At 40.1% G+C, this 144179-nt stretch overlaps 1 protein-coding gene across 1 annotated transcript; it reads left to right on the forward strand.

The window, feature by feature from the left end:
• The first annotated feature begins 3329 nt into the window (after positions 1-3329).
• ZPLD1 (zona pellucida like domain containing 1) lies at positions 3330-91772 on the forward strand. Its single transcript, XM_059466565.1, has 12 exons — positions 3330-3406; positions 63361-63474; positions 72029-72142; positions 77313-77533; positions 79825-80006; positions 80640-80712; positions 83737-83834; positions 84438-84518; positions 85331-85502; positions 86828-86936; positions 89681-89710; positions 91597-91772. Exons 3-12 carry the CDS (start codon positions 72037-72039, stop codon positions 91770-91772), a joined length of 1248 nt encoding a protein of 415 aa, XP_059322548.1. The 5' UTR covers positions 3330-3406; positions 63361-63474; positions 72029-72036.
• The last annotated feature ends 52407 nt before the right edge of the window (positions 91773-144179 follow it).

Below are 144179 nucleotides of genomic sequence, written 5' to 3' on the forward strand. Positions count from 1 at the left end.
AGCATGGCAATCAAAATAGCTCAGTGCTGGATGAACATACTGAGAGACCTAAATACACCAATCTGTGGGCTTGCTCAGCCATGATGAGAATATGATCTGATTTCAGCTCTGGAGTGAAAACACACCCTTCTCAGAGGCAGATGATCTTGTCAGTCCAGGTAGCTCTAGGCAGAGCAGAGGTACTGTGTGTCTGCTTGTGTTACCCAGCACTTGGTGGCAGGGAGAAGCTGTGCTGGTACCTTGTGGCCTGGATACCACTGGGAGAGATGGAGCCCTTTCAGACATGGAGACTTGTAGCCATGCTGCTTAAACCTGTCCTGTCCATGTGTTTTGTGCATGTTGGTCATAAGGAGCTCCCTTAAGGTCAGGATTGGAGGCTCTTCTGGGTAAGTATGTCCAGCAGTGCCATGGTGAGCACCCCTGAAGAGCTGCACCTGTTTGTCTGGACCCTGTTCTCTCTCCAGGAGTGGCCAGGTGAACAGGCACTGTGGGGGAAGGCAGAGCAAGGCAGGTGTGCATGGTACTGCTCCCCTCGTGTTCACAGTAACTTCCTGAAAGTCACCCAAGAATTTCTGTCATGCACTTGGTCAGGGTTTTTACAATATTATGTGATCATGTGGTTTTAAAGTCTTCTCTGCCTTCATGGGGAACTCCCCATGAGTCAAGGTCTTAAACAGCAAAATCACCTCCATGAACAATACAATCTTTCCCCCTTCTCTTCCCCCTCACTTTGTGTCCCCAACCCTCAGAGCTGGGTTGGCAGTGACAGGAGCCTCAGCTCCTGGCTCTGATGCAGGCTGGCCAGGGGCTGCACAAGTGGTTCAGTCAGGTCCAGCATTGCAAATGATGCAGTGCCTTCAGGTGGGCTTTGGGGCAGGTAAAGAGGAAATTTCTGCTTTTAGATATTGCTGCTGCTCTGTGCTATAGATCTGGGACCTCGCTGTGCTAAGTGATGCACAGACAAATGTCCCAGATCCTGGCACACTGTAAGCTAAAATAATTCTGCCATGAAATCAGGTAGGAATCCAAACAGACACATCTATGTTCTCTGGCTTTGCTAGCAAAGGTTTGCCAAGTCACTTAAGGAAGCGAAGCAGTTTCCAGAGACTCTGCAAAGCTGCTCTGTCAGGTATTTTATGAGACATCTTTGCCAGGAAACTGAAGAAATACCATGATATGGTAAGGACACTTAACTCTCTTCCAGTATCAACACAGTGTTAACAAATAGCCAACTGACACAGAGCTGTATGAAAAGATACACATCAAACATATGCTCATGTGTAATGGATGATGGATACTTGTCATAACCTTAAGCATAAAACAATATGTTTTTATCTGGAATGGAATAATTGTTATAAAAACTCTTCAACTGCATTCTGAGTATTCTTCATTTCAATGCTGTTGAAAGCCATATTGTAGCCAATATATGAATATTTTAAATGATTTAGCTTTACAGATAAGAGAAAGATCTGAGTCATAAAATGAAATTTTTGTTATTTCCCCCATCTCTTCTTGAAGTAAGGGTGGACCCCTTAGAACTGATCAGCATTTTGTCAGCTTATGAGTTTTATATAGCATTCAGAGAAGACTTGAAATTCTACTAAAAATTTCCTTTCAAAGGAACAGATTGGTAAATTAAAAGAAAAACAGGGGTGCAGAGCTTTATCTGTTTCAGCAATTGATGTTAGTAGGTGGGAACAAAGAGTCACCTGAAATTTCTTGCACTACTTAATTTGCATTTCTGGGATTTTTAGAATAACGAAATATGCATCTTGTAAGGTGTAACTGAATTCAGTTCATGCAAAGAACGTGTTACAATTTTTTTGTTTTGTGACTTTCAAATTTGCAGTGTTTCTGACAGAATCATATAACTTTTCACATTAAGATAGGCTCTCTGCTCCCTTCATTGTCTGAATAAAAGGCAGAAGCTGACACTTGTGTATTATGATATTTATACTGATGCAACTTTTGATGCAAAATCATTTTCTTTCCCTACTTAACAGGCAGCTTCCTTTATGTGGTACTGACAGCTAGACAATGAACCCCAAGTGATTGTAATACTCTCCAGACACTTCAATTATGTCACTTTTTTAGATTTCTGATGTGGAACAGGATCATCCAACCTGCTTGAGCAGCCATCCTCCTCCCTTTCACAACATTTAAAAAGTTTTCTTGAAAGGTGAAGTTGTTTCAAATGCTCTAAATGTTGAACCAAGAATGTCTGGTTCAACAAAAATCAAATAGCAGAGATGTCTTATTTATCATGAAACAAATGAAGTTGTGATGGATTCTTGTATCATGAACAAACTGGTTGTCTTCCCATCATCCTGGAAATGCCCCAATTTCATAGCATATACCTCTGGGGCAGAAGGAATTCAGCATGTGAATGCTGAATGTGTTGAAAGTTCATTTGTGTTTTTAACTTAAAAAAAAAAAAAAAACATTTGTGGAAGAGCTGTTGGGCATACTCTGATATGAAGGAATGATGAGCAGTGGCCAAGAATTCAAAGGTCCTTTGGCTTTGTTGCCTGGCTCTGGCATAATTGTACACTGGGGCTCTCCAGGAGAGCTGGGATCTGCCTCCAGGCCAGATGCCACTCATTTATTGGAAACTACACCTGCCTGTTGCAGAACTGTGGAAATTTGGCATGCTAGCTTGTTTTGTTGAGAAATGGTGGGGTTGCAGGGCAACAACCAGGCTTTCTAAAGCACTGTGTAAAGTTGAAATCAATGGGTAGTTTGGCACTGTGGCACCCAGAGCCTCCAAGGATTGTGATTCAGTGCCAGCTGAGGGGTGGTGGTCATGACATGGACATCACTCCTGTTCTCATCAGTCTGTCTGAAAGAGATGGGAGTAGCTGTGCTGTTATGCCTCACCAGTGCTGGTGGGATATCTAGGGGAGGGTCCTGACAATGAGCAGTAGCCAGGCTTGGCCCTCTCCTGCCTCATGTCACTTCACCCAGCTCTTCCACCTCACTGTATGCCCAGCTTGTGGAGTATACTCTGCACAAAGAGCTCTAGCTGAATTCATATTGATCATCTTCTAATATGGTCTTATCCCATTGTGTAGAAAGAATAGAGGTTTTTAACTGAAGAAATAGAAAAGAAATATGGTGGTTGCATTTTCAGCTATAGGAAATGTAGATGTGGTATTAGGACAAAGAGTGTTGAAACAGGTAATTGTTGGTGGCAAGACTGAATGAGATCCAGCTGGGTTAAAGCTCAACACTGAATGAGATCCAGCTCTGGCTTTTCCACCAAAGCAGGTGCCTTTTGTCCTTGCATGGTGGGTTAACAGGCTGGGAGTGCTGGAGGCTGCTGCTGGCCAGCTCTATTTAGCACCTTCCTCCTTGAAAGCACCTCTTTTGTTAAGGCGCTGGGGAATACAATGAGGAAATGAAACAGGTAAATATATCTTTCCTCATCCTCCTGTTGCTGTGAAGGGAATTTGAATGCATTTTTGAAATCTGCATTGACACAATTCCACAGAGTCTGAGGTAACAAGGATCAACTTCTGTTGTGCTAGGATGTGAGTCTTGAGATCAGCATGGCTGTGAGCCATTTGAAATATTTTACTTGGTATGAGGAGAGATAAATACCAGGGTTGTATAGCAGGTCTGGCTGAATAAGGACTCCAGTTAATCTCTGCAGAGGATTTCCAAAGGGAAGTATTTATCCTTGTGCCAAATGTCTATACCTGATATGTCTGACCTTGGGTGTAGTATATTTCTCCTCTAAAACACGAGATTTGAAATGCTGCTGTTCTGATTTACTAGGTTTTTTTTTGCTTGGGTAGAGCAGGTGTGGGTGTACTTCTGCTCTGTTTCAGTTCACCACAGTGAGAAGTGAAGGCAAGCAAAGCAAGGCCCTGTTGAGGGGTGAGAGAGGGGAGACAAGTGTGGTTCTGCCTGGAGTTCAAGCTACAGCTTCTGACCCTGGGGTGGCTTTATTTGGGTAGGTCAAGGTGTGTGCAATTGGCCTGCCAATCAATACATCTCAAATGCCTTAAAAAATGTAAGATAGAACGCTTCCACCTAGAAATTGTTCTTATAAAGGTGTGGACATATAAACAGAGAAATAAAAAGCTTTGGAGGGGAAGTCTATATCTTCTGGATATCACTGTAAAACCAGAAGTGCCCAGTCTCTTTAATTTTTATTAAAAAAAAAAAAAAAAAAAAGAAGACTCTGTTTAACAGTGTAACAATGTATTCAGAATTCTTTAGGTTATGTCTCAGAGCATAGGAATGAAATTATTGAAACATTTAGCTTTGCTAGGAGCAGAGTGTGTGGCTCAGCCAGTGGGCTACTGCAGACCTTATCTCTCACTACAGCAACCTGAAAGGAGGCTGTGGCCTCCTGAGGCAGAGGTTTGCCTCTTCTCCCAATAACTAATGATAGGATGACAGAGAATGGCCTAAACTTGCACCAAGGGATGTTTAGATTGGATATTAGGAAACATTTCTTGACGGAGAGGGTTGTCAACCACTGGAGCACGTTGCCCAGGGAAGTGGTTGAGTCATCGTTCCTGGAGGGATTTAAAAGGTTTGTAGATGTGGCACTCAGGGACATGATTTAGTGGTGGACTTTAGTGGCAGTGCTGGGCTAATGGTTGGACTGGATGATGTTTAAAGGTCTTTTCCAACCTAAATGAGTCTATGATTCTAGTACTATGCTCTTTCTGAAGGTTTTCAACATTCAAGGAAAAATGAGGAAAGTGTGTGTACGTCACAAAGCTGAAAGCAAGGTCCCATGGAAGGGAGCAGGAATATACTGTGGATGTTCTTACGAGACAATTTTGAACTGAGAAACTGTGGTGGGTGGAAGGATTCTGTTTTGGAGGAAAAAAAAGTCCTTATTATCTTCTTTCCTGTAATCCAGATCAAAATTTGTAATGACCTGAAAGTTCAATCAGACTTATGCTAAAAGCAAACCCAAGTAGTGAGGTGGAAATGCATCATTCTATGGGGTTTCCTTGTATGTAAAAACAGAAAGTCTGAGTTGATTTTTGGCATGCAAAGCAGAAAGCAGAAACAAGCTGTGATGGGGGTGAGAGTCATGAGATGGCTGAGCATAGGTTTGCTGAAACTCTGTAGTACTGGAAGAATAAAAAGTGGGGGCTTCACACTCTTCATGGGGTTATCCAAGCAGGCTGTTAAGAGTCTGGATATAAAGGTTGCAGAAATGAGAAATGAAAGGGTGGATGTGTTCACACTTAGGAAAACTTAAAAAATACATGGTTAGAATGAAAAAGAAACGAATCCACATTCTTTGATTAGGAATGGAATTTTCTGCTGTTTCCCAGACAATGCTGGCATCATGTGGCCATTTTATTTAGCTTGCCTTGTACTAAAATATATCTGAAAAATCATTGCTTTCTCAGCATCTTTCTGATTGGGATTCCTTAAAAAATCCCAAAGTCATGAACACACACAATTCTTATGGTGTGAATCCTCGGGATGTCCTGTGCAGGACTAAGTGTTGGACTCAATGATCCATCCAACTCAGAATATTCTGTGACTGTCACTGCAAAACTCAGCTGCTTGTCTTGCCTGGATGTCCTGTGACACTATCTCCATTTTCTAGAAGACATGAGGAGTCTTCAATTGGTCATTTGGGGTCTTTTGCTTTCTGACCACTGATCATGTTTTTAAAGTGATCAGTCAGCCTCTTTTAACACACAGAACAACTTTTAGTTGTGCTTGGCTTTTGAATCTAAATGAGAGGAAGAAATTGCCGTGTGCATGGCAGGCTGCGGTGGCAGTGTTTTCCCACTCTGGGGCCGTTTATAATGAGGGGGAACAATATTAAAGGACAGTTATTCTTCCCAAATAGGAAGAATGTGGGGTGCAAGAGGAGAAATTAAGCTTGTTTTTGAAAGGCCAGGAGCAGGAGAGATGATGCAGGGTCCAGGACATTACCACACAAGAAAAAGGAGTTAGAACAAGGAGGAAAGAGAGCTGCAGTGATGCTTTTCATGTGCTCTCTGCAAAGGAGCAACATCCTTTTTAAGGATCTTAGAGGAGTCTTCTGTGACTGCTGGGAGAGAAAAACTGTGCATGTAATTCCAAGTTGAGCTGATTAGTTAAAAAAATCAGGCTATATGGGAGTATTTTTACATCAGTACTACTGGTATTTTGGAAGAATGGAAACCTGAGTAGAATAGCATCTAATACTACTTGAAGAAGAATCCTCTTACACTGATCATCTTCAAAGGACTTTGCAGAAGTGCTCCTGAAGCTCAAGTAAATAATGCTTGGGTAGAGTAGCTTTAATCAATGATACTAGCAGCTTATTAACCTGCATCTCAAGTAACCTGGCAGGAACAGAATCTGTTTGGAGGAGTTCCTCTTTGCAGTTCTGTACATCCAGATAAAATGGAAAACTTGGCAATAAACACAAATAGTTGGAAAAGTATTTCTCCCAATAGTGTTTCAGACTGTGTAAGAGATGATGCAGAAATGTTAAATTTAATATGAGACTGAGCAAATGTATAATTGCACACAAGTACAAATGTACAGGGTAGTGGTGCATGTATATATTTCTGTATTTATAAACACTTGTGTATATATATATGCACAGCCAAATTCATTCTTATGAAGTTTTCTTTTTAAAAAAGTCAAAAAAACAAATGGAAGTATAACATGCAAAACGAATGATAGAGCTGTTCAACCTTGTAAAACCAAAACCAAACAAGTCTTGGTCACAAATAAGTGCATTGTGTCTGGATGCCCGATAGCAGCAAGTGGAAAGTCAGTTACTAGGAAACACGTGCCTCCCTCCAAAGTACGCAGCGCTTGCTCTATAAATGCAGACATTTGTTTAAATAAATATTTACTATAATTATGGCGCTGTCTTAATGGCTTTTAGGAACTTTTTACTATGTGTTTAGGTGACATGAAATCTTTAATCTGAATTGATTGAGATTTAATGTTTAATCTTGCTCAGATTTGTTGCTCTTTGTTAAGATGTTTTGCTTGGATTCTGACAAAACTTCAGCTGGGATCAGGATACAGAATTCCATAATTCATGATAATAGAGTTACTTGGGCATCTGCTTTGTGTAGTAGAAAACAGATAGTTAAATATTTTTGCACCTAAGTGACGATTCAAAGCAGATCACTAAATTTCTTCTCCTTTATCACTTGGAATATAAGTGCAGTTTCCTGGGAAAGCATTCTTTATCTAGGGTAGACTCAGGAAAATCAGACTAATTGAATTCAGTACTGCAGATCCATGAATGCAGACTCTGCCGTTCTATGGTAGATACTTTTCTGCAGCTTTTATCCAAAAGGGAAGACACTTTTATTTCTTTAGCTATACATGGCTAAATATAAAGAGTAATTTATGCACATACCAGTTCTGTGTGAGGTTTGCTAGACTCTTCGTTCATAAAAAGCTGCTTTTTCAGCTTTTGTTCTTAGAAGTTTTGATAAAAAAACAGTAAAGATGTGTGCTGTTTTATCTGCTCTTTCAGTGCAATTTTACTCAGTAGACTGTCTGCATTGTTAAAAGTTGTTTGGCTGGACACAAATTGAACTCACCAGTATGTAGAGGTTTTACTGTCAGGAGTATGACTTACTGGAAGCCATTAAATACATTTGCCTGAGTGTATAAATGTTTGAAAAAGGAAAATGAGAAGATAATTGTGGCTGGGGAGAAGAGAATAGGTTCTTCTGCTTAAATGTGAAGCTAGGGAAAAGGTGAGCTTTTTGGTAGATTATGCTTTCTCTAATTGTAGCTTTGCCTTCTCAGCTCTCCTGGTTTGAAGAATTAGAAATTCATTCCTTAATGTTTTAGAGGCTTTTGCATAGCTCTATGGGTGAAAGTGGGATGCATCACTTACAATGACCTTAATCATTTTGGATCCCAATATTCCAGATGTCTGTGTAGCGTTACCAGAGCCATAGAGAGCAACCCCTGGCACGTAGAAGTGAAGCGCACCTTTACAAGGCAAACAGGCTTACACCTCTTTCTGCCACAGAATGAAACTTTTAGTTGTGAAAGAAAAATAGTGAGCTGGTTGAGGGTTTTTCTAAACTGTCACTTCCCTGTTTCACTCTGGTTTCTCAGTGGGGGCAGAGCAAACAACAGCTTAAGATACCATCAAACATGATAGCAAGGCATGCTTTATGTTCTCCAGAATATTGTCTATGAGCATGCCTTGCAAGAAGGACTGACACATCACATGCAGTGTAAAAGCATGTGCCAGAAATGGACAGTATTAAAATGTTTGTTGTTGCTGATTTCAAATCTAAATCTATTTTCAGGGAAAGAAAAAATCATGCTTTTTTTTTTTTTTTTCTCCTTTTCAAGGGGAGGAAGAATGAGACCTTCTTAGCTAATTCAGATCATGGTTTCCTACCTAGTTTGTTAAAGATTTAAAGCCTTAGGGAAGTGCCACCAAGTATCTTTGGTGACAGAACTCAATAGGGAGGTTTCAGCTCTAATTAGTGAATGAGAAACATCACAAGAAGTAGAGTACACACTGAGTAATCGGCTCAAATGCCCCATGGAAAATTTGACTGAACTGGAAATGATGTCAGATTCCCCCATGAACTAAACTACTCTTTCCTTAAAGTTCTAAAGAGGTCAGCACCCTGGCAAAGGTAGGAGAGTGAAGTTGCTCTTGCGAGAAGAAAAAACAAACAAAATAATCCCCAAACCCAAAGAAATCAGGATTTGTAAGATTGCATTGCTGGACGAATTGTGGGTTTTACATTTTGGGGAAGAGTGGATGAAGTGGTAGAAATTCAAGATCAAAGCATTCTTTAAGGATAACTTTGTGGCTACTGCATCCAGGCTGAAGACCCCAACTTTCCTGGGCTGTATCTGTTGTTACCCTGTTCGAGGACAGGCAGGGAGGAAGGTGGTGCTCAGTTAAGAATGTAATGAGAATTTAACAGCCCTGATTCAATACACGTGAGGATCAGCAGGAAGGAGGACTGCACTTGACTCAGGTTGGCACTATGCTGGCAGAATGCTGCCTGCTCAGGAGACAATGAATAGTGAGATACTCCCTCAGCTCTGGAATGTGGGAAAGAAAGGAGTATTGAGGGAACTGTGTGACCTTAAGCAGCCATTTAGACAGGCTCTAAGTTTTAGATCTCATATGGAAGGTAGAGACTGACAGAAACATGCTGCCTGTCCATTTGTTGCCCAGCTCTGGTGTCCGAATTCAGGACATTCCTCTGGCTGTCCTGAATTGCCAGAACCCCTGCCAGGGGGCACAGAGACCTTGGCATAGAGCCCAAGACACCTGTGATTTTGATTATGACCCATGGAAAAAAATTGCCAACCTTATATGAGGATCTGCAAGCCACGAAAGTTTAAGTAGAATAATAATTAGCTTGTCACAGGGTGAAAAACAGATTATTTGGGGTTTTTAGAATGGGGGTTCAGGGGGCAAGATGGAGAAATCTGGGCATGTCCAGCCTTTCTCCTTCTTCTTGGCCTCCATCTTCTGCTGTGATGTTGGCACTTTTGGATTGGTTTATAGTAGAAGCTCACTGTCTAACACAGGTGATAGGTATTGGGGAATAATTGTAAACATTATATATGTAGTTTTTAGTATAAAAAGTTTACACCACCCTGAGGGCGTCAGTGTGCCTCTGTCTGCTGAACAGACCTCAGCAGGCCAGAGAAAAGAATTTTATATGTAAGAAGCAAGAAACAGCCTTGAGACTGAGACAAGAAGAGCTCTGACTCCTTCTTTGAGCGCCGGGCTGAGAAAAGAGACTTTCTAACACATCTCAGGGTCACTCTGACCAGCTAAAGCCCTGAGACTCTGGGGCAGAAGAGCAAGCAGGTGTTAGGGCTTGGGCCAGCTGCTTTCTGGTAGCCCTTCTGGCTGTCTTGCTACAGGTGGATTTGGTCTGTGGGACTGGAGGCTGATGGAAAAGCTTGCAGGGCTGCTCTGTAAAATGCAAAATATGTACCAACCTAAGGGAAAGAGTGTGGGAACTACTCTTCAGTGGTAAGGCTTGGGAATGAGTGAAAACAGGTAATACCACAAAGGGTAGCAGGTGTCTCATGGATCCCGGCTTTGGATTGACTCAGTGCTGTTGGAAAGTATTGGAGGGAGAGCTTAGTATTAAAAAAAAACCCACCCTGCTTTTCTGGTAGAGGTACACAGGATTTTTTCTGCTTAATATATCCTCTCTCTTTTCCCCTCTCTAGCTGTGTTTCTACCTCATTCCGACCTTACAATATATTTAATACTTTTAAATTTTTCTTTTGTGTCCTTGCCATGGCATGTGCTCTTTTGAGCAAGTCACTGTGAGCTTTGTAAGCAGCGTTGCTTGTTCCCCACACAATTGCTCTGCTGCAGTGAGGTTTGTGAAACTGAATTTGTTTGCTGCTGCTGTTCTCTTTCCCCAAATATTTTTCATAAGATATATCAAGGCTGTCATGAGATTTTTAAATTTAAGAGGTGGAATGGGTAATGGAACATGTGAAACATGGAGCTCTTTTAACATCCCTGAAAGAAATCTGGATATTTTTTGTCTCTAATGTTTTTCCTTGGTGTGCTTGAGCTGTCTGTAATTTATAATCAATTCAACCCTTCCAACATTTTTAATGAGAAAAATACCCCTAATCTATAGCAATAACTTCAATATAGTGTATCTTACCGTGGTAATAAAAACATTCAACAATATTTTAATCTAGTATTATGGAATACTCTTGGGTATTTTTTTAAATGAACATAAAGGCTGAATGCTGGAAGATGCTCCATAAAAACAAATTGTATTATTAATCAAACCAAAACACAGAATTCCTCACATAGTGATTTTAAAATGCCCAAGACAGTCTTTAATTGAAATGTTACAGAAAATAATGGAATGAGAAACTGTGTACTTGGTGTTTAATTAACTTACAATGTATGTTCAGAAGCTTGTTAGATGGATCAAAATGTAACTATAGGATGTAAGAGTGTGTTGGCAACATAAGTCCATTTATGTGTTGTCCAATAATAAATTTCAACTTAGATTAACAAGCACCATTTTAATTAAACAGTCTTCCCTTGTTGCATGCTGAAATGGCTGGTGCTAAGTGCCATTTCCATTCATTGTCTCCCATCAAATTCAGCACTTGCTCTTCCTTATGAGCATTATCTGTCACACAAAAGAACCAGGTTTGAACAATGATTTTTCTCTCAGCACCTGTCATGTAGTTGATTTTTTTTTTTTTTTGCATTCTCTTATCTAAATCCAGGCTGTATTTTAGCCTTCTGTGGCTGTGAAAAGGGTGCAGGAGATTTAAAGAACTCCCTGGAGGTAGACACCAGAATGGCCTTGTCCCCTTTCTGGTTTTGCTCTGTCCTTTTCAAAAAAGCTAAAGGAGGACATCCAGACTTTGGCAAAAGGTCCAGCTTGTGGTCTTGCTGTCGTGATGGATAGTGGATGACTGAATACAGTAGGAGTCCTAGTAAAATATATGTATTGTAAAAGTGACCTTGCCCTGATCCTAGTTGTTCCAAATGGGCTGCAGCTGTGGCTAATGAAGATAACTGGGATAAAAGGGGGTGGGTTGGCTGGTCAGGGAGAGCCTTGGGGGAGTCTTGATGAAGAAGCAGGGGTAACACTGCTGTGAAGAGCTGAGTGTGAGAAAACCCCTCAGAAGGTATGGGACTCTAGAAATATAATAACAACAAGTGGTGACCCTGATGTGACAGAAGATAGGACAGCTGAGAGCTGGGACTCTAGAAATATAACAACAAGATGTGATAGAAGATAGGACAGCCAAGAACTGTGACAGCCTGAGAGCCGTGGAGGAAACATGGCCTTTGAGTTGAGGAGCTGTGACAGCCAGGAGCTGTGAAAATATGGCCTTTGAGCAAGGGGCTGTGTCTGTTGTAAGTGGCCTTTGAGTCGTGGGGAAATGTATGTATTGTACTTTAATGTCTGTATTGTATTTGAATATCTGTAAGTAAAAGAAAAGGGGGAAATATAGTAGGAGTCCTAGTAAAATATATGTATTGTATAAGAGGCCTTGCCCCAATCCTAGTTGCTCTAAATGGGCTGCAGCTGTGATGCCCTTAATTGGGCAGCAGCTGTGGCTAATGAGGATAACTGGGATAAAAGGGGGTGGGTTGGCTGGTGGGGGAGGGCCTTGGAGGAGCCCTGACAAAGAAGCAGGAGCAACACTGCTGTGAAGAGCTGCGTGTGAGAAAACCCCTCAGAAGGTATGGGACTCTAGAAATATAATAACAACAACTGGAGAGCAATACAAGGACAGGAAAAACCTATGCTGATGCATTCCTATTATGTTCTGTTGGAATCATGTTGCCATGACTTTGTTCAAGCTGTGAACAAAGATCTCCATGCTACTGAAAGCTCCTTCCATAACTGGCCAGTGCTTGGGCCTTCAGGGCTTCTGCACCTGTGCCCACTTGGGTTAGCAGATATGCACCATCACAGCAGCTCCAACTCTGCAGAGGCCCAGCTCTTCCCTGACATTGCTGGTTTGGTTTTGTCCTCACCACTCTAGCACTGGCTGGTGAAGCCCCTGGACATGTCTAGTGTGGTGGGGCCACAGGTTAAGTCAAATAGAAGTAGTTTCTCTACACCTGACAAAAGGCTCTTCCCTCTTTTTTAACTTTATAGCAAGTTGTGTGGGATGGATTGTAGTACAGGGCTGGCAACCCTCTTGTTACCAAAGTAATTAATATAGCATGGCCTGGGTTAGAAGGGACCTTAAAGTCCATCTTGTTCCAAACGCTTTCTACTGGACCAGATTTTCAAACCCCCATCCAACCTGCCATGGAACACTTGTAGTGGTGGAGGGTCTAAAACTTCTCTGAGTAACCTGTTCCAGTGCCTCACCACCCTCATTGTAAAGAATTTCTTCTTCAGCTCTAATCCAAACCCACTGTGTTTCAGTTTAAAGCCACTGTCCTGTCACTGCATGCCCTTGTAAGCAGCTCCTGTCCAGTTGTTTTGTGGGTCCCCTCAGGTACTGAAAAGCTACAGTAATGTCACCTCAGAGCATGTGCTGGGCTTCAGTATAGGACAAGGAGTAACAGTTTTAAACAAAGGAGCTTGATTTGGAATAGATGTAAGGAAGAAGTCTTTAAAATGAGGGGGATAAAACGCTGGAATGGGTTGCTCAGAGAGGTGGTAGATGCAGTTCCTGAAACAAGGTGGGACAGGGCTCTGAGCACCCTGATCAAGTTGAAAAAGTCCCTGCTTCTTACTTCAAGTGGATCGGATTAGATAGTCTTAAAGGCCTTTTTCAACTCAAACTGTTCTATGATACACCCCCAAAAAGCAAGGGAGGATGGTGAGCAATAATCTTGCTCCTATTCAAGTACCATTTGATATCTGAGGTAAATGTTTAGGATCACTTCCCTGCTGCTTTATTCTAGCAAGGCTCCTCTCTAAAAGAAAGAGTGTCTTACCTACACCCACCTACAGAATTCAGGGCTGTCCCAGAATCCCTGCCATGGGCTGTGGGTGCTGTGGGGGATGACAGGGTACTTGTGGGGTTTGCTGGGCTAGGGGAAGGGAGGTGCCCTCAGGACACGGGGTAGGTCAGCACTGGGATGGGATGATAACAGTGAGGGCAAGCAAAAGTTTTCCTCTTGCTCAGATCTCAGCCACCTGACCCAGGTGCATATCAGTGTTGCCTTGCAATATCCAGAGCTGCCTCTGCTTTGTATCTTATACCAGTCATTAAGCCCTGCTTTTAAGGGTAATATCTCTGTTGGTACAAAGGTACCAAGTGAGCTGAGTGTGGCCTCTAGTGGTCTGTTAATATCAGATACTGAGAGTCAAGGCTTTCTGGGCTGGTGATCTGCTGCATTCTGTGTGCTTTGTGTTAATTAGGATCTGCAAATCTGTGAAAGAAAGTGACCACCAGAGAGCTGACATGAAGAGGTTGCTTGCTATCATGCACCTGCTCAGGTCAGGTCAAGCAGCACTGAGGGCATCAGTGCTGCACTAAAATAGCTGCCACTATGAGATGTGCCAGCTTCTTAAACTGGTGCCACAACTGGATCTCACTGCCAGAGCTTTGGTACTTTTCAATATACAGTAGAAGCTTTCAGTAACTTAAAAGCTGTAGTAGATGAGAGCGTTTAGACAAGGACAAAGTAAATATTAGACCACAGTAGTTGTAATATATTAATGTTTACTTCTCTAAGTTGCCGAGCTCTATTGTAGGCCCTCTGAAGTTTCTTAGCAGCAGGTATCTGGTTTGGGTATCAGAGGATGTAGTTTCAAAATGTCCAGCACATCTCACTTGGTCTATAGCAGGTTCTACTGTCCTCCAGAAGAGAAATGCAGAAGCAAAACTGCTCACTCTGAGCATATTAGGAATGAAAGAAAGCCCTAGCCCAACAGGATGCATTCCCTGAAGGACAGATTTAAATGATAAGCAATAACCATGTTACCAATCAGCTGATTTGTTTATCTGCTATCTTTCATTTTAATCCCAAGCAGTATAAGCATCTAGCAGATAAGGCAAATCAAGTGGCATTTCTGTTTTGCTTTTAGTTTCTGGGGGCTTTGTGCTTGGGGAATATATTTCCCACCTTTCATAGCATCCTGCAACAAATGTGTTCACACCTGTGCTTGCCCACAACTTTGATGTCTTGACATTGAAGAAAGTTATTCCTGGTGCTTGTTAAGTACAAAACATTCTTTGCAGTAAGAAACTTTCACAATTCTGTACTTCTGATCTGTGGTGCTGACTCACAAACATGAGCAAACTGTAAAATTGTGCTGGTGAAAAGTGAGCCTTCCCTGGACATCCATCATGCCCTGACTCAGATGTTATTCCCCTCTGAGGCATCTGGCCCTGCTTCAGCTGTGACTCAACTGTTTGTGGCACTGAACGGCACAAATAACAGCCCAGCCTATGAGGAAAGCTGAAACTGGCACTGATTATGTATTAATATGCTGCAGCTAGGCAGCCACTTGTGAGAAGCTGAGTCATGCCTGCAGCTGGCCCAGAAAAGTCTGAGGTAATTGGGAATCAGGCATGCTGCAGCTCACGCTCCTCCTTTCTCCAGCCCTGTGTCATTTCAGTCCCTCAGCAGCTAGGGAGAGCCTTCCTCACCCTGCAAGAGACAGAAACCTGGGAAACAAAAAAAGAGCTTAATTCCCCTTCTATCTGCTGCAATTTAACCTGCTTGCAGTGGTCTCTGTCCTGTGATTTGTGATGAGCAACATATGCCTGCTAGAGCATGGAATGATCATGAGGGTACATTTGAGTTTTCAGAAGCATGTAACAGAGAACCCATAACTGTTTCTAAAAACTGCTCCAGTATCTGCTTATCAAGGCTTTCTAACAGTGTACATTGACTTTTTTTGTTCATATAAAAAAGCTTTGATTTTTTTAATCACTTTTTTGTACTTGTCTAACAGGGACCTGTATGCTCTCACTAGTGAGGTTAGGCACCCTTGGACAAAGGTGATGTGAGGATGCTCTGAAAAAAATTACTTTTTGCCTTTTTTGTTTCTTCTTCCTGTTTGAGGACACAATAAAGGCCTCAACAGCTGCTTTGTCTTTAGAGAGAACCTGCCTCTTGTCTGCTTTTTAAAGCTGTGCCAAGAAGAAGAACTTTTTGGAGTGTGCCTGAAAAATACAGTAGAAACCATCTTAATGTTAACGTCTCCAGACTGTTATTTTTCTTTGTAATGAGACTGGGAAATGGTGATGTCTCAGATAACCCTGAAAAGATATGGCTGGAAAAAGCTGGCTTGGGTGAAATTGCTAAACTATATTTTAGCCACAAAAATCTTCCCTAACTGATTCCTACAGAGCTTAGGAGGTTTACCATGAAGAATCATGTTTTCTTTATGTGTGTAAACAGCATTTGGAATAAAAAAAGTATTCAAATGGCTGACTAAAAAGTGTCAGTAACTGGCAAACTGGAAAAACTGCCTCCCTGTCTAGCCTTCCTGATGGAGCTGCTTTTCCTGGTGAATAGGCTCTGCTCTCACCACTTTCTGTGAGCAAATGCATTCTCAGGAGAGGCAGGATGGAGTCAGCTTTATCCTGCCTGTGCAGGGTGACACTGTTTGTGTCAGTCTGGAGCTGGGAAAAGGATCTGTGCAAGGGAAAGGATAGGGAAAGAGGATACAAGACAGGAAAGTGACCCTTGTTTGAGCAGTGTTTTCTAGCCTATCTGTTCCTCACAGGCATAAACTTAATATACAACTTATTTTATGGCAAGAAGCTGTAGTACCTTTGAAGTCCTTTAACTGAAGAAAGTTTTGTTACATTTGCCTTTTCTCTGCTAGTTCAGACCTTGGTTGTTTTCATCTGGTATTCTAATTTCTATGTGAGTGGATGCTTCAGGGAAAGGCAAAGAAATAAAACGATCACCTTAAAATGGAGTACAAGTGTATAAAGTGTGGAGAGCTATGTGTGAGAAATGCTTCCTTGTCTGCAAGTGTGATCTGCCTATGCAGTGAAGCATGAAATTTGGTTATCATCTTATTCCAAACTTTATTGTAGGTTGTGGAGCTTAAAGCATTATTAATGTAAATAAAATGATTCAGCCTTTCCTAGGTAACATAGTACTCTTTAATTTTCAGAGTCAGAGAGTCCTGCAGATTGGTTCTGTACATCCAAGCAGGCAATTGTTTTTTGCCCCACAACTTGCTTTTACAGTAGCTGTGAGATAAGGGACCCACAGAAGGTCTACGTGTTCTGACCCAGTGCATGTAAAACTGAATGCTTTCAAAGACAATGGGTTTTTTTGTTGTTGTTGTATGCTGGTCTCTTTAAAAACAGAATCCCGTGCGTGTCTGGTCCGAAGCATCCCTTTTATCGCGGCAGATCAGAAACACATGGTGTGACTGTCAGAATATTTGGCAAATGCCTCAAGTCCAGGCTAGTCGGTCCCTGGGCAGGCTCTGCTGAGTGCCAGGGAGAACGAGCAAGATCGGAGCTGCAGCCGAGCCTGCAGATGGCAGCAGAAGAGCACCGAAAGCAGAGCCCTGTCCGCTCGGCGCAGCAGCATCCCCAGCCCTGCCTCAAAAGGAGAATTTCAGGCATTCTCCGCTGAATCCTTCTGCCAGGTTGAAGAGTGTGGGCAGTGAATTCAGGTATTCAAACCGTGTGTGAAGGTGTTGGAGTTCAATGCTTTGCTGACAAAAAATAACACTTTGGAAGAAAGTGAACTGTAAAGAGACAAAAATCCTTAAATGCAAAGAGCATACTAATAATGTATTACAAGGTGATGCCCTCTCAGTGTGTCCTGTTACTGTCCTCAGTAAATACTGACAAAGGAAGGTGTTGTTTCCCATCATGGGGTTCTTAACTGTGGTTCTGATGAATGCTCTCATTCCCAGACTGAGCTCAGGGATGCCTTTGGCAAAGAGAAACGGGGTACCAATACAGACTGGGAGAGACCTACTTCCAGAGTAGCTCTAACTTCATATTTAACAATTTCTCTCTTGAGACATTAGATCAGAAGCCCTTAGACAGAAAAAGAAATGAAGTAACATCATGAATGGTTCTTTGACTGTTGAGTAGCAGGGGCTGTTGCTGCTGCACCTAAGGGTGAATTGCAAAAGCTGTAGGACTCTCAATACACCTTGTCCTCACTGCTGTTCTCCCATATGTGTTACAAGGTGGGGGAGGCAGGCTTCAGCTCTGAATTTCCATCACTTCCAGGGTGAACCTTATTCTGGGAAATCTTCAGCCAGCTGCTGAAGCTAGCTATGAGCCTGTTTTGCATGGTTAGCTTATGTGCCAGGATCTAGCTCTGGGTGTCTGTTATGATTATTTATTATTGTGGGTGAATGTAATCATTCTAGAAGGCTGAAGAGGCCATTTACTGTATATAATAATGGCTGATTTTATTTGTTGGTATGTTTTACTGTTATTAAAAGCCCTCCCAGCAAAGGATCTAGTGTTCTGGTATCAATCAAAATAAGACTGCTATGAGAAAAGGTTATTGCCCATGCAACACAGCTCTTCTTCAGCAGTATTTTTATTAGGTATTTTTATACACATGCAGGTGGTAGTACATAACCTCTGGAAAAATGTGCAATTAAACAGAGTACTTGCACTCCTTTCAGAAATCATGATAATATGCCAATTTTTTTCTGCAGTCATGTTTCTGGAAGTGGTTTCTCACAATCACCATAATAATTGAAAAAAAGGGCAGTGTTCTGTATAATGGAGTTTATTGGGCATATTGAGCAGTAGCATACAGCTCAGTGAACCTGTGTGTAGCCAAATAACTCTAAGGTGTGGATGTAGTACTTGCTGCTTTGAAAATGAGCTAAAAATTGAGTTTGCTTTTAGCATAAGGTTCAGTCAGCAGGATGGGTGCTTTGTTTCATGTTTATCACCTGCCCTGTTGATCTCTAAAGCACCAGACCGGCAGCTAAAAGGGTATATTCCCCCCCCATATTTGCTTTAAATAACAAAAATATTAATCTGGCTCCTGATATTTTGCAGCACTGTCAAGTCAAATATAGTCAAGTACTTCTAGCCAAATGAAATATGGTGAGTCTCAGTAGTGCCATTGAGTTGCTGATTTCCTGATCCAAATTGGTTTGATACTTAAGGCTGTCACAGTATCAGTGTGTGCAGGAGCAAACAGAGTGGATCCCAATACAAAAGTTCACCTGTGGTATGAGAAATGTAGAGTTTAAACATGTAGGTTTGGTTTGGATAGAGGGTGGAAAACAGAACTGTCTCAGAATAGCACCTGTTGCATAAAGGTTGTCAGCAGATGTCACCTGAAGTCTTTGATGGTTGATCTTGATCTGTGTTGCTTAAAATACTTATGATTTTGAGAGAATGACATCTGCAGTGGTGACAGCACTTCTTGGCACAAGAAATATCTGGATTTGAATTTTAGTTCTGATAAAGGATTCCAAAATTTTGTGCTTAGGCTGGCAGATCAGCAGAAAGGACAGAAGGGAGGCCCCACTGTACATTAGCTGGAAGTTAGGTACTTCTTTTCCAAGTTGATCTAGTCACAAGGATCCACACATCCAGAGATGCTTGGCTGTGTTTTGTGTTCAGTAGCTGTTCCAAGCACTGGACACCCTAGGCTATGCAAGTGAAATCACACTGAGACCATTGCTTTGTCACAAAAAATCTTAAGGTTTTAATTCTTTGAGCTCAGCTTTTTGCCTCTGTTAAAAGTGGCATCCCCACCAGCTGGGGAGGAGTGAGGGGTGGCTGACTTGCTGTGGATTGAATGGAGTATTAAGTGAGTGACCTTTGCAAGACTGTTTTTGGAAATATTTCTGAAGTAATACTCCTATCTTTGTTCTTCTGTTTTTAGACTCTGGCCTTGAAATACACTCCTTGAATGCTCTCAGAAGCTTAGCAAGTTTTCATGTTGAAGCTCATGGAAACTGGGCTCTGTCTGTGTGCTCAGTTGTGATTATTCATTGTTGTGGGTGAATGTAATCATTGCAGCAGTGAGAGCTGTGTGCCTGGGTTGCTCATGTGCTGCAGCACCTTGACTTGAGCTACTTCTAATCCAAAATCTGTTTTCCATGTCAGCTTGGCTTGAGACAACAAGCTGATATGGCACCTTGCAGAGATGTCAGTGTGCCACAGTACATAACAATGATGATATCTGTCCCTGTAGCCTGGCATACAATGCAAGAACTCTGTCTTAGGTGGGATTTTGTTTGTGAGGTGTGTCTATAAATCCAGCCACTGTTGACTGGAAAAAACAATTCTGACAATATCTAACAAAGTACAGATTGCTAGCAGAGGTTGGCACGGAGGCAAGGAGCATTGCAGTTACTGTCAATAAAGTTTTTAAAACAATGGGACTTCCCTGAGTATTCATTATTTCCAGAAGACCTCAGGGTGAGTCCTTTGTTCTACCTCTCCCTGCACAGCATCTTTGTACAGGACCACTGTAGGAGTGGAGTTTACCAGAGGTGGAAAAGGACCTTAAGATTGGATGGCCTGTCCTGGGAAGAGAGAATGAACTCTCTGAGCCAGAGAAGTGTGTTTTAGATGAAGGCAGTGATACAACAGGTGCAGAATGCTGGAATATATGAATGGAAATGAAATTCACAGTATTTACAGTGGTTTGCCACTAAAATGGGAGAACTAAGTAAGCCTGGAAAGTGTATTCTGGAGCCTATACTGCTGAGAACTTACAGAAGATGATTATTGAGTGTACTGGTGCTGGATGTTAAATTTTCTGGGCTCAAAAGAACTGCAGGTAGCTTGGAAATGACAAATAGCTTGAGAAACGAGGAAAATCGTGTGTAATAGAGAGCAATAGCATAGAATAGAAGGCAAGAAGAAAAATATAACTCAGCAGAACAAGTATGAGACTTTGCTTAAGCAGGAAAAATGAATCGCACAGAAGCAGCATGGGGGAGTAACTCAGTAGGTGTAACTCAGGGAGGGGAGTGAATCTGGTCTCCCCTACAAAAGATGAGGTAGGGAATGGTAATTTATCACAAGTAGCATATGCATCAGTAGTGTTATGACACTAAGAAAAGAGGCAAATATGTTACTGAAGTGTATAGTAGACAGGATTACAGTCAATCAGAAGTGCTGAACAGACATACTGCTTCATATTGCTGTCCTGGCACTGCTGGAGTTCTGGAGCTATTCTGTATGGAGTGCTCAGGAAAGATGTGATCTCCTGGGGAGGCCCCAGCAGAGAGCACCATCAGAAAGCTCTGGCAAACATAACCTGTGACAGGCTGGAGGAAACTGATGGTGTGTGGCTTAGAAAATGGCATTCCTCTGTAAAGTACTGTAGAGGAGGGCGATGATGTGTGCCCTATGTGGCGGGTGCAATGAGACCTGATGGACCTGAATTGCTGCTTTTTGTTTAGGCAAAGTGTTAGGGGAAATCTGTGGGGATTACGATGGAAAGAGGGATTCAGAGAGCACTCTCAGCAACTGGAGGTATTTGAGAACAGAGTAAGTACCTGTCAAGAGTGACACCAGAAACCCACGAACTCCCTGTTATTTGGGCTGCCTATATAATTTTTTATTTGAGCACTGTCTCCATCCTTCATAATTTTAAAAACTTATTGGATATCCCCCCCATTTGGAAATACACCTCCACACCGTGCAATCCCTCCCTTTCCCATACAGTTGCCTTCTGCCTCTCGCTGCCCTTTCTCAGCCGCCGAGCTTGGAAATGCCGCTTTCGGGGACTCCTTGTTCGCTGTGGGACCCGGCGGGCCTCGGCCCTGCTGAGCCCCTGAGGCTGCCGAGCCGGGCTGCGGGGGCCGGGAGCCGCTCCCGGCAGCGGGGCGGGCGCCAGGGGCCGCTGCCGGGCCGGGAACCGGGCCCAGCGCGGCGGTGCCGCCGAGCCCCGGGCGGTGCCGGGCCGGGAACCGGGCCCAGCGCGGCGGTGCCGGACCGGGAACCGGGCCGGGGCCTGGAGAAGAGGCAGCGGGGGCTGGTGTGAGGGTTGCGGGTAGGAAACCCGGGCTGGTGCTCGACAGAAGTTTCCTGAGGCAGGGATGTAGCGGGCTCTGTGTTGACCGGCGTGTTCAATCAGTAAGAGGTTTGCTGATTTCTATCGGTTATTGTTCACTTTCCAAGCCTTGGAAAGCAGGAGCATGACCCCCTGGTCGTCCTTCACAGCCCTGCTTTTTTTTTTCTTTTCTTGAAGATCAAAGTTCATTATGAATGCTAGTCCCGTTTTTTCAATTAGGTACTGGAGCACCTTTTCACACCTTCATGTTTTAGGCTTTTTCTGTCCTCTTTAGAACGAAATTTGAAGCATCCCTTAGGTGAATTTGAGAACTTAGTCGTTGACAGAGTAAACTTGCCCTGTTTACCTGCCACCTCTGAAATACAGAGCTGTGTTTCGTGTCAGGTACTTACAGGCAACGTGTGTGTTTGTGATTGTGATAAGTGTGCAGACTGACCATGGGACACTTATAAAGACGAATTCTAATAATAACTGATGAAAGTAAAGCACGGGAGAAGGCATTTGAACCTATGTTATGTTGGCAATTAACCTTAATTGATTTAGGAGCATTTGAATTAAAGTGTTAAGGATGTTGCTCTTTGCTTGTAGTTAAGCCTTAAAGAGTTTTGCAATAATAACCTTTTGAAGTATAATTTTAGAATATTGCTTGTATCCTTGATACTATAGCTTTGGAATATATATAAAGGAAATATGCTTATCTCACACCTTAATAAAGCAGAGAAAAACAGCTTGAGAAAGGAAGATGAACATCAACTCAAGGATGAATTGTTTCGACCATGGGAAGCTGGACATCACCATTATGAGACTTATAGTCTTTGGAATTAAAAGGTGGACCCACATCTGGGGAGCTGGACTTCACCAGATGGGGTTGATCTTTCTTCTTTTGGAAACTAGACCACCACCACGTGGGATACTCCTTTTGGGATACATCCTGAGAAAAACTAAATCACCATAGTGTATAGAACTGTGACGTAAAAAAATGGGAATATTAACAGCTGATGAGTAAAAACTGGAATAGAAACTGCTGAGAAAGCTTATGAGTACCCCTATAAATGCCTGTAAGACTCAACTATCGGTGTGCAGTTGGAGGGAAAACTTCCCCCGCTGTACCCAGCACTGTATTGCTCATACTTTACCATATTAATTAATAAATTGATTGTTGCTTGAATATTGGCCTAGTCAAGTTTCTTATTCGTAACACCTCTGCTGCGAATTATTAATACTGAGCACTTGAGTAGCGTAGCATGTGACAATCTCAAGTGCAATGTGACACAGTTAACTCCTATTGCTCAATATTGTGAGGAGATGCAATTTTGTATGAACCCTTCAAGTCCTATCATCTTCCTATCACCTTCTCAGAGGCTGGGAGCAAATCCTCAAGATTTATGCTGTTTTGCTTCATTAGCTGCTTTTGTCTTAGGAAGAATGTTTGGGATGTACTCCAGGTCTCTGAGAAAAGGATTCTACATGGCTGAAAGACCTTTCGGTTTGACTGCAAACTGGTCCCACACTGCAAAGATATCTGCAAATTGTGTCATCTCTCTTGTTCCCTGCAAATGAAAGGAAGCATTTTGCTATTAATTCACTTTCAACTATACTTAATGTGAATAATAACGGTCTCATTAAGGGCTGACAAACCTGTCTATTTTAGAAACTTTATTTTAACATGGGATGATTTGAATTTCCATAGATAAATTAGGTGTTAGCCTTGAGTAAGTACAAATTTGTAGATAATTAAAATCAGGATTAGTGAGAGAAGAGGTGAAAAATGGGGGTCAGATGCAAACCATCATGGGTCAGGCACTGTCAGCTTTGCTCTTTCATTTTTGTGCTGTTCAAAAAAAAAAGTTTTTGATTCTGCTGGTTACAACAAGTTTCTAATAGTTTGGTGAACGGAACTACTCATTTCTAAGCAGGGCCTTATCTCAGCAACAGTGATAAATTCTCTCACTTAACTAAAACTTGCAGACTAAAAGTTTAAATATATACTGAGTGTCCTTCCAGCTTTATGGAAGTTCTCCACAGACACCTAAAATAGGTGCAAGGAGTTCAATTTAGTTTAGGAAACACACACACATATATATTTAAATTATTTTTTAAATAGGGGAATATATTCCTTGAAATTGATTTGGGATTTCCTTATGGATTGTGCTTTAGGTATTAATGTATGTTTCTTGTGCTCATTGCCTATCTTATCTTTTGGGAGCCATTTTGTATGGGTGATAAAATGGGGATTCAGTGTCGTGGAAGGAGACCCGGACACCAGGTGGTTCATCACAGGTCCAGTTTATTGAAGAAAGCATCAAACACTTATACAGCAAATAATAAGCTTATGAATATTCTGTAAGCCAAGCAATCTATTGGTTAAACTATACCATCAACTCTTCCTCATTCCTTAGGGGTTACATCTCTCTTTTCTCATGTCTCTTTCACTATTTGTTATTATACTACAGCTAGGCCCAAGGACACGCTATCTAGCAGGTGCAGAACTTGGAATTAGCCACAGTTTTGTATTTTTCCAGTCTCTAGCAGCTAAATTCCCAACAATTCAGCTTAAAGTGCTTTGAAATGGAACTGTTATTCTTGGAGTAAAGTGCTTGAGGTAACATGCAAAATTCATGCAGCTTCATTGTTCAAGGAATGAGATAATAATTTATGGGAAGTGCAGGATTTAGAAGTTGTTTCAACCTCCAGCAGATTGCAGTGGCCCCCAGCTTGAGATCATCTTGTGGCATAGTTAAGGGTAAATGCTGGAAAATGTAAGTTTGCAGACTTCTGATTTAAGCAGTGAAGAGCTTTATTTCTCACTGCTGGTGGAGCACCATTCCTGCAGGTCTATACCTTATTAATGCACCATTATAATGCTACTGTCAACCTATAGATATTAAAGATTTTAAGAGATTTAATCCTTCTTATGGATTTATTTTTGTTACATCAAGAACTGTGTGACTTGTGTTTCAGTGGGAGTTACTTACCACCATATAGAAGGGAAGTTTGGTGTAGGGGACTCTCCCATAGTTTAATCTGGGGGGTTTGGAGGAGACATCAGAGCCTAGAAAAACTATCTTGTGCTTTGAGTAACGGAACTTCTAAGCATTGCTGAAATTGAGTCTAATGTATCACCCTCCACTGCTGGAGCAACAAAAACATAACCTGGAAGTAGCCTTTTAGCAGAGGCAGTAATGATAAAAGTAAAGCCAGGTCACAAAATTTCCCAGAAAATACAATAGAGGGAGGGGTCTGATGACAAGCAACTTGGTTATGTTCTCTGGGTAGAAGTGAGGGATGCCTTCATTCCTTGGGGAGTCCTATGGACTAACACAGGCCTTTAGGGTCAGCTTAGGTACATGGCTTTGGGGACCTTGACTCTACCCTCACTTGATATTCTTTGAATTCTCTGTAATTACAGAGTCCACACACCACCAGCGACTCTTCTAGTAACAAGAGATCAGTGAATTGAAGAGCCATCTTCAATTTTCATTTTTACTGTTTGCCTTGGTGTTAGGTGTCCCAGAAATGCAGAAAGGGGTTTGTTGTAAAAGCATGGTCTTGCTCCTCTGAAGACCTCAGGTGTCCAGCTGGAATTTGGATGTTTGCTGAGGTTTCTTTGGTTATTTTTAGAAAGGAGACATCCATCTTCTGAGATACTGAGACTTCATCCTGTAGCTTGAAGGATGAAGGGGGCACATGAGGTTCCAACAGAGGGTTCATGAACCCCTACAGGAGTGAAAAAAATGTAACTGCTATCTTCCTTTGTTTCTGATATCCACAATTTTTATGGCAAAAAGCTCGTTTCCGTTCTGTTTGAAGAGCTGAACCTTTGCTTTAGCTGTCACTTAAACAAAGCCCAACCAACGAACCAACCAAAAAAGCCCAACCAAGCTGCTGCACACCCCCAATCACCCTATTCCCCACCCCAGTCTCCCTAATAACTAAAACCCTAAAAACAGAAATGTGTTTTGCCACTGTGGTAACTTGCAGGTTGAAGATCATTGCAGTGGAGAGGGGGAAAACCCGTCACCTGCAGAGCTTCTACCAATTAATTCATTTTCTTGCAGGAGAAAGTGAAAAATTTTCCACAAGATATAGGGGTGGTAAGGAAAAATTAATGATCCACTGCATGTTTCCTAGAGGTGTCAGTGACCTGGTTCCTACCTCCTGCAATAGTTCAAGATTTTAGGTGGGAGTCTTCCCCTACTGTCCTTCAGTTCCCAGTCCATCAATGTTATGTCTACTGTAGCAGCCAGGTTCCTGCCCCTCATCATTACTTGGCTGTTCAAAAGGAGGGAACTGTGGAGATTACTGGGTGACAGTTGTGTGGGTGTGAGCTGAATTCCACTCTTTCTCCAAAAATCAGGAGCAGAAGCTGGTGAGTAGTAGCACATCCTGAGGGACCTGAGCCTTGTCAGAGGCCCTTGAGAGGGGCACCTGGCCAGGGCAGAGCGAGACAAGCACTTGAAGGTGGGCAGGTGCCATTATCATAGTGCTGTGTTTGAGGGTAACTGGTTCCATGTCTTCCCCCACTGAGGATGAGAGAGCTGCAGGGGTGGCAGGAAAGAGTGGAAGAACTGTTCTTATGGGAATGGTGTTTCAAAGAGGACATGCTTTTTAGGATGTACACCAACTCCCTCTGCTTCCTGCTGATGCTTTGTTGAGGTATTCTGCAGAAGCAGGTTACTTCTGGATTAGCTGTGCCCTTGTGGTGACTTCCATATTTACAACTTTGGTGGAAAATAACGAATTATGAATAGCCATTTTATGTCATTAGAATTACTGGAATCATATGTGGATATTGGCCTTTTAAGATGTAGCTGAAATGAAGCCAGGGTGCAAAACCAGTAAATTAGGACACTTATTTTTCATCAATTGTCTGGAATTTCCATGTATTGTGCTGTGCTGTTTACAGCAGTGTGAGAAAACGAGAGTTAGAAACCAGATATATTTATCTGTGATTGTACAGTTTGCAATAATTTAGGCACAGCCAAAGTTTCCTGCAAATAAAGAAGAAGTTGATTCTTATGAATTTACTTATTTTATTTTAAAATTGCTCCTGCGGTTGCTGTAAGTGCTTGGAAAGCAAGATTAGAGCATTATTAGAAACTTGTCCCTTGGGGCACATCTTTTATAGTATTACCACTGGGAAAGAGGTGGTTGGGAGGGAAGCATTTATCCCTCCAGCAAGGTCAAGAAATATTTTTCTAAGTAATACAGAACTGAATGTCCAACCTGGTGACCCTTCACTGTCACAAAGAAATCCTTTGCTAGGCAGAGTGCCATTCATTTCCAAAGTGCCCTGTCACCTCCCTTACTTGTGCACTGGCAGTATTTTTCTCTCTATTTTTTCTTAAGGCATTAGGCATAAGAGTCTCCAGCTGAACCTATTCAAACATGGGTGTTCTGGTGAGCTGGGATGTACTTTTTGGCTTTTCAGCATTCTCTCCCAGGCCATTTATTGTCACATGGCACCTGTGGAGAACTTTCTCATCAATATTTCCTGTTTTCAGCAGCACTCCAGCTGTGACTGTCTCTAATAGCCTGTAGGATTGAAGAGGAAAGCAGGAAGAGTAGGCTGTGGGGAGGAAAGGAGGTGGTGAGACCTGTCCTTTGGTTTCTATAATTCTTAACTGGGTTTGGCCTTGTAACTTTTTTGACTGTTGATATTTTATTAAATCCACAGAAAAGGTGACTGGGGTTCCACTGAGCTGCTGTAATTTCCTACCTGTGGATATAAGGATTGGGATCTGTCTTCTTGCTCCAAGTGGTTTTTGTTCTGCCTCTAAGGAAGATCTTTTGTGGGATATGTGCTGGCTTGCAATGGACAATGGGATCCTCATTCTTTGTTTTCCAGTAAAGCAGTGCTTTCTCAGATAAAAACCTTTCCTGACAGCCAATTTTGATTTTAATCTCTTTCCACATGTTATTCTATTTTCTTTCATGAGGGTTGAAAAATCTTTTTGAAGAAATTTTTGGATTACTTTGCTCATTTAGTTTACTGAACCTCTGACTCCAGTCTAGGTGCTGTACAGAAATAGGTATGCCCTCATCAAGTTCTTTCAGGTCTTGTATCTGTGAGGGAGTGTTTTTGCCTTCCCTGTGGCAAAACTTCCTTACACTGAGGTGGTAGAACACATCAGCACCCCAGAAATGTCAAAATAGATGTAGAGTATCTGGGATAGCTCTGGGGTTTTTTCCTCCCTCTCCTCAGTGAAAATGTTTTCCAGTTTTAATTATGAGCCCTGGATGTGCATCTTGAGATTTACAGCATCTGGAGCACGGTGCAATGATTTCTGCTCTGTGACAGGCATGCAAATAAGCAGCAGCTTAGACTTGCTCCCTATTCCTCCTGGTATCTGTGTCACTTCTGCATGCAGGCTGTCTCCTCAGCCCATACACATATCTGCCTCCTTGTGTCAGTGTAAGAGACATCTTTTCAGACTCCCTTAGATTTCAAGGCAGAAGGATGGATTCTCTTAGGGGAAAACCTTACATGGCTTTAGTGGTTGGTTTCTTGAATTAAATGGGTATTTTCTAATTGGATAAACTCAAGTGAGTCACGCAGCTACACACGATAGGGGAGGGAAGATTGGCACTGAACTGGTTTGTTTATTGCTAAAACCCATGGATAATATTCTTCATAGTACCAAGTTTTCACTCCCACTTCCCCGTCCTGTCCATCACTTCATATATTGCCGAGGATAGCTCCAAATGGAACAGCTGTGCCATCTGCCTCCAAGATTATTTCAGTCCTCACTGTTTTGGGATAAATTTCATAAAGTGTATTGCACATGCAAACATTTAATTGAACAAATGGGAAGCCTCTCCAGTTAAGAAATCTTTGCAAATGACAAGTAGTGTCCAATTTCCATTCTAATGGTTACTCTGGGGCTTTAAAATATGTGTGAATTCATCTAGCAGGGGCTGATGGTATATTGGAGGCAGATGGCTTGGTTCTGCAAAGAAGAAATGTAAGTGGCTTTTACTATAAATCTTATTTTTTTTTTGGCAGAGGGTTGACACAATAAAGATGTGACTATTACTGAGAGTGCTCTTTAATAATCATACTACCTTATGTTTTCCCTCAAGAATATGGTTAACTGACTAGAAAAATCTATTCTGAATTTTTATGTTTAACTATAACAAACAGTTTAGGAGCACCCTTTTCTTCCTCTCGGAACAAGACTGAATAGTGGGCAGGTGATTAAACAAAGGGCAAACACCAGGCCTTGCAGAAACACTGCAACCTCTGGAAAGGTGTTGGGCCTTGTGACAAATGCAGCCCAACCACGCTCAATGTCTTTGCTTATTCACGGACCTTAAGACCAAGCTTAGACCTCACCTTTCCTGTAGATTCTCAGATTTTTAAGGCAGTTAGGAAGTGGGCAGTCAGAAAATATTTGAAATGTTTCTCTTAAAGCTGTGCTCATGACCTTTGCTTTAAGTTTCAATGTCTTATAAATCTCAGGGCTCATGAAAGCTCCGCTGAGGATTTCTGGGTTGTTTGGCTGAGTGGGCAGAGACAAGAGCTGCTGAATGCAATGGAGATGAACATGCCTATGGCATGAGTAAAGGGGGAAGGTCTTCAGAATTTTGATAGTGCTTGTCTGAATTTGCATTCAATGACTGCATGGAACCAGGATGTCACAGCTGTTGTCTGTGGCTTTGAGACACTTATGATACCTTAATGGAATAAAGCATGAACAAGTATAAATTTGTCAGTAAACTTAACTACACAGTAAGGACAGATCTTGTTAGCAGGAGCAGGAAGGGTGGACACCCCTGGTATGCATAACTGAGAATGTCTGTGTGTTTGCCATGAATTTGGTAAAAGCTGCATAGTCATCATGCCTTTCTTCTCAAGGTTTACTGAGCTACCCTTCTTCACTGATATTTTCCCTCCAAAAAAATCTCTCATCATTTTGTTTCATCCTAGCTCAGGATTTGGAGGTATGTATGGATTTTTGTGGATTCTGGTGCTAGCATTGTAAAGATGTTACTTGGACAGTTTCTGAAGCTCTCTTTGGAAGGTTGTGAACAACAACTGAGCTCTGGAGTTCATTTTAAATCTATCGTAAAAATAAAAGTAAATGGGAAGAGAGAACTAAATGTGCTACCTACCCTGGGGACTAGCACTCGATATTTAATACAAAGAAGACTTGAATTAAATCCTAAAACTTCAGCAACTATTGAAAAACTCACAACAATTACACTCAACCTCCAAATAACAATTATCCAGTATCAAGTCTTGTCTTATGTGTATGAATTTGTATACTAGTGAATACTTGCATATATCAAATATTAAAATATTCTTGTCAGGGCTCTTTTTATAAGAACAGACTGTATTATTGAGTCTGTAAGTGAATTTTTTCATTGACACAGGTTTTGCTAGAAAAGAAGGCAGACACAATGAAACCTTGACAGACTCCTTAACTGGGTAGTTTTGGCAGACACCAGACTAGTGTCCATAAGCCTTCTCAATGATTCTTATTTTAACTGTAATAAGCAGGTATTGACTTTATTGTAATCAGCATCAAGATTCATTGACCAGAGAGGTAAACAGTGGTGAGAGCAAAGCCAGGGTCAATACAATCCGCAAGGGATGGTTAATCTCTGTGGGCTGAAAGGGGAGTCAGTATTACATGATTGCAGTGTAAAAATTTCTTTTATATGCATGCACAAAGGAAAAAAGGAAGGATAATCCAGAAATGTAATGTAGCTATTTCAATGGACCCTGTGTGTAGGATTCAGGTCATGAAAGTTGATTATTTTACTGATCATATTCTACATGTAATTTTTTCTTGTGGTGCGGTCTGAATTTGGATCTGTGGAATTTTTCTTCACTCAGGGTCACCAAATTTGGTGGTGTTTGCAGGGATCCCAGGATGAGGGAAGAGACAAGAATCTTGACTCCATGTTTCAGAAGGCTGATTTATTATTTTATGATATATATTAAAAGAAAATTATGTTTTAAAACTATACTAAAAGAATAGAAGAAAGGATTTAATCAGAAATCTAGCAAGGAATAGAAAGGAATGGAATGATGATAAAATCTTGTGACTGACCAGAGTCTGAGACAGCTGGACTGTGATTGGCCACTAATTAAAAACAACCACATGAGACCAGTCCCAGATGCACCTGTTGCATTCCACAGCAGCAGATAATTATTGTTTTTCTTTTCCTCTGAGGTTTCTCAGCTTCTCAGGAGAAAAATCCTGGCAAAAGGATTTTTCAGAAAATATCATGGCGACATTTGGATCAAAAGAAAATGAAGAGCCTAAGACAGGGTGACAAGTAGATGACACTGCCCAAGTGTTTTTTTTTACTGGGTGGACATAACCCTGACAGGTGCTAAATATTGTCCTCTTTATGCAGCAGACTGTTGGAGTTGCTGTTATTGCTTACTGCAGAATAACTAAGTGCTTGCTGCTTCTCGGTCTTGAGAGCCACAGTTGTTACAGCAAGGCAGGATCTACCTTGAAGCTGGCTGGTGAACTGGTCTGTGCAGGCCAGGTCTTCTGGCCAGTCTTCCTAAACAATTACCTGACTTTTAACTGAGCCATGGTTGTGAACAGTGCATGGGGTATTTGTGTCATCTTGCTCCCTGCCTGTCCCTTCCACTGTTCAGTTTCTTCTCTGGTCCATCTCTATCTCAGCTTGGGTAGAAATCTTAGAAACTAGCTTACTTGATGACTATTCCATAGTTTTGAATGCCATGCCATTTGAAAATAATGGTGAGCTTTTGGAGAACTTATTTTGGACAGGCTCTTGCAATTCATGATTTGTAAAGTACAGCAGCAATATGGCACAAAAGAACCATGGGGTGACAGGGATGCCAAATAACTGCTTATGAATCTATGCAAAATGTGAAGTCTTGCCTTTGTCCTGGGGAGGTCAGTGGTCTGAAGGGTGCATCTGGGCTTCAGAAACAAAAGCAAAGCCATTTTGAGAGCCCCTTGTCACATTTGCCCTTCTGCCTGTGTCTGAAATGGGATTTGCCCTCTGGTGAAGCACCCTGCCAGCCCTGCTGCTGTGATTCACGAGTCACACTTGATGTGCTCTCTGAGGGAATATTGTCAGCTCCTAAACAGCTAGGTAAAGATGGCTTTTCAGTAGAAAACAAAATTGGCTGTTCCTGATTCGTGATTTGTTATTCCTCTTGTATGCATGTAGCAGCCCAAAGTTTCACTCATTCACTTGGGAAGAAGAAATGAAGTTGTGTGACTTGGGAACCTGCTCAAACACATTGGATAATAGGCAGGGAACAGTAAAAGTGAACAAGCTCGCAGGCAAACCCTCAGGGTGAATGTCCTTCATATAAATTATTCAGTGAGTAATTTGCAAACAGCAAAGATATTTGTAGAGGATGGATTTGGTTTTGAATTACTCAACAAAGTAAAAATAGGTTTGGAAACATTGGACCATTTACTCATAAAAATAACTAGACTGACTCTTTTCTCTCTTAGGATAGTCTGCAGGTTTCAAAATTCACATGTTTTTAGAAATACATCTTCTTATCACCATCTACCCATCAGTCTACAAACACATGCACTTTTTGCATAAAAAAATATTAATTCAATTCTTAAATAGGAATATGATTTAAGTGATGTAGATATAAATGCTTTACATGTGCTGTATTCAGATATATGTACATACAACAAAAAACATTGAGGTAATTCTATAAAACACATTTTAAAAAGTCAGTAATAAGAAAGGAAATACTATCTTTTCCACTGTTAATCATCCTGGCAGTTCATCTTCAACCAGACTTTCTGTAGGTATAACATCCTGGTAGGGCATGTTTTGAAAAGTGAAATTAGCTTCAAGGGTGGCTCTTATTTGGTGTTATTTCAGGTTTATCATGGTACAGGTTGGAATTAGATCAACAAAACTAGTTTGATATGGTGGCAATGCGGTTCTAGCTATTGTAAGCTTTGTCAGCTCCTGCTGTCCTTTTTATCCCACCTCATCGTTGTAGTATCCAGCTACCTGTTTTTCTTCAAGAGAGAACTTCTATCTAGAAAAACTTGCTTTGTTGGCTCTTTAAATGTTAAAGCAATATTATTGTGCAATGCACTGCAAATTCCACAAAATGTGAGCCAGACTACTGAGAGGTAGTTTTCCTTGATTTTCTACAAGTTAATTTCCTTCTCTGGATGTTCATATCTGGATTTCAAGGTAGTTTTCCTGCATGGGTGATTATTTTCAGTCCAGCCTTCTTATCAGAAGTTGGGTAGAGCTCAGAAAGACAAACTGTTTTGTCTCTTCAGTGCTGTCCCAACCCAGAAATTTTCCTAAAATGAAATGTTGCATCCAATATTGAGAAGCACAAAGAAAGAGGGTGCTGCTATTTATCTAGATGTATGTTAGAAATAATTGTAGCTAGATAAAAAATGTGAAATAATTGAACATTTCCATCCAGAATTAATAGAGCTGAAAAACAGGAGCTGCATAATTGTGACTAACTTTATTAAACCTAGGGTTTCAAACAGTTTTGTTGAAAAGAGGAAGAGAAGGAATGATACTTCTGCAAAACATTGAGAGTTTTGGTATTGTGGGCGGGTTTTTCTTTTTGTTTTTTTCCTTTTTTTTTTTTTTTAAGAGAGGAGATTGCTTTTTTTCATGTAGCTCTTTGAAGTAGTTTCCTAATACTCTGTAGTCATGGGATTATGTCCCAAAATGAAGAAAAAACCTCAAAGAACCTGACACATTGTGTCTACTACCATGTTAGAGCTTCTACTGTCTGACATCTCTATTTAATAGTAATAATCATAACCTCTGTTACAATTTCTACAGAAATTGGGCAATTCCTCTTTCCTGAGGTAGGATTAATTGTATTTTAGGCAAGGAAAAATTGAGCATAACAGTAATCTGCTGAAACACCCACCTGTAGAGAATTCCAACATTAGGGAGTAGATGCATTACTGACAAGAAAATATTTACAAGATATTTTGATAGAAAATAATTTAAAAGCCTTATGTAAAAAACTTCCTAGGCAGGAAACTTTACCCCAAATGCTCATTGCTATGTCTGCATATTGTGAGTGCTATAAATTGTTAAATATGTGCCCTCCTAATCTGTCATGAGAATATTGATTTGTCAAAAATTGATCGGAAGCACATCACAGATTCATGCATCTACTTTTTGCCACAGAATTGTAACACAGTTTTGTCTGAAAGATTCTCACATAATCCAAGTTTCTTTTTTTCTGTAATACAAATGAGACTGAGATGTGTATAACCTGGTAAAAGGGAAGAAATGCTTTTTCTAGAAGCCCCGTATTTCAGTGCAAAGTGTTCATTTGTCCCAGGAGCCACTTGCTGGAGATGTTGTTGCTGTTAGCACTGAATGGATGTTCAATTTCCAGGCTCACAGCAATGGACCTAAAGAATGTTGCACCAGCATGACTGTGTGAGTCAGACATGTGGCACTGGACTAACAAATTCATGTGCTGAGCTCAATGTTAATCAGCTTCTACCCTGTGAATTCCTCACATTTGCTTTTAAAGTATGTACTATCCATTTTATGTAAAGAGCAGATGTGCACTTCCAACATATGGTGCAATCAGAAAAGTCCAGAGGACAGCAGAGTACACATTGCCCATATTTTATTAGGGTTTGCAGCACACTGATAGCACATAGAGCAGCTCTCACCTTTTCTGTCTGTTGCTTTGGAATGTCCCTTCTCTTTTCTTGCAAATTACAGTTAGAAGTTGGTAACAATTTCACGTTACTTCCATTTGGCAGAAACTTTGTTCTTTTCAGTTTTTACCTACTTGTGTTCTTCGTGATACAAATGCAGTAGCTGTAAATATCTCCCTGCCTGTCTCTGTTCCCTTGTTTTAACTGTTGAAACAATGACCTTTTTTTTTTTTTTTTTTTTTTTTCTTGTGTGAAAGCCAGAAATAATTTTATTCTGTTAAGATCTCTTGGAAAGATGGACTTCCCTCAATTCTGAGTTTCCTTAAGGCACTGAGGGCAGCCTAAGGGTATTGTAGGTCTTGTAAGAGCCCTGATGTCTGAATTCAGCTTTGTTGTACTTTGGTGGCAGCAGTCAGTGCGAAGTGGGTAAGATGTATTGCCCACATTGCAGGCTGTGTTTATAGTGTGTAAAATCTAATTCTGGATCCTTTAGCCATATAAACCTCCTGTTCTGCCTGCGGGCTAAAATGTTGTCCAAGTCTTTATTTTTTTTTTTTTAGGTTATCCATATCAGAGGCTGATCAGACTCTGCCCTTACTAGCTTGTCTTTGTGGCTTCCTCCTGTGCCCTTCACAGCGAGAAAAGCAGTGTAAATTTGTTCTTGGCCTGAGGCAACATTCACCTGGGTATGCCTCTCTTCTCCTGATCCAAGATCTTGGAATAAGAAGTCTTCATTAGGACTTGGAGGTTGGAGAAGGTTTTCACTGCAGAAATCTCTCATTGTTCAATCAAAGTGGCCGGAAGTCAAAAAAGCTTAGTTAAAGTTGAAAAATAATCCTTATTTCTATGGAGTTTTGACTATACCACGTATCTGTTCTTTACAGATACTGACCACTCAAAATCTGGTTGGCAAATGGTGTAACTTCCAATGCTGTCTGATCAGAAAGCTTCTGAACAATGAGCCTGTAAACACATGGAAACAGAGTGAAAAGATTTTTGCAGTCTCACATGTGGGCATTGCCAAATGCTGGGGCTAAGTGAAAATAACTGGCAGCTGCATGCAGAGCTGTTTCCTCATCATAAACATATGGACAGAGTTCCCAGAGGAGGGTAGAATACAGCTTGTCAGGGTTTGAGATGACCTTGCTGGGTTCCACCTGGGAAAGTGGATCTGGTCGGGCTTCTCTGCCCCTCTTCTACTTTGTTCCCACTTGCCTCAGAGGGTTAAGCTGAGGGGACCAGAGAATTTTGTATCATGACTTGCTGCACTCGTGGTGTGACTGTAGGAGGTCAAGGAGATAAGACTGCCTGCAAAGCTCCTTCTGCAATGCCTGTGCACTGCTCTCCCTTCTCTGTGTGCCTCTGCACTTGGCTCTTGCAAGCACTAAATAGCTGTGACAGACTGATGAACAACCAGAAGAGCAATCTGTGGGCAAAGACTGGTAACTAAACTCCTGCCCTGGGGCTTCTGCTCATACAAGATTGGAACTGGAGGAATAATAGCAGAGACTCCAGGCTCTTGTGTGTCTCCCGACCCCAACTTATGCATTGTCTTTGAAACACTGAAAAGGGATTTCTGGGGCCTTGTCTGAAACATGATTTCCCTCCTGTCCATTACCCAGGTACTGCTATTACATGTGTATCAATTTTCATCTTTCTTTCTTTTTTGTAAACCCCCTTTTATCATTGGGCATTTCTGCCTGTCTCATCTTATAGGTGTGTGGTGGGAACCAACTAGCCTTTTGTTTTCTGCAGATGAAAGGAATATGACACCAATGTACTTTTCTGGTATGGTACCAAAATTAACATATTTCCTTCTATGCCTCTTCCCCAGCGTTAGAAGAGTGATGGGAGTGATTTGCCTTGGTTCTTTAAATCTGTGGCAGGAGGCATCAGGGAGAACTGCATGTTCTGCAATGGCACAAAGCTGAGAGAAAAGCTGCAAGGGTAATGTTCTGTCCTTAATCTAATAATGTTCCTTGTTCAGTATTAGTAGAAAATTACTCTTTCTGCATTCCTTCATATTGCTCTGTAATAAACAACAGCATAATACTGAAAATATGAAGTAATTTACTAAGTTCAGGTTTTGTGTCAGATAATGGATAACTATGCACAGGAGTATAGTAAGTCTTGAATGACAGTTTTATTTGATTACCAAGCCTGAATGCAATGTTCCATGGCACTGCTTTACTGTAACACCCTGTCATGCTGTAGGAAGTCTGATTGCCCTCGGATCTGGCTGAGCAATTCTCATTTCTGTGGCCTCCTGTCTCATCAAATCTGACAGACTATGCCCCAGCAGTGCTTGGGTGGAACCTCTGGAGAAGATTTATGTGGGATAGAGTGAGAAGTCCTGGTGACTCAAACCCATCATCCCCACCTAGTCCAAACTGAAACAAAGTCTCTGAGATAGTGCTAAGTTAAGGTTTGATGCAGTTTCCATTTTCAGGTGTGATGTACTGCTCAGACTCATGCCAAATATTGAACCATAGGTTCTGTGGTTTCACTTATTTTATTTTTTTTTTAAAAATTAAATTAAGAATTTTTTCAGGTGTCCTTTCAGTGTCCCTTGGCTTCATTGCAATGATCAGTGAAATGGTTTCTAATGGAGTAGAAAGATGGCAAAGTTCTTTGTTGTTTCTGTCAGAAAGTCACAATTACTTAATAATTATTTCTCAGACACTGATGGGCAGATGGAATGTGTTCCTTCTCTCTCAGGCCCATTTTTTCCATTCAGCCTCTTACCACCATGCTGCTTTGGCAGGGTGACTTTGAGCAAAACAAGAAGACATTTGCCAGCTTTCTAATGAAGCACTGACACTGTCCTTTAATCCTGCCCTGAGAGAAGTCATGGTATTTTGCTTTGGCTTGATAGAAGGCAGCCAAATGTTGTGACATTTTGTGATGTGTGGGAGCTGGGAATGAGATTTTGTCCTTAGGCACTGAATTAGTTAACTGTTACATTAGTTTTGAGTCAATAAAGTTCAGTATGGATTTACTGAACACCCTATGGGTGTGGAAGGAGTTGCACTTCAGGTAGTTTGCTGTTTTCTTTGTGGAGATTGCCAATTTTAACAAAGATCATGTTGCACATGGTTACTTTGTTGGGCTTGTTCACAATTTGCTGATTTCAATTCTTAGATTTTTTGGTAAGAAGGCTTTTCTTATTATTCCTACATTTACATATATTTTAAGGAGGTATAAAGTTGAATGGATTTCCAATTATGTTTTTTTATTTTTATTTTCCTTGTTGTACCTCTTTGACAGAGATCCTGGGACAGGAGGAACTATTTCTCAATTATAAGATAAATTGCTGGAATTCTCTGTGCTAAAGATTGAAGCTATATAAAACTACTTTGCTGGAACACCACAAGGACAAAGAACTTGCTCTTTGCTAGTGCTAGAGAGAAAGATTTGAAGCTGGAGAGGTCATTTGGATATGCTCCTAACACCACTGTCAACTCATAAGACTGCAGTAAAAACAGCATTGCATCAGGATCACGTTTTTTAAAGTGTGCTGTAAATGGTCAAAATAGGGGCTTCTCTGTATCCCAACCAGTGGATATAATTTATTTTGACTTTCAAAAGGCTTTTGTTATACACATTCATAGAAGATGGCTGAGAATTCTTGGTTAAAGTGTGAGAGGAGGGGGGCCCTTTGAGAGAAGGAACAAAGGCTGAGAATAAATAGCTAATTCTCAGTGTGGAGGGAGGTTAATAGTGGTACAGACCAGCTAGGATCTTGAAAGGAGTACTGGGAGATCAGAGAAGCTGTTTTAGAGAGTCCATCACCTACTCTTTATCATCTTATTCACCACTGAAGCTAACTTCTAAGGAAACTTCTTTTGTCTCTTTAATTAGACTGAATGTTAAAAAGCAGCTGGAACTTCTGCAGCTAAACTGAGGCCAAGTAGATGAATATTGAGGTTTCAGGGTCCTATGAAGGCAGTATAAACACAATGTGATGAGGGCACTTGTTAGGCAGAGCTCCTGCCTTCTCTCAACACTTGTGAAGAGAATGCAAATTTGCAGGATTTGATTCATGTTTTCTAATTCTAGAAAAGGCACTTAATGGGGAAAACCAGCTAAACTTTTTATTTCTCTTTGAAGAAGGTGTTTCCATACTGTTAGGCCCAATAACATCTCTTGGCAGACACCAGCTGTTGTGTTGTGTGTTTTACTGGTTGATTTATTTAGATCACATCAGTGCATTGAGCAGCCAGTGAGGAGACCAGTAATATGCAGCCTGTGGACACAGAACTCAGATGAGAATTTTGCTCTAAGGAGCTGTAAGTCAACCTGAAAAAGGATGAGCATCACCTTTTTTTATCCACTTCTGTGGATTTCTCTAATGTGGCTCGTTTTATACATAATGAGGCTCATTTTTGCAGAATGCTGTGTTTGGATTATGCATGTCATGTTTGAGGAGAGGAGATAAGGACTGGAATGAAGTAAGGAATAGAACCTGATTTACTTCTGGTCCCTTTAGATTTGAATAATACTTACTAAGTCAAGTATTTGGCCTCAATTCACTTGGCAGCATTAGCTCTCTATACTAAGGTTCTGTGCTAAATATACCTCAATGTCCTTATTTGCAACCAGCTATTAATATACTCCAGTTGAGTAAATAATACACAATCAGGGATTCATCCTGCAAATAGAATCTTGCTTTTCACCTTTGGAAAATACATGAGCAGTACAGTCATCTTGGCACCAAGATCTGCCTAAGTGTGACACTTGCTTTTTGCAAACAAATCCTTAAATTCTTAATTAAATCCTTAAATTCTTTTTTTCAACCATATCTGCTAGCATGACTCAGTGGCACGAACACATTGGAAAGTGAGTGCAAAAGAGGTCCATGTGATCAAAGGAAGTCCTTGGATTTTGAGACTTTAATATATAAATATATAGGTATTCAATTTTTATATATAGTATTCACACAGATCTTAACTTTTACTCAGGGGAGTTATCATGTCTGTGAGATGTTTGGTAATATGATGCCTAAATTCAAATTATACTTTAGGAATAAAATTATACTTTGGGAATGGCATATTTTTATCGTGTATTTTTAATATGTATTTTTGGTCAGAAACTGTATCCAGAATGCAGTCAATTAGAGATTGCCCTGATGGTGTAATGGCCATTGGTTACCTGAGGAGAAAGTGGATGAAGGTGACAGAGCACTGCAGGTACTCCACTCTATTGCCTGCATTTCATCACGGCTTTTAATCAACTCTCGCACCCCCCCTCCCTTTTCTCTCAGAACATCAAACTCATTTTAGAAAAAAGTGTTAAGCCAGGAAGAGAAATCCATTCTTTGTTCTTGAAAAGGTGACAGTGAGCACAGACGTGATTCCCTGTGCAAGTGCAGATAGAATTTCTCCAACATGGCCAGATTTATCTATAGTTAATAATGTGATGGGGGCAGGTCATGGCTAAACTGTGTCCATGTCACTTCAAGGGATTAAATTGTGCCCACCGAAATAAAGTGCAGAGCTTGCCCAGGGGAAGCAGGATATGGCCCTGAGTGGTGGAGGAGCTGGTATTACATGTGAGAATGTCAGGCAGAAAGCCACTGGAGCGTTAAGAGTTGATTTTTTTCCAGCTGGATTCAATGATTTAAGTCCTGGACCTTCGTAATGGACTCCTTTTCCTCCTTTGGGTTTTGGGTGTATAAGGTGGGTGTGTAATAGGTACAAACAGGACTTGCACAGAGGTAAAGACAGCAGGCTTTTATTTATTTGGGTCCATCCTTAAGCAATGGATGAAAGCATCCATGAGCATGGAGAGCAAAATTAGGATATTCCACAAATACTGTCCTTTCAGTTAAGCAACAGGCTGAATTTTAGCTTAATTGTTAAATTTCCTTATGACTTCAGATTCAAGTCACCTTCTGTTATTTTCCCTTGGTTCTGTTGCATGTGGATGCAGTATATTATGCTAGACTGGCTGAGGAGTCTACTAAGACATCTGACCTGTATTAAAGAGAGCTGACACACATCAGAATACTAAGTTGTGTCTTTGGTGCCAGTAATCTACACAACCCAACAGGCTGTGACTGCATTAAATTGCTGTGATTTTTGACAGAAGAGACCTTGTTTGCATAAATCCCTTGAATACCGATGGGAGTGTGATTACAGCTTTAACAAAGGGAGAGGTTGAATACAAATTTGGGAGGGCCAGAAAGTGTTTAGTATCTCTTATTGTTTTCATCAGAATTCTAAATCTTATTCATACTGGTGACTCTGATCTTTATATCAATGCACAAAAAGAGAAGAACAGAGGAGCAGAAAGACTCTTCTCTTCTGACTGAAACACTGATTTTGTTATCGTGTTACCAATGAGGGTCCATTTGGGATATTATTCAAGCACAGAGATCAGTGCTGGCCTTTTGTAAGAGCCCTTAAATGTTTGGAATACATTTTCCCTTAAGGGAGATAACCAACTGCAAAAAAGTTAGATTCAAAAGAGGAGATAGAGAAGGTGGGATTTTGCTTTGCACATTGATGCTTGCTGGCGAGCAGTTCTGCCTTAAGCTTAAAGCTACCTGCATTCTTTTGTAGCCCTCTGCACTTAATAGCTGGGTTCTGTTTTCTCTGTCAGGTTTTGTTCATGAAACAAATTGGCAATTAGCCATTGGCTGAGGCAACAAAGCATATTTGTTTGGGATTAAATGTGGTGATTGGGGTGTGTCTTGCTATTTGGTTTGAGATCAAAAATACCAGGCATGTGGGGTTTTTAACCAAATAAGTGAAACAGACTTCTTATTATACTTAGACTACCCATTCAGTTTTATTTTCTTTGTCCCTTGTTGCCTCTTGTTGCTTCAGGGGTGGTAGGGGTGCCTTCCAGACAGACCTGGACAAACCTGAGAAGTGGGCCCACAAGAGCCTCGTGAGGTTCAACAAGACCAAGAGCCAGATGCTGCATTTGGGTTGGGGCAATCTCAGACACGAGCACAGACTGGTAGGGGAATTGAGAGCAGCCTGTAGAGAAGGACTACAGTCTTTTCATGGATAAAATTCTGGACATGAGCCAACACTGTGTGCTCACAGCCTAGAAAGTGAGCCACATCGTGGCCAGTGTCAAGGGCAGCGTGGCCAGCAGGTGTAGGAAGGTGATGCTACCCTCTACTCTGTCACTGTGAGAACCTCACCTGGAGAACTGCATCCAGCTCTGGGGTCCTCAGCACAAGAAAGATTGGAGTGAGCCCAGAGGATGATCAGAGGGGTGGGGCACTTTTCCTGTGAAGAGACAGAGTTGGGATTGCTCAATCTGGAGAAGAGGTGGTTCCAAGGAGGTATCATTGTCGCCTTCCAGTACCTAGAGGGGGCTTTATAAAAAAGAGGGAGAGCAACTTTTTCCATGTGCATATAGCGAGAGGACAAGGGGAACTGGTTTTAAACTAAAAGAGGAGAAATTTAGGTGAGATATTAGTAAGAAGTTCTTCAATCTGATGGTCATGAGGCACTGGCACGAGTTGCCCAAAGAACTTTTCAATGTACCATACAGGTATAGGATTTAGATGCCCTTTTCTAGGTCTGATCATTGGTTGATTAAAGTTGTTTAAGAACTGTCCTGACTGTCTGGAATGTTCCGTGTGCAATATTACTCTCCATATAGGCAATGTAATGGTATGCCTAATCATAACTACATAAACCTAGTGACATAGATTTTTCCCATGGACTTCCACAAATGGACTGGGTCTATTTCTGTCTTTTTTCCCTGCTTATCTTCCTTCTCCACCTTTCCAAGCTAGAAAAGCTGCCAAAAAAGGACACTTCTTCTTAAAGGAATAAGATCTGAGTAATTAAAATAACCTTTTTAAGAACTACCATGGGTCATTAAATAGCACTGTAGAGAAAACAGAAATATAAATAGCATTATTGGTTTATGCTTTTATCAATACATACTGCCTCAGAAGTGAGCACTTTACTTTAGGTCATCAGTTTTGACAATCCCAAAGACACAGTTGTTAAACGAATGCTCCTAATCAATAATGCAGGGTTTCTAGGTATACATCTTTATTTTAGTTGCCTTTTTTTGTGCCAAGTGTATGGACTGCCATAGGTAGCAGCTCATTTACTGCAAAGGAGATACGAATACTATTGATCTTATCCAGTGAATGTGCTGCTCTGTACTTTCATATTTTCTCCAGCACGCAGTTCCATAAATGCTACCAGGGGATCATAAGCACAGGAACAAGAATACTTGCCAGGCCAATTGTCAGTCTAACAGCAGGGTGCAGTTGTGGTATGTTGTCCAGTGTTATTTTTGTCACAACATTGACAAAGATGGATACTTCAGCAGTGCTCCTGTGGGCTCCAGCTGCTGCAGAGGTGCCTAAATGAGTATGGGCAATGCAAAGGACTGGAGTGTGGGTATGTGTGTGATCCATGTGTGTAGGAGTGACAGAAGGCCATAGGAGTGGGGGGAGATGAGGAGAAAAGCCCTGCATTTACCTGTCTTGCCAGTTCCTTAGTATCAAAATCCTGTTGTCTTTAGGTGCCCTTGCAGCTTGGAAGAAGCTGGACTGCAGCACTGTGCTGTGATCATCTTTGTGGTTGCACAGGTTGCATGACAGCAGTTTGACACAGCAGCAGTTGCCCTCACTGTTCACAGGAAAATGACAGATTGCTGTCCAAATATTTCACTGTATTAGTCCAAGACTAATATAAGAATTGTGATAATTCAAAGCAGAATGATGTTTGAAACTATTCTTGCTCTTCTTTTTTGCTTTCCAAATAGAATGATGTTTGTAACTAAGGAAGAGTTGGTGTCCTCTGTTATGTTTAAAAAAGAAGATAAAAAGATTAGGAATATTGAAGTAACTCAATGTCTTGCTGCTCAGTTACTGCTGTCTTTTCTCAGATTACTTCAGAATGAAGATGATGCTATTTCTAAATTACTTTCATCTTTACTGTAGTTACTAAAACTGGAGTTTTAGAGATATTTAAGCTGAATATCAGCTATTTTCAAGTTCCTGGTTTTGACTCTTGCTATACAATGACATGGCTAAAATGTAACTGTACAACCCCCATGGCTATTTGGGGTTCATTCTGATTCCCAGTAGACCACTTCTGCCCTAACATGCTGTCACCTATTTAATATCTTGGCTTTTGTCTGGGACTCTAAGCAATTAATTAGGAACCACTTGAAGTCAGTGAAAACTTGCCACACTCCTTTATCATATGTTGCCTTGAGTAGCACTCAATTATGAAGGGAATTCTCCTCCCCTTTAGATTTTATTTGCTTTCATAGTAATGAGAGCCACAAGTATTATGTGAAGCCTAGATCCTAACACAAAGAAATAAATGAAGGCCCCATGGCCAGCACTCGTTCCTCTCTGATCTTCTTCCATCTCCACAGTTTGCAACGTAACACCTTCTACACACCTGATTAGTACTCAGATGTTAAAAGTTGAATCTTGCAGATTTTCAGCTCTATACTCAAAAAAACCAAACCAAGCAAACAACAACAACAAAAATATATAAAATCAAACCAAATGAAGCATCTTAAAATTCTAAAGCACTGCTTTCGGTAGCCAAAAGTAGCCAAATGATGGGCATCAATATTCAGCTTGCTAGACTGGTGTTGTCTGTAGGCAGAATGAAATTAGTGATTAATGAATTTTTCTTGTGTGCAGAGACTGGGACTACCTGAATATATGGAGGTTAATCATGGAAGATATTGAAATAAACAAAAATAGTGTACAATCATCACCACTGTGTCAGGGAATGAATGGGACAAATGATATGCTGGATTTTTTTCAAATTTGAAGTGGTTGATTATTACATTTAATGGCACACTTGTTTCACCTTGTTACTAGGTTTTATGGAGAAATACTTTTAATAGGGAATAAGTATATAGCAAACATTCTGTAACTTGAATTTGTCTAGTTTTGATTTGAAATGTAGCTTGTATAAGCTCCTGTTGATAGGCATGAAAGCAGATATTTATTTTCCATTTATTTGATGAAATCAGTGGACTTGAGGAATGTGCTTCAGGCCAAAACTTGACCATCATGTCCAAGCCAAGTGTCAAATATGAATATGGCTTGAAAATAAGCAGTGGAGAGAAAACTTGATTGGGGGTTTGCCTTGCAGGGTCCCTGCTGCATTAGAGATAGTGTTTTTCACTTATTTGCTTTTTGTTTTCCATGTGAGAGCTTGCAGAGGGGCCCATCTTGTTATCTTCTTGACAGAGCTTTTGCCTGGTCCCTCTGTGGGATGAAGATACACATCTGGCCCAATTCCCATTGGCTAATGGGAAAAAAGAAACACAGTCTGTGGGTGTCAGCCCTGATAATTCAGGTTCTGAGGGTCTGTCTGAACTCAGTAGTTACCTTCCCAGTTCTGGATCTCTGGGGTGAGGATCTTCCCATGGAAGCAATCATCTGCTTTGGCTGGCACTCAACTTGCACTGAATTGCATGAGACCAGCAGGGAGAGTGGGAGAGCTACAGGGGAGTGAAAATCTACTTACACAGGAGGTAATATTTCCTTCCTCCTTTCCTTGTGAAAGGAAATATTGTCCCCTCTTTGCAAGCATCTTGAAAAGCCTTGGGAAAGACCTTGCAAATGTTGGCTTTGTCTTCTGTGTTTAGGAGCAGGAAAAAGGAGTGGAAGGAAGCTGTCCTTTGCTCTGACTGTTGGAGGGGAAACACAGCTTATAAATAATGAAACACTGGGCTCTTGCATGAGGTGTGACATAAACATCTTTCTCTGCCTATCTTGCAGGTGAACAGCATTGTGGATTTTTGTTTTACTCCTAAGGAAAAACAGGGAGAAAGACCTGTAGAGGTGCCAAGACTATAGTACAGCCTTCACACCTTGTGGCAAATAGTTATGGCTATAGACACTTCAGATTACACAAAGGCTGTGTCATTTCTTGCTGGCATGTGGCACAGCTATCATTTCTCTGCTTGGGCAGGGCTGTCTCATCAATCAGTGCTTGTGCTGCTTGCCAAGGCTGGGAAAAACATATTGTAATAATGACAATAATAATAGCAATCAAAATAAAAGGGCTACTAGAGGAGCATGATGAGCCCTCCTGTTGAGAATGCATTGTAAACATATTGACAAATGGAAATGTACTTCAGTCCTTTTAGTGCTCTGCTTCCTTGAATACATTTTGATGATATAGCATTGCCATGTGTTGTGTGGAGTGGAGAGTTGCTTCATGTTTTGTTCCATTTGTGTGTGCTGTAATTATGAAGTGGAAATGGAATTTCAAGTTGTCTCTCACCTGGGGTATGAATCTTCTGCTCAGTGCAGCTGAATGCATACATGCTTGTTTTCACAGCACCAACAAACAACTACATTAAAAGAGTGTTAGGGCTGTGAAATAAGTGTGGAGAGTAAGAGATGAGGAGTGAATCTCCAGCCCAGTGATGTGGGGTTTAAAGAATATCCAGCTACTGAACCACACTCCTCTGCTACTCAGCAGAAGTTAAATACTTAGGGGTATGTTTCTGTGCTTATTTCATTACTTACACAGATTTTCCCTGATATTTAAAGTCCTATGTCAGCTGATAGCGGTGGGCTGGTGCTTCTCTGGATATTCTATGCTTTCTTATTCTTTGAAATAACCAAAAGCAAATACCCTTATGAAACGACAAGGGTGTGCAAGCAGCGGCTGCCATGCACAAGAAACACTTGCAAATTTATTCATGTGAGCTTATACTTGATATGTATTCACATTGTATAGTTATGTACAGCTAATCAGTTTATGTAATTGGCTATTGTCAACCATATATTTGTATGTAAAGAAATACTGACCACAGTTTAGGTTTTTTTCAGTAGATTGTATAGTGAAAGGAACCTGAATATGAAGAACTTGGCCTTCAAAACAGCTGCTTGAATATGTGGTGGTTTTTATCCAAGAAATTTAAATTTAAAGTAACCTTTGAAGTACCTTTGTAGTTAATGCAGCTGTCAGATTTTTGTCTGGAGCTGTTGCCGTTCACCACATGTGTGGTATTGAGTGTACAGCTCCAATGGTGTTTGGAAGATCCTGATTTAAGAAAATTGAATTAAGTATCTGTCTTTTCTTGTGAGGCTACTAGTGCCAATTGTTGTATTTCTATCATAAGGAAGTCTTTCAAGTGCCGTTTCACAAATGGAAACATAGTATAGCATTGTAAATTAGGCATGTTTTGACAACTGTTTTGGGTTTGCAGAATTAATTTTGAGGCTTGGCAAGGCTTTTCTTTGCATTTTGAATGCTTATCCTTTTCATGTATTCTGCCTGCTGAAGAGCACAGTTGTTCCTAGAAGTTAATGAAATTTAAACAAGTACAAATGCAGTAAGATTTTTCTAGTTAATTTTTCCAATTCTACTTCAAGATAAAGTGTATCAAAATTCAGGATATTTGTTCATTGTATATTTAAGCTATCTGAGCCTCAAATATCTTGGTATTTAATAATGAAATACAATTTTTTGAATCAGGCTTTTTCATCTCATCTTTTTGGTCTCTAAGAACATGAATTTTGCTTTCCTTTTGTAATTATTTCCTTTGTGTGTGTGTCTGAACTCTCATCTATTCCATAGAGCTGAAGCACTTAATAACTGGTGCCTGAAAAAGATTTGGAGTAAGTGAGTGCTGCTAGATCCAGCAGACAATGTTCAATTGCTGTAAAGACTAATCAGTTTTATGATCACTTTGTCAGCTGTTGAAAATATGATGCTATGGTTTGCAAAGTAAATTTAAATAAGGCTATACAATAAATTCTCCTATAATGCTTCTGAATCAGGCACAATTCTCAGATTCCAGAGTCAGAAAATAAAACTGTAGGGAGACATTTCTGCTTGAGCCTCTCCCTTTCACAAATGAAAGCTGTTCCATACAAAAGTTGTACTTCTGGAGTCTGAGCTTTGTTAGACTAACTTTTGCCTGAAATAAAAAAAATTCTCTCCTTTACATGGCATGCTCCTGCCCCCATCATAATTGTTGCCAACTGATTTTATTTATTTCGTTTTTTGGGAGGGCCAGTGTCATGTTCAGTCCCTTCAAAATAGAGAGATTTTCTCTGATCAAATGTGTTGTGTTCTACCATTTGTGTCTTTGGCCACGCTCAGCTTCTCTGCTGATTTGGAACTTAAACCAGAGACATAATTAGCCGCTAATGAGGTATGACTAAGAGTTGCATGCCTTACCCCACTAATAATGTATGACTAAGCATTGTGTGTTTATTGGTGTTCATCTAATTACAAATTTGATATTGATCATTGGAGTATTTGATGAATATTGTACCATTTGGGATAGCCATTTAAGGAGACTGTTGTTCTCAAAGCTGATTGTGAAGAATTGTATTAAAGTAAGGACATTTGTTTCTGTACTTGTGCCATTTGTATAAGGTGAATAAATTCCTAAAGGGAAGGCATAGATCAAACCTGCTTTTGGCCATCGATCCAAAGCTCTGACTACAGTTTATTTTTTTTCTGCCAGCACTAAGATTACAAAAGAAAATAAAAGAAACCCAACAACTTTTCAAGGAGGCTTTAGAACCTGAAATAGAAAGAGCAGGGGAGGTGTTCTGTTGTGCAAAAGCTCAGACTAAAACATTCCAGGGGTTTCTCTGGTCTTCAATACATATTTGAAGTTAGAAGTCAGGTTTATGCTGTTCTGAGACTGAATTCCAGCCTAGAGAGGAAACATACAAATGTTTCTGATTGTGGTGGAGATACTAGTAACTGAATTCATGCTATGCAGCATGGTACAGAGGACTCAGAACTTTGGTTTTGGCATTTGTAAAATATGATGCTGATCATTTTTCTGCCTGCCATGGTTCTACACTTTGGTGCTTTGCAGGGTTTGGAACAATACCAGTTTTCATATGAGGTATTTTTGCTGGTGGTGTTTTCCCTCTACTGTGCCTTTGCTTCAGTAGTGTTTGTTTTTCCTGGAGGTGTTTAGTGACAACTCCAGCAAAGAGACTTCTCAGCAAGAAAACTTGACATGGTACAATGTCCCTGTTTAACTGGTTCCTGTGAGAGCATTTCCAGGTGTCACAGACATATTTTATGAAAAATCCTTTCCTTAGGATTTTTTTCTCCTAAGAAGCTGAGAGGCCTCAGGAACAAAATGTAAACAATGGTCATCTGCTGCTGTGGAATGCAACAGGTGGATCTGTGATTGGTCTCATGTGGTTGTTTCTAATTAATGGCCAATTACAGCCCATCTGTCTTGGACTCTCTGGTCAGTCACAAAATTTTATTATCATTCCATTCCTTTTGATTCCTTTGCTAGCCTTCTGATGAAATCCTTTCTTCTATTCTTTTAGTATAGTTTTAATATCATATATATCATAAAATAATAAATCAAGTCTTCTGAAACATGGAGTCAACATTCTTGTCTCTTTCCTCATCCTGGGACCCCTGTGAACACCATCACATCCAGGGGCCCTGGCATAGGTACTTTGCAGTTGAAAATAAATGGATGATGGAGTAGAGCATTCATTTGGAGGCTGGTAACTGTGGTAACTAGTCAGCATAACAAGGAGTCCATGACATTAGTGTGTTTATATCCTTCTGGTATATATAAGACAAGTAAGAATATTTCTGATTATTCAATAATTTGACTTAAGAAATCAAAATAAATTAAGAGTAGCTAATTCCTAAGATGGGCTTTTGGATGATTGATAAAACCAAACATTATTCACAGTCTCAAAGGGGCATCTTTATGCATTTGCTCGATGAGAGAAATAATCATCTTAAATCTGGGAGCAGGCCAGCAGCTGTGCTGTGCTCAGTCCATGGGATGACGGGCTCCTCGTCTCCCATGCATGAGCAGCCAGCCATGCATCATGGCCATGTGAGGCCTGCTGCCTTTCAGGGAGCCATGGGTTGCAGCTGCAGTGAAAGGCAGCAGGAAACCAGGCTCATTTCCTTGGATGCTGCTGAAAAGGAAGGTCCAGATCTGTGGCTGATGGGTGGAAAATCACCCTGTTCCACCTGTGACAGCCCAGCCCCACCTCTGTTTGGCTGGGTGAGCATGGTGGCATCACTGCCTGGCTCACAGCAGGGTCTGGGAGACAGCTCTGTGTGGTCCTGCCTGTGGCTTCCAGAGGGGCCTTGGATCTGATTCCTTTTTGCTTTGTCCAGGGGCACTGATGAATCCCATGACCAGATCTGCCTCTTGTCCCCAGACCCTGGGACTTGGCTCTGAGGCCACCAGGGCTGCTGGCTGCCTTGCCCTGGTGAACAGCTGGCCCTTTGCTGCTGCCTGACACTGGCTGGCTCGGGTACCCAAAGATACTGTGGGTCTCTGTCAGTGCTTTCCTGAGGAATCAGGTCCTGGAAACCACAGTGTTTGTTTTCCCTGTTTGTTTGTCTAGGTGTTAACTCTAGAGAAATAATGTTAGTATTTCTGGTAGCTTGTGACAGAAAATATCTCTTTGATATCTTGCTTGCAGAGCATAATGAAACAATGCCGTGATGGCCCAAGACCTTTAGTAGTATAATAACTGTGGTTTTCTGCACAGTGGGATCTAAAACATGATATATATGCCATTTCTTTTGACAGACATGCAGCACTTGAAAAAACTGGGTTTTCAACTATGGAATGCTTCTTTAAAAAACCTGAAATGTGCTGGTGGTATGAAAGATTTTTAGCAAGATGTTAATGATATATAGTCAAGGTGGGTACCAGCCAGGCCAGCCAGAAAGGTATTTGCAACAGTTCTACATGTAAAACAGCATGAAGCATATGCAATGCTTTCCTTTGTGATGGGAAGGGAGAAGGTCACAGCCACCAAGCAAGAGATGCAGTGGAAACAATCATTTGTCTTGGGGTCATCATGCTGCAGGACTGTTTCAGAGGTGTGCTGGAGTAAGACTGGGAATGGCTTGGATTTGTTCTGCTGTATGAAAGCATGGAGAAATTACAATCCTGAAAAATCAGGACTGGTGGAAACGTCTTTTTATTTTTCCTTTTTGTATGACAATTTTAAAATTAGGGAGGAATTGTACAAATTTTATTCATGTTACCCACATTAACACAATATCTCACCCTTCGGTGAAGTCTCCTGTATGCATCTCCTGAGTGGAGAAGAGAAGAATGGATACATTCATGTTTTGCAGTAAAATGGGAAACTAAATTGATGGAGGTCAGTGGTAGAAGCTTTTGTGTATCATGGAAGCATAAAAACCACTTGAGTTCTGTGAACAACTCAACTTGGTTCCTGTCGGGATGCTCTTCAGAGTTAGTGGATTCCTTTGTGTTTTGTTCTTGTGTGGAAGAGGGGAGATGCTTGTGGCAGTGACCAAAGCTAATGTGCTAAAAATGGAAAGTCTTGGGAAGGGTGAATTTGTGGACAGTAGTCACAATCTTGTTTAACTGCCTATCCCACATTGCCTTCCTGCTTCCCTCTTTTCAGAATACTGGATTGTGTTGCTAGTTTGTCTGTACCACTTCTGCTTGTAGATTGTGTACTTTTTTTTTTGCCCTCTATCCTTGCTTCCAAACACTTATCCTTCTGTCCTGGTCTGCACAAGACACATAGGCACTTCCAGCTTACTGTGCTCCTACTTAGTGTTTAAAGGGCCTTAGTCTGGATCTAAGCTGAGGTAATTTTTCTCCCACATAAATAACTTAAAGGTACAGGTAATGAAATGATCATGTAAATATAAGACACCCTAATTTAGCAGAGCCACTAAATCTACTTCATCAGCTATTTACTAGTATATTAAGAATGCACATACATAAAAATAGACCGAAGTCTCAGCTAAGTCTCTGCCCATATTTTTCCTAATACAAATATTTAGATAGAAAAGTGGTCTAAAGTGTTAGGTTGGCTGATAACCTTTTTCTTAAGGGCGTGGGAAAATTGTGCAACCTTATTGTTACGCCTATAGGTGTATTTTAGCTCCCATACTTCTTCATAAATGTACCATGCTAACTTAAGTCAATAAATGAACTCAGATGAAACTTATTAAAATCTAACTCTGTTCACATCATTAATTGCATGACATTTTATATCCCTGGAACAAGCATCTCTACTGTAAAAGAACCTGCCCACAAGGTCATCTGTCCTTGCATAGTTATGGATTATAAATCTGGCCCAAGTATTTATGCTGATAGTAATTTTTGTTCTTCTCTTGCTCATAGTTCATAATATTTTTTAAATAATAGAATTATGGAAATTATTTTATCCCAATATGAGCATTTGAGTTATTTACAAGGTGAGAACTCTTGCCTGGTACTATTAATGTAGATTTTTGAAATAAAGGAATGAAATGCTACAGTTTAGTGTGTGCATAGAAAGAGTGTGAGTATAAGTAGAAGTAAGTGAATTCTGGAAGTAATTACTTTCAAACATTGGCATTCAAACCCAGTGTATTGATCTGTGTTAATGTGATTATCTCTAGGCAGTGTCTAAGTACTGCAGCTCCCTTCTGTGAAATCTCTACGTTTTTCCTTGTTGTGCAAGCAGATGAGGCCGCTCTTGTCATTTCACTCTGTGTCTTGTTCCAGAGATGGGGGCTCTGCCTCGTTGTCTGGTGGCTTGCTGAGTGTATTCATGCTCTGCTTGTACTCTTCTAGGATGGGAAAGTGCAGTTTTAGCTGGCTGTGTCAGTGATGCCTGTTTCTTTGTTCACTTGTTGCTGAGTTCTTCTGCACTGACTTGTGTCCATGCTCTTTGCAAGATCCTTTGTGGCTTTAGATGTTACAGTTCCTTCCTCATCCAGTACTGATAATATTGCCTTTTCCCTATAATCAGTGATGTGTCCTGCTTAAAACTTAAAAGATTATCTTTGTTATTTTGTTTCCTCTCAAGCCAGGTAAGAAATCTCTAAAATATACCTGTTCCTCTCCCTATTAAGGCTCTGCTATGTTAAGGCCTGAACACATCTTGGCTGGACTGCTTATGGTCTAAACCATTTCTCTTCCATTCGCCAAAAAGATGCTTCAATGTGACAAGAAAGAGCATGGAAAGGCTGGGAGCAGGGGCTGGATTTATGGCTGGGGATGGGATTTATCTGGCCTGTTTTCCCTGCTGCTCCAAGACAGGGGCCCAAGGACCACAGCTCCTCCTGCTGCTGCATGGGGTCTCATGGCTTTACTGGCTGTCCTGTATGTAAGCCACATGTTCTCGTGGACTGCAAATATAATTCCTAAGCTTTTGGGACAGATGCTATCATCTGGGTGTTTCTGCAGTCTCTGGCACAAATGTAGGATTGTTACAGTAGAAAGAGTATATAATTGTCAATGGATTTTATAGACAGTGCTTTATCTAGTTAAAGTTCTTTAACCAGAGCTTTAGCTGAAAGAAAATAGAAATACAAAGCTGAAAGAGAATTGAAAATGTTATTTATTTAAGAAAAATGAATTTTAGTGTGGACTTTTCTAAACTAGTGCATTATGTTGTATGTTCTTTCCACATGTGATATTTATTCTCACTTATAATGTTTGGAATTAAACTAGACAGTAAACTCTCCAAAGCATAATTGTTTTCCCAAATGTATTTGTCTTGCAAGTAGCAGGCTTTCATCTTAAGACAGCAGCTTCTTGCATAGAATAATAAAAGGTAATAGCAGTTACTTTTGTTTGGAAATAAAGCTGAAAATGATGTGGACTGTATAGAAAAAGTGTAAAAACAGTAGGCTTTGTTTATGATCTCCCTTCCCCTGTGCTAGCTTAAGCTGTAAGCTGCAAGTATAGTTGTGGTCTGTGGATATACTGCTTTAAAACAGATACAAGATCACATCCTGATGCATCTGTTCAAAGATTGTTATAATCATTAGTGTTACAGTTGTAGATTATTTTAGTAAGAGTTTTCATCTACTTTACTTGGATTCTCTATTTTAGTACTGATAATGTTGTCGCAAGCTTACATCACAAACTTGATTCTCTGTCTTTTATGTGATTGTCTCTGAGATTGTACATAGGTCCTGTTGAGGGAAAAATAATTTTTTTATGTATTAAAAGATTTATTACATGAGTAGAGTTTGTGTGTATGTGTTGGGCAGATTTTTAAAGCGTGATCTTCATTTTCTGTGGCTCTGCAACCTGATATGGACTTTCTAGTTTTCTCCAGTATTTCTTTTAAGTTAATCATAGGTCTGCAGCTCTTTGCTACAAGGATGTTCTTGAAGCTGTGATTTGTATTTTATTCAGGAATAGCATTGCTGAAGTTCTTGCTTCTTCTCTGTTTTGTGACCCATTGTTATTCATACATTCTTTTCTCTGTTCTAATTTTAAAACCGTCTGTGTTCCAATTTAGCTGAAGTGTTCAATGTATTCCTTTTTATGTTACTTAAAAGTTTTTGTATTTCTTAGTGGCTTGATTTCAGAAAGAGATCTGATGGAGCCAGCTGGCTGAGAAATGGATTTCTCCATTTCACAGGAGAACTTCCCTGCACTTATTTTAGAAAAATGATCTCTTTATTTCCCCAGCACCCTGATTTGAAATGGAAATGAAGTTCCAAATGTTCTGTGGAATTCAGTTTGTGAAAAAAGTATATTTCAGATGTATCAAGCTAAAAAAACCTCCAAACCAAAACTCTGATACTGTTTTAATGATTTATTTAACATTTTACTTGAGATATTTTCAACGACCAACATGCTAATGTTTTGGTCTCTAATCCAATTTTGTTTTCACTGCTCAAAAAAGTGTGGAGGAAAAGAGTAAGTACCTTTACAAACAATAAAGTACAGGAGACTCTCCAGCCACAGTGTGAGAATACATAAAAAGGAAATAAAACACCTGTTGAACATTGCTTTACCTAAAAACCCATGTTTTGGTAAGAATTGTCCTTGTGTAGCTGGTAACAAATATGAGAGTCTGTGCCTATCCCTGTGTCATTTCAGCCATTGCTGCTCAGCATTCAAAAGCCTAACAACAATTGTGTGAGTTGTATAGGCACAACAGAGAGTGTTTTGTCCATGTAAATGTGCTGGGTATTTACCTGATTCATGGATAGTTTTTTAAAAATGCTTTGGGTCCCCGGTGCTGTAGCCTGGCTCCCATGGGTAGAGCTGTGGGCTTGAAACATGTTAAAGTCAAAGACTGTCTCATCTCGCAGGATAAACTTTCAAACCATGTTTGGTGTGGGTCCTGGGGCTAAGCAAAAGGGGGAGGGCTGTCTCTCACAACAATATTTCTTTATCACAGAAAGACAAAAATATCCTATTACACCCTTAAATGTCTTTCTTGGCTGTAGCCATGCATGTCCTCAGTACAGCAAGCGTTTTGTGCTGCCACACGTAATTGTGAGCAGCAAATATCTGTGATCTGTTACTGCTGCGTTTAGCAGTAACAGTACTTTTAAATCAAATGACTTCTGAGTGGTTATCTTGATTAAAGCACTTGAATGAATAAATAATTCAGTGGACTTAAAAGTAAGGAAAGAAATAGATCAAGTGGAGCTGTAATTCTTGAGAAAATATATTTTCCTCAACTTTTAACTTTATGGATTTTTTAAAAATATATTTAATCACAATGTTTTTTGGGTTTTTTTCATTTTTTGCGGTGTTTTTGTTTAGTGCACTAAAATACAGTTTGATCTGTTGCTATGGTATTTAATAGGCAATTCTGATATTTAGCCTACAGTATCTTTCCATAATGTACAGACTAATGAAGATTTGCAAGCATTCATTTCTTCTGTGTTTTCTCTAGAAAATGAGTATGAAATTTAGAGCTTAAACTTTGTAGCTATTTGTGCTCTTTTAACATGGAAGAAGATGAAAATTAAGATGTGCGATGCTGAACCACCAGCATGTTTTAATTTTCAGTCCTGAGAAGTTGTCTTGCAGACTCTTGTACAGCAGCAAAGAAGGGACAAAATCACAGACTGGGTAGGTTGGAAAGGGCCACACTGGGTCCATCTGGTCCAACCTCCCTGCTCAAGCAGGGTCATCCCAGAGCACAGGGTTGTATCCAGAGAGGTCTGGAATATCTCCAGTGAGGGGACTCCACAATCTCTCTGGGCAACCTGTTCCAGTGCTCAGTCACCTGCAGAGTAAAGAATTTCAGAGAAGGACAGTTCAAAGTGGGGATTAGATGGATCAGCTAAGGTCTGGTGATGGGCATGTTCAGCTAGTGAACAAAGGGAGGAAGCACCAGCTTTGAGTTCTCTCAATGAAGAATGTGGGGTACGTTGTTTCCTGCCTTGGGAGATAAACTCTGCAATTGAAAATACATGTTCAAGCAATCAAAGAGAGTAACAGGTTCCTCCTCTCCCACCCCCCACAGAAATATCTGATCTTATTTGACTGACTACTAAGGTAAGGGCCATAAACCTCATTCTCCACTGAAATGAACAACTTAGGGAATGTCTAACTTGTTCAGAGATGTGACAGAAAGGAAAAAAGAAAGGATATGTCCAAAAATTGGAGCACTCCTCCCCCTTATAATTCTGTGCCTTTAGCTAGAGCAAAAATGATTTTGAAGTACTAGTGAATTTTGGAGTAAAACACCAAATTTAAACAGAAAACAACAACTCAGCAACCTATTCCCTTTCCTCAAACTATACCATTTTTTAATTACTCTACTCTCTAGCAGAAGATAAATAGCTCCTAAAGATAAACAACATTTTTTTATTGAATTTTGCCCTGACAAACAAATAGCTCCCTTGGAATCCAACCAGGTCCTGGGATGAAGATAACTCTTTACAAGAGAAAATTGTGCTTCCTATACAGTAAAGATGAGATGTAATAGGCAATTAATACCTGGTCAGTCTAAATTGCTGACAAGAGCAGGGTGCAATCAAATAAAATGAAAGCACTAGAGGGTAAAACAAGTGAGAGGAGTTAACACTAAATTTTGTACATATAAGTCTTAACTCTAAATACAAATTATAGAGGAATTAAAATAACTTGATGTGTAGAAGAGTCAGATGACAAGACTGATTCCAACCTTTCTCCTGAAAAAATCCAGTGAGTGCTTTTAGCATAGGGCATTTATGGATTGGTGATGTGTGGGTGGGAGAGGAAAACAAGCCTGACTGATGGCTGCAAGAATGTAGATTATGTATGTGGATTTTGTGCGTTGCCATAAAAGAAGAAATCAAATGTCAGCTTGAATGAAAAGATCATGGTTTTAACTTCTGTTATCCCTCTTGTGATGCTATTTGTAAAAGAATTTGGTGGCCGTGATAGAAAGTTGCTTCTGCAGTAGCTCCTCTCTGTCAATTTAGGGATCTGCCTGCTTGACTAAGATGTAGAAGACTTAGGTTTAATTCCTCTCTAGTCTGAGAGCATTATTTCAACTTTGTTGCTCAGGACAGTGCTGTAGGCACTGATCTAGATGTATGTTGAACTGGATTATTTTCTCATTTGTGGTAATTGACATTAGAGTTTTTATTTAACTGTTTCAGTGTGAGCTGGTGGGGACCAACCCTGTTGCCACTAACCCAGGTGTAAGTTTAATCCTTTGACCTAATGGAGTGGTCCCCAAGGTGGAGCTGGAGGAGGGACATTCAGCCTGTTTTCCTGTGCTCTGGGTAAATGCCCTAACAGCTCTGGGCATAGAGTGGGGTGAGAACACAGTCTTGCTAAAACCACAATGATGGCAGCACAACTGATTTTATCAACAGCTTATTATTATTAGCTCTTTGCCATATCTGTGAAGATGCCCAAGAGGGGAAGCAAATATTTGTTCAACAGGGCACAAGAATGCTTTCATTCTCAGCTTTGATAATGACATGAAATATCCATCTCCAGTGGATCCAAAATCATGTTCTTTTTTAGCTGATGCAGCCACTAAGCTGGGAACTCCTCCTTGCACAAGGAGAGCTGTTCTGGAACATGTCCCTGCTTGGAGGGAGCCTGGGGCAGAAAGGTGTTCTTGTGCTGGGTGCTCGTAAATGATCTGAAGACGAGTGAAAATCGATGCAGCCTTGGCAAATTATGATTTGGGAGCTCATTATCTCTTTGTGAAACTCATTTTCCAGCCTACTGATTAGGCTTATAAAAGCACAGTTTTAATATGCCTCCCACCCTGTTTTTAATTCCCTGGCTGACAGTAAAGAAAATTCTGACCAACTCTCAGGACAATTTATACTCTTCTTTTATCTTGATGGCATATTGATCCTGCTGCATGTTCCTTCTGCAAAATAATGAACATTTATCTTAAATGCAGTTCATAGGGGTTGTGTAGTAAGCTTTTTTCTTCCTAGGGGCAGTTTGCTGCTTTTGTGTTCTGAGAGCAGGTGCAACCTAGGAGGAATGGGTCAAGGCTCTTCTGTGGAAAAATCTTTCTGATCTCTGTCACTCTTCTTTGCTCCTTTATTAGAGTTTCCTGACATTTAATGGTCTTATTGTTTTGAAGTTTTAATCTTGCATTTAATTACAGAAAATTGTCATAGTAACTACAACAGTGACTGTATTTGGCTGGGAAAAATCTTATCAAAAATGGTCTTAGAAATCTGTCCATGAATTGACTAAACATGGAAAACTCTGCATTTATTTCACTAACACTGTACTTGCTTTTTTTTTTTTTTTTTCCCCTTGAAAATAAGTAGCTCAAATTCCCCCTGCCTCCAAAAATAAGAGACTTCCAAAAGAACCTTCTGGTGTAGTGTAAAAAAGCTGAAAAACCCACTTACGCCAAAGGAGGTACGCAGAACCATTTGGCTTGGGGACCTTCACTGGTGTATTAAAGTACATAAAACTCTCATCCTACCTTACTTGGTGATTGCTTTCCTTCTGGCAGAAGCCCCAGGCTGTGGGTGCACACATGGTCTGCAGCAGTGCTTGGTGAGGCAGCCCCTCTGCCCAGCTCACTTTGGGCTCTCACTGAGCTGGAGCAGAAGCTGGGACTATCTGCATGTAATTTTTCACCATTGTGAGCAGGGCCTGACTCTCTGAAAAGGAAATAAAGGTCTCAGGATTTGTCACTGGAATAATGATAATTTCAGACATATTTCTTTGCAATGCAAGCTAAACTACCTGTATTTTTCCAACAAATAATTATTGCCTCATTCACCCTACAGTCTGGAGGCGAACAGGCTCGCAATCATATGAATAAGGTAATCTTTCAGCAACTTAACACTAAACTTGAGAAGAGATGAAATAAGGAAACCACTTAGAGGAAAATGACCTCTCTGTGATGGCCCTTTCTCAGAAATAGAAGATTTGCTGTTCAGCACCAGCAAGTGTGTAGGGAACCAGCTGAATGGGAGAATCTGTCCACTCCTCTAAGTACTTAATGGGACACTTATTTCCCTTTTCTAAAGAAAGGCTGGTGACATCTGCATTTAGTTGAAGAAGCTAATGGCAGAGGGAGACAAGGAAAAATGCTATGCTGTAAAGCAAGAGGACCAGGTGAATATTCCTTTCAGGTCAAAAACACCCTTTCTTCTCATCTGAGGGATGAGGGGGCCTCTGCAGAAGAAGAAAATGCTTTAACTACTGAAAAACTAAGAATAATCTAGGACAGGAATAAAGACTGTGGGTTTGGCTGGGAGGTGGAAATATGTTCATAAAGGAGGGTGCCTCAGTTGTTACATACAAATGTGCAGTGTTCAGGATTCATCTAATGCTACCAAAGAGTGTGCATATTTGGAAATTGTAGCCTTAAAAACAAACTTAGGTCTTGTGTATGAAAAGCGTAACTCTCTATGACCGGAGATAAGATAGCAAATGGTAACGTGGTGATTTTTTTGGGTTTTTTTTTTTTTAGATTTGGGACAAAACAAAAATTTTCTGTATAATCCAAAAGGAAGTTGAATTCCAGATTTATTTTCACACTGAGGTGTCAAGTCTGTAATTGTCAACACGAAAACTCTTTTTCAAAACAGCCACAGGTGAGCTAAGGTAATCTACGGTGTTGATGTAGATCAGTTGTAGGTTCTGCCAGTAGGGGCTTAAAAATCTAAAACTAAAAAGCAGAGTTGTGAAATAAAAAGGAATTTTCAATGTAGAAATGAGCTGGTTTAAATGCTGTTCTAAAGCATAGGGAGTATGTATTTATTACCACTGAGCAGGCAGGTTTGCGTAAATCCAGAGAAGCTGAAGGAGTCTTGTGTGTATTTTTTATTTCAATTCCCAATTTGTAACCACAGCCATTTCTAATTCACATTTACCTCTGCTAATACTGAAACATAGTGGTCTTTTGATGTATATTGTTGTGTGCTAGTAAAACTAACAGGGATTTGTCATTCCCAGTTTTGTGGTCTGTACCCAAATGAAACGGATGCCAGGGTTATTCACAATCTGTTCGGGTCATGTTTTTGCCTTTGGTAAAACTTTGCCTAAACTGGATTTGGGTTCTGTGATGTTTCAGGGCAGGTGTACTTTCATGATAATTTTTCTCACTTGTGCTCCCTGTTCTGCTAGTAGATTGCATTGGAGAGATTTAAATTACAATTGCTTTGGCAAGAAAGAAAGTGAACTAGATGGTTTTGAGGTTGAATACTATTCAGTTAAAACTGGTGTGCGCTTTCTCTAGATGCCAATAATGTAAACAGCCATGACAATTTTTAAGCCATATGTTTGCGTGAGTATATTTGATTACAACTAGGGAGGAATCTCTCATGCAGTATTGATTTTTTTACTTTTTTTTTTCCTTGTGGTTACAGCACACATTGATTTGGTACAGTAAGAATTATATAAGTTGTTAATCCAGTTTAGCTGGGGTTTGAATTAGGTCTGATCTTTTAGAAAATAAACTTGGGTAGTAATGTGAATTGCTTATATCAAGGTGCTCAATATGGACTTAATACTGAGAAATGCCTAGAGAAGCAAGTGTGTGTGTGTGGAGTTTAAGTGCAGATGAATACAGGTGTAAGAAACACAAAGCAACTGGAGAAGGAGTGGGGGCCTGTTTGGAGGATTACAGAATTTCACTGCCAGAAGAACTGAATGTGGATGATGATGATGTCTGGGGAGAAAATCCGTGAGAATACTCTCAAATGTAAGCCTATACACAGATCACAGATATATGTCCCAAAAATATGCCAAACGTTGACAGGTTATTTTATCAGAAAGATTTGGTTGTTTGTGTTTTGACAGCTGAGGTTGTTCTTTTAACTATCCTTTTTTTTTCAGACATATTTTAAACATTTGATGTTGACATACATTCTACAAAAAGCACATTTTTATAGAAAAATTGCTTATCTAGTTGTGCATAAAACATTCTTCTGTTTCTAAACAGTGGAGATGTGCTTTGGCTGAATTGTTCCATTAGAAGGCCACTTAAGCTGCAGAACTCATTTAATGGATGCTCCAACAATCACTGTGCAACTTCAGTGCCCATTTCCAAAAAACCCAGAATCCCTCTTCACAGAGCAAAGCATTTCACTTTTAAAATGAGAATGGGAATTTCATATGACTTCTGACATGGAAGAATATTTTGTTTTGAAATAGCCTCTGTGCTTCAATGTAGCTGAGGTTTGTAGAATTTCATATTAACAGTGAAATTCTGATGTGGTCTCTGTTTGGTAGGAGCAAGTTTAAGATAATTCCAGAGCTATCTATTAGAGGATAATAGTGATAAAACCTAGACTTTTTTTTATTGTGGTTAATAATAAAGGATGATCTCATCTATATTATTTTTATTATGATAATTGCAAATCTGACAAAATATGTAGTTAATGTGGGCAAAACAGCAGTGGAATTTGGCTTGCATGTGGGCTGGTTAAAATCTTTGGACATAATTTTTCTTTGAAATTTGTTCTTCTCTATTGAGTTTTTCTATTTTCTTGCAGTTTCTCTGTCTCTTCACAGGTATTTAGATATGGGTAGCAAGGTGTGGGGGTTTTTAAGTTCTGGAGAAGAGGGGAAAAGAAATGTTTTTTGCTTATGTGTTATACCCTTCTACATGAAAAGAAAAAGTTCCTTAGAAGCCAATTAGATAAAATTAGTAATCAAACTGTGTCCAAATCTCCTTGAAAATTATGGTTTAGAAGAATCTGCTTGTCTGATTTCAAATAATATATAAAATATGAGTGAGATGGGCAGAGGGATTTGTGGAATGGAGACAGATTTTTAATTTGGAAATGAGCAAGATGTCTCTTAATGAGGTACATTTGGAAAGCTTATTGTGATCTATTCATAGAACTGTAGTCTTATATTTGTTCTGGCCAGAATAGCTGTTGGAAATCATGCTGAAAACTTTCAAAATAATTGACTATTATACCGGGTGAAAATAGTTTTCCTTATGAATACACTCTTAGATTGGAGAATCAAATATTTGGGGGCACATTCTCCCAAGGGTTAATGGTGAAATAGTCAGGGATTTTTTTTTTTTTTCTCTGTCAAAGGATTCAGGGATTTCCTTTTTTTTTTTTTTTTTTGTAATGTAAAGAACCCAGAAATAGCACATTATATAGCAGGGGAATTACTGAATTCTCCATAGAGAAGTTGAAAAAGAAACTTGGATTTTTGAGGGCGTGTGGTACATCCTTCGGGTCACTTATAGGTACAGTGTAATAGCAGTGAAGGGCTTGTTTTTACTAAGAACAGGGATTTCTTGATTCATAGCTCTGTAAACAAGAGCAGTTAATAAATCATGAAACATGCTGGGCTGTTTTTCACCCTGCCTATGGGGTTTTAGATAGATTAAGGGGAAACCAGCTGCCCTCCCAGGTGGCAAAAGCTGGTTGGGGTTGGGAACATGCAGGTAATCACTGTTTCCCTGAGCAGGTAAAGGTGAGAGGCGCTTGTGAGCAGTGACTGCCGCAGGGAGCATGCTGTGCTGTGCCCTGCTGGGATGGAGGCAGGGGATGCAGCCACTGCAGCCAGCTTTTAACCCACTTTGCTCTCACACCTGGGCAGGTGGAAGTGTGCTCACCTCTGCCAAGCTGCTCCTACAGCTTTTGGGGAGAGCTGTCTCCCAGAAGAGCACAGCCACAGCTCCTCCTTGGACAGCTGCTGGAGAGCAGCTCCTTGAGTAAGGCTCTCATAATAAGGACCTGTCCCGCAGCCTTGTGCTTTGTCTCCTTAATTTGTTGAAAAACAGTCTGCAGCAAGGGAAAGGTGGGATGACACCTGTCAGGATTTCATTGTGTACATGCTCCTGCAGAGGGAGGAAACCCAGATGTTGCAGAAGCTGTGATTGCTGTCAGTGGAAACAGAAACTGCACTGTGATTTATGATGATTTGATGCTTCCAATAATCTCATCTGAAGACCAAAAGGCAAGGGATGGCTTTTGTTATTGGACATGTCTTAAATGATAAAACAACATAAATAGAGATTCTCATTTTGGAAACCTACTCAAGGTTAGAGTGTTCTTTAAATGCACTTGTTTGTGAAACTGATATTACACAGAGAAATTTTAGTTTGGATTTGTACGACACTTCAGTGTTAAGAGGAAAATCCGCTTTCATCTGTCACTGCCCTGACATGGAGGATGATGAGGAGGAGGGGAGTCAGTGCATCATGTTGGTGCTGGTTCTGCCAGGTCTGCTCTGTGGGGCCTGCCTGGGTTGCCATCAATGTATGCAGTGTGCTCTGCAGCACTTTGATGTTTAAGAGGAGCTGGCCAAAGTGGAGGCACGGCAGGGGCAGGGCTTTTCTCTTCTAAAAATTGCCCCACATTCCAACAAATCCAGGTACCTCATAGCTGTCTCTATATTGCAAAAGCCTACAAACCACTGTTTTCCCTGGCCAGAGGTGTAACAAAAGCTTCCAAGCATAGATGGTTACAATATAAACTGAAGGGAGGGGGCAGGAGGAGGAAGAAAGTCTAATGCCAGAAATGGGAGTTAAGCATCCCCTCCCCTTCCCCCCCTAAATCCCAGAAATAGAGGAGTAGACATTATGAAGCAGGCTTAGTTTCTAGCAGCTTGATCTTTGCCTTTGTGTGCACTTGGCTTTGTGTGCATTGATGTCCTGTTGGTAATTATCCTTCTGTTGTCACCTGTATTCACGATGACACCCCTATATCACATTTTCATCACAGCGTGAAATGTCGCTCTTTTTGCTTTTGTTTTGTTTAGTACTATGAGTTTAGCCCAGAGCTGAAAAAAACCACAAAAGACACTTCTCACAACACACAATGGTACATTGATAACCTTGCAGTTTAGTTACTGATCCTATCTCAATGCTTCCATCTCTCTCCTTCCTCCCACCCCTCTTTTTAAGCAGACAAGGTTTTCCCTCAACAAGCTGATGACAGAAAAATTTCTCCAGGTTGATTGTTCACCCCACATGGTCCTCTGGATTTCTTCATACAAGTGGAGAGAAGCAGATCAAAAGCCTGCAAGAAAAAAACAGGCAAATGATTTGAAAAAGGCACCATAAAGAACCTACTCAGGTTTCATTCTGATGATGAACAGGCTTGTAAAGTATTCTGAGACCTGTCAAATTTTCCCATCTGAAATCCAGACCTATTTTAAAAAGAATTTTCATAATGAGTGTCTCTTTTCCTCCATCCACAGGCTCAGAATATTTTCTGAAAAAGTTCTGCAGGGCAGAGGAGTTGAACAGTTGATCACATGCAGGAGCACGGGATAGATGGAGTACAGCTGACTCAACAGCTACAGGGGATTTGGGTAAGTGCCCACCATGTCAGCCAACTAGGACTTACTAAAATAGTGGTTAATATCACAGTACTCATTACTTTTAAAAGGAAATTCTTACTTTGTCACCCATCAGACAAATTTAACCTCACTAGGAAATCTCAGGGGTAGTTTGTTGGGGAAAAAGCAAGCAGGGAATGGCTGATGCAAACATGAAGGCTTTAGCGTCCAACTGGGATAGACTTTTGCAAGTTAGCTTTTACCTAAGGGTACACAGACCAGACTTGTGCTATTAATGCTAGGGGAGGAAGGTTATAAGCCCTGTGCAATGTGGAGGCTATCAGTGTATGTCAGACCCACTCGTGTTGCTTTCAGGAGGGAAACAATCAATTGCTTGAAGGAGGCAATTTTCCCCAACTTGTGGTGTCAGTCAGCCTGTTCCCACAGTCATTGCATTGATGGAGGAAAATTTTGATAAGCAGGACTTCTTATCTGGCTCCACTGCAGTTGAATGACAAGAGTTTGTTGATTGGAAGTGACATTGTTTCCGGTCACAAAGCTGGCTGGACATGGTAATTGCACCACCTTTGTTTATTTTTAAAGTAATGATAACAGCGATATATTCTTCAGTGAAGATCGCGGGGATTTGAAATCAAGTCTTGGGTTAAGCTGATGAACTGATACTGTCCAAATTGACATAGTTGCTATAATTGCCTTGTGTACTGTGGGGGAAAGCCTTAAGAGCTGCAGGAGATAGGAATGCTGGCCCTGCTTGCATATTCTTGGTCAAAGAATGGTTTTACCAGTGCATGATGATTTGTTTTTTTTCAACTAGATCTTCAGCAGTACACCTCAGGCTTGTCTTACAGGTTGGCTCAAAAATTACTTCAAATCTTGTTTTAAGTCCCAGATGGCTACAACACGGACTTGAAACATGATGAAAGAAATAGCCATAAGTGAATCTCTTCTATTTCACAGTAGAAGCAGTTTTTCTTTTTAAAATATAAATTTGGGAACGCAATCTCTTTGATTTCATAGTTTATGAAATCTGTGGTATTACATGCTTTCTTTGACCAAGATATTATTTACTGCTAATTTTTTTAACTTCCAAGGGTTAGATAAGGTTGTACTCTACTGCAGCGTTATTCTACATCCTTAGTGCTTAGTTGTTGCTTCTGAAAGCAAGGAAATTGAACTAATCATGATGGCATAAACTCTTGGTGCTTTTTGTCAGAGAAGTCTTATTTTACTGGTGACTTTTCAAGCTGCAAACAGATGGCTGCAGTATAATCTACTTGCTAGTGACATCAAGCATTATTTTACTGAAGATTTATATTTATATCGCTCTCTTCAAAAGCATAAAAAGCGCAATTAAGTCGAATGATACTAATTTAGATCTTTATCTGCCCATGTGATTGCAGGGCTCTGGGGTCAGGCAATAGGATTAAGAGCAGCTCATCACTAGATCAATGTGTTTGAATCCAGACCATGGTTAGAGGCTACTGAAGGCCAGTGGAATGTGATGACACTTCAGGGGCCTCTATCAGATGATTTGACACTCTCTGTAAATTTGATCTGTAAATTTGCTAGCTGGTGGAACCCCTATAATGATCAGTGGTCTGAGAAGGAAATCTGTGGACTGAATGTGCGTGTGTGGAGAATGTATTTAAGCTTAGGAACAGTCTTAGTTCCAGGTTTTAGGGACAGTCTTTGTACACTACCTGTGCAGGGGACATGACACAGCTTTTACTTTTGTGTTTCAGTCCAAGGTGATCCTGGACTTGCTTTAGTCTCAGTGATTGTCAAATTGCAGTGTCTCCAATGAAAGTGAAGGAGAAACACAAAGCAATAGAGCTAAATGGTCCCATTTTTTTCCTCACTATTGGATTAATTAGACAGTGTCTTAAGCACTGTAGTTCTGTTCATTACAGATACTTCTCTATGTGCTTGCCAGCCTGTAAGTGAATGTGGCCCAGCTGGTGTTTATCTGATGGCTCTTGTTTTGTAATCAGCTTGTTTATAGTATTTTGTGGCTGAAGTAAGATAAAGAAAATCCAACATGGTTTTTATTTTAGTTTTATGATGTGAGTCAGAACTGCAGTGGCCTCCATATCAATGGAATCTATCAATGTTTTCTGTTGGTTTATGTTCCTGGTGTTTCAGTTGAATCCACTGAGGTTGTACTAAAGAATTTAGCCACAAAATTAAAGAAAAGCAGAGCACAACAAGCCAAATTATGTTGATTTTAATGATTAAAAGGAGGACTTGATTTGTCAGGAACATCCAAATTTGAGCTAAAATGATCTTTTCAGACTAGTCACTGCAATAGTCTCCAAATCTTATACTGAATTTCCTTTCTTTTTTTCTCAGGTATCTTGCTGGTGTCAAAGTTTTTCTAATGCAGTAGACAATATTAAGCAGAGCTATGGTGAAAGTAATATGGAACAGTGTAGGGAGAAGATATCACATATGAAGAATATTATTTCACTAATGGATGTAGGAAATGCTAGAATAAATTTGCTATTTAGCACAGAATAGCAGCAAAACAGACCTCAACACTTGCAAGTGAACAAATTTAAATAGACCTAGTAAGTCAAGATCTCTGGCTTGTTCAACAATAGTTGTTTAGATTTATTTATACTATTATAATTGTATTTTCCCAGTAGTCTGTCTTCTTGGAAGAAGGTATTATGCTGCTTTTTATAAATCTGGAAATATTTCATAAAGGTGTAGTATTCACTTGATCACCATTCTCTTGTTACATTGGAAATATGCAGTTAACTCAGTTTCTTTTCAGACTAGATTAAAAAAAAGTCTGTGCATCCAAGGATTGGTTGTAAAAATAAAGATATACACATATACTAAGGTACAATGTTTAAAAGTTTATTAGGAATGTTTTGAAGTGTTAGAGGGTAGGTTTGTATTTTTTTAAAGAGCTTTTTGGCAGTGTGGTACACCAATTATATTTCCCTAGTCATTAGGCGGGCAGAAAAACTGTCTCAGCTGGATTTTTGTCTATCTGAGGCTCTGAGATGAAGCTCCAGATGGACCTGTGCTGCTGCCTCTCTCTAAACACACCTGGTTTTATAGATTCCAGAGCTGTAAGGCTTCTATTATTTACCCAACATACACATTTATTTCTCACTACAGTCATAAGCCTCACAAAAAACACTGAGCTGTGAATTCTGGAAGCAGATGTAGATTTTCAGCCTTTTGGTGTTCAGAAGGGTTTAGAATTATTTCATTTCAATTCATAAGCACATTATGTATTGCTTCCATATAAATATTTTATGATCTTGAATATGAGTTGCCCATTGTAGTGTGCTGGTGAAAATCTGGGGTCTTTCAAATTAAAGTCCAATGATTTTGTTGTAGCTTCCTTTTATGGAAACTTAACATCTCTTTCTCAGACCCTTTGGCTTTTTTGTTCTGTGAAAGAGATTATTGTAAAAACACTTGAAAATAACACAAAATTCTTTTAACTTACACTAGAATTTTTTACAATTTTGGACCAAAGCAAAAGCTTTGTTTTTCAAAAGCTGCAAAAATTTCTTCAGTCTCATTTTCCTTGGACAGTACGGGCACCTACTTGATTCACAAAACATCTTGGCATTTGAGGCTTTACCTATGATTTAGAATTGGTCAGGGGCAGCTCCCACTTCGTTCTGGTAGTATTTTGATAGATTAAGGAGGTGTTCCAAGCTTTTACCCAATATTTAATTACAAACCTAATATATTATGGAGCTAATTCAGGATTCTTTTTTATAAATCTCAAGAACTGAGGGCAAAAATATGACTAGGAAATACATACAGGTCATTCTGAGGCCAGATAATTGATGCTGAAGGCAAGTCCCTGCCTGACTAATGTGTGTTTTTAAATCATGGTCTTTCTCATTCAGTCCACAACTGCTGTGTTCTGAATAGCTACAAGACAGATTAGTTTATGTATTTTAAAGAAAAATATTTTCACATTTTCCATGTGTGGAATCATCTGGTTTTGTACATTCTGAGGTGCACCGATTTCTGATGTTCTTAGTTTTATTATTTCCTCATATATATCAAATTATTACATTTGCTGTGAGTCTTAAATACTGTAATTTTGGGAATATACAGGCTGTTCATAGGTTTAGTAGGAGACTGTTGAACTACAAGGCTCATGTGTGTGCCTCTGTGTGTTTGCATTTGTCATGTACATATATATATGTGCATATTTGTATATATTTATTTTTTCCATTTTGTAGGTTTTTATAGGTGTCAGGAATGTGATGGCACTATGGGGTCTGAAATCACAGAACACTCTAAAAAAGATATGTGTGTTTCAAAGTCTCAGAACCAAAGATTATCTACAAACATAGAGAAATTTTGTAGTTGAAATGTGTCTTAAAGTTCTTTGCATCTCAGTTGCCCTTTATCTATAAAAAAAAAGCTTTTAAAAAAAGGCAATTATCACCTTTTGATAGACTTATCTTTAAAACAGTTGCTGTAAAGATCCAAGTCCTGTTTTATCTGCATCAAAAGACCCAAGGATATAAAGTAGAAGGCGATACTGAAACTATCTGGATAATTTATTTCAACAGGATGTACAAGTCATAAGAAAAAGTTCCCCTGAAGAACTTGAAGTAGAGAGATATTCCTCTGTTTTTGTTCACTGGGTTACTTTTAAGTGATGGCAAACAGTCTCGTGTGTGCTTAGAAGCAAAGTGGTTCTGGAGGACCTGACAGTGGTGCAGTAAATGCTCTTCACAGCTACTCACATCTTGGGTGCACATGCAGAAACAAATGTGGCAGAAAGATGAATGCAAGCCAGGAGGACAAGGAGCTATTTTGTCATGAGATGGTTGAGATGGGCCTGTTGAACTATGTAATGATAATTTGAAAATATTTTTGTTAGAAGAAGTAATATTCCTATTCCATTATTTGTAAATACCTAGTGTACATTGCTAGACAACATTTAAGCAGTTACTAGGTATACCAGGCATGTATGAAAACACTTATAGCACCAGCTTATTATGTGCTCAACACATCTATAATTTTCTTTCAGAAATTTTTGTTATTATTATTAGCTGTACTTTTTAAAAGATTTATCCAGTCAAAAGGCATGAGGATCACCATGTTATTCTGCTGAACTGCCATACCCTGTGCATTAAAAATAGAGAATAAGCAGTGGACTATAGAAAGTTCTTATAAAATACAGGAAGAATATTTGAAGTAATAATGTGCTTGGAAGTTACAACTGGCTCACAAATGCAATTCAATAAAAATGTAGGGCTGAGTCAGTGAATACTGTTGACAATGGAAAATTTTTGAAGATCTTTTTAGAGAGGACGGGAGAGAAAAGAAATGAATATCAGGTCATGACAGAGGAAAGAAGAGGGAATTTAAATCAAACTATACTTTCTCAGTGGAATTAAATTCCTAAATTGACTGCAAAATCTTGTGATGTTTAAATCATAAACATCTTTACTTGGGAATTCTCTGCAGGTTTTCTGACATGGTGAAGTTTATCAGAGCAGGGACGAGGGCTTTGTAAAGTGATAGCAATTAAAGTGAGCACTGCCTGTTGCAACTCTGACCTCTCTGTACTCTTCAGTGGTGAGCAGCACAGAACAGCAGGGCCTGACTCTGGGTACATCAGTGAAACCTGGTATGGGTTTGTTGTTTAGGAGTTTAATGAACAGAGGGGGTCAGATTTCCCTTGCAGTATGTGTTGGCATCTTTTTAATCGTGAAAATCTTCTCAACAGCCAAATGTGTTTGTTGTAGATCAAAGAAGCCTTTTGTTTTTAAACCACCAAGAACAGCATTCCTCAAAAAAGGCATACTAAGAATTGCACACTAAATGAAGGAAAAAAGGCAGATATCTTCCTCATGTATTTCACTCCAGGATTATAAATCATCCCATTCCTGACACTTGCATGCTATCTTATGGTTTTGTACATGGATTTTTAGTTTCATATTTATATGTCAGCAATAATATAATGTCCCTGCTACTATTTTGATAAAACTTTTATGCTTCAATAATTGTACTAAATTGTCAGCCATATTGGTAGGGTAGGAAACTTTTGGTTAGGATGCCTTATACATTTGGGAGGGCTGAAGTTCAGAAATTTCTGTTGAGAAATATCTTTCTAGGGGCCTTTAAGACCAGACTGGAAAAGCAAAAATGGCTGCCTTAGTTGTGTCTGGGGAGGGCAGATCAGTGATGTTGGCCTCTCAGGATGCTTTCTAGCCCTACAGTTCTCTTGAAAAATGAAAAATTATGCATATTCATAGTTTATTTAACCAAAAGCAGCAGGAGTCAACTCAATTGGTGATATGGATGTGCATGTTGATTCATATGCAGATGAGTCAATAACCAAAAAGCAAGTAGGACATTATTGGTTGTGTTAAAATATGAAATGTTCTGAATACAGCTAGAGAAATAATGGTATAAATACTTAATGTCTTAATTCAGATTTGTTCCTTAGCAATCATCTATCCTTCTTCCAAAATGAAGCAGTTTAAGTTATGTTTAATAATTAAAATTTTAGAATTTATTGTGAAGTTCTGCTTTTCATATAAAATAATAATTACAGCTTTATCAGTGACATCTTTCATTTAACTCTTTTCAAACATTTTTTTACTAGCAGAAAGCCACCATGGATGTTAGAACATTAAACTCAGATTTAGATCTTGGTATATCCTTGATATATCCCATTGTAATGGACATCAGAAACCAGCCCATATACAAGAGAACAGTAATATCCACTTTATCAATGTAACTGCTGTATGTTCAAGCAGAGGTAAGGCTCCAGAACACTGGAGAAATGCCAATATTCTGAAAGAAATGATGTTTCTTTCAAAATAACATATAAATTTTCATAGTAAACAAACAAACAAAACACTGCTGTGCCTCTCTGTCTGAGAGTGATGGACAGGGTGAAGAGATCATGAAAATATAGAGGTTTCATAGCAACCCAGTTGGAAATTTTATTTTCTTTCTTATGTTTTCACAATTCTTCATCAACATTAGCTGCAAGTGCTGTCAATCTCCACAGGAATCTAATGGAAAAAGTGTTAAGAGTCAAAGAGTGTTTTTGTTTGGAATTAGGTATCTACCTGAAACAAAAAGGAAGTTGCTTTGTTGCTGTAAGTCACTCATTGAGAAAGTTGTGAAGAACTAGGTTGGAGAGCTGCTTTTGGATGTGATAATAGCAAAAGTTACACCTGGCTTCCCAAATGTGCATGCTTAGCTGGAAGCTGGTGTTTCCAATTCTGGTTTTATTCTGTGTGCTTCCAAGCAGAATTACACAAGAATCATTGGCTGTACACTTGGACACACCTTTGACTTTTTAGAAGAATTTGGGTCAGTGTTTTCTTGGAGTTGATCTGTTCGTTGACAAAGCATGTGGGAGTGTCCTCTAGGGGTCTTTCTTTCAATGCAGAGCATTAAATGAGCATGGTTTGAAAATTAGTGAAAGCCTTTGCATTTTTGAGGAGGAGCAGCTCACACTGCTGTGTAGCCATGAAAAATCCAGTAAAGAGTGACATTTTGTCTCGTGTTCTCTCCATGTGCTGTGGCCTGCTCTTCTCAGCAATGCAGGACAGTTCCTTGCCATGCCAGGTATGGCTGCAATTAGATGTGCTACACCTCTGGCGTTTGCACATGTACCTTATCCACTTGGAGAGAGGTGATCTGTGGTCTTAGAGGAAGCAATTTCCTAAATCTTGGAATTGCTGAGTTCCTGTCTAGGCAAATGGAGAACATTGCCACGTTTGGGGTCTACATCAGCAGCTATATTCTCTAGAATGACAAAATCTTACATATATAAAAACCCCAAACAAACAAACTAACAAAATAAACCAAACAAAGAATTAGTGCTCTTGAATTCACTGACAAAAATCTCAATATTTTGGGATGCTTTTGACAGACATGTATAAGAAGTTGGGATTTTTTGGTTGTGGTAAGTACCACAGGTATTACACCTTGGAGCTTTCCTTGAAAAAGGAATCATTACTGAGAACACTTGAAATTCATATGTTCTGATTGCCAGATACAATTCAAGTAGATGCAAGTGTCTGTACCAGCTCTTTGTGGAAGCTCGGTTTAATTGCATTTGTGCTGCAAAGAACAAATGTTTGGCAAACAGATATGAACCCATTTTTATTATAGGATCTTGAACCTCAGAATTTCTGAGCTAACAATTTATTTCTGTGGTTTTGTATGACTTGGAAAAATAGTTTTATTATAGCCAAGATGTCTTTCTTCAGCAATTTTACGCTGAAACATCAAAAAACGATTGGAATTTAAATATTCAAGCAATTCTAATCTATCATTATATTTTAGGCTTGTTTTTTTTCCCTTTTCTATTATCCTTGAATGCCTTATTTTGCTAGTTATGATTGAAGTTGGAAGTTAATATAAATTAGGCATTACTCAGGAGCAGAGAAATGGGCCCTGCTGCCTGTGACCTCTTTCCCACAAGCTTGTGAGCTTTATCCCCAGTTCCTTTGCTGGAGATCATCGCCTCCCAGCAGTGGAATGTTTGCAGTGAGCATCTTTAATGCAATGAACAGATGTGTGTAATAACCACCCCATATTTTGCTAGGTTTTGCAATGGAACAGGTATGGTTGCTGCTCCTGCTGACGATTAAAGTGCTCCCGGTGACTGCTCAGTTCAATGGATACAACTGTGATGCTAACCTCCATAGCAGGTTTCCTGGTAAGTATTTAATAGACTTTTTTTCTAATGGCTTCTTTATTGTCTTGGTTCAAAGCAGTGCTTATTTTTAAATACAGAGCTTTAAATCTGTCTAAGGCCTGGGGGTAGGACTCCAGATTTAGTGAGTCTTAACTGTTTTTGTGACAATGAACTTGCCTAATGCTGCACTTTACTTCCTTCTTAATTGCACAATGGGTCAAATTCAGCCTGGTAGCAAGGCAAACAATTCCCCTCACACCAGTGGGGCTTGACCTGCCTTTGCCAGTGCTCTAAACTACCCAAGACATTCACCAGAGCTCATATTGTTGTAAATGTTCTCTATAGATTTAACACTCTCACACTTCTAACTGGGTTTTCTTTCATGTTTAGGTTTTATAGTTTTCTTTTTCCTGGGTAAGAGAATATAATTATATCCTTTTAGTAAAATAAAGAAATATGTATCTATTTTAAGCGAAATTACCTTGATGGCAAAATTTTAGTGCCTCACTTCAACATTAAGTCCTTGCTTAGGGACAGGTGAAGCAATGAGTTTTGTCTATGGATGATGTATTTTCCTTCCTCTAAGAAAATGGGAATGAAGTAATTTTGGGGACATTGGATGCTCAGAGCTGTTAATACAAGGAGAAATAGAAATGAAATGTCAGTCTTGGTGGCATGGTATCAGGGTTTACTCAGGCAAAGGATCCTTTAGTTTCTATTACGTTGCTGATCCTTCCTGCTTCAGTTGTATCATGGGCAGAATAATAATAATAATAATAAAAAGAAGCCTATGACTACTGTCTCTCTCACATCTTGTTTTTCTGAGATAGTGATTGACTTGAATAGTTCAGTAATGAACAGTCAGTATAGTATTACATTGTAATACCTCTCTTGTTGTTGCTTTCTGAATAATAAAAGTTTTGATTTTTTTTTCAGGGTGGGTCAGCTCTTTTATTAAATTTAAGTCAGCAGAAGGCAGAAAGTCGGTGTATTGATTCCCATGTTACTATCACACTGCTAGGTGTTTTGTTGGCATAAGGACCAGCAGTGGGTTTGATTCTTTTCCACTTAATCAATATGAACATGAAGAACAGAGAAATAAGATATGCAAAGATCAAATACATTGTTTCCATTCCTGAGAAAATCACAGTTTAGCTGAATATTTTGCAAGCTACTTTTTAATATCTATATATTCCTATTATATTCTATTCATAATAAATACATTCCATTTAGTGTCAATTTTTGCAGACTTGCCTCTGAAGTGTGAGTGAATTTTGCCCACTTGCTTCAGAGCTACCTTTTGAGTTTCTTATGTAATTGTGGCTTATCTGGTCCCTGTTTCAGGCTTCTTGAGATGTTTGCAACAGATAGAGGGAAGTTTATGTTCTTCTTTCTGTGTTTTAAAATTTTTCTTTGGTCATTTTTTGCACCTGCTCTGTGCCAATGTTTGTTTGCAATGTGATACCTGCGAATTGAATTCATCTCTTATTGAGGGTACTGAGGGGCCTCTTGCAGTTCTGCCTCATAAAAATGAGTCATATCAGATTCCATTTCTGCCAAATCTGATTGAATTGGGAGAAAATCTGTTTAGGTTACAGGCAAACAGATTTTTTTAAAGTAAATGCCAATTCACCCCTAACTGGCCATATGAGCTGAGAGCAGAGTCCTTCTTTTTCTTGTTTGTCATAGAAGATTCAAAGGCCAGGATTTAATCAACAGTCTTATTGTTGATGTTGAGAGCTAGGAAAGAAAAATAATTCTGTTTGTTAGTTGTGCATCTGAGATGGAGGTAAAAGCCAAGAACCCCTTTTGCCCCAAATTTGCCAGGTGTTATTTTCAATATGCAGAAATGGGCATATGCTGTGTAATGGGCTGGGGCCAGTGGAGCTGTGAGGCTGCTGAAGGTGGAGAGAGCCTCTGCAGGGAGAAGGGGCTCACTCTTCCTCTGCTGGCTTCCCCAGCACTTGGCTCAGGAAGTGCTTCTCAAAAAGGAGAACATTTTAAAACCAATATCTTCCAGGCTGAGACAGTACTCGCAGAGCCTTGTTATGGGTAGATTTTTCTTCCTGTTCCTTATTTGTTCCATGCAAGGAGTCTTTATTGCTGTCAGCTGGAATACCAAGCATGATGTGCAGATACTGGAGAAGCCACTGGGTGTTGAAGTTGTCTCCTCTTTTTCTTTAAATGTTGATAAGAAACAGCAGTTGTCTTCAACAAAGAGTACAAATGAAGCCTTCCTAGAGGAACCATGGAGCTCATCCATTTTTCATTTGTTTGTGCTTTTATCATTCATTGCTTAGGTGACTTCTTGCATGGGAATAGTGCTGCATAAATAGGATGACAATCAAACAGAACTTTTGTTTCTGCAGTTTGCAGGTTTATTTTAGAGTGCAGGTATGCAATAGTCATCAGGAATGAAGGAAAAAATAGCCCTATTTTTGGTAGACTGAAAATGCAGCAATTTTTTTGTACCAAAGCTAGATTTGTTCTAGAGAATATATAATTAGGTTAGATCTTGCCATCATTCAGAAAGCTTACATAGGGAAAAAAACTTTAGATCTGCATTGCAGTGAAGCATAGCTTTTAGAAGGCTTCTGGGACATAGAGCCATATCAGTCTGTCTCCAGTTGGGACATGCAGTTTTGATTCAGGGGGCTCTTATCTTGAGTTCATGTTGAAAACTTTGTAGGGACTGAGGAAATATTGCAGATTTTTCACATACACTGTGCATTTTAATTTAATATCAAAGCAGGGATTTGATCAAAGAGGAGGTTCATGAGGAGAAACTGGTTTTGAACTACACAGGACTTTCATTCCTCTTCTGATGGGATGACTTTTATCAGTGGTGTTCTGTGGAAACTCTTCTCCTCTGAGGGTTTTTTGCTGCCTGCCCTGGGGTGAGTTGTCAATGTGTGGAGAGGCAACAGAACAGAAGTGGGCAATGGAGCTCCCAGCATTTTCCCCCATGAGTCTGTCCATAATTCAGGATGGTCTCTGTTTCTGTAGGATCTGTGTACCTCTTGGGCTATACTCTCTTGCTTGAGAGACATCCATGAGCACTTCTGGCTGTAGATATCTTGTGTGATTTGAGTCAGAAAGAAACCAAATTTGCCTGTATGGAAACTCTGAAGCCCTCACAGTTAAGTCTTCATCAGCTGGGTGCCATAACCTTAAAGCCATCACTCCTCTGACTCAGAAAACCAGAGGCTTTTAATGCAGGAATGCAAATACTTTTTGTTTGTTTGTTTCTTTTAACTTATATAGGAAATATTTACCCTCCCAAATTATCAAGAAATGTGCTGGATATTTAGCAACTTAGAGGGCATTAGATGTGTTTGGGACTGGCTTCAGATAAATTTCTGCACAAAACATGTTTTATTTCCAGAATGGACTAATTTGGCAGCAATACTTCTTCATGAAATAGTGGGCAGAAAAGGTTAAGTCTGGAAAGGTTGTTTATCCTCCTCCTGTATCATGCAGAAGTTGGTTTTGTATGATAGGTCTCATCTCCCATAGTTTCAAATCATAATTTTGCAAGCAGTAATGATAAGTTAATTGGTAAAGTTATTATTCTGCTTTCTGAGAAGGCTTGAGGTGAGTTATGAAATTAACTGAGCTACTTTGTTACATCCTGCAATTTGTTATGATCTGTTTGTGCGTCAGTCCAAGGAAGCATAAACGCACAATTTGCCATTCCCTGTTTTGTGCTGGCCCCTCTACCTTGGTACACTCATTAAATGGATGGTAATAGTCCTCCTGCAGAGAAAACGAAGGCATGCTGCTTCCTGATCTTTGTGCGTTACATTAGTGGGATTATGATTGTGTACAAACCAGGAGAATTTCATGCCAAATCACTTCAACTCCTGTCTTGCCTCCAGTACCTTTCTGCCCAGATTTACAACCAGTGAGTAACATTTATCATGGCATTAGCTCAGGACTGAGTTTGGCCTGTTAATTTCTGCACTTGATTGTTTTGGCTTGAAAGCCACCATTAAAGCTGTCTAAATTAAACTGCTTGTGCTCCTGTAGCACGGGGGAAGAACTAGTTCATTGTAATGGAAATTTCATTTCCCCTCTGCTGTGACTACGAAGTGAAACAATTCGTTTTAGCAGGCCTAATGGTACAGTATTGACTGAAGTTGTTCTACAATTTTTAACAGCCCTTAATCTTTAAGCAGATGTAATAAATTAGTTCTATAAAGGAGTAATGTCTGTGTTTAATACAATGCAGTATGTATTTTTGTAAAGCACTGGGGGGAAATGCCAGAACAGCCCCCCAACCATCTATGGGCAAAGAAGAGTTTAAAGAAGAGCAATGTTACAGCTTTAAAGCAAAACAATCTCTTGCTTGTGCCTGTATCTGAACCTGATGCTTTTCCATTCAGAACATAAAAATCTTCAAAGCTTTTGAATAAAAGGTCAAATTGGCGAAGACACTTTTTTTGCTTTTCAAAAACTGATCAGTTTTAACAGCTGCTTCTTTCTAGGTCTTTTGTGTTGTCATAATGCACAGAATGAAAGATTGCAAGATGCTTTGTGGTATTGATCATAGTCTTTCTAGAGCCAACTGATTTTTCATTAAAGCTCAAGTTGATGGTTCTTAAAAAAAAACCCCAAAGCCAAAATCTAGGGAAAACCAACTTTAGAGAGATCATAATAAATTACTCTGATATGCGGTTGATTGTACTTCAAAGTCTGCACAGCCTGAGACTGTGATCTCATACAAAGCGGACTCCAGACAACTCAGAATAATGTAGCCAGTTTTCATGCCAGAGTGGGCTGGGAGGCAGAGCTTGGCCTTCTCTATTTCTCAGAATTGCTGGAAATTTCTGTTCCAGAGGGGGCTGCTTAATCAGACTCCAAATATTTGAACACTTGCTGTTTTCTACTCTATTGCAGTGTTTCATTTTACAAATGTGCTACTAAACGATTTGCTGTGGGATTAATATATTTCTTGCTTGTTTACACTATGTTACTATATTAACTTCTGTTTTTTTTCTTCAGCAAAATGGTAGAGTCAAATCTGTTCTTCATACTAATGCAATTCCTACCTTTACATTCTAATATTTCCCTGAAAGTGAAATCTAAAAATTTATCTGATTGTAAGTCACAATGCTAGACAAACTGCTACAATAGTTGTGTCATGATTTCTTCAAATCTTACAATGTCTTTCCCTCTGTTTTTCTTGCAGCTGAACGAGATATCAATGTTTTCTGTGGAGTACAGACAATTACTATGAAGATAAATTTTTGCACAGTTCTTTTTTCTGGTTATTCTGAGACAGATCTGGCACTGAATGGGAAACATGGGGATGCCCACTGCAGGGGCTTCATCAATAACAACACCTTTCCAGCAGTGGTCATTTTCATCATCAATCTGAGTACTTTAGAATCTTGTGGAAACACTTTAGTGGTAAGACCAAAGCAAAGTGAAATTATAGCATGGCTATGTATACATAGGATCAAGTGAATGCCCTTGACAGCATTGTGTCTTCCATAGATAATATTTAATTTGTCTTATCCAGTTGGAAACATATTGCATATATCAAAGAAAACCAGAAGAAGCTCATAATTTATAATCTTGATTGCTATTGAGAAAATATGATGGGACCCACGTTTGTGCTCTGATTAGAAAGTGTAATTTTTGTTTAAGTGTTTTGTCAGTGGAAGAATGAGATTGTTCCAAGGTCTTTCTAAAAGTCTTGCTGACCATGCCTTAGATTTAGCAGAAGTGGAGAGTTTGATAGTTCATGTGTATCACATTGAGTGAAATCAAAGTACCTATGAATAACTTAAAAAAACAAGTTTAAAAATGTGTTATTTTCAAGGCTTTTATTCTCTCCAAAATTCTTATTTGTACTTGATCCCTGTCAGTTTTTATAACAAACCCCCTGTTTTGTTGCTAATAATTTTCCTGAAATGTTTGATATGCTCTGTGACTTAGGGTGAGCTTTCTTTTAAAATTTTAACAAAAAACCAGTTCAGCCAATTCAAGACTCTCTTTTCTAGCTGTAGCACCTGTATGACTTGCAGTAGAAGAATTTTCCAGGAAGCAACTTCTTCCTGTTCCTGTGTATTTGGTCACACTGTAAACTCTCTGATCTTGCTATTTGATCATAATCGTAAGAGATTGATGTTTAAAAAACAAAACAAAAAGACTCCCCAGTCTCATAAGTCCAAATAATTGGAGCTTCCCATGAAGTCCCCCATCAGGCTGCAATGAATACAAAGACAAAGCAGCTGCTAAAAATATACCAAGAAATATTCCCCCATCCTCTTTGCTTATTCATGCTGTGCCCCCAAATGAGGACAAAAATGGAGCAGGGAGCATTTCTTATCATGTTCCCCCCACTGGAGTTTTACAATCCCCTGCATTTCTTGGCAGTGTTTCACAGCAAAGACCTTCAAGCTAATTTTCAATAAAAGTAAAGGAAAGACAACAGTTCAGGCAGAACTTGTGTAAAACCCATGTCTTTCTGTAACACAGCAGGCTCTGCTTTTTACTTTATGGGAGTAGGGTGGTGAGGAAGTTAAAAAAGCTTTGGTTGACTGTACTAATTTAGCCTGTACTGTTTAGGCAAAACTCAGATCCTGGAAAATTCTATTTTCAACGTTTTGTGCCATTAAAAAAATGATTAAGTATGCTAGGGCAAAATGCATGCCTGTTTCTGTCTTTTGGGTTTGTTTTTGATGGACAAAGAAATCAAAATTCCATGCATCCTGTGCTACTTACTGCAAAATGCTACAACTCGTGCACCTCAGGATGATTCTTCCATAATGAAATGGTTTTTAAAGAAACCATGTGTTTTAAAGCTACTGAGAACATCTGTTTTGCTAATACAGTTGTAAGAAATGCTGCAATAGAAGTCCAGTGCCGTGTTAATTTGCCCTGTTGTGTCTGTGCCTACTGAGAAAGGAATTTGTGCTGTTCTCAGTTATTTTCAAACAACCCCCTTATTCAGATCAGTAGCTACAGATGGAGTGGGGCTGGGCTGGTACCAGCAGGGAAGAGTCCCTCAGTTTTCCTGAGGACTGTGTGTTCTTGCAGGCTCTGCACACTTTGTGAGCTGAGCAATACAGAATAGCATGTGCCCATGGATGCAATTCAGGTTGCATTGACATTAATTTTGTACTACTTTTGAGCTCTGTAATTTCTGACAGTTTATAGTTTATATTTAAGATTTAGAAATATATAATATAAACAAAGCCACACTCAAAGTTCAACTATTTGGCTTGTATCTGCTTATAAAAGTACCTTATTTTTGATGTGTCCAAACTGAAGTGCAACAGCGAGAGAATATTGTTTCTTGCTTGTGTATTGGCCTTTTTATTAGATATAGAAGCTCATTGTAAGATAATACTTTTTAACAGTAATAGAAAGCTTGCTTTAGTTTTTCCCAATGAGTTGCATAAATTAATTGGGAATGTAGAGAAAAAAAGTACCTATGAAAAAATATGCTTCCAAGATTCATAGTTCCTTTCAAATGTTTCTCAAGTCCGTTCTAAGAACAGTGACTTTTATATGCATGATTCCAGGGTGGTGAAAGACAGAACACAGGGAAGATGTTATTAAACTAAATAATTTTTGAATGTTTTAGTGACAATATTTCAGGGTAAATTATGGGCTAAACCATGAGTGTCCTTCAGTTTCTTTTGCTCCACACTTAACTTCAGCTAATAGAAATTTTCTCTCTTCCTCAATAGGTATCCTCAGCTAGAGGTATCAATGCCTATGGAAATACCTCAGTGGTACAGATAGGTAATGTTTCAGGCTATATTGATACACCAGACCCACCAACGATTATCAGCTATTTGCCGGGGCTTCTGTACAAATTTAGCTGTAGCTACCCACTGGAGTACTTGGTTAACAATACCCAGCTCGCTTCGTAAGTGCCTTTTCATTTCTATGTGTTTCATCCCCATGGTTGTCTTAGCATCTATATGTGCAGGCCATAACAGCATTGTCCATGTAGCAATTTTGGCTGCTTAAGAGTAAAGGAAAAGGAAAAAGCACCAAAAGAAGAAGTATTGCAAGGAAAAAGAAAATTCTGTAGTGTCATTATATGAGATAATATAATTTATGAAGACCTGCTGTTATGAAGAGACCCTTAGATAATGTAAAACTTCCCTTAAAATTCAGGTTTTCTTCTCAAAAATTATAGCAGAAAAAAAAATTCTTCATGAAATAGAAACTTGTAAATATAGAATGCAAGAGAAAATATTTCCATGAGTAAACCTTGTACATCATGTCACGTGAGTTCCTTTTTGTCACTTTGCCTCTCTGCTAATTATTTTTCTGATTCGTGTTTCCAGTACAATACATTATTTTCTGCATAGTTAAGACTGTCAGTATTTTCGCTATAAATTCCTGTTTCTGAAGTTTATAACCCAAATGCATAAATTAACTCCTTGTGATATGACTCATTGAGTTTTTTAATGATAAAGCCTACTGAAGTATGCAAAAACAAAAATAAGGTATCTTTCTTCATGATGGTTTTTGGTTTCTGGGTCTGTTGTAGGTCATCAGCTGCTATTTCTGTAAGAGAGAACAATGGTACATTTATCAGCACTTTGAATTTGTTGCTTTACAATGTGAGTATAAAGCACAGTATGACCTGGAATGAATTAATCTCTGTGCTATGTGGTTGCAAACTGTTTTAGCAGATGAAAGTATAGATTCGTCTTCATAATTTGCTGTTTTCTTCCCACTCCCCCCATGAGCCAAGACTTTCTTCCAGGCATCTTTCATCTCTGAATTCCTCCTTCCTTTTTGTTTGCATGTACCTGCTGTCTTGTGTTTATATGGCTGGTCTTTGAGGACAGGCACAGGATTTTTGTCCTGTATTTATTCAGTTCCTCAATTTACAGCTCTGGCTTTCGGCTGGTAGTGCCACGTGACCAATCAATTGTAGCCATAACAATCACACTCCAGAGTGCATATTTTGTTTGCATTGATTATGTTTCTCTGTGTGTCTATAGGTGCTTTGTGCTTAAACAGAGAGTACTCTGTAGAATTCTATAAAATTATTCCAGACCTATTCCCATAGCAATGAACTGGAGCACTTTGGCTGTGGTATTTTTATGTTCAAGCCACATCAGAGTGTTTCAATCATCTCTGATTGTTGTGAAGGATGCATCAATTCCAAATCTATATCCTGATGCATATGCTGCCTTAAGGTGTGGACTTTAAAGATGTAAAAGGTTAATAATTATGACAGTTTTCATCCAATGCTTCTTCCTTATGTTTTAGATAATTTGAATATGCATTATTGTAAAAGCTTTTACCATGTAAATGGGTTGGTGACACTGAAACATGAAAAATGCAAGGACCTCTATTTAACATTAATCCCTGAAATTATATTTTTGTGTTGATTAAAATTTTTACTCATACATTTTAAATACCTGATTTAAATATCAATTTTTCAATCTATCAAGCATCATTTTTTGTAAATTATGAATCCAATTTTTTTTGCATTATTATTCATGCCATCGTGTTGCTGAGTTATAATTCATGCAACTGATTTAAAAGTCAATGCTTTATGCTTTGAACATAATGAGCTATAAATATTGCAACAGGACATTTTTCAATGGCATTCTCTAAAAAATCGTGTTTGTTTGAAAGAGCAGAGCTCCAAATAACAACCTATAATCTGTTAAAATGATGATTATAGTTCTCTGATTTTTAAATAAACCTGTGATCAAAAAGATGGGGCAGAATGAAGAAGGCAAATTTCTCAGTCAAATCAAGCATTGACCACTGCACGTTGACTGCCTTTCAGGGCCCAGTTCAGCAAACAGCCCGGAATAAATGCAATTGTTGCTCATAATTGAGCACATTTTTTCCCTCAGATATCCCCAAAAGCCAAATGTGCTTTCATCCTGCCCACCCCTGTAAATTTACAAGCTGACCATCACCAGTGGTGGTAGCAGCCACATGGCTCACCCTAATGAGTAGCACTGTCAAAGAATTATACTGCTAGGGCTGGCAAATTCCAGTGGTGGATATGCCCTTCTGCTTCACTCCGCAGGGCTGGATAAATACATGGACACCTTGTGCACTGCCTGCCTTCTTCCCTGTTGGGAGTGCCTCTGGACACCTGCTGTCCTGTGGGCTCACTTGGTCCCTGTTAGTAGTCCTTGTTTTGGGCCTCAAGGCTCATGTCCACCCTTGCTATTAGTGAGGGGATGTGTACAGATTTGTCTCTTGACTGCAAGTCTTCTCCAAATTTACCTGTAGTGCTATTTCTTAATGCTGACTCTTCATCTTCTAAGCTTACCTCTGTCTTCCGTCACAAAGTGTTGTTTAGATTTACTTTGTGATGCTAGTACATGTCATTGTTAAGAAAGACAAGAGCTGTTATGGTAGACTCAGAGTTTAATAGCAAAATGTTTAATAGGCTTTCACAGAGCCTAAGTGGCTATGTGCTTTTATGCCTTTTTGCAAAAGTCTCTCTAAATGAATAAAAACTACTCTTAAAGAATAAAAGAGCAACTATGGAGTGTAATAGTGAGGGTCTTGCACTTTTAAATCAGTTGCAAAATGTGGCTGAACTGTTATAGAAATGTATAATTAATCTGAAAGAAGGCAAACCTACTTGAAGGCCTCTGATACTGCATAGATTAGATATTGGGCATGCTGTTAATTTTGGCATTTGAAAAAAAATCACTTGGTCTCTGGTGCAAACACTCTTGTTGCTGTCATTTGCTGCTTGCCATGGTCTCACTTGCCGCAATGAACCTGGTTGAAATCTTATCTACCAGTTTTTTCATATGTATTGAGTGTTTTGAACTTTCACAAGAGGTCTCGACATGCTGAGTCACTGTGCTATCTGTATTAGCACTAGTTTGACAAAGGTGACTTTACCAGGTAGTGCATTTTGATATTCTCGGTTAATCTCTGTTGCACAGATCTCTTTCATTGCTTTGTTGCTAAAGTGTAACGTGATGTTAATGGTTGAGATTTTGAACAAAAAGTCCCAGTAAAACAGCTATATTTAAGTAGTAGTATATGGGGAATTCCCAACTTTTATGTTGAATACAGCTTTCTTGAAACAGCTCTTTTGAAATATGAGTATTGAAATGAAAATATTGGTTACTTGTGATTTTCAAGAAGCCACTTTGACAGAAACTACACTTTGGCATAGCAGAATATCTTTGTTCTCCCAGACTATAGTTTGAAATATATAACATCTCATGGATAATATTCCTAATTCCACTAATTCAAATAGCTTTACCAACCTTTCCTGGGAAAGAGTGCACTGGGACAACCCAGTAAAGCTTCTCTATTAGAAAACCAGAGTAGCTCCCCTGTGAGCCTGTAAGCTCTGGGAGACTTACTGAAGTGGCAATGAATGATATGTTTTCCTTAATCATTGAGCCAACCACCTTATTAAATCATATATTCTCCCAAATTTTTTCATGGGCCAAAGCCAGTCTTTGCAGACAAACTTGCAGGCAATTTCTCTGGCATTGCTTCTTGCCTATTCCCTTACAGAGGACAAAGTAGCAATCATTCTACACAGAAGGGTCAGAAAAATTGCTGAGAGCTCAGTCTGGATGCAGATGGGTTGTTAAAGTGGAATTTCTGTTACAATTGAGGCAATGTTTGTTTTACAGGATTCAACCTACAGCCAGCAGCTCCTTATTCCAAGCACAGGTTTACCTTTGAAAACCAAAATATATGCAGCTGTAAGAGCAACGAACCTTGATGGCAGGTACCATAGAGGGTGTTATTTCTTGTCTTGCTCGCTTTTCAGCTCTTGTTACTTACCTGATTTAGAAGCATCTGTCTTTCCTCATAGCTTTTTGTATTTCAAAATAATGGTTGGTGTTCAATAATCACTGATCTCAGCTGGAGGGTGTCAGGTCCTTGGCAGTGAATGCATATTTTGCTGCAGTTCTCATTATGAAAGTTTTCCTGAATTAGACTTTAAATCCTACATAGCTTTATTTTTAAGAATAGGTCTCTGTTGGACCAAGAGAGAAAATCCAGGGCTTTTAAAAGTGGGCTGGTTGTGATTTCTAGCCCTTTGTGGCCATGATTTCTGAGAGGAGGTGTGCAGCGTGTGTTGACTTTGAAACCAAATAATTTGATTTATGAAGTTCTGCTGTAATGTTGTGCTGTTTAATCTTGTAAGTAGTTGAAGAAACAGGATGCCTGGCATGTGACCTGTTTAACACAGTAACTCAGTTTCACTGTAACAGCCTGCACTACCTGTTTGTATGCTTTTCTGTGCTGTCCTTTCATCTCACCTCACTCACACCCCCCATGCTTGCATTGCCAGCTCCCCTCATCTATCCCTTTGCTCCCTGTGCAGGTGGAATGTTTTGATGGACTACTGTTACACCACACCATCTGGCAATCCTAGTGACGATCTTCGGTATGATCTTTTCTTCAGGTAGGGCCTGTGCAAACCCAGTATTTTGTTGGTCCTTCTTTAAAATAATAATTATAAACTTCTTCAATAGTGGTGTCCTAAACTGCCTGGAAAGTTTAAGCATTATTAGTAGGCCGGACCAAGGGCTAGGCTTATAGATAACATGTCAGAGCTTCTTTTTGGGTGAACATAAATATAGAAGCACGTGCCAAGTTATAAGAATTATGAATGTAGAAACGCATATATCCAAAGTACTTCTTCCAGAGATAACATAAACACTTAAAGTGAATGGCTAAACTGGCCTTTATTTTACCAAAGGTGAATGTGGTGAATGACAGTGATGTAAAACATCAGAGACTTCAGTCCAGGAAAGTAGTTAAGCAAATGATCAAATGTAAATAGATGCTCCTACTTCTACTCCCAGTAATAACATTTATTTGAATTGGAACTTTGAAAAACATCCTGGAAATATCTCAAATTAAATTTTATCCATGACACCTAATGAAGAGATCCTGTCTTCATTTGGAGTTGCCTGTCTATACTGGTTAGCATACCTACTTGCTTCAATTCTCAAGTCTCTTTGAGCACTGGAATTAAATGGTACCTTGGTTGTAGCTGTGGTGCTGCAAAACAAAACAGTGTTTTTGTAGAAATGTGTTTCAGCACAGGAGCCTGCAGCCTAATTGTGCAGGCAGATTGTGTCTGCAGATATTTTCATTTCCAAGGAGCTAAAGTGTTGATCTTGCTGCTTAAGCTATCATATTCCCAGCTAAGAGCTTCAAAATACTAACAGAGCTGCTCATCCCAGTTTCACTCTTCTCTACAAAAACTAGCTGTGACAAGGACCCGCAGACAACCATAATTGAGAATGGCAAGAGTCAAATGGGCCGGTTTTCCTTTGAGGTGTTTCGCTTTGTGAAGCACAAGAACCAGAAGATGTCCACGGTCTTCCTCCACTGTGTGACGAAGCTGTGCAGAGCAGATGACTGTCCATTTCTTGTGCCAGTAAGTTGTAATTATCTGGATATAAAATAGGCATCCTGGAGTTCTGCATACAAGTGTTGTGGAAGTTTGGATGGCGCAGAATGAAAGCGACTTGTAGAGGCTGAAGTGAGAATGTTTTTTGTGTCTGAAGGAATGTGAAACTACTGATGAGGAATATGGAAATGAATACTGTCATCTGGAGATAAAATAATACTAGACCTGCAAAACACAGGTTATAGAATATATGAGAAATTACCTCTTTGCCTTGTGGTCCCTAATTTTTAAAAGTAACAACTCTTAGATGGTTTTCAGGTTGATGTTCTTAGTATAGTAGTAAGATATCCATCATCACAGTGATGAAGAATATATCTTAGAATATACTTTATGGAAAAGTTAAAGCTATAGAAAATGCTGTTATACTGACAAGGAAAATTTGTGAAAGTTTCTCACAGTGAAAAAAAATACCATGCCCTTTAGAGTATATAATCTCCTCTATCATCTGATAACTACTCTTGCGCTGAAGTTCATTCTGTTATGTCTATTTAAAATTAACTAATTTTAGTAGTATCAGGAACAACAAATAAATTTTGGAAATGGAAACATTTAAATAAACATATAAACACAAAGTTCTGTGCTGTCTTCAGAACACTGCATTGTTTCCTACAGAATGACTTCCCACTGAGAATTTTAAAGTGCGGTCAGTTCAGTGCACTCCTGAAATTTTGTATGTTGTTTATATTTTTATATTACACATTTACATAATTCATTTTGCATTCAATTCATATTCTGAGGTTTTTGAAGTTCTTTCACAAGAAGCTGAAACTAAGGAAATGCTCCTGTTTGGAGCATGCTTGAATACCATAGAATAAGGTAGATGGTAGGTTACAAACATTAAAGGCGCATTCCAGATGAGAGTGCTGGGGATTGTTTTAGTCTGTCATTGCTATTTAGAACTCCATGGAAGATGTGCAAACTCTCACTCAAGAAGCTTGCTAGAATAGGGATTTTCAAGCAAAACAGATTTGTTGGGGAAAACTGTCTGTAAACATAGCTTTGGGAAATTAACTACTGAAAATTTAATATACTATAAGATGGATCTTGTACACAACAGCAAAGTAGCTTTGTAAACAAAGTGAGGCAAAATAAAATGGGAAGCCAGGAATTTATAAGATGCACTTCTAGGCAATATTGCAGATGTTTTTATTGCAAAGTGATTATTGCATACTAAGAAATAAAATCAAAGTTGTAGTATTCCTTACCAAAGAAATCATATTACATCAGGAAGCACAAAAAGGCCACAGTTGTGTTCCACTCTGAGTCTGTGATTGTTTTGATTGACCACTCAGATCTGCAGCAACAGAGAAAGAAGAGACACTGGTGGAAGGACGACTTGGCGCCCTCAGAGCACATCGGGCAATGCTGTCATCTCTGCTGGCCCCATCATTACAAGGAGTGGTAGGAATAAACAATCTTTCTCTATGGACTGCAGGAATTTCAGAAACCTGGGGAAATGTTTTGCAGTTTAATGTAAATTTGCAGTCACTTTTTGCTGAGTATTTTTTTACTACTACTGAATATTTTTTATGACATTTTTTACTACTTTATTTGGTAGAAATTTTGAGCTACTATTTTTGTTTGGCTCTCACATGCTTCTTCCTCCAATAAAATCACTGTGGGATACTGTTACACATATAAGGCTATTATAAAAGTCCAGACTCAGTGGGTTGACATTTTTTTTGGTCAGATTTCACCGGAGATAATAGAATTTAAGGCACTGTGTTCAGCGTTGCAATTTAATTTGGATGGATAATGAATATTCACTGTCACTTTCTATTCACCATTTCTTCCAGCTTCCCTCTGGGTTTTTATCTACATGTTGCTTAAAATTAATGCACACTATTCTTAGATTCAGCTATAAGAAAGAAATGGGACAAAACCATTGTAAATTTTAAACAGTGGGACAAAATCCACTTTTAATTGAGGGTGAAATTCCGTGACTTTCATTTTTATTACCAATTGTTTTAGGAAAAAAATAACAGGCAGCTCTAAATGTAACCTGCAGTCTCTGAAAAAAATGTATATGACTGCTGTTTAAGTTTTACAAATTACAAATATTTATAAGTAGTTGCAGTTAAGCAATTGATTTCAGCAGTCTTAGGTTTAGGATGCTGAGAGTAGGACTGAACCTGGTCTAGGAAATCTAATTTAAAACTTGGGAATAAAATCCTTCTTTAAGTGCCAAGTACCTGTACACAAAGAGAGCAACTGACCCTCCAGAAGGGGGAACCACCAAACAAGAGACCATTTCTAGAGCAAACAGGCTCCGTTATGAGCAGCATATCTGCAATGAAAATGAGTGATTTTTTTCATTATACATGGTCCCATTTGAGTTGCTGCCATCTGATTAGCCAAGAAAAAGTGAGAAGAACTAACTTCAAAGTTGCATACATGAGTACATGTGGGAAATGAGTGATGGATTTGCTCAGCCAAACAAGCATGCTGGAGTAATGCTGCCTTAGGCAAGGAATGGAAACTAGATACAGCTTCTTATAGCAGCCCTTGGTAGGTAATATAGCTCATTATTCAAATGCTGGGGATGCTATTTTTACAATTCAAAAATTAAAATAAAAGGATACTGATCAATTATCTTTAAATATTGTATAGCTTCAAGCAAAGAGATCTGATGGATGTTTAATGGCGCCAAAGAAAGTATAAACAATTTTATAATTTCATGACAACTCTTGAGGTTGTTTAAATAAGGCTGAAAAAGGAAAGTAATTTTTAGGCATATTCTAAAGGTGGGTGGATAAAGCTTTTTTGATTTCTCCATCTTCATAGTGTGCTTTTGGAGCATTCCACTCATGCTGACAGAAGGATGGTTTAATGGGAAGTACTTGAAAAAAAATGGGATTCAATTCTAAACTGTGCCACAAATTTAATGATTGGCATTGGGCAAGTCCCTCAATCTCCCTTGCATTTCCCTTTTTCTTCTGGGTCAGAAAGAGGGATTTAGTCCTGCTGTCAATTCCCTTTGTGAAAATAAACTTGTAAGAACCAGGAGGTTTATGAATACCATTGTTAACAAACTAAAAAGGGGGAAGGTCATGTGAGAACTTGACCAAAACTATCTGGATGATGAATAATTTTGGATAAATTTGGAAAATTTTGGATAATTTTTTAGAATCTAGGTAAATTTTGGATGAAGAATACCAGGGTGCATAGAAGTGCTTACACTGTTTTCAAGGCCAGCACTGGTCTAGCTTTAGCACAGATACATTTGTCCCCCCATGGCCTGTCACCAGCTGCTCTGATGCAGCTGCCTTGGTAGGAACAGAAGAGTGCTGGTTCTTCTTCCATATGTTTCTGAACTCATATTTCTAACATTTGGCTCTTTTCAGAGAAACGTTATTCTTTTTTGTCAATCCAAAATAAGTCATTACAGGAGGCGCACACAGAAGAAAATGCTTTAGTCTCTGGAAGGAGACAAAGCAGGGACCTACTTGTGAAGTTAAAATTATGTAGCTTTTGATGGATGTCTCACTTAAGCTTGGGAGACAGCTGCTCAAAACAAATGTACATGTGAACTGTGCTCACAGATTGCACAAAAAAACCCCAAAACAGTGACAAGAAATGTTATTCTGAAATGGACACTGGCAAGTAAAAACTGAAGACAAAATACAAATATTAGCCTGAATATAAAGCCACTATGTAACTGCCAAGAGGAAAATGAGCATGGAAAAAAGAGCTTTTTTGTAATAATTTATGGTTGCTGACATATTTTTTCTTGTAAAACTCAAGGTTTTTCCTATAGAGCTATTTTATAATATAATTAATTGAAGGGGCTTGCATATAACATTGTGCTTACTCTTCTGATGTTACTGAGAGAGACAACAGGACTGGCCACCTTTTCAATTAAGAGATTCCTGATTTAAGGTGGTGTTGGTTTGTTTTTCCACAAGACATGAAAAACTTAAATTAATATTTTAATATCTCCTGATATTAAAAATGAAGCAATGGCATGCAATTAATGTTATTGTCCATATTTTAAGAGAGATGCTAAAAGCTGCTAGTCAATGTGGCAAGTGACCTGGTTTATTTTTAAAATAAAGCTACAACTATTGGGTTTTCTGTTGCAAGAGGGGAGGAGGTAGTCATAGGTATTTTAAAAATATGACACATGCCTTTTTTTTTTAATATAGATGAGACGCCAACCAACAATTCACAGCTTGGTAAGTTGATCAGAATTTCAAAAAACATAAGAGGGTTTATGATGGAAGCAGAACTGAGGATGAACCATTTTGATTAATATCTATGCACTGGGATTGTTTTCCTTTTTAATTTTTATTTATGTTTGTTGCTTAAATGAGTCAATATCAACATGCTCTGAAAAGAAAGCATTTGGTGAGTATGGAATTCTCAATTTATTGTGTGCACCCAGCACCACCTTTTAATTTTAAACTTTTAATTCCTGTGATGAAATTGAAATGAATATCTGATACTACAGCATATGAGGGTGATGGGTACATTATAGCCACCAGATGCAAAACCAGACTTAAGCAGTAAAATTTGCCATGCCACAACAGGAAAATTGTTGTTATGGTGCAGTCTAGCTTGGTTCATATCTCAAAGCCAGAAGTTCAGAGCTTCAGCTCCTGTTATCCTAGTGTTTAACCTCACAGAGTCTGTGGAAAAAATTGGATAGAACTTTTACCCTGCTAGGGCAGTGAAGGAAATAGGCTGCAGGACAGTTCAGCTCTTTAAGTTTTAGGGTGCTTTTCCTTTGGGCACTTGGAACACTTGTTTCAGCCTATCTGTTGCTGTTCTCTGCTGGTAACAAGGACTGGCTGATGGCTAAGAAAGGATGGTCAGGTGGTACACTGGGCCATTCCACCTTGTATTTCTTCATAACAGGACTGAGTGGAACGAAGAATCCATTCTGTCCTCTGAACTCTAACGCTATTTGTTCCTTTCTTTACTCAATTTAAAACATATAAAACCAGTTGCTGTTCTTGTCTGTCATGGAGAGCTCTCCCTGTAATTAATTGTTCCCTGGTGTGCTCCTACCCATGGATATAATTAAAATGATAAAAAGCAAATTCTTTATTTGCTGCACACAGTTTGCTGTGTTGATGGCTGCTATGTTTCCTTCCCATGCAACAAAAGAAGCATCCTCTCCATCCCAGAGCACAAGCCTTTCCTTTGCCTGTTGCTGTCTCTGTGGAGAGCACAGAGGTAGAGTGGGGTGAGGTTGCTGCTGTAGCAGCCAGAAAGCAGCACAGCGTTGGGAAGGGGAGGGTAACCAAATCAACAGTGCTGATTTCCTTTCAGCTTGGGTGAGGAGAGTGGGATTAATGGTGTTGAGGGCAGGGGGCTGCTTCTGGGAGGAGCAGTCTGGTTTCTCACATGAAGACTGTGTTGTCATTTCACCTCACTCTCCACCACTGGTAATGGCAAATGCTCATTGGTGCTCAAATGCTTTTTTCCCCTCCTGCTGGAAAACACAGTACTTGTTGTGGATGTATGTGGCTCATTATGTCAGAACTGGTCCATGAGCAGCTTCCTGATTTGCAATAAGTATTAAAAATGTCACCTTTCCTACCTGAGAATTGATAAACACCTTTCTGAAGGTGTGCAACAAGCTTCCAGAATGTCTGATATCCAATGTCAGACATGTCTGCTGATTTATATAGACTTTGAATTGAAATGTAGACAATGACAGTGGGGAAGAAATCTTTTCATTAACTTGATTAGGCTACAAATCCTTATACATCTACATTGATAGTCCTTGGATAAGTTCTTGGATAAGTCCTTGGATAATGATAGTCTTGCCTTGAGTAACACAGGTCAATGTTGGTCACTGGCAGATGAAGGTAATGCCTCAGAAGGCACATGTCTTTATCCCCCAACATGACTGATATTGAAAGAAACTGTTTGCAAAATATACTTAGATAAGCTTTATCCAAGTAGACAGGTGTACATTCTGAGGTACAGCTAGTTTTAGTTCCTTCCTTGCAACTATACAGTATATTGGGTGTTGGAAAGGGAAGGCAGAAGTGTTTGGCACTCATGAGAGATAAAACCAGACGTCACCTGAGAATTTTTCTTCTCCTTGCAGCTCACCCAAACGGACCTCCTTTCCAGATGAACACGGTCACCAGTGCGCTGATTTCAGGCATTGTCGTCCTGGGAATTTCAAGCATTTTCTTTTTTGTATGTTCTCTAACCCTTCTGCACAGAAACTGGCCCAACAGTTCGGTCCTGAGTGGCATCCGAAACCCAGTTTTCAACTGAAAGTGATGATTTGTTTGCACTTTTTGTTTGGGGTTGCCTTTCTTGTCTGTGAAGTATGATTCCATTAAAAAGTAATATTAAGGCAACACTCCAGTGATATCCAGCTTCTGTTCCAGCTATTCTGTATTTGTAGATTTGCTAGATGATGTTGTGTAGGTGAGCAGCAGTGATGTTGGTAACAAGCCTAGAAAATGTTGAGAATCTCAATTGTGTTTGCGATCAGACTGCATGACATTTGCCCATGAATGTGCTGACAATAGAGCTCACATCTTCATCTGCTCAGTAAAGTCTAAAAGCTGGAGAGGCTGCAGATGAGAACCTTTCCAAGTATGCCACTTTAACACAAAGGCTGACATATTCAGGAAAGTTCATAAGTTCATGAACACCTAGTAAGATAAGGATAACTTCTTTTTTTGGTATTACATTTTTCACAAATACAAGTGTGTCTCAGGAGGAATTTGTTTTCAGCTGTCTTTGCTAAAAAAGACCGAAGAGAGGCTTGGAACAAGTGACTTTTACTTATTTGTAATTTGGAAGTATTTTCTTAAATATATCTTTCATTGGCTTGTGGAGGTATCATGTATCAAGTATCACCCAAACTTCCCTCACAGAAAATTATTTTTGGAGCACAATTTGGCAACTGAGTAAAGCTCCCAGTAATATACTAATTGTTAAGGGCAAGTTTTGCCCCGTGAGTTTTTCATTTCTCAGATAAAGCTTTCATTTCCACATGGACAGTCATCAACCAGTGCTTATTTCTTTAGCAGATCTTCTGCATGAGTTAGACTTGTTCACTGCATGGATGAGGGAAAGAAGGCAACTAGAAGGATAACAGGCTACTGGTGGTACTGCACTGTTGCCTCTAGTTATTCTGATGAACATCTGACTTATCTGAAGTGAGTGTGAGGGGCAGGTGCCCCCAAACAGGAGCACAAGGCAGTGGCTTAGCTGTGTAGGGTAGACAAAAATGCTGGTACTAGAGAGGCCACCATGGGCACAACATATTAAGCTGGACCGGATAGACAGTTGGGATTTTGGTCACACATACAGCAGTTAAATTTCATTTTTCGTGTACTGTACATATTGGCCTAGAAACACCTCATTGATATTTATCATCATCCTGTGTTAACTGTGTCTATGTCAGAACTGGCTAATGATCAGGGCTTTTTGGCTCTCAAGGCTAAAGACAAATACAGTCTTGTTCTCAGTTTTCTCTGACCCTGCAAATGCTGTATAAAGGCCTGTTGTTTGCAAATTCCACTGTGCTGTAGGGCAGTATCCCTAACAACCAATACTGTGCCTGTTTTCCTCCAGTCTTAATACCTCAGAAACATTTTTGCACTTCAGGGGTTAGGTCTGATGACATGTAAAACACGATTGTTTAATAAAATTAAACATTTCAGAGTGGATGCTTTGTCTGAACTGTTTTCCTTCCCCTGTCCAATTGTTACTTTTGTACATGCTTCCAGGGACCTCATTCTACAGAGGGAAAACTGCACCTGCTTTTTTAAGTTGGTTTGGTAAGAGCTTTCAATATACAGGATAAATTAATATAATTATAGATTTACTGACCTTTAAAGGAGTGTGGTAAACCCTGGAGATTTATATTCCAGCCTGGGGATAAATAAATTCAGATAATCTATTTTAATTTACTAATAAAGACAACCACAAAAATCCCATTAAAGTAATTACTACTTAGTACGGAGCAGCTTTAGCTGCTTTAGCTGCTTTCAGCTTTAGCTGAAAGTTTCCCGTGATGGAGATAGCCATTATACTTAGAAAGTTGTTTCAGCAGTTAATTGATCTCTTCAATACTTTTAAAAATGCTTACTAATGTGAATATACCCATTTTAACTTGCCAGCCATTAAAAAATGTCAGGCTTGTGTCTGCTAGAGAGAGGGAGAGACCCTTTTTCTAACACAAATCCCATACAGTTTGGCTAAGGCCACAGAAAAAGAAAGTGAATGGTGTTGGAAGCAAAAAAAGTTGCTGATATGGTATCATACTTGTCCTGTTTGATTGCTCTGTGTTTCTGGAAGACAGTTTGTTGCTTTTCTATAAGGAAATGTATTTTATAGTCATTAACAAAGTCTTGTTGACCACATTTTTTGAGTCTCAGGTAACCTATTACAAAAATGGAGTTGCTACTCAATAATGTAATATGCAGAATTTTCTTCTTCTTTTTTTTTTTTTTATTTTATTTCTGGAGTGTTTTGTTTTTGTGAAGAACCAGGTAAGATGTCTGTGTAATTTTTCCTCATGTGGAAATTGCTGGTACCAAAGGGTGATCTCCCTTTAGCTAAATTAGTGACAGAGTTCCAACGTTTCAACAGCCATCTATAGGAGTCATTACTGAGCTTGTTATGGATTGTGAATGTATTTGTCTCCATCATTCATTAAAAGAGATAAATATATGTTCCTCCTTGTTAAAGAAACATGGAGAGCTACAGGTGGAAAATTATGCCTAAACCAAGTTTATCCATTTACAGATCTGACATGGGAATGATTTGAGTTGTAGGAGAGCTGAAAACTTGAGCCAGGCTGGCAAAATATTTCTAGGAAGGTGAAGACTGAATTTATAAAAACGTCCCCATCCTGGTTTGTTTGAAAGAAATATACAGGTATTAAGGAATGTGTGGAATCCATAATTTGTGACCTCACAAGTTTCAAGTAAGAGGTTAGGCAGAAGTTGAGTGGGTGTGCATGAAGGTTACACCCTACTTTTTGAGAGGCAGGATGTCAGGTGAGAGGGAATGGGGAATAGAATGAAAATATAAGTTTTAAATGGGGTACTGAAACTAAGATGACACTTTGTACCTTGTGTGAAGGAGCTCTGGCCCAATACAAAATGGGAGTTTTGCAGGTGTTAAGCGAAACAGAATTGCTAAAAGAATAGTGGCTCTGATAATGTAAGCAATTCTTTTAGGGATGCCTCTTATGTGTGGTTTTTTAATGCTTTTTTGGCACAGAGGTCAGGTTTCTGCAGGCAATCACAGTGTGCTGAAATATTCACAGGTTTGTGACCCAGATTGTGGAGCAGACTAAAAAGAAACTGAAATTTTAAGCTCAGTTCTAAATCCAGTATCATTTAATAAATATATAGAAAACAATTCCAGGCTTCCCCCTTGGAAGAGATAAATGGCATATCCAACTGGAGCTGTGTATTCCAGTGCTTGGGATAAATTCAGTTGATGTTTGAGAAACAGGCCTTGGCCGAGGAACCTGGAAGTAAATCACATTTCCTACTTCATTCAGCAGACTGTATTTCTTACTCTCAATATCTCTTAGGCTCCACAAAGGTGCCAGAAGAAGCAGACTTGCCCTGATTGAACTACTCACCTCTTCATCTGGAGGATACATAGGCAGGAGTGTTGTGGTAAACTAGGAAATGTTCCAATTGTTGCAAATTGGTCCTTCCTCAGGTCACTCCCAGGCTTTATTTCAATGCTGCTTGGACTTTCCACCATGCCTTTCAGGAAGAAGCAGGTAGGATGGACATGGAAGAGACATCAGAGAATAGCTCTGCAAAGACTGGTCCTGAGGTTGCAGTACTGTCATGGCTCTTTGCCATAACGTCTCTTGAAATGTTTTATTAATTTTTCTGTTATTAGTTAATTAACTCTTTCCTGGTCTTTAAAAGAGTATGTTTGTGTAATTAGGAAGCACATCCTTGAGATCAGAGAAATAGAAAATATACAGTGGAAAAGTTGTTCAAGTGACTTATTTTGTGAAGAAGGTAAACTAATCATGTTTGGTAAACCAAGGAACGTGCTGGCCAGCCAGATTTCAAATGCTGCTATTACACTTTTAACCTCTGCTTTTGTACTTCAGTGTAGCGTGAAAAGTACTTTATGCTGAAGCAGCATCCCCTCCTGTCTTTGCAACCAAAAAAAATTCAGCCATAGTAGAAACGTTTGCTGCAATTCCCCGCCAAAAGGGGAAATCTTCACTCTTTTGAAGTCATAAGATGGTGGTGGTTATAGACATTCACTGCCCTCACCTGAGCAGGCATAAAATGCTCTGTTTACGTCCTGAACTATCTGTATAGACTCTAGGTCTCTGAAGTGTGTTTATCATACTTGCTTGTTTTGCATAAATAAAACGAAAAATAAAAATAGCTTTGCTTCAGCACGTTTTCAACCCCTTTTTCTGGACTGAAGATTGAATCAAGAGAGGCCCGGTGTTCCTGCCAGCAGTCTGCTTTATTTCTCATCAAGACAGAGAGGCTGAATGATATCCATTACAGATACTCTTCTAAGTGGGTAAAGAAGAATCTGCTCTTGTGACTGTTTTCTCCTCAGTGTTGTAATCCCTTGTCTCTTGATTCAAGCTGAGCTTGAATCAAGCTCTATTCAGGAAATTATTACTTTTATCAGGTAGTAATATATATTGTCTCTGCTTAGCAGCTGTTTTGAGGGACAGGCCTCATTTTAGTGTGGTTTTTTAAACTGATTTTTTATCAGTTTATGAAGAGGAATTAGTGAACTGGACCAGTCAGTACAATCACAAGCTACTTTATAGAGTAGATATTCCTGATTTGTGTTTTCCCCTCTCCAGATTCTCATAGATAAAAATAACGATGCTGTTAATGCAAATGCTAATTGCAAATTACTCCTAGGGCAAAAATTCAGTGTAGGGTCTGCAATGGATGACTCAGAGGATCATGCACACACAGCATACACAAGCCTGTGTATTCTGCACAGCCTTGCACCTGTTCTGGAGCCAGTGGCACATCAGGAGGTGAGTAGACTGGGCACTGTCTCACTTGAGAGTCAGACCCTGTTTCTGGAGGTTAGGGGCTGCACAGCTGGGTCAATGCCATGTGATGGAGTGATGCCTTGGGGCTTCCCTCCCTCCCCCCAAAACACTGAGCCCTGGGTTGCATATTGAAAATCACAGCACTGCAGTTATTGTGGGCAGGACCATGAGGTGGGTGGCCAGGACAGGTGCTCCCATCAGCCTCCCCACCATGTCCTGGTGCTTCCCAGGCTGCAGGTCTGACTCTGGGAGAGCTCTGCATGTGCACCGGGACTTGGCAAAGGGGGAGCAGAGCCGTGGCAGGGCTTGTGCTGCTTGTTTGTGCTGCTGCTCCTGCAGAGTGCTGAGCAGCTTGTTCTGCTGCACGTGAACCCCACACAGACTTGCTCTGCTGGGAACACCAATTAAATACAGAAACAGAAATGTGTGAATTAGTAACAAATCACAGAATGAGCCCCTTTCTGGATAATAGTGTTTGTTTTCACAAATGAAGGCGGGGCAGGGATATGGGGAGGTGTCAGGCCTGTGGCCTCAGGTGCAAGGGCAGCAGCCCCTGCAGATTGGGGTGCCGAGATGTCAGGCAACAAGGAAGAGAAGCAGCTTTATTCCATGTGTTATGTGGCAGGAATTTTTAATGTTTATGTTGTCTATGGGGCAAGAAAATATCTGTGGTTGGCCAGGTACACTCCAGGGCAGTCAGTGCATAATGTAGGCTCTGTGGTATAAACTAGAAAGGACTGAGTCATCCTGGGGAAATCTGCTTTGATACTGAGCTTACATCAAGATCACAGGTCTTCAGATTGAAACCTTAAGCACTCATCTACTTCTTTCTTGTACATATCATTTCTACAGCAGCAATATGTGTTTTTCTTCAGTGGCACTTGGGTGCTCTCAATTCTGTCAGCTTTTTTATCAGTGCTTGCAGAACACTGCACAGGTACAGTGCTCAGAAAGGAGCCTCTTCCTGGGAGCTGCTATTAAATTAATTTAACTTGATAAAAGTGTTTCTGGTCTGGCAGGCCCAAAACAGCAGTGTGACTTGTTCCTTCACTGCTAATGTGAAACTTAGACATGCTTTGAGTAGGGTCCTGTTTCAGTTGCTACCATAATTTTAATCCTTAGACTGGAAATTGCCAGTAGCTTATGATAGTGCTTTGTATTTTCTTAGTGTTTTTCAAATCTTCAAGTTCTTTAAGCCTATTAGGTTCTTCATTCCCTCAGCAGGTGTTCTAGCCTCTGACTATCTTGTTGGCCCTTCACCAGACTTCTTCCAGTTTACTGATGTTTTCCTTCCAGTGTGGGGATTAGAAAATGACATGGGTTATCTAGTTTGTGCAAAAAGTGACGAGTAGTGGGGGAAATGACTTCCCTCACTCTCCTGGCCATGCTCCTGTTCATACAGCCCTGGGCACTGCTGACCTGCCTTGCTGCCAGGACCCACTGCTGGCTCCTGTGCAGCCTCCTGCCCACCAAGATCCCCCTGCTTTTCACCAGGGCTGCTCCAACCAGCAGTCCCCAGCCTGTGTCACTGCAGGGGTTAATCCCAAACAGATACAGCACTTTGCAGTTGTGCTTGTTGAATTTCATTATGTTCCTGTCAGCCCATTCCTCCAGTGTGGTGAAGTCCCTCTAAATGGCAGCCCTGCCTTCAAGAGTATTGGGTGGTGATCCTAATTTGTGGCATCTGAAAATTTGACTATAGTCTGCTCTGTCACCTTCTCCAGATCATTGATAAAGGTATTAAAAAGGACAATCTCAAGCAGATTTCCACAGTATTCCATTTGTTGCTGGTATCCAGGCAGACAGTGACTACTGCCCACTGAACTAAATCATTCCGCCATCTGTCCAGGTTCATGTTCTGCTGATCTTGTATGATAGGGACAATGACAATGCTACACAGCAGAGGTTGTTATATTGCTTATTTTTAATCAGGAAATTACATCAGAAATCCAATCCTGACAGAAAGCTGATGGTACAAAGTAAAGCACTAAGGAGCTATGCTCAGATATGCTGTGTTTTCTTGGAAAGACTTCTTATTTTCCTTGGAATGTTGCTTTGCCTCCTAGGTACAAGGTGAACAATGAACCAGGGTAGTTTCAAGCAGTGTTTGAAAAGGAGTTTGCTGCTGAGTGGAGCCCTATCTCCTTTACTAAAGAAGTTGTTTCCAGTGAATAAGGCAGGGAAATGGTCTAAAAGACAATGGCTGTGTGGTGAAACTGGTTGATTCTGGTTTGCCCAGTTGGACAGTGCTTCTGGGTCAGTCTCTTGCTGGATATGGCTGGAATGACAGTTTAAATTGAAGTCAGGCTCTGTACCTTAATTCTTCACCTTCTCCCCACCTCCAATGTACTTGAACCAAAGCCTCAATCCTTGGCATCATTCCTGGTGCAGGTTTCCACCAGTGTGTGTATTCCTGACCCTGCCTGCTGCTTTAGGGCTTTTTGAGGCTGTAGCCCCTGTGCTCTGCCCAGACCATTGTTTCTGCTGCTCCCTGACTGGGTGGGTGCCTGCCTGCTCTCATGCCTGTCCCCAGCCTGCCTGACTGCAGTTCTGCTTCTGTCCACCCAGCCTGGCTTAGCCCTGAGCTGTGACTCTGTGGGAGCCATGTAAGCATTATCTGTGTTTCTGGTTCTGAGGGTTAGTCCTCCTCCTCCAGGTGGTTAAGCCAAACTCTTAGGTGATTGTTGCATTTTCAATTTCCATTTACTTGGGATAGGGCACAGGAGACCTCTGGTTATAGTAATGAAAGCATGCAGTGGCTAACAGTCTAGAAAATGAGTTCTTGTTTTGGTAAATGTCAAACCTACTGCTCCTCTGGGTAAGTCTTAAGGAAATAAATTTTGATGCTCAATATATTGAGCATGGTCTGCTGCTGTTATCTTATTGGAAAGAAGATCTAATAGTATTAAGAGGAAGGAAAACATGTAAAGCCACAGTGACACACTTTACTGATATTTTTTCACTTGCCTCATAATTAAAAAATAAATTTAAATCTATCTGTTTCAGTAGCATTTTTGGTTTATTCCATTTTGGACTGGAGTTGCGCAAAAATGTCACTGATACAGTCTCATTTACATGAATTTGCATACAGCATGAGGGGCTTCTAGAGTTAATAAAATAAAGCAGCAAGACATTTGTGTTCTCAGAGGGCATCCCTCTTAAGTTCTCCCTCAGCTCTTCATCCTTACAATTCATGCAGTTTTGCTCTGATGATACAGAGGCTGCCATCCTCATTATTTTACATGTTTTGCCATAGAAGAAGGCTGGAAAGAGACCTATATCCTGCTTCTTGCTTCTGTTTCTATGATTGACTGCTTCCAGGGTTAATTCTGCTTCCAGGAGTGTTGGAACCACCTTTTAAGGTAGGTATGGAGATCACTTGTCGTTGGCTGCCTGCAGGTAGAGAAGCTGAATTTTGCTGCTGTTTTGCTGTCAGGAAAGAGCTTCCCTCTGTGAGGAAAACCTCTGTAATGATTACCAGGCTGTGAATATACAATAGAATAGTTAATGGTATCTGTATCTGGTTCCATCTGGTAAAAACAGTCTGGCCTCTCACAGAGTTGCCTCACAAACACTTTCTGTTTGAATTGCTGAAGGAAACACAGAAATGGGTACACTACGAAAAGCATTGCCAGCAGGTCGAGGGAGGTGATCCTGCCTCTTTAGTCAGCCCTAGTGAGGCACAACTGGAATGCTGTGTCCAGGTCTGACTGTACACAGCATTCCAGATGCGCCTCACTCCTCAGGACAAGGGACACAAGGAGCTCCTGGAGCAGGTCCACTGGCAATGAAAATGAATAATGGACTGGAGCATCTCTCTTACAAGGAAAATCTGACACAGCTGGGCCTGTCCAGCCTTAAGAGGAGATTGCTTAGAGGGGATCCTGTCAATACCAACAAGTATCTGAAGGAAGGGTGTCAGGAGGATGGATCCAGGCTCTACTCGGTGCCAAGGAATGGGACCAGAGGCAATGGGCAGAAACTGAAGCACAGAAGTTCCACCTGAACATGAGAAGGAATTTCTTTACTGTGTAGTGACTGAACATTGGAACAGACTGGCCAGAGATGTTGTGGAGTCTTCCTCACTGGAAATGTTCCAGACCCATGTGGGCACAATCCTGTGCCATGTGCTCTGGTATGACTCTGCTTGAGCAGGGAGATTGGACCAGATGATCCACTGTGGTCTCTTCCAACCTTACCCAGTCTGTGATTCTGTGACATGGGTGCATTTTATAGAGATGTAAATTTTGTGGTGTAAGCTGCATGCTTCCCTTTCGTACTTTTCTTTTCCATCTGTACATGGTTTCCTTTCCTTTGATATTTTAGTTTCCTATCTCAGAAGCTTGCTGAAGACTTTCCTTTCTTAATAATAATCTTTCAATACCTTTCTCAGCATTGTTGCAATAGTGCTTCACCCTCTGACTTCTGCTGTGATACACTGGTGTCTTTTATAATCATAGTGCTTGTGTTTCTCTGTTCTTTTTAAAGCTGCTAGGGACAGTAGAAAAGGTATCTAAAGAGGAAAATAATAAACAACAATCTGGATTTTTTTTCTCAATTGATTTTTGCAAGATACCCTTGATCAAGTATTTGCTGAGGTATAGCAATGAAAGTCAGGATTAGCAAAGTAGCCTTTGGGAAGGCTTTTATTTGAAAAAAAAAAAATTCTGTGTATCCTTCCATCTTGGATAAAATATCTCCTCTGTCTTTCTAGGCTATAGAGAATGCTTTACCTGCTTTTAATTGTAACAGGGTGACTTGGCCAGGCAGGATTTCTTCCAGTAAAATATAAATGTGGGATAGTAATGTACAAAGAACGCATGAACTGTGAAGGTTGTGAGGAGAGCTTATAAAACAAGTTATTTGTTACCATTTTATTCATTTAGTCATCTGAAGAGTTATGCCACTGTAAAACTGAGGAAATGGATAGATATTCCTGTGAGATACAACAGATCTCTTGACATCATGTGTTCTGTTTGACCAACCTGATCTCCTATGACAACATGACCTGCTGATGAGGGAAAGGCTGTGGGTGTTTGTCTAAACTTCAGTGAGGCATCTGGCACTGTCTCCCTTAGAGCTCTCATGGAGGAACTGGCTGCTCATGGCTCGGATGGGAATGCTCTTTATCAAGTAAAAACTGGCTGGATGTCCAGACCCAGAGAGTGGTGGTGAATGAAACCAAATCCAGTTGGCAGCTGTGATTCTCAGGTGGCAAGAAGCTGTTTGGACACGGTGGTATTGTGCAGGTTTGGTTGATATCCAGACAAGAAGAATGGGAACCTAAGTTAGCTGGGACTTGTTCATTTCCTCGACAATGGGATCTGGCAGCTGGTAATGTTCTGAGTCCCACACTGTTGAGACAAGCCTGTGCAGTGCTCAGCTGAGAATTATTCATTGATGCTGTAGCATCTGTCTTGAGCAAGTGATGGGAGAAAGCTGAGGTACAAAGTTGTGGTTTGTGAACTATGTCATGGTACTTGGGCAACTTTCGTGTTTCTGGGTAAGACAGCTGATATGGGCAGGTACCAGAAGATAAATACCAAAAGATAAGTAAAACACAAATCCATGCCCAGCTTAGGGTGTAACTTCCTCCTGGAGCACTGGGAGGGCAGCTGCTGGCTTTCTGGAGTGCACAGTGCCCATCTCCTGCTATGCTGGAACAACTCCTATGTGTGCTGTAGCATCTTTGTCACAGCATATCCCAATGTTTAACAGTGTGGGCTGGATAATGATGGAAAAGTGGGAAGGAGGCAGAATTAAGATGAAGAAGCAAGAATGAAAAGAAGTTTTGCAGGTGAAAACTGAAAACTTGTCAAGACTCAATCACTTCCTTGAATCCCGACCAGAGTTGTTTTAGGGATGTGTTGCAGCACCTTCCCTGTATGGACACATCAGTTAGATGGAGTATAGCTCCAGACAGCAATGCTTTGAAGGTTATTTTGCTGACCAAGGATTAAGGAGTCACACTGCTAAGTTAGCAAATAGTGTGGTAGATGCAGAGATATGATCAGGTTTTGTTTCTGAACTAGCACATTTCCAAGTCAGTCAAGGCAGCATGAAGGACTGATGAGCAGCTGCTCTCAGTTTATGGCAAAGTTAGTAAATATACTGAGGAGTCAATGGGAATCATTCAGGTTGGTACACTTAATGCTGTGGTGTCTGTGATGTCCATGTAAGATCAAAGTGCCCAGAGATGCACTGCTGATAGCACCAGCTCTATCAGAGGGTTTCTTGGAGTAGAGTTGGGAAAAATACTTTTTTTGCAGTTGTCACACTTTATATTTACCATTAAAGAGAAGGCACATAGTGATTATAGAGATCAACATTTGAAAATACAAATATATGGTATTTACTGGGAATTTATGTATCTGTATATAATTAACTGAAATTCTTGACCTTATCTCTTGCCCTCTTTTGAAAGATAGGAAGCTTCTGTGCTGTGGCTTCTGACGACAGCTCAGTACCTCTTTCCTGTTGCTACTGGCTCATCCCACGAATGGTGTCAGAAATCAGAGCCCTGCAGCTCATATAATCTATCCTGATATTTTGTATCAGGTCTGTCAATCATTACAGTACTGTACAAGGCTATTTCATATCACCCATATGAGCTCTGAGAAAATGACTTTGTGCTGAGGAGTAATATCATGTTTTGCTTTTATAGTGCTCTTCGTTGTACTGCAATATGAGGAGATTGTGTTTTGTTATTGTCTGGTGCCATTATTTGTTTTCTCCATGGACAAAGGGCATACAGATGCTCTTTGCATGAGTAATAAACTCCTTGGCAGCAAGAAGGAATAAGCTGGGTTTTTCAGGAGCATTGACTGAGCAATTAAAAAGCTAGCTGAAAATGCAAATAGGTGTTCTTTTATATGAAAAACTTTTATTTTCTGTAGAAGTGTGTGCTGGTTTTGCACAAAAAGAGGCAAACTTAAAAAGCAGTTTGCAGTTTTGAATAGTACAGCACTTTTCTGAATAAAATTTCTTATGTGTCTGTTGCAAGGTAGTCCTCATGTTAAGGCCTGTCCTTCCAAACTCAGCCCTGGAGTAAGCTGCTTTCAAGGTGGGGATCCTCTGGCTCTGGGGAAAGGCAGGAAAGCCTGTGCTGGAGCTGGAGTTGTTGAGAATAATTGTAAAATACCAGTAAGTGACAGGAAAAGGAAAAAAAAAATCATTTTTTCTTCAGCGACCTCCTAGTCAGAATCCTTGGGGTTTGGCTCCCCTGCTTGCAGGAGGTAGGGGCAGAAAATGTATGCAATTCCAGAGAAGGTTTGTGGGGTTCTGAGGATGTTCCAGGGCAGTGAGGCCCAAGCAGTGTTCTGCACTCTCATCTGCATGGATGGATTTAAAGGCTGTGATTTCAGACTTCATAACATCCCTACTGGCCAAGGCAGAGTCCTGTGTTTGTTCCACAGTGAAGCAGGTGGTTCTTCCTAGCATCCCTCTTTTCTGGAACTCAGGTGTGGCCATGGATTTCCAGGTAAGACATCCCACCTGAGTGTAAGTGGGATGCAGCACCACCATTAGCTTGGTGCTGTTTCAAGCTTGCTGCTGTGCCATAGGTTAAAACCAAAACTGCAGGAAGCATAGTAGATCAGGAGCTTTTTGACCATTCTGTTTCAAATTGAATTCCTGTAAATACCTTTTGCCTCTGCTTTTCTCTGGTTTATTTTCTTGGAGCTCAGGGTGTGTGAAGGTATCGAAAGAGTTAAAGAAAGTTCTTACATTTTAAAAAGGCAGCACTTCTGTATCCATTAAAAAATTCAGTTAACTCTTTATAGAACAGGTTTAAGCAGTCTTGCTTGCCACTGGCGTGATTTTTCAAATTGTTTACTAAGCACCTGAGATCCCTCAACTTTAGAGGATACAGGGGAGATAGCTCATTGCCAAGCAATGACAACATGAAAAGGAAAGAAGAGCTTTCCTTGTTATCTCCTCTCATATTTACTGATTCCAGGCCAACTAGATTGCCTTTGGTCTCTTTAACCTGCAAGTCTGTAGTGTGTTGTAGGGCACCTCCAGAGCGAGCAGAAGCCTAAAGCAGAGCAGTTGTGAAGTATCAGCTGGTAAAGCAAAGGGTTCTGCCCTGACACACAGCATCAACTCACAGAAAGCTGAGTGCCCTGCATCAGGTATGGTTGTAGCAAAGAGATTCTGGGGACAAATCACTGCACAACACAAAGTAACTGCTAAACCCTGAGCTCCTCAGAACATGAGAACATGGCAACTTTGTTGTTCTGGTTTGGTTTCTGATGTTAGTCTGCCCTAGCTAGAGAGGCAGTGGATGACACACACACATGAGCCTATTGCATTTCACGTTTTTCTCGTGTCCTTGGTGTCCCGTGTGAGAATGGCAGGAGGGAAACAGTGTGCAAAGACCTGTTAATATCATCAGATGTTCTCCACAAAGCAGGCAGCAACCTCCCTCTCCACACTAGAGAAGACAGGAGTGTTTTTTATTTGTGAGATGGTTGTGAGATGGTGGGGGGCGAAGTAAAGGAGAACAAAAAACCCCAGCATGATAGCAATCTATGCCTAGGAATAAACATAGAAAGTATTGTACAGTGGAAAGGAAAACAACATCTTAGGGATAGGTTACTCAAGCCAGCAAAACTCTCTCAACATTAAATGATGTATGAGAAACTCAGAAGTGTAATTTGAAGACAGATGTCGTGCCAGTTACGCTCCTTTGACTTCTTACAACAATTTCTGTCAGCAGATACTGCAAAGTCAGTACCATTTCATGAGCTGCTATTGCTGTTGTAGGAAATTGCTTCTCTCTGTTTTTTTTTCTTTTGCTGGAGATTTGCCTTTTATTAGTGAAGCCCAGCAGTGACTGATTCTTGGAAGAGTGACATTTGAATAGCTGAAGCTGCAGTGACCTACTTCTTGTAACAGTTTGATAAGGAGCTCCACAATGGGTCATGCCCATAAACAGCTGTATCTTGCAAAAACATTTGCTGCGTGGGAATTTTAATCTCATCTCTGCCCCTTTGTATCTAACTAAACATGTGAAAACATAAAGATTTTCCAATGAGTGAACTTCCAAAACTGAGTTTGTAATGAGTTAAATGGTGCAGAAAGTGAGCCCTGACTGATATTTCAAAATATGAGAAATGCTGTAAAGTCACAGCAAGTTAACTCCTCCTTGGAACAGGGTGTGGGGGTGGTGGCAGTGCGTGTGTCTGTGGCTTGGCATGCTGGTTTTGCTCACACTGCTTGCTTACCTCCATCTTCTGCCTCTGATTTGGAAAAGATCCTTACCTCCTGGCACTGCTCTCTACATTTCCCCCCTATCCTAACACCTTTCTCCCCACTCCCTAATTTTCTTGCTTTATTTCTCTCATAACCATGCCTTCCCTGCTTGTTCAAACCCAGAGTAAAGATGAATCTATAAAACTCTATTGATAGTTTCAAATCAATTTCTTGATTTTCAGATGAAAACTGGGTTCTAGCAATTGCTTCTCTTAAACGTGACAAAACAGAGAAATAATGTATTAAATAGTTTAATACATTTAAACTATTTAATGGAGAAATTAAAAAGGGAAGAGATCAGTATATAATACCTTGACTCTCCCCACTTAGTTATTTTCTCTTTTTTTTTGGGTCAAATAATGCTTAATAAATTGTCCTAGAGCTAACTTTCGAGTTGGTTAATATTGGGGCTGTTTACATCAATAACTTACTGCTATGTAAAGTAACAGATTTGCAAAAGGTTCAGGACAATGATCTTCTGGCTGTTTTTTCAAATCAATAGGAATAAATGAGGCATTTCTATTGAAATTACATTTCACTCAGGAATAATTTTGTGAAAATAGGCTGCTACAATTAGAAGTAACTTAGATTAGTGATGATCCATTCCACAAAATCTTTCCCCAAAAGAGAATGGACAAAAATGTCTCTCCCCAATAAAAATATATCCTCAAAAAAGACCTTTCTCTTTGTGCTTGTTCATTTGAATAGAGAAAAAAAAATCAATTTGATGTTAAAGCTTTTCTGTTTGCAAAAAAAGTCCCCCCTCAAGTTAACTAATGGCAAAGCTATTTTTCTGCCAAGAGGCTGCATCATTAAACTGGGAATTAGACAAATGAGATCCTAATGCGTTTTAATAAAAACAATATATTTCTCCCTTCACTCTAAACCCCTGTAGTCTTGCATATTTTTTGTACTTATGCCACTGGCTATGTGGAGCTCAGTTATAATTGCTCACCTTATAACTCCTCCTGACACTTATACCTAGAGCAGATTGCATTACAGGGATGTAGATATATTCCAATTGCATAGGATATTTTTTAGTTATTCTAGAAATGTTTTCAGGAGAAATTAAGGTAGTTTTGAATGGCTTTTCAACCACTGAAAATGTGAATCTGTTATGCATTTTGTGCATATTATGCACATCTTACTATTCCACATTGTTCCATTAAAAATGTGCATTTTGGAGAGAAATGGCAATATGTAGGAATAGCATTTATCTATGCAACAGTTCTGTTCCTTGGGCGTACTGAGACATACTTACATCCTTTTCTGAGTAAAACTAAATGTTGTGACTTTTATTTCTTTTCCTTGCAGCTAATGTTCCAGAAAAGCCCGCATGGTTGTGGATCCTTGTCTCATCCCTGCCCTGTTGGTTTAAGCCATTTCACTGAACTCTGCATTCAGGATCCTGAATTTCTGCAGGAGCCCAGGACTGCTTGTTTGCCTTTGGGCTCTGAGCTGGGTTTGATGTCTACCAGTGGGAGGCTGTGAAAGACAGGGAAACCTGTGAAAGGGGGGTTCTCTCATCTTGCAACTCATGTTTAATTTGTGAATCATGTTTAGATGTGAATGCCTAGTGCATAAATCTTATAAATTTTTTTAGTTTTCCCATCTGCATGAGAGGTGCTAAGCCATGCTTCCTAACTCTAGGAACCCATGTTCATCATCTCTTTCACCTGTTTGAAATTTCCTCCCATTTGTCTTCTGTTGCTTAAGCACATCAGTTGTTTGATATCCCTGCTGGATTTTTGGTTTCCCTGTTTCCTGTGGTTTATTATTTCTTTTTTTACCCTAATATGCATGGCTCCTGTGAACTCCTTGGGATTTGTTTCCTTCTGTAACTTTACTAGTGTTTCACACAGGAAATAAGAAAGTTTCAAGCAGCAAACAAGTGCACATATTGGCAGAGTAATCACAGAATCATCAAGGTTGGAAGAGACTTTCATGATCACCTAGTCTAACATGGGTCTTCAATACTGTTAGAGAAATGCTAGAGATTTCTTTCAATTCCTCTGAGTGTTCTTTTTCCAGTGGGAGAAAGGATTTAAAAAGCTGTTCCTGAGGGTGAAGTGAGCAAACATTCTGCAGGGGAAGCGTTGGCATTGCTCTTTCCCATTTCTAGTTCATGGTTTTCACCTTCAGAGTGCTCTAAACACTAGATCAAACACTGCAGTTCCCTGTCCTGTACCTTTCCCTGCTGTGCCCACTGCAGACAGACCTCCAGTGGAATCCATCATCTCCTGGCTGTCAGGACATTTCTCCAGGTTATGGTGAGGTGTATGGGTGCAGCCTGGTGTTCCTCTCCTCAGCAGGAAAACATTGAGGTGCTGCCTTCCGAGAACAATGCTCCTCTCCAGCCAGGAGCACTCAGGTAAAGAAGCCTGGTTTATGTGCAGAGGATGGTGCTCCTCATTACAAGTACAGCCAGAGTTCAGGCCATAATGGTGAGCAAAGTGTGTCAGTGGAGAGCATGGTGAGTGTATGGATGGGTCCTGCTGTCTGCCTAGGTCATGGAGAGGAGGATAATGAATGTGGTGTTGCTCTTTTAAATGCTTGTCTTAACTTCCCATTTTTAAATTTTTTATTTTACTCTCTGTGGTGAGAAAAGCAGACTGAGCAGAAATGAAAGGAAAAACAAAACCCCACCACAGTCCTTGTAGTCCTTCTGTGATATTCACAGATTTGAGTTCATCTAGATGGCTGGTAGGGAAGGGAATGTATGGAGTTCAGCAAGAAGTATTTTCCTTTAGGCATCCAAAGGCAGACTCCATGGCTCAAATGCGTGCCCAAACCACTGCCTGTCAGTGTGATGAAGGCTCTGAGCAGAGCCAGCAGTGCCCAGGCATCCTGCACACATGCAGGCAAAAAGCAAATGCCAGATTCAAACCTTCCCCCTGACTTTACCCCACTCATAAGGGTGGTGATGTTCAAAACCAACCTGACTTCAGCTGATGTTGCTGGGGGGCTGCTCACTCTTTTCTTACTCATCCAGACAACAAGTGCTGCAGAATTGATTACATCACTGCTAAAAAATAGGTGAGGCTTTGTGGCCACAGCTCTCTTCACAGAGAGCAGCAGGCACAACTTCTCAAGGGTTTTTCCTGGGAAGGCAGTGAGAACCTCAGAGAAGAAGAGAAAACAATTCTTATCTCTATTCACTGCTCCTGTTGTTTTTGCACATGTGGAATGTGTTACAGAGATTGTCTACAGAAAGTGATTTGATTAACTGGACACGGGTGAAAGTTGTTTTGGTGATTGGCCAATCACTCAAAGCTGTGTCCTGGCTGTCCCAGGCAGTCACGGGTTTTCTTTAGTGTAATATGGAATAGTATCTCTTTAGTATGTAATTTAATATAGTAGTAGTGTAATATAGTATAGTTTTAATAAAGCAATTGTTCAGCATTCTGAATCATGGAGTCAGAGCACATTATTCCCTGGCTGGGGGATTGCCTGTTTCTAGGATAAGGCTTTGTGTGTACCAATGTCCTACTAGATGTCGTTCTGGCAGGCAGACTTACTCTCCTTTGCTCTTTATAGTTTCTGTGATATTTTAGAATCCTTGTTACCTTACTCTCCAAAGCTGCTGAGTTGTAGAAAATATAACAACATGCTCTGCACAGTGAATTGTAGAAATCTCGTCACTGCTTACACCGAGTCTGAGGTGAAGCTCATGACTTGCTTTGTCTGTCATGCTTCATCATCACAATAGGAGCAAAAAAATGTTTCATGGTCTTGATTAAAACCAAATATAAGCATGGAAATTGCCCACTAATTACCATCAATGTCAAGTAATTTTCTCCTACACAGTAGTTATATTTGTTTATTATGCATGTTTATTGCAGTCTTCTGGCCAGTGCTTATGATCAATACCCATTAAGGAAGAGGATACAGAAAATTCAGGGTCTGACCTGCAAAGCCCAGTCAGAAGTACCACAGTTAAGTTCAGACAGAGAAATATAACATGGTAGTATTGTGAGTTTTGTCATCCTATCCTAGGTTCTCACATACAAAACTCTCTTGAGTGTCTGAAGGCCTTTTATTTTGTGAAATAGTGAAGTCCATAAAATTGGTATAGTTCTTTGGATAGTGTTGTAATTCATATTTCACTCACTGTCCTCTGGTGCAGCTCTGAACATGAGTCTCACTCTTCATTCCTGGTCTTTACCTATGGACACTCTTGCCAGCTCTGTGTTGCTGTATGTCCATTGATTATTTTTTCTGTAAAAAAAGTTTCATTTCTAGAGTTGCATGGTTAGGTGAGATTCTCAGGCTTTGTTTAGAAAGTTCTTAATCTCTTTTAGTGGTGGAGAGGATTTTGAAAATATGATCTCTAAGGGCTCAACGGATGAAAGAATGAATATCAGAGGTATTATTTTTAAATTGTATGCCTTCTGACATCTGATGTGGCTTTTCATGGCTTGAAGAAGGCATTACAGCCTTAAAGCACCGGACACAGTTCCCTTATGATGAAAAGACAAGAATTTTGCTGCTTTAGCAAAAAGGCTTGACACTTAGGCACCTGAATCTGCATTTTTGATGCAAAATGGGTGTATGCTGCTTTTGAGGGACCAGAGAAGCCTGTGTCAATGTGAAAGGGTTTCCCTCTGTGTTCTGCTTGTTGCTTTGCACTGGCTCTGGGAAATGGTAGCCTCACACAGGAGAGCCCTAGGACTGAGAAAAGGAGCTTTCTGTTCTACTTAAGAACTCATGCTGTAGTAGCTATCCTGAGGTATATTCATTTAATTGTTAGTTTGTTGAATCTTGATCATATTTTTCTCATTTCAGTAAGCCAGTAATTTCCCTCCCTGTTGTCTCCCAGGGAGCCTGTCCAGGAAAATGTTCCAGAACAGATGAAATTCTGACCTTCAGTTGTCAAACTGATGAGCAGCTTTTGTGGTTTCTGACTGGTGTGAGCAGAAGCCATTCTGGGTCCCACATGAGTCTTTGGGAGAAGGGTTGGTTTGGGAAGAGGCCTTTGTGGGCTTTATCTGTTTAGTCACATGTGTAACAGGGTCAAGAATAGCTCCCAGTGGTTTGATATGTGTTTCAAATTCTCTTCCATGAGATGAACCTTCTGGGACCAGAGTCCAGTTTTCAAAAAAAGATTTTATGTGCCCAGTAGTTCACAGTCTGAGTTGCTTTAATCTATGATGCTCAGAAAAGTTTTACTGGCATCCCCTCAGACTTAAGTCTCTGAGCCCCTACTGAAAGTAAATTCCTACCTTGTTGAGACCTGGCTAAAATTGCCCCTCAAAGTGGTGGAAAGGGGGATTGTCCAGAAACCATTTTGGCAGAGGGGTATAGCAACTAAGTTCTGTTTAAGGACTCTCACTGGGAGACAATTGCACAACAAAGCATCTAAACAGTTTCCAGAGCACAGTGTAATACTGCAGCCCAGGCAAAACCCCCCTGGGCACTGTGCAGCTCCTGAACTAGGTGTGCACTTCAGTTCCTTTGAAATTCCAATTTTCATCTCTGTAAATCCCTTGGCAATACTTGTAACAAAATGCCTGTGTCAGAGAAATTTATTACTACTACTGACATGATAATACAAGGGGAAATCAGACATTGCTTAGAAATTTGAATTTCTGTTACAAAAATGCCTCTGTCAGGGCTGTGCATTACACATTACCTGCATTTTCTCATTTAAAGTAGTACGTCATCTTCAGCTGTACTGCTGGCTTTCAGCTCTTCCCCCCCCCCCCTTGTTAATAATTGGCAAATGATGGGATGTGATTACATGGCCATTTACAGTACTTATTAGCATTTCATTTATAACATTATCATATAAAACTCCCTTAATTGCCCTCTGGGTGTAAACATTTAAATTTTGTACATGGCAGCTCCATTCACTTCTCTGCCACTGAGGAATACAGTATATTGCTTCTCAGAAAAGAAAACACAAATTTTTCATGGATGGCTACATCCACTGTACGTGGAGAAGAAAGGGCTTAAAAGATGCTATGGCTCCTTGGGAGTATACACAAGGATAACAACATAATTTGCATTCAGGCATTTGCATATATGGTACAGTAATTTGGCATGGCTCCTTTGGTTTTTATCTCAAAGGAGGGAAGGATTGTCATTTTTCCAGTTAGTATCCTAAAAATCACATACCCTAATGCTGCAAAAAGCCTCTGCAAAAGCATCCATAGCTTTGTCACTGTAGAATTATTCTCAATAGAGTATTTATTGGTGCTTTGTCAAATCTGCATATAAATATACCAGTTGATGGCTTGGCATTATTTTCTTTTGGAGGGTATTCCAGAAGCTAAGCAGAGGTCTGTCTGGGGACTTTTTCCTTGGTGCTTGGTCTGAAATTTCATTGCATTTCCCCTTCTGCTCTTACCTGGTCTATCACCTGCATGCTCATTCAGCCAAGCTGGGCATATTTCTAGCCATTCATCTCCTTGTGAGGGACTTCTGAACCTCTTCAGGGAGCTGCTGTTTTCCACCTCATGGTGCTTTTTAAATGCCCACTGCCAATCTCCTCCATAACACTCTGCCCTTGCCTCCAAATGTTATTGGCCATTTTCTTGTGAGCTCTCTCTGGATAGCAGCTCGCTCAAAGCAGCCATCAACGTGCCAGCTGCTGCTGTGCCGGGGCTGCCAGCCTGATCCAGAGTGTGCTGAAGCCAGAGGAAAGCCTCCGTTGATTTTGGATCAGTACCATAATGAGGAACCAGGGAATATGATAATGGCCCATAACTTAAAGCACTGAAATGTGGGCCTATATCACAGTGCGAAGACTGAGTGCTTGAAGGGTAAAGGTCTTCCACAGCCATAGCCAAGAGGCAGCAGCAATTAGCTAACAAACCTAAAAAAATAGACAAAAATAAATGGCCAGAGTAAATTTTGTGGCTGAAGGCATTTTGGCAGGCTGGGCAGAGCTCAACTTGGCAGTGGTGGGTGTTATGACTAGAACAGCTGCCCAATTTTTTAAAAAGGTTGCAGAGTTCACAGGTTGGGCCAGTTGCTGCCAGGGTGGAGTTCTAACTGTTTGTTATTGTAATCACCTGTGGTTTTCGTTAACTACCTGTCCTTGATGGCTAAGAATTCCCCCTTAGAAGGGTGCTGCCCTGCTGCTTCCTGGAGGATGGCACCAGGACAGTGAAGAGGAAAGGGCATCGAGTTAGTGTGCAAATGACATCAGATCCAGCATGCAATGGGAAAAACTCCTCACCAAACCTAGCCAAAAACCCCTAAAAAAAATGAACCAACACAAAACTGATGAATCAAAGTGATGACTAGACATGAGGAACAGAGCCTAGTATCCATTCAGACCCTTTATAGCCCTCACCCTAATCTAAAGATGTCGGCTAGACAGAGGACCTCGAATGTTGAACCAAAAAGTAGGGAATCTCCTGATGCCCTCCTGAGGATGGAGCCCCCAGCTCTGCCCACAGAGCAGTGGACACAGCCGCACTCTTCCTCCTCCTCAGAGTCACTCCTGGGAGCAGCAGCGCTGTGAGCGCGGACCTGTGAGTTCACCCCACCGGAGCTGATCACTTTTAGTAAAGGCATTGAAAAGGAGAAAGTTCTCCTGCCCGTGTTTATTTCAGTAGGCTAAGAGCAGTACAGCTGGCAGTGCTCCCTCTGGGCTCTGGGCTGAGAGAAGAGCTGTGAGGGCAGGATGGGGAGCCATGGGGCTCCCTGAGGACTGGGGGTTTGGTCACAGACTGACACAGTGTGACAACAGTTTGCTTGTGCTCCAGTTTGGTGGAAACAAAGGGAAAAGCGGTCCTGCAGTGCTGGTGGAATCTCAGCAGCTTTGGGAGGATTGGGACTGTGATGCGGGGGTCAGTGGGGGTTGTCTGTGCTCCTGAGGCCAGCCAGCCTCCACTCCTGCCCTGAGTATGGGGAGGCAACAGCTGTGTCTGGGAAGGCAGGTGATGGGGCTAGGTGAATGTTTTTCAGCATTTCTGAGAAACAGGGTGTTTTGTTTCTGTGGTGTTGGGGGCAAGGGTCACTGCTGTGAATCTCTCTTTCACCAAAAGGCTCTGGAGATGAGAGATGGGAAGAGACTGCCTGCAGGACAGAATCATGACTGTCCTGCCTTCTTCCTCCCCACTATGCTGCTCTTTCAGGCTGTGCTAACTTGTCTGCCCATGGGTCTGGCATTCAGAGGAGGGGGGCTTGTTGCAGACATCTTTTGTGAAAAATCTTTTCTTGGGATTTTTCTCCCTTCTGAGAAGCTAGGGCCTCAGAAACAAGATGTAAATAATGGTTATCTGCTGCTGTGGAATGCATCAGGTTTTGTCTGTGATTGGGCCATCTTGTATATTTACAATTAATGGCCAACCACAGACCAGATAGCTTGGACTCTCTGTCCGAGACACAGATGTTTGTTATTCATTCTTTTCTATTCTTAGCTTAGCTAGGTTCTGAGGAAACCTTTCCTTTCTATTTCTTTTTAGTATAGTTATAATGTAATATATATATATATATATACCAAAAAATAATAAATCAAGCCTTCTGAACATGGAGTCAACATTCTCTTCTCTCCCTTCACCCGAAAACCCCTTTCTCAGGATTTTCTGGTCTCACCTCTCCTTCTGGACCTGCCTCTGCTTTTTCCATGAAGTCGTATGCCTTTTCTCTTGTTTGTGCCTCGCTTGCTTCCAGCGTCTTCCTGTTTGGCCATGATTCTGCTGGCTTCCAGTAAACCACCCTTGTGCTGTCCCCTTCCCAAAACTGCTGCCTCACACCCTTTTGCTCTTATCTCCAGTGGCCAGCCCAGTGCTGGAGCAGTGGCTTCATACACTAAAGTCAGGGTAGGGAAGATGAAGAGCAAGTGATTTAAACCTGACTAAGGAGCTCCTTGGAACTCCAGCCACGTAAGCTGGGGGCAGTGTCTGAAGCTGCTCAGTGCTCTGCTTCCCCACAGCCCCCCTGGTCTGGACCGAGGGCAGCAGGAGCTCCCCTGCTCTACAGCCTGTCCACCCAGTGCCTTGCAGCTGACAGCCTGATGAGCTCTTCCTCATCCCACCAGCCAGCACTGGCGCTCAGGAACAGAGCCTGTAGTGCAGGCAGTGGTCTCTGGTTCGGGAGATGCTGCTGGGGCATCCCACTGCTCTCCCTAAGATGTTGTTTACTGTTACCTGGAGCGCAGAGAGCATCTCTGCCTGAGGTGAGACAAAACACAAGTGGTATCAGTGTTGTTTTTTCTCTTCCTCTGCGGTGTTTTCAGTCTCATCTGGGCTTCCTGAAGAAACCAGATAAGTTTTTGATCTTTTATCAAAGACCAGCAATGCATATTTCCACAGCAGACTGAGCTAGCTGGCTGATATCCTTTGCATCAGCAAGATTGTTACTTCAGATTTTCTTCTCCTTCCAGCTTTTGCCCAAAGCAGCTTGATTCATTTCAGTGTCTCTCTTACTGACCTTGCAGGTTAACTTTTTTGAATGTCTGTGAGAATAGAGGACCTTTTGGAATAAACAAAAAATGTCGTCATACCTGAACACGCACAGAGAGGATGTGAAACACATTGTATTAAATTGTTCTCCATGCAGGAAAGGGGAGACAATTATTTGAGATAGGAAATAAATATGAAAAAGAAGAAATGTGAAATGAAAGAGGAAGGAGAAAAGAAAAAGAGACCATCCTCCCACACACACAAAAAAAGATTAATGACAATCGCAGTGGCCATGCTTCCATAGCTAATTCCTAAGGATGCACTGCCACCTGCCAGCCTTTGAGCAAAACACATGGAAAGAAAAAGTGGATTTCATTCCTAATCGTACTGTCCCTTGACTGCCTGAATTGCTGCGTGGCCGATATGTCCATTTTAGAAAGGAAAGTGCAAGGAAGGATTTACACATGGATTTTTGCACTACACGTTGTGCGAAGGAGCAGAATCCATTTGCAAGGTGGAGGAGCACCCCGAGCCCAGCCAAGGCGGGCTGTGAATCAGGGCTGAGGGGCATTGCAGCCCCGGCCCCACAGAGCCCCTCTTGCCCTGTCCTCAGCTGAAGGTATGGAACATTGTGAGGGGAAGGCACAAATAAACAGGGTGCTGAGGAGTTGATTTATGCTCTTAGAAGAGATTAAATCTGCTGCATATTACAGGGTTGTTAAATGGGAGCAAAAGGGGTGTGTTGCTGAAACTTGAAGGTGACAAATAATGGAAGGAAAAGAAATATTGATTTAGGGTGGGTGCCCAGGAGTAATGGGATGAAATTTCAAAGGGAAACATGAGTGTTGTGTGTCAGGAAATGCTTCCACATACTGAGATCTATCAAGCTGTGAATATCTCAGGGGAAGCTTCTTCACCCCAGGCACTTTAAACTAGAATAGAATAAATGGTATGAAATTATTATAGAATGAAGTCTTATAGTGGTAAGGGGATGAAATAGACACTCTAATAGGTTTTTATTTCCTCTCTGAGCTGACTCTCCATTGTCTTTCATTATGCAGCACAAGCTGTTCAAGCCTGCTTATCCAGCAGAACACTGCTACTGCTATGCACACGGATGTGTTGTACAACACCTGGTAAAGGATGCACAGAGTATAGCTTTGCCTTGAACCTGCTGCAAGGCAATGTAAATTGCATTTCTGATCTCTCAGCCTCTTAGTCCTGGCTCAGATTTAGCTTTTCTTTAGCACTGTGCAGGGTCCATTACCGTGAAGAAACTCATACACGTTTTGTTCAATGTATTTCTTAGATAAAAATACTTGTGTAATTTGAAGCAGTACATCACCCTAAGACCTGATTGAGTCAAAACCAATTTAGCAAGGACAATCCAGTTAACTCCTCCTAAAGTGACATTGTCTTCTCTTGGTAGGGTTGTGTTGGATGTAAAAATTCAGAAATGCCTCTGGAAATTAAACAAACCTTCCATTTCCCTTTTAAACGTCAAACGTTCTTTGGGCTGGGACAGAGATAAAAAGTAACTGTCTTGTGTTCGTGACTGAATGAGCATTCTTAAGAGACTTTCTTGTGAGAAATGGTAAACAATTAAAGAAGTGGTTACTTGTGAGAGTTTCTCTTTTTGCATACAAAGGTGAAAATTAGTGAAAGTTATGGAAACACACAGTTGGAAAAATATGTTAAGAGTGGAATCAAGCCATGATTTTTATCACCTGGTTAAGTGCATTTACTACAAAAATATTGGCTTACCAAGAATTTTTTTTTCTTGTGTGCATTTATTCTGAAATACAATTTTAAAAGAGCCTCTCTCGCTTTTTTCATAAAGGCACCACACCAGTTGGCTGTGGCCTTACAAGACTCATGTATTAGCTGCCAACCTAACACTGTGCGTTTAACTTTCCTCTTCCCTTGTGAAACTGACTCTATTTTTTTTCTTTTTCTTCACTCTGGGAATCATTTTAAAACAAGTTCCACTTACAGATACTATGGGCAGTTTTACTTTAAGGGTGCAAGTACCATATGGTTGAAACTAGCCATATACTGAGCCCTATTTATCTTAAATGAATATTAAGAACATGTGCTTGTTTCTAAAAAGCAGTTCTTGTCTGTCACTGAGCTTTAGGAACTGAGTTTATGGGTTTATTCTTGGGAAATGTGAAGTTTAATCTGTAATGAATGTAAGAAGAAAGGTATTTGCTATTACCTACAGAGTGATGGCCAAAGCTCCCTCACTCTGAAGACCAAATTTGGCCGACTGCACATGAAGCACCTGAGCTGCTACTTTAACTCTGGTGAGAACAGCAAAATATTCAGAGTCTCAGCTCTTGGTCCTCTGGTTGAACCAGAGGTTGTGATGGTATTTTACACCAGAAGGTCCCTTGAGTCTGGTTTTTCTCCAACACAGCTTGGAGATCTCACATGCATTGTGGAGTCCCAGCTACAGATAGATTAAAAGCCAGCTGTGAAGGTCAGAAGAGCAGCAGTCCCCAGCATTCAGTGTGTGGAAGCTCACACTTCTCCTTGCAGTTCAGACATGATCAGTGATCAAACCAGAGGGCAGCTTTAGGGTACAACTATGCCAGTTAGAGTCCCCTGAACCACTGGGTCACCAAGAACAGTGTCACGGCAGAATACATGAAAATTTAAGCTGGGCCTGAGCAGTAATTCCTTGTTTTAGGAGCTGATGTGACATTGGGGCAGCTGGGAAATGAGGTTGTCCTTGCTGCAAAACCAATGTCTATCAGCCTTCTTTCAGGACAGGGGAACTGGGTGAGAACTGCTTTGGCAGGGAAAGGGGAAGTTAATGCCTTGTGGACAAGGGACAAAGGTTCTGGGAAGTGTGTGGGAAGGAGGAGGTGGTGACAAGCAAAGCAGCTGTAGGGGTTGGATGATGTACTAGAAGAAAGAACAAATCATCTGGACTGTGTTGTGTTCATTGTTTTGCCTTCTGGATGGAATATGCTGTGAGTGGGGACACTGGGATAATTGAATGCTTGATTATAGAGTATTTGTTAGGACTTCTGGCTTGGTTATGCCAGTGACAGCTTATGCAGAAGGTTCTTTGATTTGTATTCTCTGCAGGAGAGGAATAAAAATGAGTACCCATCTCATTAATCCCTTTAAAAACTATGTGTGGATGGGCTAAACAAACTTTAGTGGTTCCATTTCCTAATAAACAAGGAAATCATTACAAAAAGTTTATCAGCTTTACTTTGGTTAATCACCTCTATTGTTTCACTTCTATTGTGTAGTCTGAAAGAATAAATTAAACGGAATGAGCCTTTATGAAAGTCCTTTTTCACAACATGTTTGTTTGGAGTTTACCTACCAACTCTGTAAAACTCTTTACATTTCCAGGTTTCCAAGTGGATCTTACAACATCTATTGTGCTTGCCTAAATGTAGACTAAAAAGGAAACCCTAGTTCTCTTAGATCTACCCTCTGGGACTAATTATACTCATTTGACTAGAGCAGCAGTTAGATCTGAATTATAGTCATGAATAAGTTAGATCTTAATTAAAGTCATGTTTGGGTGCAAAAGGCAATGTCATACATGCAAAGAAGCTGCTTTGTAATATGCGGAAATTAGTGTTAATAGTAATTTGTGTATGAGATTTGGATTCCATTATTCTTCATATTGCTCTCTCTGGCACTTTACCCAGTTGATAGTGCATCCTACTCCCGTTTCCATGTTTGAGTACTCTCAAAGTAATAGAAGGTAAAATATTTCTGAGCCAAAAAATAAAATATCTCACTCAATTCACATCAATATTTAAGGAGCTTTGTAATTGTCAAGGCCTTATCAGGTGTTTGACAATATCTTGCTTCTATTTGGAATATGTTGAAAAATTAACGATATTATGGTGTACTGTAACATCTTTCTTCTGAAGACTTTCAGAGTTTCCCAGGAGGACAGCTTAATCTCATTTTTTCCCCTGTTCGGATCTGTTCTCATCTCTCATAAAGTTGCCAATAACACATAAATTAAACTGTAGGAGGGTAGGCTTAGGTTAGATATCAGAAAAAAATTCTTTATTGCAATTGTGGTGATGCCGTGAAAGAGCTTGCACAGAGTAGTTGTGGATGCCCCATCCCTGGAAGTGTCCCAGGCCAGGTTGGATGGAGCTTTGAGCAAGGAAGGGAAGGGATCCCTGTCATGGCAAGGGGTTGGAGCTAGATGAGCTTCGAGGTCTCTTCCAACACAAACTGTTCTGTGGTATTGTATTTGCAGAGAGCCTTGACGAAGGCAGGAATGATACATCTGACTCCATGTTCTCAGAAGGCTAATTTATTACTTTATTATACTATATTATATTATATTAAAGAATACTATACTATACTAAAAAATACAGAAGGGATACTTAGTGCTAAAAAGCTAATAATGAAAACTCATGGTTCTTTCCAGGGTCCCTACACAGCTTGGCCCCAATTGGCCAAAGAGTCAAAACAACTCACACCAGAGTCCAATCAGGCAATCACCTGTGGGTAAACAATCTCCAAATACATTCCAAAGGAGCACAACACAGGAGAAGCAAATAAAAACTGTTTTCCTTTTCTCTGAGGCCTCTCAGCTTCCCAGGAGGAAAATCCTGGGCAAAGGAATTTTTTCAGAGAATGTGAATTCCACACTATGCTGTGTACATACATAAATACACACTTCAAATCCCTACTGCATTTGGGCAGCCTTTTACCATTGTAACCCTTTACAACTTGTGTAAGGCCAGCTAATTACACTGGGCTCAAAGATCAACATGGCAATGCCACCTAGACCAAGAGATGCCTACATGGATAACCAACACACTCCAGTGAATTAGTGACTGTGTCTTTATGAGATGTTCCTCTTGCTGAATGGTGATCTGGGCCTTGTAAAGAGAATTGTCACCTGCTTGGTGTGAGCAGGTAGCCTGAGGCACAGTGTGAAAGCTTGGCACATTATGACATGTTCTTTCTTTTCCTATGGCATGTTATCTGCCAAATGTTGCATCCAAATATGTCAGTTGACAAAGGATCTTCTATATTTTTATGACCATCCTGTCATATGTTTTTATTTCTGAAGAAAACTTTGAGAAAGTCCAAGTACTTTCTTTTGATATTCTCTAAGGAACATGTTGTTTCTTGAAAGAAGATGCTATCTTTTGATCCCAAGCAACTTCTTTTTTGACACTTTGATGTATTTATTTAGAAAACTAGGGAGGAGTTGAAGAGATGGAAAACTTAAAATAGAATAAGCCTTTTTGACACCATCCTGAAAGAATTATTGTTGCCTTGTGATAATTTTTGCCTCCAGTAGATGCAGTATATCTATCTATATGTCTGTCTATCTATCTATCTATCTATCTATCTATCTATCTATCTATCTATCTATCTATCTAATATATGCTGAGAAAAATTCAGGCAAGCATGATACCCTTGTATTTGTTTCACTGCTCTGGTCAATGACTTTGGCTTTCCACTGAATAGCACTGAAGAGCCTGGGTTTAGCCCTAACAGTGGATGTGGGACTCTGGGGATCACCTTGGAAGATGGATCTGGTGCACAAAGTTGCACCTGGGTGTGGGTCAGATCATTGTGCATATTTAATTCTGTAGTCACAGCATCACTGCCAAGATTGTGCTTGTGGATGCTGAAATTCTCTCTCTGTACTGCTCACCCCACTTGTGATGGTCTTTTGAAGCTACTCAATAGCCAAAATACTCAGAAAAAGGATGTCCAAGGCAATCTGGTTTAGGAGGAGTTGTTTGCACTACAGGTATGTAATGACACACAAATAGGGAAAATCTGGATGGATTCACATTGCAGCAAGGGAAATTTAGGCTAAACATTGAGACAAGATTTCCAGCAGTTCAGCCCTGGAATTGTCTATCCATAAACCTTCTCACATTCTGCTTCATAAAGATTTTAGGAACAAATAAGCAAGAAATGGTGTTGGTTAACTTGGCTAGAAGATAGATTGGAGGGTTCCTGGGGTCTTGATGTTTAGGTAAATTGTTCAAGGAAATTACCCACAAGAAATCAAGGCTAGCTCTTTGCAGAGGCTTGTATTTAAGATGTAAAATATCTTAAGGAAATAGTAGAAATTTTAGGACTTGACCAAATGGATTGTAATGAAAAATAAAAGTATATAAAGAAATATTTTAAAGTATAATTCAGAACTTTATACCATTTATTGTTATTTCAGAGATCAGGATAACTTGGTAGAATGGAGGACAGTACTCTGAATTTGTATGATTTTTTAAACTTTTTTACTGCCTTTTATTTTTTTAACTTATGAAACTCACTCTTTTGGACACTATTACTGAGGTGTTGAATTTGACTGCAGAGGATTCCACTCAGGTGAATGTCTATATTTGCAGTAGCTGGGATGAAGCAAATTATTAAAGATTTGAGCCCTTCTGCTTCAAGACATTAACTAGTCTTAAGCACCTTGGTTTTGGAAGAAACATCCTCTATGGGAACATTACTGCATGACTGTCTAGGAGGATTTGAAGCACCTGCTGTTGGTACCTGTCAGAGTCAAGGTAGCAGCAAACAGACTCACTGTGTGATTCAGCCCAGCAATTAATTTCCTTTGTAGGAATCCAGTAAAGCACAGAGCAGAGCAAAGCGCTGCCACTTCTCCTTTGTCTTAGTCACTGCTTCTTTTCTTCTAGGAGAAGAAAATTATTGCAACTAGAGAATGTGAATTACAAATACAGGTAGCATTCCTGTAAGTGAGTCTGAGAACAATTCAAATATATAAAAATCTTCAAAAGATTTTGCTCTAAGATGCAAAACAAGTCCTGAGTGTTTTGCATGAATGCACTGTGCCATGAGAGAAATGCAGGTGACCCTCTTCCTTGGCCTTGCATGGGATGATATTTACATGAGTTACTCAAATGTATTTCAAATTCTCTTTTTTTATTTTTTTTTTGCATTTATTTGTGGATTACCAACAGTCAGCATCAGTAATATATTTACTTTTATTTAACTAGATGTATCCATGCCTCTTTCAAGGTACTTTATTCCTCTTGGCAAAGGCAGAATCACTGAAACTCCCATTCATGTGAATAAGCCCAAAACAAAACTCTGGTGCTGATATAATTAGAACACATTTATGCTTGTTTTCCAGCCTTGGTCTGCTGAACAGCAATTACTTTGAAAGATAGTTACTGTGCCTTTTTAAAATTTCTTTTTCTTTTCCAGTGTTCCTTTTATTCAGTCATGGGCTTACAGTGGAAAGATGGATGAAGATGAGAGGTACATTCTTTGCATATTTCTCAGCAGAATGAAAAAGAATAGTGTACCATATACAACAATCTGCAAGTATACTAAGATAGCTGCAAAGAGCAAGGGCCTTGGATGGAAAACAATATTGATGAAGGAAGACTAGAAATAATGGGCATGTACTTCCCTAAGGGGATTTGAGATTGGATGTTAGATAACCTCCTTTGTAATACAAACTAATGCTTCTTTAACAAGACATGGGCTTCTATCTTTGTCAGTCCTTGAAACAAGTTAGATGAGCTGTTTGGGAAATGCTTAGGAGTGCTTCACCCTGCTCTGTGCAGAACAATGGCCAAGGTTGCCTCTCCAGCCCTCCTTTAGTTTTCATCAGCTGATGCACACCTTTGTTGTGTCATGTTTCAGCCATATAGGCACAATACTCTTCAAAATGTAGTTACACAGCTACAACAGTGATGGAAGTAGCCTAAGGATGTGCCACCAAGACACAGTTGCTCCTGTGGAAATGCCAGTCCCTACCAAGCATTGTCAAACAGCAGAAAGGATGATTCTTAACTAATTACAACAGCATTGACAACAGGGCTCACACACAAACGAGCCTACCACATGCCATCTGCTCATTGATGAAGGCATGAATGCTTTGCACTGGGACAGACCTTTCATCTGAGGATCTCAAAGTATTTTACAAAGTGGAAATATAAAGTGACATTATCTTAATTGCACAGTTAGATGAGCAGGATTGCCACCTTCCTTAATTGCATGCTGATAGCATAGGCTGGCATCTTCCTGAGGAAGGACTAGGAAATGAACAAGGGTGGTTTTGCTTAGCTCTTCTGGGGATACTTGGAGGAAAAATTGTTCTGTTGAGCCACAGGCCATATACAGGGGTGTGTGTGTGTAAGCACAAGTTTATTTCACCATCAGAAGTTCTTTGCATAGTGGTTGTGATGTGATTTTGCTCTTGTGAGGTATCTTCTTTACAGAAGAGCACGTGCACCCAACGCACTGTTCTCATTGTGCACCCAACACAGCTATCCTCATATGTCTGCACCACTAGCAGTGTCACTGGACTGATGTGTGGGCATTAGAGCAGGTTAGTTGATGTCCTTGAGAAGGAGTTGAACACAGAGACAGCTGTACCTGGAGACACTTGGGTGAACAGTCCTGCAAAAAGCACCACCATTCCTGAACGGGTGCATTTCCTGTCCTTTGGCACAGAAGCAAAGCACTGACGGTGCTGGGAATGGAAAGGGAGACAGGCCCTCCCTTTTATCTACCATGTTTTCTACCAATGTAGAAAAGGGAGACAGACCCTCCATGTTTTCAACAAATGCAGGCATAGCATGGGCACCTCCTCCCTGCTGCAAACATTCACATAAACAATTTCCTAACCTTTTTGCTCTACATTTAGGATCCTAATCAGGAGAGAAGTTACCATTTTTCCTGGTAGTGAGTAAACATGTAACAGAGATGTCATGACAGAATGTGTGTCAGTGATGTACTTGTATCTGCTCCAGTTCCTTTTCAATATCTGTCTAAGCCAAAGTGCATGAAAGATATCTGAGTACAGCATGGAAGCTACATAAATCTGGTTTTGGACCCTAATAATGCCCTCCAAAACTTCCTTTCAGCAAGTCATTTCTCTTCCTGCTCTCATTTTTTAAATCCACTCTGCAGGTGAGATAAGAGAATTCTTTTTGCCCTTAAATTATGGCAGTTACAAGTAATCCTTGCTGTCTCTGTACATATGGGGCTTTTTTGCTGTTTTTTCTGTCTTTATTATTTTTTTTCCCCAAGGAAAACAACTATTTCATGCTCATGGAAAAAAAAAAAAAACAAACAACAGAGATTAGCTGCACCAGAACAAAATATATGAGGTAACCTGAGGCAAAGCACAGCTGAACAGCAGCAATACAAACTTCCCCTCAGCTCTGGTGTCAAATGTCTCCAATGATAAACCTTTGCAGGCCATTAACTGGAAACGAAGTGTCCTTTATCAAGTTTCCTTTTTTATTAAAATCAGTAAATGTAACCGAACATCTGATAGTAAATAATTTCCCTCCACCTGTCTGCAGATAAAGGAAGGATCTGAGGGGCAGCAGATACTTGTTCTCAGGAGAAACAATTCTGAGATGGTTTAAGGCAGCAGCTGCACTTGTGATCAGACAGGTCAGTGACATTAATTTAGTTTCAATGCATATTTAAAGACTCTCTGACCTACATACAAATATTTCCAGGACATGCACATTCTTATTCTAGCTGGCATCTTTTATGTGACTTGAGTGGCCCACACCTTTCTCTGCAAAGGCGTTACCACCCCTGTTTCTTGACTATGGAGAGGATTTGGAAGCTGCTTGGGTGAGTTATTTTTTGGTGTATTTTAGCTGGGAAACACCTGTTTAATTGCATAAAATCTAGGCAAAGAAATGAAACTTATATTCATCAAATACAAGAATCTTTATTTGAAAAGAGAATGTCTTAGGAGAGTGATGCCGTTCAGAGAAGGGCAACAACAGTGGCAGGGTGTGCTCTTGTTTCACCAGAGCAGGCAGAGACACTTGGGGACACAGGAGAGAGGTCAAATCACATCTGCCTGGTTCAGATCAGAGGCTACAGGGAAGTCTGGAAGAAACATCCCTGTTGCAGCTGTGCTGCTTTGAAAGGATGCCAGAGAAATAAGAGCAGTAATTGGGCTCTTTACCAGGACAATTTTATCAGAGCCTGTGCCTTACATTAAACAGAGAGAAGCTGCTGAGACATCTTCAGCAAGAGTCAATTGCTAAGCTACGTGGGCAGGGCCATAGATCTGTTTTCTCAGGTGATCTGTGCCACTCAAACCTTTGTCTTACTAAACAGGCAGGAAAACTGTAGTGATTTGTTGAAAATTTGGAAAGAGGAGATGTTTTAAAATCTAAGAGACTTATTTTCCTTCCTCAGGAGAATGGTATTTTGACTGTGGTGGGAGAATTTATGTTTGTTTTGAGTTTGTAGGATGTTGGCGAGAATAAAGGATCTTGCCAACCTCTGGGACTAATCAGCAGTGTGGTAAGTGATGACCCTTCTCCAGGTGTTTGGTGATGTATGAGTTTCAGATGAAATGGGAACTTCTCCCCAAGGTTTCTCTGAACTATGTCATTGTCCATGTTTTCCCAGGGTCACTCTCCCTTGCTGGAGCAAGGACAGTGTGGCTCTGCTAGGGGATTGATAGAGATTTCAAATTTCAACCAGGATTTTTGAAGTTGGCATGTTGGCCCAAAAGGCAACATCTGCACGTTGAGAATAAGTCTGAGAAAAAGCAGCATGGACGTTTTGGTTGCCTTTCAGGACTTGTAGGTAGCAGTATTTTTGACTTGGCCTGGCAGTTGTCTTGCTAATAATGGAAACAAGAGGTGGCCAAGCATAAGAGTAAGGAAGTGCAGAAGGGCTGACCTCTGTTTTATGACAGAGCTAAGAAAGAGAACAGGTGGCCACAGACTCACTTATTCAGAAGAAAACTGGAGACAAGCATCTGATGGGAGAACTTGAAAAATAATAAAGGGAAGATGAAAGACATCTTTAAGGGTATGCAGAAAAAGATTAAGGGAAGACAAGCAGTGTCTTACTTTTTGTTGTTTGACTCCACGGTGAGTGTTACTTATTTGTGCAAAGCAGAACAATGCAGAGTCCCCTAGTCAGGTGCAAAGGAAATTGCACATTATTTATTGCATTTAAATGCCCTTTATTGCAAAAATCAGGCCTTTTTAAGCAGTCAGGCCTTTATCAGTTATATAGTTTTGGACCATAACAAACATAACTCAACCAACCACTACACACCACAGTTCAGGTTATATAACTTGTTTTTCTGCCTCTAATTCAGCTGAGTCATTTTCCTTTTCTACTTAGCTGGAGTAACAGGCCTCAGCCACAGTTTTACAAGGATTTCCTTTTGTAAGGTTTTACCTATATGCAACACTTACTGTTTATTTATAGGGCTGTTGATAAGGACATGGCTGAAAATGACAAGATACTGGTTTCATCCCCTAGAAGCAAGGATTAAATCATTACTGTCATTCACATTTTAAGCAAAAGAGAAATTATTCTTCTGATGCCCACTCAAGGGAAGCCAGCAGTCAGAAGGACAGGGGATTGTGTTCCCCTGTTACTCTGAAATGTGTAATGAGATTGCACTGCAAAATAACCATGGAAATTTTAATTCTAAAGTCTGTGGTGTGCTGTGGAAAGAGCAAGTGGGAAATGACAAATGAGCAACATCGATCAAATATCAGCATGTGCTGTGATTGCCAAGGGCTCAGGCAGACCTCTACTCCTTAGGGAAGTTCTTCTCCCTAAGGATCACATGAGAGACTACTCTGTTAGGCAAAAATAATACTGCAGAAATTTGTGAAATGTTCATTAAGTCCAGTAAGAGCAGGAACTTTCTAAGTGACTTAGTGTCACTTTGACGGATAGACTACAGTAGGTTATACTCAATAAATCCTCATGATCTCTGTGTGCATTGTCATTCAAAAGGAATTATTATTCCTAACTAAATAGTCCCTGAAAGTCTAAAAGGTCTGCCTGTTATGCACAGTCATGTCCTGAGTGACTGGGCTGTGTAACACAAGTCAGTGCGGAGGTAAGAGAATTAGGATGCTCTTGGACCTCTTAGGATGCTCACAGGGATGGGTCAGAGGGAAGTGCCCTCGCTGTGTTTGGAGCCCAGACACAGCTGGATGGCTGTGAGTCATATCTTATCTCTGGGGTTTCTTAAGATATAGACACTTTCTTCTAGACGAATGTACAGTCATTTCAGTATGTGTGAAGGGAAGAGGGGAAAAATAGAGATAAATGACATATTTTGTAAAGATGGATTGTAAATGCTGTAGAATTAAAGCAGATCCCAGTTCAAATTAGCAAAATTCACCATATCAAAGCTTGGGAACAATTTCAAGACTTTGAAGAACTGCTGGGGAGTTCTTTAGCAAGTGAGAAAGGCTAGGAAGATAACAAGGCAAACATGTAAGGGGAGCAGAACTTCTTTACCTGGGTGATGTCTGAGAACAAAGCTAACTTTATTCAGCTTTTGACCAAGTTATTGGGAGTCATATAGGATCTCATTTAAACTTCATCATTAGATTCCATACCTCATCTGTGCCCACAGACATGACTGGCATAGAAATAGGCTTACTCATTTTCTAATTGCATTCATTGGACCATGGGTGGAAAGCAAGCATGAAGGATGTGGGTGCAGCATTCCAGGGCCAGAATGGGGCATTTGTTGATCATGTCATTGCATAATGTCACATCACATAAAGGCTACAGTATTGAAAAATATAGCCACATAATTTCCTGGAATCAGTACTAATTAAAAAGCAAATTGGAGTGGGAAGCAGCTGAAGAATATCCAACTATTTCTATTATCATAGTTTTTTACAGGAAAGGACAGATGAGTAAATGCTGTGTTTGAATTGGAGAACATTAATTGTGCAGCTTCAAGGCTGCTGAGAAAATGAAATTTGCCTTTTTATTTTTTAAACAAAGATGTGTTTATTCATCTTCCTGCTATTTAGTACACAATAGCCTTAATAAATACAATACAACAATAGGGCTGCTGGATCAGATCCAAAAAAACCCTAAAATGATCAGGTGCTATAATGAGAATAACAGATTCTGACATTTTTGTTCCCTCAATTGTCCTCCTTGCTCCTTTTTCCAGCATCTACAAACAGCGCACCTGAAAAATGCCCACATTTAGGATGTCATCAGCACAGCATGGGGAAGAAGAACTCTTGGCTGTGGGGAGGCTGGGGTGTCTCCAGTGTGGTACATCCTGCCTCCAATGTGGTACAAGAGGTTTGTGGAGGGGTGCAGTGGAAGCCCTGGGTTGCAAGCAATGTGCAGACACTGTGGAATGTGCCTACTCTAAAATGAGTGCTTTTCTGACATCACTCCCTGCTTCAGTTGATGCTGAAACTGTGTGGAAAAGTATTATCCACCTCTTAATACTTCCTGCCTTTGCTGAGGTGAGTGGTGATGGAGAGTACTCACCACAATGGCTGTTTAACCAGGGTCTTTGGCTGTGGCTCTGCAGAGCTAGATATGTTGTCTTCCTTGATCTGCTTCAATTTATTTTTAGGTTATGACTGTGAAAAAGCTAGCAGTTTGCTGGAGTCAATTTTCACAAAAAGCCAGTGACAGGGTAAGAATTTCTGCCAATCTTCTTAACTTGCACTGAAAGCCTACAGTTTCTCAGACTGCAAGAGCACAACATTGAGAAAAAAAAATGGCAGCCATCAAAGCATGCTCAGAACAGAAATATTATGTTGCCTTTTGTGAGCACTTATTTCTCACAAAAATGTCCAGATTAAGAAGGCATGACTTGGGCATAGTCCTATACTTTGTCAATCTAACCCCCTCCTTGCCCCCTCAGTCTCTTGTCCCAATCACTGACTTAGTGAAAAGTGTTTTTCTTTTGGTGGGTCTCTTGGCATGGTTCTTCCCCTGGTAGTGCTGCTTGTTGCTCCTTATTCCTGTAGAGGTATAGAACTGACTGATCAGCATAGTTGGGCTCCATGAAGAAGGTCCTTCTTCTAGATTTAACCTGCAGGTGGACAACATTGGAAGAGGAATGCACTTTTGGTAGCTTTATCCTAAAAAAAAATGAGGAAAGATCTAGATTTCTTCACTGAAAATTTATTTTATTCATAGCCCTCTTCAGAAGTACAGAATTGTGCTGGCCCTATCACAATGGAAAATTTGTTCCAGGAAAGCAAGTTCCTCAAAGGTTTCACAAGGTTCCAGTTTCTCAAAGGTTCAAGAGCACTTCTTGTAAGAGCCTGAATGAGGGATGCAGGACTCCAGACCACTCTCCAAAATGCAGTTTATTGTATCCAATACATTACAGCAGTCCAGGGTCATGGGTGACAGAGCCTGTGCCCACAGCTGTCAGCTCCAGCTGCAGGCAGGCCTGGAGACCCTTTGGTTTTGGTTACAATGCATTATATACTTTTCTTTGCTGAGTATCTTAATACAGCATCTTAACTTTTATTTATAGCCTATCATAACTACTATAATTACCATATTCATGTTACTATTCTCCAGTCACTAAAAGTTAGTACGTTACAGTTTAAGCTAGAAGTTGTGTTTCAGTTTTCTTGCAGTGGAGAATTCTGAGACCTTTTTTCTACTTGCAGCATTGGCAGGCTTGTTTGCCTGTGCTATCTTCTTGCTTGGTAAAAACATCTTCTTGTTTGAGGTGGGTTTATCCTTTGCTAGAAGCCATAAAAACCCCTTCTAACTAACATACCCTTTGCCTTCTTGGTTATCCAGTAAGACTGGCTCAGCAATTGTTTTCTTCTATATCAACACTTGCTTTCATTTCTATTCCTTCTTCAGATTCTATATTCAGAAATCTTTCTGCTAAGCATACATATCTGTGAGAATTCTTGTCAAACTTTCATCCTTCCCAACACTGCCTTACTAGGAGTTTGTGTAAGGTGTGATCTTTAGGCAGAGGATGGTGCTGCTGTGCCCTAACATGCCCTGTGTTTAGGTGCTTGTTACAGGAATGGCCTGGACATGCTGGGGGTCAGGAAACAGGAGCCTATGGATGAGAAGTAACAGCTCTTCAGCAGGATGTGGCAGAGAGGGGTCAGGCTTTGCCTTCCCTTACAGAACCATTCCTGAACTCCCTGTGGGTTGACAAGCATTGTTGGTGCTGGGAATTGGCCTTGGCCAGCCATGAGGCTGGAATGACTCTGGTACCACAGGGATTTAGACCTCTAGTAGCAGCACATGGCACAGGGCTCTGTGCTGTGAGGGTTCCTGCACAGTGCATGTGCTGGCCTTGGAAAAGCTCACTTAGTAACTCAGGATTTGCTTCTCAGTTTGCTGCTGCTTCTACAAGCTTATTCAATTTGCCTGCAGTGTGCACAGGCTTCATGGTCAAAACATAAAAAATTGGCTGTCGTTTTACTTGATTCCAATTGTTTTTGGTGCTGTGGAAATGAGATGCTTAGAGATAAATAAGCTGGCTGTTAACTGTGTTTTTTATTTGGTTTTAATGGCTTGTACTAATTAACTGGGTCCTGTCTAGTTTCACTTGAGTGGGAGTGACATGAGCACAAAGATTACAGGTTGGCATTTACATTAGTCTGTTTCATTAAACAGGAAAAGATTCCGTTTAGCAAGAGACACCTCCAAGGAAAACAATGCCAGAGGGAACAAAACTATTTCTGTGCTTGAAGAGAACAGAGCTTCAATACAGTAGTCTAATTAAGATAGTTATCTGCTGGTAAACAAACATAGCTGACTCCTGTACAGTGGACAGGGGAATTTAAAGAGAAAAATTATTGATTGAGTCTGGAAAAAGAGTTGGAGCTCAACAGTGCGATGGATAAATACATATGCTTTCTCTGTCTCATTCTTTCACATTGAACAGATCTGATGGTGTTGGGGAAACTTTTCTTCTAATTTGTGGCTTTCTCTTCTTTTTCCCCCATCAGACTTTTCTGTGTAAGACTTTGCAGGGATGGCTTGGCATCATGGGTCAACCAATTCAGCTCCTTTGTTTAATTCCTTATTCTTAGATCCTGTCTGCTCTGAAAACACACTGTTGGTGCCACTTTGGTTAAAATTCCTCTGCAAATCCCTGCTCTATGAGTTAAGGCTTGTGCAGATGGTGGCAGTGCTGCTGAAAATGACACTAAAGAGTTGTTTTGTCTTTTCTAAAGCCAAGCAAGAGCATTTTAAACAGGAAACAGGCAGCTATTATGATTTTGGTGGCTTTTATCACTGCTCTGTAAAAAGGTATAAAAGTCCTTTGGCTGTCTCTTCCACTTTTCTAATTTGAAAAAATAGGAAATAAAACGTCCCCAGAAACTGGTGGTATATCAGTTGTTTCTCCTCAAAATCTTTTAGAAATCATAGCTTTATGAAGGGACAGATGCTTTAGTTTTGATGTGAAACTCTATTTGACTCAGAGGCACTCAGGAATCTGAGTGCTGGGGAGGCTTCACAGGACAAGGATTTTGCAGTGGGCACCTACTGGAGCCAGCCTGGCACCCTGCACTGGGAAACTGTCCCTGCTGGCTTCATTTTGTTTTGGTAAGTTCATTGCCTGCCCTATTGTAAATGAACAAAACACTGCTGCTGTCTTTTTCTCATTTTTGGAATAAACTGAAGATGTATCTGCATCATTCATGTGGAGGTATCCAAGCTACATCCAAAGAAGGTGAAGTGGACTACAAAGAAAGAGAGCAGTAGGGTAAAAAGCAATAAACCTTTGTTTAGTCAGGTCTTCCTCCATACATAATTTTGTTATTGATTTGTAAGTTATGGAATAAATCATCTGGGAAGCTGTGGGAAATATCTCTGGTCCATGAACACTGGTAAGGCAGAGAATTGGGTCAGGCACAAGTCATGAATTGGATAACAAGGACCACCTTCCCTCTACTACTCTGGTTTCTCATCATGATAACCCAGACCTGAAGCTTATTCAATGAGAAGTGTCAGATAGAGCTGAATGGTGTTTCTCAGAAATTCTTGACAGCTTGGTACAAACATCCAGCCAAGGCATAGGAATACCATGTTGTTCAATTGACAACTCACAGGCCATAAATAATAGTCAAAGAGCTAGAAGAAGTGACTAGCCCACAGACAGAATCCATATGTTGAAATATGTTTGCATTAATTTTTACTGAAGGGCCTTGAATAATGAGGAGATTAGTAAAAATCAAAGTCCTTTTTGGATAATATATGAACAGGAACAAAACAAGGTAAGTTATGAGCTGCAAAGGGTTCTCCTAGTTGTAGTCATTGGCTTGTGGCATTCAGTCAATGCCTACTAATTTAGATCTTTAATGGTATTCATTTAAATTACATTTTTCCTTATCTGGCAGGGTGGACAAGTTCAAAGAGACCAGATGGTTAAAGAAATGCTGTGAAATAGCTGGACAAAGGGATCTTGTTGGTGTATGAATGGTGCTCTTTATATCTGGTATCTCTTTTCTGCAGAAGCTTTAGGACAATATCCAGTGAGCATAAAGGATTGCCATGAGGACAAGAACTGTCCATAATTTTGACTAGACTGGCAGATCAGACTATGAGCAAGAGATACAGACAAAAACTTCATCACATTTCTCAGAGAAGCCTGAAGTGTCAAAAGTTTAAAAACAGCTGTTTAAAAACCTGTCTGAGAATTGTCAGTGGGGAAGGAATAGGGAATTTCCAGCTAAAAAAGGCTTAAAAGATGTGATTTTGAGCACACTTGTTCAATGTGTTTTTCCCCAAAGCAGCCATCCTGGTGGATTGAAGAAAGGCAACTTGCAAAACTGTGTCTCTTGGTATGTACGAGAAGGGAGCAATAACTGTCCTGTTTTTTTTCACAGAGCCTCCTCTAGCAGCTTTTCTCCCTCCCTGCTGCCTCAGCTCAGGCTCCACATGTCCCTGGTGCATGTGCCAAGCAATCTGCCAGCCTCACGTTGGCTCTCCCTCCGCTCATCACGGGCACTGACCTCCAGCACTTGCATTAACAAAACTTCTCCTGCAGCTAAGATCATTACATTACTTTAAACATGAAGTGGCTCAAAATCATTGCAGAGCACAGGATGAATGGTAAGCATGTTACACAAGCAAAGAACATCCACTCTGAGTTCCTAAGGGCCAGAATTTTTAAGGGGCTTACAAACCTGCTCCTGTTAAAGATTCTTTCAGCATTTTCTCAGCAGGGATGAAGTCATTGCTGAAGTACTGCAATCTGCTACATGAAGGCAATGAGTGATTTTCTAATGTTACTTGAATATCTTGTGTGAATCTCTTTCTTTGCTTTCTTGGCTTTGCCATACAGAAGATTTGTTGAAGTTACTTTTCTACTCTTCTCATTTCAGGGCTCCCCAGTCTGACTTCTCCTTCCCAAATCAAGCTGCACTATACACAAAACCTCCTGCTGGAATATGCTAGGTATGGCACAGATTTCAGATAAGAAATAACATGCCTTTATACAGATGATGCAACACTGCTTCCAAATCAAGTATGAAGGATTTCTTGCAAGCAATATCTTCAGGCATTTTAATGTTTTGGTATTTGGTAACAATTTTTAATTGACCTGAATGTATCCTAGCCCTTTTTCCATCAAATGGCAAACATTCAGTGCTACAGGTCTTGAAACTTCCCGCTTTTCTTTGAAGTATGGAGGGGGCTGAAAAGCCCATTTTTCTTGAGCTGCCAGGTGTGCAGTCCCTGCCTCTCTGTCCATCTCCTTAGCAGAGCTGCACCACAAGTTCACTCTTTCTCCAGCAGCACATGTGGGTGAAGCACAGCAGCAACCTGGTGGCAGTGGGTGAGAGCACAGAGAGTTAAATGTGCTTGCCTGGCTTTAGTGGTCAGTCAGAACTGCATGCTGGTAATTTCATGGTAACAGCACTTCAACTAGCCAAGAGATAGAATAAAAAGTCTGCCTCTGAAAAGATAATCAGAAGTTTCTTCGACCTTGGTTTAAGCAATAGCATGCAACTCCATCATTCCTAAGCCTTATTGGAAATGCTGAGAAAAGACATTTAGGAGTAAGCAATCACTTTTGTGCTTAGGAAAAAGCATATTGTAAACACTGTTTCTCTTGTGTTCTCTTAGAACTTCTCCTTTTATTCATTGCCATTTGGGCTTCCCACTCTAACCCTTTATTGATAGTGAAGGGCCACCACACTGTTCTGATTTGTCTTATCACCATGGCCATGGCTAACAGCTCAGGTCATGTGCTGTGCCTGGAGACCTTTGGTGACCACAGTTCTGCTCTAGAGCAATTCCCACAGGACTGGAGCACTCAGTGCTTTCTGCTCCTGAGGGCAGGTCTGTCCAGAAGGGTCACACATTTCCTGTAATGTTTTGCAGATGGTGCATGTGTCTCTTTGGGGAAATAATCATTCTTCCTCAAGCTTGCAGGAGAGTTATACACACATAAAAGGAAAAGAGAATACTAGATACATACAGGTCCTCCTTTTAATATCTCACTAAGCACATTGTGCTTTTTCATGTCTGCTGTGCTCCAGGCTGTATTGCTCTGGCACTGTGATGAAAAGCAGTTTCTTTGATTCGTTCTCAGCTTTCTTCTCAATAATACCTGAGTAACACTAATTTGTAGTGGAACAAATCAGTATGAACCCAGGAGCAAGTCATCCTAAATGGCTTCAACATCTTCTTTCTTAAGAGAAGCCTCATGACAATATAAGTATTGAATTGCCTCCTAATTCAGTGCTGGTTACTCTGACAGAGTTCAGCTGCTTTGGGAACTGGCACTGTGAGTCTGAAAGCTGTTGAGATAAACATTGTCCTCCTTCACTGATCTTCTCCTAACTCCTCACACCAGCAGCAGGCATGCATTTATTGTCCATCTCAGTTTGAAAGGAAAACACAGGTGGTGCAGCACAATGCTGTCCAGCCCTGTGACCTTTCTCATGGCACTACATTGTCTTTGGAAAGAGACAGAAGCAGTGAGCTGTGACAGACAGTGACATTTACACGTGTCAACTTGCTAAAGTAAATATATTTATACATAGTCAATTGAGAAAAGCCAAATGTGATATGTTTTGGGAAGATAGGCACATGGGCGAGTTGCAGTGTAAAAGGCAGGTTAAAATAACAGGGATGTATGCAAGAAGGCAAAAAAAAGTGCTGTTTGAAAGTTTGCATCCCTTGAATTGGTATTCTTCACCTCTGAATACCAGTGCCTAGAGCACAGAAATCCACAGTGTGGATTGCACTGCATGCCCAGTTTTGTCTGGTCTTGAGTATGGTGTGGGGAATCATCCAGAATCTACTGTGTGTTTCATTTGCAGCTGTGTGCCTGAAATAATCTGAGATTTGTTGAATGCTTGTTTTCCAGTCACAGGCTACACACAGGAAATAAATTCCCAGGCATTCAAAGTGGCATTGAATGGGATAAAATCAGGCTTGGGCAGCTTCCTCTGAGGTACTGTGTAGTAATGGTTTGGTTCAGGGAGTTCCTCTGTGGGAGCTGGATCCTAGTTTTGGGGGCAGAAGGGGGTCAGGATTTGGCTGGGTTCTCTCTGTTCTCCCCGCTGTGGGTGAAGAGAACTGCATTTGTAGCAGGGCAAAACCAGAGCCAAGGTCTGCTGGCCCCTGCAGCATCATGAGATAATGATAATTTTGTGAATTTCAGAGGAAGTCCTATTCTGCTCTCAAAGCCTGGGAAAAGGGAGGGGAGAGAGGGGTGAGAGATAAAGGTTTAAAGACAAGGAATGGGAATAGCTCCTCCAGACCCTGCTGGAAACCAGTCTCTGTGTGAGTGACACTGGTGGATCGAGTAAAAAAAAAAATTAGGAAATGGATCAATTCCATGCAAAATGCTCATGTTCTTGCAATAGAGGGGGCTGAAAGGAATGACTGAGATCTGGAGGGAAGGGCAAGGGCAAGGTTAGTTGATCACAAAGGCTGAGATCTTGCTATATCCACCAGAGCTCTATGTCAGGGGGAAGTGATGGAAATGTCTCAAAAGGGCTCTTCAGCCCTGCCAGAGAGTAATTTTTTTTTAATTCCCCTTTTCTTTGTTCTTGAATGCCCCATGAAAATTTCAGAATCAGTTTGGTTGAAACAATGTGTGAGAGAATGGCCTGATCTGTTCTCAGCTCCACAAAGACAGAGCAGTGTGAATATCTGTCTGTTTGGGGAAATGGGAAAAACTCTCACCCAGTATCTGCAAGGGGAGAGTGAATGTTAGCTTCAGTCATGTTTAAACAATTCAGAACAAGCAAAAAAAATCCCAAATAAGGTTATTTGGGTTCAGTGCATTTCACATGATAGAGTTATTGGTAGTTCTTGGTAGCTTGTTTCTGATCTCCCTTCAGTCAGAGGTGTTTGGGGCTGGCTGATGGTTTGCTTGTGTGCTTTTAGGGCAAGGAACACCTGGCCTTGTAACAAAAGCACTGGTCCCAGCCTTAGAAAATACCAATGCTGTCCACACGAGGGAAGCTAAAAGCCTACCAATGCTCTAGGAAATGACAGGAGGTAATGGTAGGCTCACAAGCACTGAACAAGGCGCCAGGTCATTTACCCATTTCATAAGAGCACAAGGTGTCTTTATGGATGAGTAACTAGATTATTCCCTGCCTCTTTCTCCCTGCAGCATCAGAGATGCCTGAGAGATTAATGGTAGCACCAGCTAAATGGCCTCTTATTCCCATTCCTGAGGACCCTTCTCAGCATGCTTTGATGTTAGGATCAGGGAGCCAGACTCATGGCAGTCTCCTGCACAGCTCCTTTTCCCGATGTAACTGACAGAACAGCTGAAATTTGAAATATTAACTCCATTTAGTATCTCTCTTTCCATGTTCTACAGCCTTGAAAAGTACTTAGTACGGATTTTAGGGATGAAGAGTGCCTCTTGTTTCAAAAGGCAGACAAGCACTGAAGTCACAGACCAGAATTAACAAAAGTTTTGCTTCTCAGTTTCCTTAATACTGTCTTTCAGCTCTAAAAACCAGTTTTGAAGCAGTGATTCTTAAGCTTCTCATTTTATAAAGCCAACATGTAATAAAATTGCTGACAGGTTGACTGATCACTGTTTGATACATTATCTCCAAATTGGTTACTTAAAGTATGGACACTTAGAAGCATTTCTTTCCTATACATTAAATGGGGGGAGAAAAACAATGGGGAAAGTTAAATGGGAAATTCTTAATGTAAACTTTCATGGAAAAAGGGAAGAAACAAACAGATTTGGGTGGGAATGCCAGCCTCTGAGAAGAACAAAGCAAGTAAGCCCAGCAACCCCTTAAATTTTGCTAAGGAAAAAATAAAAAAAAAACAAAAAAACCCATGGTATTTTTTCGCCGTTTGCTGTTTTTCATTTGATAAAGTCTTTTATTGCAAAGAACTGAAGAAAAGAACAGCAGCTTTGTTGCATCTGACCAGAGGCAGGACTGTGGCCAAAGATAAATTTTTGCTCTTTTAAAGCAGTGTGAGCTCTGAAGAAGTTGGGATAAACACGAGCAAGAGACAGAAAGGTGTCAGAGACAGCTGAGGGCCTGAAATGCAAACTCCGAGTGTCAATAGAAATGCAGGGCTGTCCTTTCACAGCCAGCTTAGCAAGCTGTCCTTTCACAGCAAGTCAGCTTAGGTGATGTGACACCATTGAATGTAGGAGATCCCAACAGAAAGGCTGAATAGGTCCCGTGCCTAGAATAAAGTTTCTCCACATTTCCAGTCAACCCATAAATATCTGAGGTCTTAAGCATCTAATGGGTCTCACATGGCAGCTCTTGGACACATCCTTTGTTAGCACTTCTTTTTCCTTACCCCTTCAGTGAAATTGATGGTGATTTCTTCTAAAATCTAGCATATAAACTATTCACTATTTTATTTTAATTTTTCATATTCCTAAGAAGAGTCTGCATCATTATGAGAGAAGGAAACTTTGCTGCTGCTTTATATTGCTGCATACTGCCATGAGTAAAATTTTTTTTGAGTGCCTCAGGGGAGCAGCCAGCTCAGTAGGAGCCGGGGGACTTTCCTCTGCATCAGTTTCAGCTTCCTTTCCTTTTTTCCAAGTGTCAGCTAGTTTATTCTAAGTCAAACACTGACAAGGAAGCACATATGATAGTTAAAAAAGAAAATCTGTAAATGATCTAAATGTTTTCTTCTTAATATGTGCTCCATTAACATGTATCATTATAGATAGCTCAAACTAATTTTTGAGCGAGTAAATGAAAAGAGGTCTTAGTCTGATAGATGCACTGCATTAATTCTGTGCTATAACAGACTGACATGTTACATACAAGAGAAAGATTGACAGCTTCATAGTGAAAGAAAATTGTCTGCAACTATTAGACTGAGTTAATGAAAGAGGGAAAAAAGAGGGAAGAATGCTTGTATTAAGCACGATATGATCATTAAACTAATGAGAGGAACATTATTTTGCCATTAGCTTAAAGACTAGGAATTTATAGCAAACTAATGTTAGAATTGCATTGAGTTTTGTTTCCATTTCCTGGTGAAGTAGGAAAAATAATCCCAGCCTGCAGGAGCTGGAATCTTTTGTGCACACTCATGCATTCATATGCTACATGTCACTTTATGGGTGCAATATATTCCTTACTCTAGGGAAGGAGTTGGGATTTTTCTGCCTGTTCTGAATTGTTTAAACATGACTGAAGGTAACATTCACCTGACATAGTGTTTAAACCTCACAATGGTTATCTCATCTGAGCTCCCCACACTGTTCCCTCCATCCTGAGGGGTGAGGACTGGGGGCTTTAGGACACGGTCTGTTTGATTGAATTTGTTAATGAATAAAGTTAAAATGAGGGGGCTCTACAAATTCCATTTCTTTCTCCATTGACTGCAAATGGTGTTCATGCTGTCTGGCTTGTATTTGAATAGAAACACATTTAGTTAGATAAATGCTCTAATAGAGTTTGAATTCACTTCATATGTGATACTTTGGTGCTGATATCTTAATGTAAAAGGAGTGTTTAAGCTTCCATTATAGCTAATAAAGAATCTAGTCCAAAAAATCTGTTTAAGATGTGATACCTGCTTCAGATATCAAGCCTAAACCATGAATTTTGTGTGATCATGAGAGGGAGAACAATATTATTATAGTGTAGATAAAAATGGAGATTCAAACACTCAAAACCTGATAATCAAGGTTAAGTAAGTTAAGTAATTTACACCCTCAAAAAGTATGAATTACTATCTTCCTTGTTTTGTCTCAGCTTCTGACAAACAGGGATTTAAGCACTCCTTAAACCAGAGCCTGCATTAGAAATATCATTTAGATAGTCACTTAATAGTCACTTAGCCTTTGTAAGCTTGGCTAGTCTCTTTAAATTTATTTAACCATCGCAGTATCCTACCACTTTGAGTTCTGCCATACATTGACACACTGTCCCCCAAAATCAAACAGTTCCTCTGTTTAAAAGTGGTGACTTGACAATCTTCAGAACACTTGGTATTATGGAAAATGATTGTTCCTTATGCACCTTTTTGGACAACAGTCAGTACCAACTTTTTCTTGCCCTCTGTCATATTCCCTCAAACAAACACGTCTTTTTCATGCCAAAGTTTAATCTGTGTGTGTTCCTTTCCAGCTGAACAAGTTTCATGTCTTGCTCTGTCATCCTTCCCTCTATGCTGTTTTAGTTCCACTTTTGTTGGACATGGTCTGATTTCTGCAAGATGCTGTGTGTGGGAAGAGCATGTGGTGGCTTAGGGAAATGACAAAATGCTTTTTCCTCTCAAGGCCTTTTACAAACAGTGCTGAAATATGCCAAAGACCACTCTGCTGGCATTTTCTGAAAGGTATCCGCAATGACTGAAGTTTTGCTCATAGCTAATGCAAACCCATTCATTATCTACATATAGATAGGCAGATTATTCTATCTCAAGTGCCTTACTTTGCTTTTAAGAACCCTGAGCTTCACCAGCTGCTTCATCTTTGGGGTCACTTGAGTATTGTGAGATTCTTCCAGAACTACTCACTGATGGTTTTAAGCTTTACTGCCAAGAATTTCTTGCTTTTACAGGCAAATATCAGCACTGTTGCATTTCCTGCCCCCTGGATTGTTTATGGATGTGTTAAGGAACACAGCTTGTAGATGGTGTGGGGCCTTGGTGGTGGGTAGCAGGGGGTAACCTCAGGATTCCTCACCTGCTCTACCAAGAAATATGATGAAAGATTTGAATAAAAGCACTGTTAAAAAAGACACAAGAACCTAGAAGTGTTCTTTATAGAAATGTTACCCCTTAGACCTTGTAAGCAACTGCTCATGTTGAAGGAGACTGTTCTCCTGAGGCTCTTACTCAGTTCTGCTTAAACCAGGCAAAGAGCTACAACAGTGCTTTAGGTTCTGCCAACATAAACATCTCATTGAAATGTTGGGCACAAGATCAAATAAAATAATAGATGTTATCTGCCATCCTAATTAAATGAATTTAATAAATAATGATCAGGTATTGATAGTACAAGATTACTGATGGAATTAATGAGTGTCTGTAGATCCTCAGATAAATCCCTGCTGCAGGGCTGCCCTGATGAGGAAAAGGCATTTGATAAGATTAGGTTGATTTGGCCCTTTAAGTAGATTTGGCTTGTGCTATCATTTCTCACCTTGATTTTGTTGCTTTATTTTAGTCCACAATCACTTTGACTTAAAAGGAGGTTAATTGCTTAATTCTTAAAAGCTATGCAAAAGAGCAGGGCATCCCCTTTCACTCCTTTTATTAATCAGTGTTCTGGAATGGTTGGAAATACGAAATAACTGCAGTGTATGAGAACAGGAATGTGTCAGGTTAAACTATTACTGTATGCTAGTGAAATACTTTTATTTATATCAGATTGACAAAAATATTTTCCTTGTGTATTGGACATGGTATTCAACTTTAGGAAATGTTCCTGGAATAAATCAATTGGACTGAATTTAGCTTGATGGCAACCTCCCAAAGCATAAGAAATATAAAACTAATCAATAGCACTTTTCAATGGCATTAGACTAGTTTTAAATAGTCAGATGTTCAGTTTCCTAGGAAAAGTAATGAAATTGTTAGAGCTAATCTTAATCCTTTAATTATGGAACTGACTAATGACTTAAACAGATGGTAGGCTTCCCCCCCCCCTCTCATTATGGAGGAAGGTTAATACAATTAGAATGAATATATTACCCAGCCTTCTTTCCACCCTGAGTACATTACCAGTTTTTGTTCTATTTTTCTTACTTTTTTGAAATTTAATATGTTTCAAGTTCTTGGGAATTAAGAAAGAAACAAACAAAAAAAAAAGTCATTAAGGAAATTTAGGAGCCTTATACTACCCAGCATTATGTTGCATTATATGCCTGCTATTGTGGGGGCAGGTGGCTTGATTTGCTCAATGATTATTTTTAAGGTCCTCAGTGTGGTAATAGAGAGAAAATTACTATCTTCTCTGCATTTATGGGGCATTTTGCATTCTGATAACTTGTCTCCTCCAGGACATTTGCCATGGTTGGAGGCAGCTGGAAATGTCCTCTCTCACAGGCAGAATTTTCAGCTTGGTTAAGCTCCAAATATCTGATGCCCAACCACCTCTGCTGTGGGAAAACTGGCACACAAAGTCCTAGAAGCCCTATGGAGGTGGATGAGTGTGTGGCTTTTGTACATCTTGAGGAGAAACCTGCACTAAATTCCAGCAGGAAATTGATACATGAGAGAGAAACTCAAGCACACAGTGACAGGACAGTTTGGGACCCAATATTGCCACTGTGCTGAATCTTCCTTTTTGCTGGAGTGCTGTGGCCCCATTCAGCATGATTAGAAGTGCCATGACCAGACAGAACCTACACAAAAATCCAGGCACCAGTGTAGCTACCAGCTGCTGGCATTTCACATTATTCAGTCTAAAACCATATAGCTCTTTTGGGTCAGTCATCTGATTGCCTTCACAGAAACATGTATTAGACCCATGTAAGTAATTTCAGTTTGGTTCTTTATGTAGCATTGACCATTGTCTGTGAGGATACTGGGATAACTTGTGGGATGGTGCTGAGAATCTGTCTCTCAGGGATCCCTCTTCCTCCTGGTAGTTTATTTCCCCCTGCTTCATCTCTCTCCATTTTTTATTACTCTTTCTGCCAGCTGAATTTTATGTGATGTGTTTAAGTTAGTATGATTGGTAGTTTAATGTTTTGTATGGTAATATCTGTTGCCATAAAAGAAATCTGAGAAAAACCAGAGGAACTGAAAATAATATTGGATTTATTTCTCAAAATGTTTGCACGATGCAGAGAACAATTTGGGAAAAAGACAGCAGTGTCAGCAAACTGCCAAATGACTCCCTTCATACTGTATTTCTGTCTTCCTGTCAGGAGATTATGCAGTATCTTTTTATTACAGACCACATTTTAATAGGCTGTTCTGATAATCTCATTTACAAATTCACCCATTATAAAGGGACATTGATTTTACATTTACTTCCAAAATACTGCTGTTTTGTATAAGCAATTGCTGCATATATTCTACAGAAGTTATGGGGAAGATCTTGTGCTGTAGATGTTTGGGACTTGTAAAATATACTTGTGCACACTTGCATGGCATCCATCTTACTCTCACTTCTGCATTCAAATGTGAACAGAAGTGGGGTTTTTTTGCATGGGCATAATATTTGGTACGCATTTTGTCCTTTTTGTGCCTTGTCCCTTTGGTTAACATCTGTTTCTTTGTTTTTCTCTGTTTCTTTTCCTAATTACCCATAAGTGAGTTTTGTGAGCATCTCTCTAAACTTAGTGTAATAAGAACTAAGGTGAGCTTTTTCTGCCAAAAATCTTATTAGATGGAATATGACAGAAAAAATTAAAGAAGAAATATCAAGGGTTAAGTATAGCATTCCTGATGAGAAAGAAACTTTTTTCCTCGTGTGGGCAAGGAATGGAAAATTTTTCAGGAGAGAAAGAAATTCTAGAGTAGGGGAATGTGATAAACATCAGATGAAACAGGATGAATGTATTTTGGGTAGACAGATTATAGCAGTCTCCCTGAAACACACCAATTTCAGCAGTTCACCCCTGTCCAACAGAGAAATTCTTCCAAAGGACTTTCACACATGGATGAAATCTGGGGTTAGTTGATGTCAGTGGGAGTTTTGCATGATTTTCATGGAATATAGTCTGGTTTCTACTTGTGCCCTAAATTAATTTTTAAAGTGAAATAAAAAATAATAGATACATACTTCAGAAAGAATTGCCAGGTTTTATGTAAAATCAAAACTTTTAAGATTGAATATATGCATTTTAAAGATGATTTTATGTGGTTTTTTTTTGTGAAGAACCACACATGGAAAGGAAATAAGGATTCACAACTCAATGGGATGAACCACTGAATACTGATGAAGCATATTTTTCCATCACTCTAGGATAAGACTAGCAAAAATACTTTGTGGGAATTGTGTAGTTATAGATAAAAATGAATATTTTAAAAAATTTAGTGAATTGAATTGAAGCCTACATAAAAACTGTAGTCTTGGAACGACAAACATTGTTTTGCAAGTTTGGGTCATATTCAGGTCATGTAGAAAAGAAGAGGAAGAAGCGCTTAAAAAAGTTCTAAAATTTTTGACAGTTTTCTTTTAATGATAGAAGAAAAAAAATCAAGAATTCTCTGCAAATGGAATTTATTTTTCTTTTGAATTCAAACCCCCAAATCTCTTTCACCTACACAAATACATTTTAATCAGGTGAAAACTGCCAAATACTATTATTTCTGCAATGGCAAGTGGATTTCTTGCAGTAGCAAGTGGATACAGATGGTACCTGAGCAGAAGGAGAAGCTATCAAGGTCAGAGGTTCAGAAAACCAGAAAGGTAGGTGAGCTTTTAAAAGACTTAAAGAGGAATATTTTCACCACATTCATTGTTCCATAGAGCTTCGTGGCCAACCTGAAGAAGGCAGTCCTATGTCAGTGGTAAAGGTCAACAACCACAGTCAGAACAAAATATTATCATCATCAATTTGGATTTCTGATGCTGGATTATCCTGGTCATTTTTGGCCAAAGAAAGCAGCACAGGTATGTGGGTGTAACACTATAATTCTCACAGCTTCATGCTTTTCCAAGAGTAAAATGTGAGGTGCCATCTGTGTTCAGTGTTTGCTTTTTTCCTCAGGTGTGTGAGCTTTAACTAGAAGAAAAAGAAATTATCCTCTTTTTGGTACCAGATGTTTCCCCATGAGAGGTAAGATTTGGGTGCTTGCAAATTGACTTGCTGGTGAGAAGAGTTCCTTTGTGTGCTAGTTAAGAGGTTGTTTATGCTCCAATACCTGAGTGTTCAAATTCTTTCCAGA

This window comes from Ammospiza nelsoni, chromosome 2 (genome assembly GCF_027579445.1).
Source record: "Ammospiza nelsoni isolate bAmmNel1 chromosome 2, bAmmNel1.pri, whole genome shotgun sequence".
Classification (NCBI taxonomy): Eukaryota; Metazoa; Chordata; class Aves; order Passeriformes; family Passerellidae; genus Ammospiza; species Ammospiza nelsoni.

Bases quoted from the DNA above. Each gene is read 5' to 3' on its own strand.
- ZPLD1 (XM_059466565.1), top strand. From the start codon at position 72,037: ATGGAACAGGTATGGTTGCTGCTCCTGCTGACGATTAAAGTGCTCCCG. The intron at 84,519-85,330 runs GTAGGGCCTGTG...TACAAAAACTAG, and splicing joins CGGTATGATCTTTTCTTCAG to CTGTGACAAGGACCCGCAGA. The intron at 85,503-86,827 runs GTAAGTTGTAAT...TTGACCACTCAG, and splicing joins ACTGTCCATTTCTTGTGCCA to ATCTGCAGCAACAGAGAAAG.